The sequence below is a fragment of the Sus scrofa genome, chromosome 9 (assembly GCF_054392235.1).
Source record: "Sus scrofa isolate SSC_HxYL_T2T_F1_AM1 chromosome 9, Sscrofa_HxYL_maternal_Yorkshire_Landrace_v2.0, whole genome shotgun sequence".
NCBI lineage: Eukaryota > Metazoa > Chordata > Mammalia > Artiodactyla > Suidae > Sus > Sus scrofa.
The window spans coordinates 1169373-1295167 of NC_139391.1; the positions used below are offsets into that span (position 1 = coordinate 1169373).

The following is a 125795-nucleotide window of genomic DNA, read 5'->3' on the forward strand; positions in this document are numbered from 1 at the left end:
GCCACGAAATAACGTGTCATTTTGCAAGTAATTATGTAATTAACTTGTCTCACGCTCTGGGTTGCACAACAATTAATTCACCCACAATGAGATCGACTCGGAGTCAGGCAGCCAGGCTTTGAAAGCCCCCCAGCGCGGGGCTGGGCTTCCAAGATGACCCCAGCCCCACTCTGCGCCCCCCCTACCAGACCTTGCCGAGGTGCCTCCTCAGCCTAACACACGGCATGGAACATTCCAGATCCAGCACCCATGGCTGTCTCCCCGAACTCATCCAGAAAATGGGATGGTCTGTTTCCTGGGACAGCCGCAAGGCTGAGGTCCACACTGTGAAGTGCTGTGCTTACGTGCGCTGGGGTCGCTGTCCTGGGCATCACGAGGTCTGAGTGCCCGACTCTTGGGCCAGGAAGACCCACAGAGGCCGGCTGCCCCACGAAGCGGCCACGCAGGCCGTGCCTCGGCAGGTGTGGGCAGGTACAGTGGAGGGGAGAGAGCCAGCCACGAGGCCGTTCTCTCTGGAGCAGGGCAACCGAGCTGGAATGGCTCCTCGGGGCCGGGGGTTCTGCCCCTGGAGGGGCCTTGCAACCTCAGGGGGAGACCCGGGTAAAAGCTGGCCTCCCCTGCTTCCCCGCCACCATGTGGGAGGAAGGTGATGAAGCGTGGAGCGTATGCGTGGTCCTGGCTGGGCTCTCCCGGAAGCTGCAGCTCACCCTGGAGGCCTGGAGTTGGGGGGAGCCGGGGAGACTGAACATGCACCCTCAGAGGCTGCTGCAGCTCATGCCTGCCTGGGGCTTGTGGGTGGTGGGCGTGTGGAAGGCCTTGCACAGTCGCTGTGGGGATCCCCTCTGTCACTAAGGCGCCTGTGGGACCCCGCCCTCCTGCTCCCCTTGGCTGCCTGGCGTCAGAGATAGTCTAACAAGGGGCCCGGGGTCCGTGGAGGCCGGCACCTGCTTCGGCCCCCACCTCTGGGTCTAAAGCTGGACCAGAGCGTCTGTGTTGGGGAATGAGTTTGATCTTAGCCTTGACGCTGCGGCAGGGCCCGTCGTGAAATCTCACCTGAGCCCTCTCCTCTCCCGGGCCTGGTCCTAGAAATGTGCCCTCTGTCATACACAGAGCCACAGGTGGAATGCACGTGACACTCCTGCCTGGGAAACCTCTAAGCAGACCCAACCGCCCTCTCCCTCCCAGCTGTCAGAGAACGTCAAGAGCAGACCAAATCTGGCACCGAGTGACCCCGGCAGCCGGGAGCTGCCCCGCGAAAGGGAGGCTAAGGGAAGATGCTTGTGGCTGGGCCGGGCTTCATCTCGGTGAACGTTCCGGTGAGATGATTCTGTCTGCAAGTGGCTATTAAGCTAGAGATTACCTCCAAACTATAACTGACTAAAAATGAACGAATAAAGATGAGCTGATATGAAGGTGAGTTGGCCGAGAAAAATACTGGACCAAGAGTGGTTTGTCATGAAGAGTTCCCATTGTGGCTCAACGGGTTATGAACCTGGCTAATATCCATGAGGATGCGGGTTCGATCCCTGGCCTCGCTCAGGGGGTTGAGGATCTGGGGTTCCCGTGAGCTGTGGTGTAGGTCGCAGGCACAGCTGGGATCCTGCATTGCTGTGGCAGTGGTGTAGGCTGGCAGCAGCAGCTCTGATTTGACCCCCAGCCTGGGAACCTCCATAGGCCACAGGGGCAGCCCTAAAAAGACAAAAAAAAAAAAAAAAAAAAAAAAAAAAAGAATGGTTTATCATGAGAAAATGTCTGGATGTACCCACACACCCCCTCAACTCCAGAACAGAGCGCTAGCTGACTCCTCACTCTGCTCTGGCCCCTGGGCGGCCTCTCATGCTGTTTACCCCAGCAAGCGTGGGAGCCTCCTGCCCCCAGACGCGAGGTTGAGGGGTGTCCAGACTCTTCAGACTCTCGGTACCTCCAGCAGAGATTGTTCTCGAGCTCCCTCCTGCTGTCACCCAGCAGCAGAGGGGTCTGCCCCCCGCCCAGCGGTGCCTCTCTGCTCCCGGCCCCGGCTCCCCAGCGCCCGCGCTCTCCCCTCCGGGCTGGCTCCAGCGCGCGCATAAACAGTTTGACGTCAAACTTTTCTCCACCCTGTGGTCTCTCCCTGTTGCCCCCTGCACCCCCTTCTTAGAGCAGGGGCCCCTCCACCCTGGGCTCCCGTTACAGACTCGTTCTTCCTGGGTTCATCCATGAGCTGAGTGGGGAGCCCCGGTGGGGCTGGAGTTTCCCATGGTTCCAGTGGGTCCCTTAAGTCTGAGGTGCTGAGGGACAGAGGCAGTTTCCAGGCCACACCTCTTGTTCTGCCGGCCTCCTGCTGCTCTTGGGACTATGGGGCTCTCCCCGCAGGGGGTCCGAGGGCTCCCCTTCTCCAGCCTCCTTCCCCACCTGCCAGCAGAGGTCAGAGATCAGACACAACGCCTGAGACAGAGGAACGGAGGCAGAGCCGGGGAAGAGGCAGGAGGAGAAGGGGAAGCAGGGAGAAGGCGGAGGGAGACGAGCCAGAGCGCTCGAGAGAGGAGAGAGAGTGTGCCAGGCCCCAGGAAGACGCTCCTGTCTGCAGTGAAGGTGCAGGGTGAGGGCAGCCGAGGCGGCAAAGGGCAGGGTGGCCTGATGGTGGCTTGTGGCCCAGGAGCCAGATTATGTGGGTTCAGATCACAGCTCCTCTGCTTGGCGGCTGTCGGGCCTTGGGCAGCTTCCCTAGCTCTCGAGTTACAGGTGAGCATTCTCATCTTACAAGGGGAGGGGTGTGTGTGTGTGTGATTGGTTTCCCCGTCTTTTTATTTAGTTATTTTTATTATAGTAGATTTACAATGTTCTGTCGATTTCTGCCGTCCAGCAAAGTGACCCAGTCAGGCACAGAGATAAACTCGGGGCCGTGGGGGGTATTGAAGGTCCCCACTCCTCAGGGCTGCCTGCAGCCTTAGCTGGCTCGTCCCCAGACAGCCCCCACTCACAGCTGTGGCAGCCCGTGGTCCACACCAGGTCACGTCACTGCTGGAATAGCCACCCGAGAGCCAGGTCGAGGGGTGTGGGTTCTGGGGTCTGGGCCCCTCCCACAGGAGGCCTGTTTCCCCCCACACCCCCCCCAGCAGCCTCTGGCCTGACTCTACAGGCTGTTCCTGGGCATCGGTGGTGGTCTCTGGAAGGGGTGCTGGGTGCCACACCCTGGGAGCCGTGGGGACAAACTCAGTGGACCGTCATAAATAAAGCCACGCCTGAGCTGTTTGAGCCGCTCCGAAGGTCTGTGAGGGAAGTGCTAGCTCTATCCTCCCGCGCGGCTGCGGCACTACTGTTACCACCCCACCCATTTTACAGCTGGAGCAATGGAGGCGCAAAGCCGTGGTAGTAACTGAACCTGGATCTGAACTCGGGCCTGGTCTGACTCCAGATTCCACGCGGGTAATCCCCACGCGACAATGAAACTGAAAGCCAGCCCTGGGCGGTGGGAGGCCTTGGGAGCACACGTGGGTTTACCCACAGCAGAGCCCCAGAGACCCTGGACCCCCCACAGCACCCCTTTTCTCAGTACGACCCACCCCCCACTGAGAATCTGATCCTGGGTAAGGGGAGCCCTTGGGCCCCTCTGTCCCCTAGTGCACAGCCTCACTGAGTCTGTCACTGGGCCTGTTCTGTGCTGGGCACTAGGGGGGTGATTAATTCCAGACGAAAGGGTCACAAGCAGTGCAGGATGCGGCAGTGGTGGGACTCCAGGCGGCTCATCCAATCCCTGGCTGGGGGCTTCTCCGTCATCCAGTCACTGGGCTGGGGGCTTCCCGGTCATCCAATCCCTGGGCTGGGGGGGTGCTTCCCGGTCATCCGGTCCCTGGCTGGGGGAGGGTGGTTCTCGGTCATCCAGTCCCTGCCTGGGGGCTTCTCGTTCATCCGGTCCCTGGCTGGGGGGGGCTTCTCGGTCATCCAGTCCCTGGCTGGGAGGCGCTTCTTGGTCATCCAGGCCCTGCCTGGGGGCTTCCCGGTCATCCAGGCCCTGGGCAGAGGTTTCTCGGTGAGGTCGTCCCAGGTCATCGTCATTCATTCAGGCCGGGAGCCAGCCTCTCAGCCAGTCCGCAGACGTGAATGGAGCATCCGCTGCAGCCAGGCATGGGCTGGGGGCGCAGAGGAACGGAAACGCCTGTGGAGAGGACAGAAGCGTCCTTCGCTGTGTGTAGCTTCCGGCCCAGTGGGGAGACTGTAAACAAAGAGCTGGATGACAGCAACACGGCGCTGAGCGGCCAGAGGGAGGCCTGCTTGGACGGGGTGGGAGGGAATGGCCTTTTCTTGCCCGCCCCACAGCCCGTCTTCATCAAAGGGCTGACTGACCGCACTGAGGCCCAGAGAGGAAGCAGCGGCCGGGCACGCCGTGGCCAGCCTGCTCTGGGAGCCCCACCCCCTGGCCCTCCCGGCCCAGGGCTCTGTCTCCTGCATCCGGAGACCAGCATCCCCGCCGGGGTCCTACCTGGGTCCGCCGTGCGCACAGGAGAGCCCTGACACCTGCCCGCTGCTTCTCTTCCTTTGTTTTCCAGGGTAATAAGAAATAGTGTGCCTTAAAATGCCAAGACACTGGGCTTGGGTTCTTGGCTGCCATCCTATCACCACTAACTTGGGCCGCCCTGGCCGAATCCGCGGTGTCTGGGGATTCCAGCCCGATTGTTCCGCCCCCTGTAGAGGACGCGTCCAGAAAGTGGTTTTTCTCTGCAGACTCTGCATGACCAGTTTTCTGGGGGAGAAGAGAGTTTGCTGTAAAAGCAGGAGGTCCCGGGACGGTGGCGCCCCCATAACCATTCCTTCTCTTCCTCCTGTCCAGACCTCACCGCCCTCCGTCGGGCTGGTCTGACCTGGGGGAGGAGTTCCAGGTTGAGGCTCAGCCTCAGGGCTCCTAGTGGACAGGCCTGGCTCCCGGGGGCCAGAGAGGGCCCAAGGGAGGGGGGTTTCATCACTGGGCTGAGGCTGGGGGCGCCTGCTGCTGCCCGCAGTGCACCCCCTCAGATGCCCTCCGGAGGAGGGGCTGTTGTGTCTGCTCCCTGTGGTGCCCCCTCCCGCTTCACCCTGGCTTTTCATGCCCAGCTGTGGGTGGCTGGGACCTAGCGGCTAGTTGAGCCCCTCGCTCCAAGCCACCCTCCACCCCTACCCCTTCACGGAATACGTGAGGGGGACTTTGTACAAAGTGGGCTTGGGGTGGGCACTGGTCCCGCAGGGCTCAGGAGGCCCTGGAGCCCCTTCTCCAGTTCCCGCCGGCTGGCTGCGCCTCAGCCTGGGCCCAGCTGGCCCGGCCTGGCCTCTGCCTCCTCCCCTGCACCTGTCTTCTTACTTAGGGCCTATTGGAAGCTAATCCCCCCGTTCATTAGATGACCGCTCCTCCTGCCTCTCTGCTTTCATTAGAAACAGGAGAGCTAATTACCAACTGCTCTGAGGCCCCACGACAGGCCATTTTAGAGCTGACGAAGCCTTTAAAATGGGATTTAAAAATCTCGTTTCCCCATAATGAAATGGGCCGCCCTTCCCTCCCCGTCAAGGCTAATGACTCCCACTTCCCATCTGAAGAGGGACCCTGCTCCTTGCCCCCCGACCCAGCCCCGCCTCGGGCAGCAGCTTCTTGCGGAAGCCTCTCTAGGCTGCTGGCCTGGGGGCCGGCTAGTCCGGAAGGCTGAGCTTGGAGGGGACTGGCCAGGGCCGGCCCACACTGTAGGGTTGGGGCGAGAGAAGGTGTTGAGAAGGAGGAGTGGAGGGAAAGCCTCTGAATGGTGGCCTCTGTCCCCTCTGGAGCTTCAGGGCCTCCCTGCCCAGACCCAAGCAGACCACGCCCTGCACCAGAGGGAACAGGCGAGGGCTGTGGGGCGCCCTGGAGCTCTCCGCGGTCCTGACCCTTTTGCGCCTGGGCCCTCGGGTGGTTTTGGTTTTGGCGGCTGTGGCTGTGCCCGCAGGATATGGATGTTCCCGGGCAAGGGGGCAGGCATCGACCGGCACTGCAGTGACAGCGCTGGATGGCTCACCCGCTGGGCCACGGGAGACTCCAAAGCCCTTGGTTCTCACTCAGCTGCACCGTGTGGAAGGGCGGGAGGAGACCACCTCCAAGGCTACGACGACGATGACGATGTGGCTTTTGCCTGGAGGACAGGCGCTCACTGCCTCCAGAAGCAGCTGGATTCTCAGAAGGGAGCCCCTGCTCAGGCCCCTCTAACCCTGGGGGATGAGGCCGACACTGACCTTCAGAATAACCCTGTCTCGGAGTTCCCATTGCGGCGCAGTGGAAACAAATCCGACGAGGAACCATGAGGTTGCAGGTTCGATCCCTGACCACGCTCAGTGGGTTAAGGATCCGGCATTGCCGTGAGCTGTGGTGTAGGTCGCAGACGCCGCTCGGATCTGGTGTTGCTGTGGCTGTGGTGCAGGCCGGCGGCTACAGCTCCGATTCGACCCCTAGCCTGGGAACCTCCATATGCTGCGGGTGCAGGCCTGGAATGACAAAAGACAAAAAAATAGAAATGAAACAGAATAACCCCGTCTCCGTCCCTCTGCCTCCTGCCTGGGACCTGCAAGGTGGGAAAAGCAAACTTCACCCTGTTGAAAAGAGACCGTCTTAAGTTCCAGCCCTTACGTTAAGTTCGTTCCGTTTCAAGCAGACACCTGCTTTTGCACAGCAGACGTACTTACTTTAAGTCACCTGGGGACATGGCCCTAATACATAGGGCCTCTAACTTGGGCTCCCAACTCCATCTGGCTCTGCCCCCTGTATTCATGGTTCCCTACAGTCCTAGAGGTCCCTCCCTTCTTACATACTGGGTGCCCTTGAGCCCCTGTCCAAGGTCACAGGGGGGGTGAGCTGTCACTGCATCCTCTCTTCCCACCTCCACCAGCAGCAGAGGTCTGCCACGGTTTAGCCTAGAACCTGTTAACGTGGAACTGTTAGGAGAAAGAGGAGCATGGCTTGTGCTGCTGAAGACCCCCAGGCCTCCACAGTGCAAGCCCTGTGCCATCCCCAGGCCAAGCACGAGTCCAATTCCACCTTCACCGCGGGCTCTGTGTCACGTGACCCCCCCCCAGCAGCACCTCTTCCTGCCCCCCGTTCTCCAGCCCCTGTTCCCCTGTGAATACAGGGTGCTGCAGCCCCTGTTCTCCACCAGTTCTGCACACCTTCGGCCTTTGCCTTCTGATTTTTCTCTTTTTTTTTGTCTTTTTGTCTTTGAAGGGCTGCACCCATGGCATATGGAGCTTCCATGGAGTCTAATCAGAGCTTTAGTCACTGGCCTACACCACAGCCACAGAAGTGCAGGATCCGAGCTATGTCTGCAACCTACACCACAGCTCACGGCATCACTGGATCCTTAACCCACTGGGCAAGTCCAGGGATCGAACCTGCAACCTCATGGTTCCTAGTCGGATTCGCTTCCACTGTGCCATGACGGGAACTCCAGCCTTCTGGACTTTTGTAGGAAGATAGGCAAGGATAAAACCGCACACAGCGGCCGGAGCCCAGAGCTCAGAGTCCCACGGTACCTGGAGATTCCAGGAGCTTGACCCTGTCGGGTGATGACCAGATGCCCTGACAGTTCCAGCTGCCTTTACTCCCTGGGTGCCCACACTTCTGCCCGCCCCGAGTGCTCATCAGTCCCCTTGGTCCAGCAAAGTCCCCTGTGGGCAGTTACATTCCTGAGCTCCCAGGCCTGCCCTCGCTGGGAACTCACCCACCCAGCAGGGCCAGTGATGATCCTTTCATGGAAATGTTTCTCCTCATGGGATCCACGGCCCCCCATCGCTGCATCTGTCGAGAGGCTGAGGCCAATAGCCCCACTTTCCCGGCCAGGAGCTAAGGCGCCCTGCAGGGTGTCCGGGCGGCGCGGAGGCAAGAAGAGGAGTCGGCTCTTCCGCGTCTCGAGACAAGGTGCCTGCCTGTGGTCCCTCGGTAGGAGCAACACCTGGTGAGAAGGAATGGGCGTCCGTCACGTGATGCGAACTCCGAAGCGGGGCAGGTACAGACGCATCTGAGCTGCGTCTATAGAAGGAATCGCTGGAGAGACGACACAAGGCCTTGCAGGTACAGGGGGGCCCTGACTGGTTGAAATAGAAAAGGGGACAGAGGAAGGCAGAGCGTGTTTGGAGTTGACCCAGGGGACAAGAACGTGGAAGCTGGGCAGAGGCGTTGGAGCCTTAATGTACAAGGCAGTGGAGGGGTAACAGGTTCTCAAGCAGGACGCAGCACACAGGGAAGGAGGCCGGAAGAAAAGCACTCCAGTTCTCGGAGATGCTGGGTGGCTTCCGGGTTGGGGGATGAGGCGCATTGGGGTGAGGGGTGCCCTGCACTGGGGGGACTCTCAGGTCTGACAGACTGGGAGGGTTCAGCAGACAGCAGAATTCAGCAGGATGGGGCATTTTCTTTTTTATATATTTTCTATTTCTTTTTTCAACTGTGCCCACAGCCTGCAAAAGTTCCCAGGCCAGAGATGGAACCAGAGCCACGGCACTGACAACCCTGAATCCTTAATCGCTAGGCCGCCATGGGGTGATGTTTTCAAATGAGGCCTCTGGCTGGGCATAATAGCACTGATTGCCGGCAGGGGTGACCACCCCCTTGGCTAAATTTGGGCATGGCATGGCCTGGGACATACCCTGGGCTGGTGGCTGGCCACCTCCCATCAGGCCGCCATGATCTGGTATTCTCTGAGGGCAGGTCCTTGAACAGCTGGGGGGGTACCATGTCACAGGTTTCCACCCCAGGCTTGGATGAGGTCATGAAGGGGCTTATCAGAAAGAAGTCCAGACCCTGCAAATCACCCCGATAGCTCTCTGGTGATGTGGGCAGAAAAGGTGAGGCTTTAATTCATCCTTCCTCCATCCACCTCTCTGTCCAGTGTGTGTCAAGCATCGAAAGTAGCATAAAGCAAAGGAGATGCAAAAGAAACGAAGCAGAGTCCCTGCCCTTGGGAGGTCCCGCCGTGGCTCAGTGGTAACAACCCGACTAGCATCCATGAGGACGCGGGTTCTGTCCCTGGTCTCGCTCAGTGGGTTAAGGATCCGGCGTTGCTGTGGCTGTGGTGGAGGCTGGCAGCTGTAGCTCTGATTCGACCCCGAGCCTGGGAACCTCCATGTGCCGCAGGCGTGGCCCTAAAAAGACAAATAAATAAATGAGTCCCCCCCCCTTAAAAACTCTCACAGAAAGGAGGGGAGTCAGGAGCCAGCCGGCGAAGGAGTCATGATTCAGAGTGGTTGGTGTCATGACCGAGCTTTGGGACGAAGGGAGGGAAGGCGCCCGACTCAGTCAGGGCACAGGAGAGTTTCTGAGGAAAGGGCCCTTGAACCATCAAACAAGGGGGGGACGGACACGGCGGGCAGCGAGTAAAGGCTCGGAAGGCAGAGAAGCCGGTGGAGGGGCCTGAGCTCCGGGAGCCTGCAGCCCAGAGCACAGGCCCCGGGAGAGGGGCGGGCTGCTGGCAGGGGTCCCGCTGCCGGGCTGGGGAGGAGGGTCTTTATCCTCAGCAACAGGGAGCTGTCGGGCTTTGTATAGGGAGCAAGGACGTGATCACGTCTGCACTCTGAAAGCTCACTGCGGGGCGAGACAAAGGGCAAATCAGAGGGAGCAGGCGCGGGGGGCACCTGCAGTTTCAGTCCCCCAGGTGAGAAACGAGTTTCGCACGCCCTGCTCCTCGTGGGCCTCCGCTGGGATTTCTTATTTTTATACCCTTTCAAACATACACTAGCCTCCCCCCTGCTCCCGACACAGAGCTGAAAGGCTCCCCCGCCTCGCTTCCAAGGGCTCCTTTCTCCCTTTGCAAACACCCCAGCCCCCAGATCTTCTCCCAGGGCCTCTGCCATGCTCCGCCCCTCGACCCCGCACGCACAGAGAGGGAGACGGCCAGAGGAAGGGTATTCACAGCGGGCGAGCAGTTTTGGGGGCGGCTGAGGTGGGCTGTGGCCGCCTCCTCAGGACTGCCCCCAGTGTGTGGGGCTCGTGGGGAAAGGAAGTGGGGCTGGTGCCGAGACCCGGCACGAGGCAGGTGCGAGCCTGTTCTCTGCATGGAGGAGCCTGAGAGGCAGGATCAGAACCGAGTCACACGCTTCCCTAGCACGATCATCCCGGGTCATGGTTATCAGAGAGGAAACCCGGGCGGGTCATTAGGAGGCCTGTGCGTTCCTCTGGTTGGGATCGACCCCGCTGCCTGGGTGAACTTCTCTTAGGCCAGTCCAGGCAGAAGCGCGTGTGGCCGGTGGGGAGACTGAATTCGAGCTAAAGCAGAACCATTTTTTCTGGGTCGCAGGAACAGGGGCGCCTCTCCCCACCCCACCCTCTGGGGTGGGCACTCGGTTGATGCCCAACCGCTGTTCCATGGACGATCCGTCAAAATCAAGAGTGTCCCCGGCACCTGTTATTGGTCCAGAGTGAGCGGGTACCCAGGTTATCCTGGGGAAGCTCTCTTTGCCACTGGAAGCGTCTTCTGACCACAAAGGAAACCAGCCTTAGAATGAAGCTGCCGCCCAGGAAGGCAGGATGGAGGAGGGAACCTGTGTCCTTGATGTGGTTTCCTGAAGCTGCTGGGTCTCCCTACCTGGGGCCCGACTTCCGGTGTCTTTATTCTTTGGGGCTCCTTTTCAAAAGAGTGAGTCTGAACGTTGAAGGAGAGGAGGTGTGGGGAGGGTGGGACCCCATGCTGAGACCTTTCTTGCCAAGGAGCTTGTATGAACACAGGATGGTGTCTACACTGTGGGAGGTGCTCTCTCCTGGCCACACCCTCTCTGGGCATCCCGGGACGGCAGGGAGAGGGGAGACCTTGCTGACAAGGAGCATCTGCAGCACCTGAGCTTCTTAACCGCAGCAGAGCCTCGGGCCATGGTGTCCTGTCCGGGGAGGAGAGCCGTCAAAAGTGGGGGTTCGGCATCTGGTGCTGTTAGGTTCGTCAGGGACCTTGCCTCGGTTAGGTCGCATGTCTGTGCCTCAGAGTCCCACCTCTGTCACCGGGCTATCAGGAAGACTGGTAGGTGCCTGGTGCTGCGTGTGGCACCAAGTAGTTCCTCAGTTAATATTAGGTAGAGTTACGATTGTCGCTGATATTAGCCGAATGGTTGTCATGGGGACGCGGAGACTCTGGGGGGGGGGGTTATAGGAAGAAGCGTGCAGACTCATAAAAGGATGACCTTATAATGAAAGTTAACAGAGGCTCAGTGACAGCCCCCTCCTGCCCCTACTCAACTCTAAGAGCCACCTCCAGTTCTTCGCCAGCTTTGGGGGGCCCTTGCACAAGTTTTGCACCTGCCGGGGTGGCCATGCCACCTGTCAGGCTGCCTGCTGGGACTTTATTCCAGCCCAGAGGGCAGGACAAGGGCAGATGGCATGGTCCCAGCCAGTGTCTGCAGAGGAGGGCGCCAGGCCTTCCTGCCTCATCGCTCTGCTCAGAAAGCCCTCGGAATTCCTCTTTTGAGCAGAGGCGGCAGGATGGGGACAGGGATGAGGGCAGGAAGAGGTGGCTTAATAAAAAATCCCAATAAAACTCTGCAGCCCCTGGTGGCCAGGGCCAGGTCCTGGGCACAAGCCTTCCTTAGACCCGCCCACCGGGGGGCCCTGACTAATATTCCTGGAGCCTCTGCCTGCCCTTGGCTTCATTACGATGCTGAAGGGGCTGAGAGGTCCTCTGGCGGAGCTCCCTGATGCCGCCTGACAATATCGCTGAGCCTCCCGCGTCGGCCCCACCCCAGCACATGTGCCCCGCCCCTGGAGACCCTCTGCTGAGGAGTGGGCTTGATTCCATCAGCCATTTGCCCGTGGGACCACCCGGGTCCATTTCTTAGGGGCAGATGCCAGCTCCGGGGCGTCAGACAGCCCTGGCGTGGAATTTGGAGCAGGCTCATTAAGGAGCCGCAGAGAGAGGCTGGGCCGGGCTTCTGTTCCTCCGGAGCCACCAGACCCAGGTAGGCTCCAGCTTGGGAAGGGCTGGGCTGGGGCCAGTGAGCCCGGGAACCGCAGCAGAGCCCACGGGGAGCGCTGTGCTGCTGGTCAGAGCGGGCGGCCCTCCACTTCGGTTCTGGGGGACAGGCTGAGCCCGCGTTCCCTCTACCTACCTCCCAATATAAAGGGGTCTGGGATGCACAAAGCTAAGTCTGGCCAGTTTGAAGACAAAGGCCTCGTGCGGGATGCTCAGGGTCTCCCCGCCCCCGCAACACCCGCCAGCTGCCTGCATAAGGAAGGACAGGAGGGCGGCCGTCGTCGCAGTTCAGCCTAAAAAACAAACCTGTGAAACAGAACCGGCTGCCCCCCTCCTCCTCCCTCCAGCATTAGCAGGAGGGGCTGAAAACATTTGTTCAGAGAGAGAGAAGGGGAAAAAAAAGCCTAAGTGCTTCTGCTTCCTTTTTTTTGCCAAATCATGCAGAAGATGCTGGCAGCTGCAAAGATTCAATTATGCACAATGCAAAAAATCATTTACAAAAATAATGGCACTCGAAAAAAATGGCCTCTCCAGAAATGGCGTGGAACAATAAATCCGTTAATTAGCTAATTAATATTCAATTGGGGTCAGTGGGCTTAATAGAACCTTTCTTGGAGACCCAAGAAATTCTAAACTGCCGCGAGGCGCCTGCCCACTGCCATTATCTCGGGCGAGCAGGCCCTTATCAGGCCGCCAGCTGTCCCCGAACAATGCAGGCCCTTATCAGCTGGGGCAGCAGCCCTGGCCGCTCGCTCGGCTCCCTCCGCCCGGAGGAACACACCGCCTCTTGGTAATTGATACACGGCGCAGCTTTGTCTGAGGCTGTTTGCTCTGCTGGTATTTAAGGCAGCCGGGCCCCCGGACTGATTGCCATTGGCCAACTTTCTGCTGCCAATGACAACCCATCAACGAGGGACCAGCCAATGGCAGCGGCTGACATCTTGATGCCCCGGCCATCTGGGCCAGGCCAGTGGCTTGACACGTGGCAGTGTGGCCCACTTGGGGCTGGCTTGATTGCCGCCGTCCTCAGGTGGGCACCCGAGCCCTCGGAGATCGTGGCCAGCACCCTCTGCCCGGTTTTGCTGAGACGTTGGATCAGACCCCTGCTACTGGAAGTGCGGTCCCTGGACCTGCAGCCCCTGTCACCTGGGAGCTGGCGAGCAACACGGCTTCTTGAGCACCCCTCAGATCTCCTGAATCTGATCTCCTCAGATCTCCTAAATCTGAATCTCAGGGGATGGGACCCAGGAATCCAGGCTTTATCCCGCTTGTTAAAGGGTGAGAAGCCGCTGAAAGGGCTGTGTTAGAGTCACATATACGAGTTCCCAGTGGAGCGTGTGCCCCGCGCACTGGTGGCGGAAGGTGCTCTGGGAACACCAGGACTGGCCAGCAAAGAGGCAGAGAAACAGGCTGCATGTCCAAGGCCCTTTGGGGGCCCTTTGGGGGTCTTGTCTGGGGGGAAAAAGGCTGCATATGGCCCATGGTGTAGACAGACTCTGGCTACACAGGATTTGGGCTCCAGGAACCCACTTGGGAGCCCCTTGGCATCAGAAGGCATTCTCTAGAGAAAGGAGGTTCCGTGTGGGAGAACGGGTCCCCGCGCCAGCCCCCGCGATGCCGGGAGACCACAGCGAAGCTGAGCGTCAGCGCAGCTCGGGAGGGAGGGGCTGTGGGGCGGGGAAGGGACAGGAGAAGGTAGAGAAGCAAAGGGAGCCAGAGGCTGACGGCTCTCCTCCCAGGGCTCGAGGGCGCAGTCGGGCCTGGGCGGCACCGGTGGGCAGTTGCCTTGGGGCCCTGCCGACCCACCTGCTCCAGCTTCTCCCCTCACCCCACTGGCCACCCTCCACCAGGCCCCCTGCCCACATGCAGGGGTCCGAGGCCCGGCTCTCTGAGGGCCCGCCTCCTCCCAGTGCAGACGACGTGGCCCGAGTCGCAGTCCTCAGGGGGCAGCTTGGTCGTGTCTCTGAGTGAAAGAGCAAGTCTGAGTCTCCTGGGTGGGGGCTGTGGGGGCCCAGGACTTCGAGCCCTCCTGGGAAGAGGAGGTGGGAGAGTCCCCTGCCCTGATCGCACCCTACCTGCTCTCCGGGGCTGCTTGGGAGTTAGTCCGGCAAGAGGAACCGGAGCGCCTAGGAAGGACGCGACACCAGGCATGACCCAGCTCTGGCTCAACAACCCTGATCCCACTCAGTGGGGTGGGGGGGTGGGGAGGTGAAAGGTCAGGTGCCAGGACTCAGCAGTGGCAGACAACAGAGCCCCGCCCCAGGGGCGGTGGGCAGGGCTGGTGGGGCAAAGCTGGTGTGAGCCAGGAGCAGGTGACCTCCAGCCTCAACACCGCTTCCGATGAAGGGCTCGGCCCCCAGGGCCGGATGTGATGACACCTGAGACCAGACGGATGCCTCCTGGCCCCTAGGAGGCCCCAGATGGGGTCGAGCAGCTGATGAGAGAGGAAGGGAAGCAGCACGAGGCTAATTCGCGCATCGCCTTTGCCTCTAATGCGGCTCAGCCGCGAGGGCTCAGGGGGCGGCGCCTCCCCCGTCATTTCTGTCTTGAGAAGCAGGGGCCTCCCGGGCCTTGACCTCGGCCGTGGGAGCATTACCAGGCATTTCTCCAGCCACCCCAGGCCTGCGGGAGGCTCCGACGCAGGCTCAGGCTGTGTGGGGGTCACGGCGGGCAGCCGGGGGAGGAGCGCGCTATGTGGGCTCCCACCAAGCCGTCCTCTCAGCGGTGCAGCCCTCAAGGGTCCAGGTGCATCAGAGGTAAGTGCCCATCACCCGTCACTCTGCTGGGTTAAATGATGCCGTTTTGATGTGTTTGAAAAACGAACTAACAAAAAAACAAGGGCGTTGGAATTGTGGCTCAGTGGGTTAAAGATCCGGCCTTTCTGCAAACTGGGGCGTACGTCACAGGTGCCCAGTGTTGCCGTGGCTGTGGTGTAGACAAGCAGGCTCAGCTCTGACTCCACCCTAGCCTGGGAGCTTCCATGTGCCACAGGTGCGGCTGTAGAAAGAAGGGGGAGAAAAGGGGATGAAATGATAACTTTGTGCGAAGTAAGCAAACCACTGACTTGAGAACCTGTGGATTAGCTCAGGCCCCAACCGACCCAACGAAGATGTCAGGACACCAAAAACCAGCCTCTTCCTTCTCCCACCTGCGCGCGCAGGACTTTTGCCTCCGTGACGCCCCTCCATCCCTCACTGAGCAGCTCTGCCCCTTCGGGCAACTTAGGTTGGGCCCCTGTGGTCAGGGGCACAGGTGGGCTGGAGTCCTGACCCACCTGCGTTGGAGGGAATGTGCGATCCAGGGCAGGGGCGCTGCCCTGCACGGGCTGGTGCAAAGCCAGGTGCCCCAGTCTTCCTTGCCCAGATCAGATCTGCTCTGGTTTCAGGAGGCCACTGGGTATCAGGCTCCCTTGTGGAGGCTCCCACGGCCACAGCTGCAGGTGGCAGAGAGAGACAGTGCCAGACTCAGAGACAGACTTGGGAGGGCACATTGGAGGTTGGTTTGTGCGATGTGAGAAGACGCTACTCGCTGGTTAAACTATCCGCTCTCTCCTCTGGCTGCCACGGGGACTTCCTGTGTCCGCCGTGGCAGTTGTCAGGATGCCAGCAGTAGCGAGCTGGCGCCCTGCAGGTTCTCCTGACGCCAGATCCCTACTCTGACCTTGAGTCCCGGGTTTCCTGTGAGCCCAGAGTGGGTTCTTCTTTGAGCAGGGAGAAGGCCGAGCTTTTTACTCCCCCCCCCCCCCCCCGCCTTTGCCACTTGTCCTTGAAAACCCAGCTTTTGGGAACCTCAGGCCAGTGGCCACCCCAGGTTATGGATGAGGGGACTGAGGCTGCCTCGCTGCACATGTCGAGTGGGGGGGGGCTGGGCTGGGCTCCAGGAGCTCCCATCCTCTTTCACCTCTGCCTCGCGGCCCCCCGCCACCCCCTCACGGCCTCACCGCATCTCCAGGGGGGTGGGAGGAGTCCGCCCAGGACCCCCCACCGGTGGAGAGACGGTGTGCTCACCTGAAAACCCGCCAGAGGACCAGCAGCCCCGAGCGCCCCTGCAGAGTTTGGAGCTCCCTCAACTTCACGACTAATTGCAGAGAGGCAGTGGGCGGGCTCTTGGCAAGCGATTAGCTGTCCCACTGCATGAATAATTTGCATAGAAAATGCTTTATTTTGGCAATCTATTAAAGGGCCCACAGTGCTGTGGCTTATCTCGGTCTCACAGCAAGGAGAAGGCTTGGCTATCTCGTTAAGTTCCGTTGATGCATAACAATTTGAAACGGGCACAAGCTAGTATGACATTTAAAGATGCCTTCACTTAATTATATCACACAAACACGGGGTTGTTTATCCTTGGGAATAAAGTCTTTTTGAAGTCAAAGTTGGCATGTGCATAAAGGGAGGCATTTTAACTGATTTTTTTTTCACGAGGGGCCTTCCTCACTTCAAACTTGGGGGGTTGCGTTTCCCTGGGGCCTTGTCACGCGGAGGGCTCTGTGGCTGGATGCAGACTTTGCGGTTGGTTCTCTTGTTCTTCTTCTCTGGGGGTGGCCTGCCGTTTGGCACTCAATACAGAATTGCGGAGAGAAAAGCTTATTAGCGCCAGGAAGAGAGACTCGCTGTGTGACCTTGGGCGAGCCCCTCCCCTTCTCTGAGCCTCCCATGCAACACGTGGGCTGGGCCTTTGCTGTGACCGGCAAAGCGCAGAGGAGTTGTGCCTTCTCTTTGCAGCTCAGCTTGTTGACTCTGTCAATAACAATCCAGCCTCTTTGGTGAAAGCCAAGGGAGCGCAAGGTCCCCGTCCTCCTCCTTCTGAGGTCAAGGTCCCCGTCCTCCTCCTTCTGAGGTCTGCAGACGGGCTAGAGCACAGGGACGAGAAACACAGGAAGGGGCTTGTGGCTGCCACAGGCATGGGTCTGCTTTTGCTCTGCCAAGTGGCGAAGGCCCCGGGGACTGCGGAACTCGCAGCCTTGCCTCCCTCCCTTGAAAACGAGGAACTGGGCCCTGGCTGGAGGAGATGCAGGGAGAGCCCTAGGGCGTTGAGGAAATCCAGGGAGCCCTGAGAAGCCTGCCTGGCAGATGGGGCTCTCAGCATCAGAGCAGAGACGTGTGCTGCCGTGGTGGGGGGACAAGCGGGAGGCCCTGGACTCGGGGTTAGGCGGGCTGGTTTCTGGCAGGTGTAAAGTCTGTGACGCTTGCCACGGCAGGGCTGCCTGAGTAGGTCATTCAAGAGAAAAAGATGCAGAGAAAGGGAGGCTCTGTCCATGGCCTTGGCTTCTGGGCTCTGTGTTCCTGCTGGATTCAAGCTTTGTGGAAAGCAGACTCTCAGCGCACCTCCTACCCGCCTGCTCCCCTCTAGGGCCGAGGGCTCATGGTGAATTCACTCCTGCTTCTGCCTCTTCCTGGCACGTGAAAAAATATCCTTGTGATTCATGGACACATGATCTGTGATTAAGGACAGAGACAATTCCCATTCCACCATGGTTTCCTAGAAATGAAACTCTGTTAAAATCAGTGAGAGAATTAATTAGCATTCGCAGTTAACTTTATACTAATGGATATGCACCACTTTGAATCAGACCTGTAGAAATGCCAACTCCTGGGCACAATTAGGCAGCTCCTTGGCTCGTCCTTAGCTGTGGCAATCACTACCTGCTCTAACGTGAGTGTCCGCAGTCTTGAGTAAAACCAATCCACTGAGTGTGTGAACGTTGAGTCGAAACCTTCCTGGTGGTGCTAGAAAGAGCTTCATCTACAAACATCAGCACTAGACAAACCACTGAGGAAAGGGAAATCACTGCTGGGCTTGTACCATTGGGATGAGAAGCAAAGGCACCACTTGATGAGCAGTTGTTCTGTACCTAGCCCTGTGCTAAGCTAAGCCCTTTGTTAGGTTAAAACCATGTGGCATCAGCATTTTTGTCATTCAAAAACAGCCCGTTGGTGGCAGTTTCCTATTGCTCAGCCTCCTTGGACCTTGTTCAATCCTCACCATGCCTTTCCCACTGCTACTCTTTCCATATTAGGAAAATGAGGCACAGAGAAAATTAATTTACCCAAATCGCAGAGCTAGTAAGTGGGGCCAGGTGCCACTGGGAGACCAAGAGCTCTGCCTCCATAGGCTTCCAGCTCTGGCACTTTTCCTTTTGTGTGTTCCCACAAGTATTTCGTGTTTCAATCAACGACTGTGGTCCAGCGGAACCCGGTACACATCGTGTGCCCAGGTAACGTTCATGGATGAATAAATCCAGGACTGATGACGGGGTGCCTGAGGCCCCAGTATCAGGATGAGGCACAGCGCGGGCTGGCTGGGCACTGCTGCACCATTGAACACCTGAGCAGTTGCCTCACGTTTTCTCCGAGCCACTCGCCACACCAGGTTCATTCCCAGAGTTAGATATGGGCCAGATGTGGCTGGCATAGGGTGCAGGGGAGGACATAGACCTGGAAGCTATGGAGCTATCAAGGCAGAGTGCCAGGACTGACGTCATTTTGGAGGAATGGGGGCGGGGGGGGGAAGATAAGCAGAACCATCCTGCCAAGAGACGTGTGCCTAGGTTGGGAGAGGCGGAGCCTCTCTGGCTGGAGTCCCTCCAGACCATCGGCAAGAGGCTGGAGAGTGTCCACCAACACTAGAGAGTCCTCGTCCACACCCACCACCTTCTGAGCACTGGAGTCCTTTATCTCTGAGCCCAAGGTCTGTCCTTGGACTTGGGTCAAATCGAATCCCTCACAGCCACCTGCACCTCGGCTTCTTCTCTTACCGTTGCCCTGTGACAGTGCCCATGGTCTGAGTTGGGCATCCGCAGTGGCCCGCAGTGGAGGGAGGGAAGACATGTGGGCATTGGTCCAGCAGATCCAGAGGGAGTCCCAGGCATGGTATGAGTCAGCGGGGTTGGACTATAACTTAGGGATTTATTGATTTTTTTTTTTTTTGGTCAAACATATCTAAGAAATTGAAAACGGTAAAATGACACATAGATGCACAATAATCATAGCTACCCAAGCAAATAGCTTCCGATAACCAGAAATGGATGTAGTTAGCATATTATTGCTTTTGGTTTCACACTGAGTAGTGTTTTGAAAGGGAGTGATTGATTAGCAGGTGTTGTGCGTGGCCCTCCCTCTGGGTCGCCAGCCTCATTGCACATGTTGATGATAACAGCAGTCCATGAGGTCCAGAGGAAGGACTTTGTGAAGATGGAGACATCTGATTCCAGCCTGTTTCCTTGAGGTTCAGAGGGGTGGGTGGGGAGGTGCCAAAGTAGGAGCAGCTAATTCCTGGAGAAGAGCAGGTGATGCAGACCTTGCCCTTTGGGCCCTGGACCTCCAGATCTAGGTCACTGCTAAGGGTCCTCTGAGGAAAGAATTCAGTTCCGTTCAGTGACTTACTCAGCACCTGGGGGTCTCGCAAGAGGAACCACCCACACATCCTCAAAGAGCTTGGGTATTTGGCCTGGCCAAGACCTAATCTCATCTTGGATGCCACACCCAGTATCCGTACCATCAGAGTCCTGCCCCCATGTGCCATGGTTTATAATCTGTAAAAGCTCTTTTAATTCTTAGCTTGTTTAATTTTGCAATGACCCTATAAGGGTCAGAAGTAAGTATTCCTGGGGGAATGGAGGCCTCAAAAGTAGGTGACTCTTCAAGCTTACACAACAAGTTGGTGATGGTGAGGGGACCACAACACCAGTGTTTAGTTCTGAGTCCAGAACTTCTCCCATAAAACACACTAGCTCCTGGGATGGGGCAGTAGAGAGGAGACCTGTGCTCTGCCAGGATTGGTCAGGGGTAGTATGAACTGGGTAGAGCTCTGGCCTTTGAGACCCACACAGAGAGCACGAGTCTCTGTGAAGCCTTATCTGGATGGAAGAAAGCAACAAATAGACAAATCCTTTTCCAGACATGCCCAGACCTGTATGAGTGTCCAGAGTCATTTATCACTCATTCAATAAATATTGACTGAGAGCCTACTGTGTGCCGCATGCCATTCTGCAAGGCATTTTGGATATGGAAGACCCCTGTCACAATCCCCAGATTGTGTCCTCCCCCCACTTCCCACCCTCCATCTAGCTGTCACAACCCAGAAAGGGAAGGCAGTGTCGGTACCACGGTCAGCTCAGCACATGTGTCAGCGAGAGGGATGGGCCAGGAAGAAAGGCAAGAGGGCTTGACACCTCCTTTCTTCTCGGGAATATCCTCGCTTCCTCTGGGAGAATCCAGGGAAGATGTGACCTCACCGACATTCCTCAAACATTCTGGTCAGTCTGGTCCCTACCCCTTTGGCATATGGCGCCCCAAAGCCAGGAAGGATTATCTGGATGTTCCAAGGCTGCTCAGGGCAATCGCCCAGACCCACTTTTCTCTGTTCCTTCCTCATCTGCCTTTCCTTGCGACACCATGTCATGCGACTCTGAACTCTTGCCCCACAACCCAGACTCTGATCCGGCGACCATCCTTTTGGACTTTGAGTTTGTTCTGGGTGTTTCCAGGGCATGAACTTTGATCTTTCCTAAAACGGGGTGTGATACAGCTTGCCCAGGTCGTGCCTTGGCTAGGAGCTCCCACATGGCACCCAGACCCTGGGTCAGCCAGATGTTGTGTCCCCTCTAGGCTAAACCCAAACAGATAGTCGCTGTGGACATATCTTCAAAGTGGCTCACTGGGAGAGGAAGGAAACTAGTACTGGAGTCTGAGTGCTAGTTCGAGTCGGAGCCAACAGACTGGAGAGGCTGAAATGTGTAATTGATGGAGAAGGGCACCAAAGGGGTGTCCGTGTGACGTTTTCTACTCCTTGGGGTTTTCTGATAAGAGTGAAGTAAAGGAAAATTAAAGGAGAGGAAATAAATTCTGAAATAGTTTCTGTGCAAACAGGAGACAGAGATGCTGGAGACCAAAGAGGGATGGATGGGCAGTGCTAATGGCCTGGCAGAAGAGAGCCTGGAGTTTGTGGGATTCTGGTCCTTGTGTTTGGGTGATTGTCCCTAGTGGTACTCAGCTCCCTGCATGAAGAGAAGGAAAGATGAGTGCTTGGATTGGCCCAGGATAAGGAGTTTCCCAACAAGGACAGTGGGAAAACAGAGGTCAGTGGGGTTGAGTGTGTTGACATGACGGTGGGAAAAGTGATGGATTGCTGGAAGGATGGGGAGCAACTAAAGCCGGGAGAAGGCTGGAAGACTTCTAGGAAAGAGAAGAGATGTGGAGAGATGTGGGCATAAAAAAAGGACCAAACAGTAGAAGCAGGGACAAGGATGTGTGAATACCCGCAAAACATGATGGTGGGGTTGCAGGGACCTGCTGGAGAATAAGGCTTCAACAGGTGAAGCAGTTGGGGTGAGGACGAGGTCGAGAGTGCCTGTCGGGGAGGGGTGCTAAGTGGAGGTGAGGGACAGTGCGATGAGCAGGTGGAGGAAGGAGGCGGAGACCGAGAGGCCAGCGTATTGCGTGAGCCCCCGAAGATAGCAGCACCTCTCACCCTGCCCCCACCGCGGCTAAGAGTGGGTTCTAAGCGGCATACGTTTCAGGGAGCTGTTGACACCTGTGATGGCTTCATGTGTGGGAACCGTGAGAGCGAGGGTGATGCACTTGGTGAAAAAGAAGCTCCATGGTTTCCTTCCGTTCTCAACATCCAGTTGCACCTGCATCTAAAACGCTGGATCTGCTGACAAGGCTTAGGAGCAGCCCCATGTGTTCCTGCCCCTAAGAGCTCCCTTGGGCTGTGCTTACGTCCCCCTTCTGGTCACTCTCTCCCTGCCTGCAATGGAACCTCATGGCCAGAGTTGGGGTGTTGTGGTTGGTTCCAAAAATGGCCACAAATTACTCTCCCTCTACTTACTTTTTTGAAATGTGACTTGTAGCATCTCCCCTCCAGAGGCTTTTTCCTCACCCTTGAATCTGGGGTGGGCTTGTGACCTGTTGACCCAAAGAATATTGCAGAAGAGACCTGTTACGAATTCTGAGCCTAAATCCTAAGAGGTCTTGCATGCTTCCACTTGATTTTTTGAAGCCTTGAGAAGCCACATGAACAAGTCCAGAGTTCTTTGCTAGTTGCCGAGTGACAAGTAGCCCAGTTGCCACAGTTCCCTTAATGGACAGCCAGCCAACCTCCAGAAGCAGAACTACAGCCATGTGAATTATGTGAATTAGGCCATCCTGGGCCCTCTGCTAGCTGGAGGCAGACACATGAAAAACCTAGCCTAAGGTCCATGAAGCCGGTCTCAAACCAGCAGAACCACACAGCCGTCCCACAGACTCATGAGCAATTGTAAGGGGTTGCTATTTTAAGTCAATAATTTCGAGGCGTGTCTTAGCTTGAGCTGCTGTAACAAAATGCTGTAGACTAGGCGGCTTAAACAACAAACTCATATTCTCACAGTTCTGGAAGTGGGGAAGTCCAGGATCAAGAGGGTTGATTTGGTTCCTGATGAGAAACATCTTTCTGATTTACAGACGGCTGCCTTCTTCTTGTAACCTCGTGTGTGTGTGTGTATGTGTGGTGTGAGAGAGAGAGAGAGATCAAGTGACTCTTATTAGGTGCTAATTACCTCCCAAAGGCCCTACTTCCAAATGCCATTACATTGAACTCATTGAGCTTAAACATGTGAATTTAGAGGGAATACAAACCTTCACAGCAGGGAGAACTGGTTTGTTACGCAGCAAAAGCTAGCTGAGACAGTGTGGAATGGAGAAGAGATAAGAGATATATTGCCCTAAATAATAAAAAGGTCATGTGCTGAGCAAAGCATCTGACCCATCACACAGCCCCTTCTCTTCAGCGGGAGGCGCCCCCTTCTGCCTTCCTCTGGGCTGGGGCAGCCCCACCCAAAGCTGGGTGGCTTGCTGGAGAGTGCGGATGGAACATCAGCCCCTCAGCCAGGCAGCCTCGTGCGGGGCACCCCTCACCCCCAGCATGCCCCCTCGGTGTCTGATGTCGCCCCCTCTAGGCAGCAGGGGTTGTGCTACATATTCCCCCAACACAGCCAGTTGGACAAGACTTTGGCATCTGACCAGGAGATGGCAAATCAGATGCTTGTTTTTGGACATCTGGATTATAAAACATGGAGAAAATCAGTAGCAGGAGTGAGAAAATAAAAAGATGCGTACAGGGAGACTTGCTGTCAAGTGTGGGGTCATGAATCCTGAAGGGCCGTTGAGGGTTAAGGCAAAGCAGAAATTGAGAAAGTATGAGTAAAAATGAGCTGGAAAGGCAGCAGGCCTGCAGGAGCTGTGGGAGAGGAGAGGCAGACACACGGGGCTAGTGACGGGGCCTTGCAGCGAGGAGTATGAGCACCGGCCGTGGAGAATCTGGACCCTCTAGCCCAGGCTCCCGACACCTTGCACCTGTTGGGTCCGGTCCTTGGGTTGCTGGCAGACGGAGGTTTCCTGGTTACTTGCCTCCCTACTCAGGATGCTCTGCTCCTGCCACACCAAGGTCAGGTGTGGCTCATCACTGCTCATCTGTACCTTCTTTCTCTGTGGCTGGGCTTGGGAGCTCCTTCTGGCCTCCAGGGGCAGGACCACAGGAGCTGGCAGTCTCCTTCTCTGGGCCCCCTTCTTTAGGGCACTGTGGGGGACACAGAGTTGTGCCTCAGGCAGGAGCCCTGGAGGACAGGCCCAAGGCCCTCCTGTGCTGCCAGGCTCGGAGACAGGCTGGACTGGATGGACAGGAGAGTGACCTAGAAGCGGCTTTAGCCTGAGAGTTGGGCTGAGCTGCAGCCACAGAGCTGGCTACGCAAAGGCAGGCTCTCCGAAGAGAGATGCCCAGAGGCCAGTCCTGACCCTGCCCCCCACCCTGGCCCAAGTAAGCTAAGCGCTGGGCAGCTCAGGCAGGTCTGAGCCCTGGGAGAGAGAAGGGACCTGCCATCACTGAGCCCAGCATCCCTGGACAGCTTCCCCTAGCAGCTCCCAACGGCGCTTGGTGACTCTTGGGCCGGCTGGAGGACCCCTTCTCTGGCCATCCGGCTGTTTGACAAGAGGGACAGTGGTCCTCTTTGCCCTCCAGCCTGCAGAATTGTCAGCTGGTGATCCGGAAACTGTTGCCCTGGTTCCCATACGTACACTGCCATCTGCTGGGAAGATGGAGGAGCCATCCAGGGGCTGCCATCGTTTGGGTCCAAGCCACAAGTCCCAGCCTAGGAAAGCCCCGTCTCCTGCGAATCCTGGCCGGAAGGTCCCAGGCTCCCTCCTGGCCTCCTAGCCTGCCTCCTCTGACCTCTCAAGCTCTCACACCTGCTCTGGGTCCCCTCCCCGCTGTGTCCCGCGTTACTCTCCCCAGCTCCCTACCTTGTGTCCTTGCTCCCTGAGAGTGCTGCAGCCCCGAGCAGAGAGGGGCGGCCCCCAGCAGGAGGTGCGCGGCCCCTCGGGCAGATGGTAAGCCTGTCCTCCCTGCCAGGCCAGGTCAGGGAGAGCCGGCCTCGGGGCTCGACTTGCTGTAGGTTGAAGGGGAAGCTGCCCGCCCAGGGTCCCGGTCTGTTCCCGAACTAGCTGCACGGGAGCCAGGAGGGGTGGGGGAGGGAGTGCCCCTGCTCACGAGACCTGCCAGGAGCTCAGGGGAGTCAGGCCATGTGGCAGAGCACGGGGGCGGGAGGAGCCCTCTGAGAGCTCCACTGCACCCCACTTTATGGATGGGGAAACTGAGGTGAGGCCAGGAAAGCGGTGCATCACGTTGACCTTTTCGATAGGAGGAACTTTAAAGCACATTCTCGAAGGGCCCAGCTGACACCTCGTCTAATGGTTTCACATTTGAATGAGGAAACCAAGGCCTAGGGCAGCAGGAGGGAGGGAGCCGACCTGCTCCCGCCTACCATGCTAGCTGGCATCTGTGCTGGGCTTTTTCTGTGCCCCCGTTTGAAGAGCTCAGCTCCTGATGTAGGGTCTGCTTGAAGACAGGCGGGCTCCCGGGAGGAGGTGGGTGGGAAGACCGCTGAGGCAGCAGCCACCGGCTGCCCTGTCCTGCTGCCAGTTGCTACCGTTTCCCTCACTGCTCAGAGCAAGGCCAAGATAGGAGGCTTATTTATTCCTGCACTTATATTTATTCATCTTTTATTCATTCACATCCTGTCAGTGTATATTGTTTACATTATAAATCATATGTATTCCCACACTCCCTCTTAAGGAAAAGGCCCAAGAATACAGATTGTTGAAAAAGCTGTGAAAACGGTGGCAGCTGTAGCACTGTATCTCCATCCCCCTCGGGGGCTCCTGGCGAGGCTGCAGAAAGCCCAGGCTGAGGGCTGAGACCACCTAGACCTCCACAAGCACCCGCTGAGTGCAGCATGCTCCCAACAGAGAGAGCATGAGAAGGAGGAGGAATGAGAGTGGTCAGCGGTCTGCAGGGAATCCCGAGGATGGCATTTCCCCCACACCTCCTTCCGCAGCTGGCTAGGCAGGGCTGGGTTGGGGCACCAGCCGCCTGAAGCCATCTGAAGGAGTGGGCCAAAAACAGGCTAGCCTCTAGGAAAGCCTCAGGCTGGCAGAGAGATGGATTGCAGATGCCAAGACCAAAGGAGGGGAAACAGATTTGTAAAGAAGAGATGGAGCCAAGAACGGGTAACCTGGCAGGGCATGGTGTTCAAGCAGAAGTTGGTCAGGAGCAGAAGCAGCAGGCCCAGGAGGTGCCTGATGGGCAGTCACAGGTGGCATTTATAGACTGGCTCAAGTGGAGCAGGAGGGCCTGGAGTTTTGGCTAGACTGGCATTTGGACAACGAGGTTGGGCAGATGTGTCCTGCAGCTGTGAGACTAAACAAATGGGAAGTGTTATATACCTCTGAGCAGGAAAAAAAAGTTATTTTAATTGCATAGCAAAATTTTGAATATGTCTAAAGCTATACTCAGAGGAAGAGTCATAGCCTCACATACATCGTTAGACAAGATAAGTAACTAAGAGCCAGCACAAAAGGCAAACCCCTTTTTAAATAACCTTTATTTAAACTGAGTGATTTAAATAAAGGTTATCTGACACAATAAAGGTTATTTCTTGTTGACGCTGCATGCCTATTTCAGTCACTTAAGGATGCAGGCTTTTGCAGGATCTTTTGCCCTATAACTAGACCATCTAGAATCTAATTCCTGCAAGACTGGGGTAATAGCAAAAGGAAGAGAAGGGAGAACACATACTGGCTCTAAATTATCTCAGTCCAGACAAAATATACTTGGACAATCACCTCTGCTCCCAGTCCATTGGCTAGAGCCAGTCATATGGCTGAAACCAGACTTCAGGGGACACTGTGACAGGTAGGGGAAGAGCACATATGTATCCAGTGAGCACTATTTCAACTACACAGTAAACACCAGACAAGAAACAACTAAAGGCCTTCAGCATCCAACAAAAGAAACTAGGAAAAACTCATCCTAAGAAAAATAGCAAGAAGAAATTAGTAATATAAATAAAAATTAATCCATGAAGAAGATTTTTTTTTTTTTTTTTAATGACTGAACCCACAGCATGTGGAAATACCCAGGCAAAGGATTGAATCTGAGCCAAGCTGTGACCTATGCCACAGCTGTGGCGATGCTGGATCCTTTAACCCACTCTGCCAGGCTGGGGATGGAACCCATACCTCTGCAGTGACCTGAGCTGCTGCAGTAGGATTCTTAACCCACTGCACCACAGCAGGAACTCCTCATTAAGAACAATTTATTAATTAAATACCCAACTGGTGAAAAGACTAAAATAAAATAATAAGAGTTTAAAAGCGCAAGTACACAAAACAGGGAACTAACCACAAATATGTAGAAAGTCAAAATAATTATAATTTTTAAAATTAACATTTATATACTAATATATTTTTAAACTGAACTTTTTTCTAGAAAATGTTATGAAAATTGACTAAAGATGTGTGTATATATATATATGTATATATATATACACACATGCACATACACAGTTTCACAAGTGAATTTTTCTGATAGCTGAGGGACAAATAATTCTGGAGTTGAACTGTTCCAGTGGCCAAAAATGAAAGGAAATCTCCAGGTTATTTGTAACAAAGCTAATAAAATACTGATAGCAAAACTGGACAAGGCACCAAAACCACTACAGATTAATCTCACTTTTGAATAACAAAGCAAAAATCTTAAATAAAATAGCAAGTGGAACTTAGCAGGATATCTTTAGATATTACATAATTACTAAGCGAAATTCATGCCAGAAATGTAAGGGTGATTTTAAATTAGGAAATTTAGTTTACCATAGTAATGTACCTGGATGTGTGTTCTCAAACTGAAAGTTAGCATTGTCCTTAGTGTTGCCTGATGTCTCAACAGCAGAACAATTTCTACCGACATCAAACATAAGATCAGAATATACTCTTAATACTACGATTATTTAATGTTGTTGTGCAGCTACTGACCAATATGAACAGCCAAGAGAAATAAATTCAAAATGACATTGGAAAGAAGTAAAATTATGATTATTTTTAAATACAAAAAATCCAAACAGTTCCGTGGACACAGCAAGTGGCAAATGACAATTAGAAAATTGACATAATGCTCAACATCACTGCTTATGAGAGAAACGCCATCGAACTATGTGAGGCACCACCTCACACCCGTCAGAACGGCTACCATGAATAGGTCTCTAACTAACCAGCGCTGGAGGGTGTGGAGAAAAGCGACCCTCCTGCACTGTTGGTGGGAATGTAAATTAGTACAACCGCTGTGGAGAACAGGATGGGGGTGCCTCAGAAAACTAAGTAGGGAACTATCATAGCATCCAGCAATCCCACTCCTGGGATCTATCCAGACAAAACTTTCATTCAAAAAAAGACACATGTACCTGCACGTTCATTGCAGCACTATTCACAATAGCCAAGACATGGAAACAACCCAAATGTCCATCGACGGATGAATGGATTAAGAAGATGTGGTACATATACTCCATAGAATACTACTCTGCCATTAAAAAGAACAGACTAATCCCATTTTCAGCAACTTGGACGGAACTAGAGACTCTCATACTAAGTGAAATAAGTCAGAAAGAGAAAGACAAATACCATATGATATCACTTATATCTAGAGTCTAATATACGGCACAAATGAATTTTCTACAGAAAAGAAACTCATGGACTTGGAGAATAGACTTGTGGTTGCCAAGGGGGGATGGGAAGGGGGAGGGAGTGGGATGGACTGGGAGTTTGGGGTTAACTGATGAAATGGATAAGCAATGAGATTCTGCCGTAGAGCGCAAGGAACTATATCTAGTCACTTTGATGGAACATGATGGGACGTAATGTGAGAAAAAGTGACTGGGTCACTTTGCTGTACAGCAGAGATTGACAGAACACTGTAAATCAACTATAATGGGAAATTTAAAAAATAAAAAAAATGAAATTTCAAAAAAGGAAAAATTGATATATAAGATTTTTCTATATGAAAAATAACTAGCTACAGAATAATATAGGGAAAATGGTCACATTTAAATAGCAATAAAAACAAATGTTTAAAAGAAAGCATTCAGAACTTGTAAATTCTCCTGAGAAGTTAAAAGCTAGAAAAAAAATGAAGATGCAGCTGGTGTTTGGCTGGGAAAATTTTATGCAGATGGTACTCATCAATAAATGGATCAATACACTGATTGTGATACAGCAGTCCTACCAGTCCGGTTAGAAAGTGATTCTAACGTTAATCTGGAAAGCTGTATTTGTAAGAATAGGTAGTAAAATTCTGGATAAGAAGAGAAATGATATAAATCAGCTCTACCCGATAATAAAATGTAGTATAAAGCTGTGTTTCTAAATAAAACAGTACACTACCGACGCTATAGATAATCATTGGCATAGAATGGAGATTCCAGAGAGAAATAGAAAGATAGATGTAATCAGTGACTAAAAGACTACATTATTCAATAAAAGTGCACTTTTCGGGGAGTGGGAGGGGGAGGAGGATGGGCGAGGCAGAAGGATTCCTGCCTCACTCATCTAGCAAAGTAAATTCCAGATGGGATCTAATGCAACCATGGAGCACAGAATCATAAAAGAACCAAGAAAAGATACTGATGGATGCTTTTCAAACTCTTACAGTGAGGAAAGCTTTCTTAAGCATGCAACCCTGAAGCCTTATAGGAAAGCCTAAAAAGTCAGCCTGCAAAACAAGGCACAATCTCCTCTCTGACAAAAATCTAGTTGTTTCCAGGCAGCAGAGTTTGCAGTGGTATTAGCTCTCTTCTTTGTTTCCTGTTTTGTTCCTTAAAATGGATGTATTAGTTTTATAAAAACAAAATCACTATCTTTTAAAAAAAGGGAAATCAAGCAATTAAAACACCCAATCATTTTGAAATGTCAAGAATTAAAAGCAACTATAGAAAAAATTAACTCAAAATGGATCGTAGACCTAAATGTAAAACCACAGAAGGAAATTGGAGAAAACCATCTTGGCCTTGGGTTAGGCGGAGAGTTCCTGGAAACGACATCAAAGGCACAGTTCCTGAGGGGAAATACTTGATAATTTGGACTTTATCAAAATTAGAAACTTTTGCTCTGTGAAGGATACTGTTAAGAAAAAAAAAATACCAGCCACAGATTGGAAGAAACTCTTTGCAAGTCGTATACCAGACAAATGACTTGAACCTAAGATGTGCAAATAATTCTGAAAACTCAACACCAAGAATACAACCCAACTGTTTAAGTTTTAAATAGACACTTTGCCAAATAAGCACTTGAAAAAATGCTCAATATCACTAATTATTAGGTAAATATAAATTAAAAATACCATGATATTCTGGTATATACATATTGGAGTGGATAAAATTAAACAGGAGTTCCTGTGGTGGCTCAGAGGGTTAAGAATCCAAACTAGTTTCCATAAGGATGTGGTTTGATCCCTGGCCTCTCTCTGTGGGTTAAAGGATCCCGCATTGCTGCAAGCTGTGGGGGAGGCTGGCAGCTGAAGCTCTGATTTGACCCCTAGTCTGGGAAATTCCATATGCCCAGGTGCAGCCCTAAAAAGGAAAAAAAAAAAACCCAAAAAACAAAACTGACAACACCATGTGCCATGGAGGATGTGGAGCAGCGGGAGCTCTCATACACTCCTGGTAGAAAAGCAAAATAATACAGCCGTCTGGAAAACACAGTGTAGCAGTTGCTTAAAAAGAGAAAAACAGTGACCTATAGAATCGCACTTGTTTGTATTTATCCTGGAGAAATGAAAACCAGGTTCCCACAGAAACTCGTACACAAATGTTTATAGCAATATTTCTTTATCACCAAAAACTGAAAACAGCTTAAGTGCCCTCTGATGGGTGAGTCGATACATTGTGCTCTGTCCACACCATGGAATACCTCTCAGCAATACAAAGTGATGCACTATTGATGCACGCACTGACTTGGGTGACTTGCAGGTGCATTTTGCTAAGTGAGAGAACTCAGTCTCAACAGATTACAAAGGGTATGATTCCATTTATCAGACACTCTGGAAACAGCAAAAATATAGAAACAAAACAGATGAGTACTTGCCCGGGGGAGGAGTGGGGGGCTTGCCTACAGACAATGTGGGAATTCTCTGGGATGGTGAAATTCTTCTGTATCCTGAGGTGGTGTTTATAAGAGTCTGCGTGCCTATAAAAACTCATAGGAAAAAAAAAAGTGAATTTTACCTTTGTCGTTTTAAAACTTAAAAAAACCCTCAGCTTTTCAGCTCTCCATATTCGAAGCCTGGATAGGAATAACCAGCTGTACCAACCTAGGGAAGGGGGGCAGAGAATGACGGTCTGCAGCGGCCAAGACTTTATGACATCTTGAGAATGCATCCTTGTGGGGACACTGGTTTATTCATTCACATCATGGAAGCATCAGTTTCACAATGAAGACAAAATTAAAAGAAGACCTCCTAAATAATCTCAAAGACTATTGAAAGCAGGGACTCTTGAGAGTTTCTGCTTCTTAGCACTTGGGCACCCAATGTATTTCTGCCTTTTGTTTTGATCCCATAGTTTTGAGAGCATTCTGAAGCTAGAGGACTGTAGTGAAAATGGTAATATTTTAAGTTCTCCTTGCCACCGCAGGGTAATCTTCAATTAACCTGTTTCAGAAGCTTGAAAGAGAACAGTAGACAATGTTGTTTTTCCAATAGAGAATCACCAGTTATCTGTTTGCATTCCTTATTGAATAAAGTGTCACAAATGAAGAACTCCAAACTTAGGATCTTTTATGAACACATTTATAAGAAATCCAAGTATATTTATATAAATGGCAGAAGAATGAAGCCTCTTTCTCCTTAGGCTGTACTTTTTAAAAAATGAGTTAACCTGACAGTGCTCTTTAAGACATCAGAAATTGTCAATATATTCAAATTTAATACATGCTGCATTCGAGTATGTTTTATTCTCAAAGTAGTTAAAAATACATTTGAAAATAAAATTACGAACACACATGGAAGGAAGCCCTGCAGCATCTGAGTGTCTGCAGAACGCCACTTAAAAACCAGGCGGCCACCGCACAGTAGACGCCATCTAAGCCAAACCTGTGAATGTGGATATGATGCATCATTCAGGGCGAGCCGGTTCCCACTTCGTCTACCCAACTGTGTTCTCAGCTGGGGCGTAATGTGCATGTAAATTTCGTTTCCAGTCAGTTTGGGAGTTTTTCCAAAGCACCTTGTCTGTAGGATCTAGATATTATCACCTCCATTCGTTCATCCAAAGATGATTGACGTTTGCCAGGCTCTGTTCCAGGCACAGCAGGATGTGAAAGTGAGCAAGCTCCCCGCCCACCTGCGGCTTATGCTCTAGAGGGGCGGGGCAGGAGAGAATCGGAAGTAACAAGCCGGGATAAGAGGTGGGAAGTTGCTGCTGCGGACTGAGCGCTGAGCGTGTCTCCCTGAAATCTGCATTTGAAACCTATTTCCAAATTGATGGAATTTGAAGGGAGACTTTGGGAGGGGGGTAAGCCAGGAGGGTGACAGCCTCATTAGTGAGATTAGTGCCTCGCCTTGGAGGAGAATGCTGCTTAAACTTCTTCCCCAAAGCCCCTTCCTCCTCGTTGTTGTCTCTGTTCAGTCCCTGCGACCCTCTGGGCCTTGACTTTGTCTAACCTGAAGATTCGTGAAAGCATCTTCCCTCTGTCGAGATCAAGTCTTCCACCCTGCCTAGAATGCAGACACATCTGCTGGCAATTTTTCTGAAAATGGCAGCATTTTACTTCTGTGATGCTTGATAAAACTAAAAACTGTTAAATGTGATGGAAAACAGAAAGCAGCAGCCCCATGACTAAAATGCTTTCATTTCTCTTAAAATCAGAATGAGAAAAGAATTTTTAGGTAGAAAATGTCTTAATGTATAACAGTAACATGTTTGTCTTTATACACTGCAGTTATGAAACATAATTTTTTCTTTTTAAATTTTATTGAAGGATCGCTGATTTACAACGATGTGTTCATTTCTGCTCTAGAGCAAAGTGACTCAGACATATGGAAAATATATATATACATTATTTTTCCGTTATGGTTTATCACAGGATATTTTTAAATTTTTTATGATTTTTTATTTGTAGTAGTTGGTTTACAGTTTTCTGACAGATTCTGCTGTACAGCAAAGTGACCCAGCCGTATATATTAGCTGGATTCTTTTTCTATGTTATCCTCCGTCATGTTCCATCACTAGTGACTGCATAGAGTTCCCTGTGCTATGCAGCAGGACCTCATTGCTGATCCACTCCAGAGGCAATAGTTTGGGCTATTTACCCCAGACTCCCAGTCCATCCCACTCTCTCCCCCTTCCCCTTGGCAACCACAAGTCTGTTTTCCAGATCCATGAATTTCTTTTCTGTGGAGATGTTCATTTGTGCTGGATATTAGATTCCAGTTACAAGTGATATCATATGGTATTGGTCCTTTTCTTTTTGACTTGCTTCACTTAGTATGAGAGTCTCTAGTTCCATCCATGTTGCTGAAAATGGCATTTTTTTGTTCTTTTTATGGCTGAGTAGTATTCCATTGTGTATATATACCACATCTTCTTAATCCATTCATCTGTCAATGGACATTTGGGTTGTTTCCTTGTCTTGGCTATTGTGAATAGTGCTGCAATGAATATACGGGTGCATGTGTCTTTTTAAATGAAAGTTTTGTCTGGATATCTGCCCAGAAGTGGGATTGCTGGGTTATATGGTAGCTCTATATATAGTTTTCTAAGGTACCTCCATCCTGTTTTCCACAGTGGTTGTACCAGTTTACATTCCCACCAATGGTATAGGAGGGTATCCTTTTCTTCACACCCCCTCCAGCATTTATTATTTGTTGACTTGTTAATGATGGCCATTCTGACTGGTATGAAGTGGTAGCTCATAGTAGTTTTGATTTGCCTTTCTCTAATAATCAATGATGTTGAGCATTTTTTCATGTGCTTGTTGGCCATCTGTATATCTTCTTTGGAGAAATGTCTGCTCAGGTCCTTTGCCCATTTTTCAATTGGGTTGTTGGTTTTTTTACTGTTGAGTTGTAAGAGTTGGTTGTATATATTCGAGGTTAAGCCCTTGTCAGTTGTGTTGCTTGAAACTATTTTCTCCCATTCCCTAGGTTGTCTTCTTGGTTTCCTTTGCTGTACAAAATCTTGGCAGTTTGATTAGGTCCCATTGGCTTATTTTTGATTTTATTTCTGTTGCCTTGGGAGATGTACAGTTGATGTCAGAGAATGTTTTGCCTGTGTTTTCTCCTAGGAGTTTGATGGTGTCTTACCTTAAATGTAAGTCTTTAAGCCATTTTCAGTTTATTTTTGTGCATGGTGTAAGGGCATGTTTCATTGATTTACATGCAGCTGTCCAGTTTTCCCAGTACCACGTACTGAAAAGACTGTCTTTTTCTCATTTTATATTCTTGCCTCCTTTGTCAAAAATTAATTGACCGTAGGTGTCTGGGTTTATTTCTGGGCTCTCTACTGTGTTCCATGGGTCTGTCTGTCTGTTTTGGTGCCACTACTACACTGTCTTGTTTACCATGGCTTTGTCATATTGCCTGAAGTCTGGGAGAGTTATGTCTCTGCTTGGTTTTTGTTCCTCAGGATGGCTTTAGCAGTGGTCCCATAGAAATTTTTGGATTGTTTGTTCTAGTTCTGTGAAAAATGTCATGGGTAATTTGATGGGGATTGCATTGAATCTATAGATTGCTCTGGGTAGTATGGCCCTTTTTACAATATTAATTTTTCCAACCCAGGAGAATGGAATATCTTTCCATTTCTTTACGTCTTCTTTAATTTCTTTGATTAATGTTTATGGTTCTCAGCATATAAGTCTTTTACCTTCTTGGTGAGGTGTATTCCCAGGTATTTGATTTTTTGGGGGGAAATTTTAAAAGGTATTGTATTTTTGTATTCCTTTTCTAATATTTCATTGTTAGTATACAGAAATGCAACCAATTTCTGAATGTTAATCTTGTATCCTGCTACTTTGCTGAATTTGTTGATCCATTCCAGTAGTTTTTGCGTGGAGTCCTTAGGGTTTTCTATATATAGTATAATGTCATTTGCATGCAGCGATGATTTTACCTCTTCTCTTCCAATTTGGATACCTTTTATTTCTTTTGTTAGTCTGATTGCTGTGGCTAGGACTTCCAATACTATTTTGAATAAAAGTGGTGAGAGTGGACATACTTGTCTTATTCCACTTTTACCAGGAAAGCTTTCAGCTTTTCTCCATTGAGTATTATATTTGCTATGGGTTTGTCATAAATGGCTTTTATTATGTTAAGGTATGGTCCCTCTATACCCATTTTGGTAAGAGTTTTAAATCATGAATGGATATTAGACTTTGTCAAATGCTTTTTCTGAATCTATTGAGATGATTTTGTGGTTTTTGACTTTTCTTTCGTTAATGTGGTGTATAACATTGATTGATTTGCGTATGTTGAACCATCCTTGTGAACCTGGGATGAATTCCGCTTGGTCATGGTGTATGATCTCTGTTATATGTAATTGGATTCTATTTGCTAAAATTTTGTTGAGAATTTTTGCGTGTATATTCATCAAAAATATTGGTCTATAATTTTCTTTTTTGGTAGTGCCTTTGTCTGGTTTTGGTATTAGGGTGAGGGTGGCTTCATAGAATGTCTTTGAGAGTGTTCCTTTTATTCAACATTTTGGAAAAGTTTAAGGAGGATAGGTATAAGTTCTTCTTTGTATGTTTGGTAGAATTCTCCTGTGAAACCATCTGGTCCTGGACTTTAGTTTTTGGGAGTGTTTTTGTTACATATTCAATTTCATTTCATTTCTGTTCTGTTGATCTATGTCTTTTTGACTCAGTTTTAGTGGGCTATAAGTCTCTAGAAAGTTGTCTGTTTCTTCTAGGTGTCGAATTTGTTGGCATAGTTGTTCATAGTATTCTCTACGGTTTTTTTTATTATTATTATTTCTGGAAGATCCGTTGAGGTTTCTCCTTTTTCATTTCTTATTTTGTTTCTTTGACTTCTTTCTCTCCTCTTCTTGGTGAGTGGCCAGATGTTTGTCAATTTTGTTTACCCTTTCAAAGAACCAGCTCTTGGTTTTATTTATTTTTTCTATTGTTTTTTGAATCTCTATTTTATTGATTTCCTCTTTGATCTTTATGATTTTCTTTTTTCTTCTAACTCTAGATTTTGTTTGTACCTCTTTTTCTAATTCATTTAGGTGGTGGGTTAAGGTGTCGAGTTGAGATTTTTCTTCTTTTTGCCAGGGCATATGGCGGTTCCCAGGCTAAGGGTCTAATCAGAGCTGCAGCTGCTGGCCTACACCAGAGTCACAGCAATGCCAGATCCGAGCTGCGTCTGCAAACTACACCACAGCTCATAGCAACACCAGGTCCTTAATCCACTGAGTGAGCCCAGGGATCGAACCCACAACCTCATGGTTCCTAGTTGGATTAATTTCCATTGCACTGAGATGGGAACTCCAGATTTTTCTTCTTTTTTGAGGAAAGCCTTTATCACTATGAATTTCCCTCTGAGCCCTGCTTTTGTGGCAGCTCATAGATTTTGAATGGTTCTGTCTTCATTATCATATGTCTTGAGGTATTTTTTTAATTTCCTTTTAGAATTCCTCATTGACCCATTGGTTTTTTAGTAGCATGTTTAGTCTCCATGTAGTAAGTGTTTTCTCGTTTCTTTTCCTGTGGTTGATTTCTAGTTTCATGCCATTGTGGTCAGAGAAGATTTCTATACTCTTAAATTTTTTGAGCTTAGTTTTGTGCCCTAGTATGTAGTCAGTCCTTGAGAATGTTCCATGTGCACTTGAAAAGAATGTATATTCTGATTTTTTTTTTTTTGGATGTAATGTCCTGAAGAGGTCAATGAAGTATAACTCTTCTATTGTCATTTAGGATCTCTGTTGCCTTATTGATTTTCTGTCTAGAGGATCTGTCCATTGATGTGTGTTGGGTGTTAAAGTCTCCTACTCTCATTGTAATCTCATCAGCTTCTCCTTTTATGTCTGTTCTTATTTGTTGTATGTATCTGGGTACTCCTATATTAGAGGCATATATATTGGTGATTATAATGTCCTCTTCTTGAATGATCCTTTAACCATTAAATAGTGTCCTTTGTCGTTGTTTATGGCCTCCATTTGAAAGTCTATTTCATCGGATATGAGTATTGCAACTCCTGCTTTCCTCTCTCTTCCATTGGCATGAAATATCTTTTCCCATCCCTTCACTTTCAATTTATAAGGTGGGTCTCTGTAGACAGCGTATTGTAGGCTTTTGCTTTTTTATCCAGTCTGTCACTCTGTGTCTTTTGATTGGAGCATTCATTCCTCTGACATTTAAAGCAATTATTGAAAAATATTTATTGCCATTTTAAACCTTGTTTTCCAGTTGATTCTGTGTTTCTTCTTTGTTCTTTTCTTTTTAATGGTTGGATGGTTTCCTTTTATTTTATACTTGTATAATTTTCTTTTTAGTTTTTGTGAATGTAATGTTTGGCTTTGATTTGTGGTTGCCCTGTTTTTCCAGTAGGTTATCTCCTTCCTATATCTGCTTGCTTTAGCCTAATAGTCCTATAGGCTCAAACACATTCTTAAAAAAAAAAAAAGAGTCTAGATTTTCTTACTCTCCTTCCCCACAGTCTATGATTTTGAAGTCCTTTTTTAACATCCTTATGTTTGTGCTTTTGCTGTTCCTTGTGTTTATTGTCGCTTTTACAATAGGTTTTTCTTTTTTCCATTTTAGGTCTGTTTACTGGCTTATTTAAGTGATTGCTTTCCAATTGTGATTTCCTCTATCCTATTTCTTCTTCTTTTTTGAGTAGCCCATTCAGTATTTCTTTCAGAATGGCTTTAGTATTGCTGTACTCTTTTAGCTTTTTTTGTTGTTGTTGGAGAAATTCTTTATTTATCCTATCTTAAATGATATTCTTGCTGGATAGAGTATTCTAGGCTGCAAATTTTTTCCTTTTAGAACTTTGAATATATCTTGCTGCTCTCTTCTGGCCTGTAGTGTTTCTGTAGAGAAATCAGCTGATAGCCTTATGGGGGTTCACTTATTATTGATGCTCTTTTTTTTTTTTTTTCCCATGCTGCCTTTAGAATCCTCTTTATCTTTAACTTTGCCTTTTTTATTATAATATGTCCTGGTGTGGGCCTGTTTAGGTTCAACTTGTTTGGGGCCCTCTGTGCTTCCTATATCTCGATAGCTGTTTCCTCTGGATTTGGAAAGTTTTCAGACTAAATTTCTTCAAATATATTTTCAATCCCCTTTTCTTTTTCTTCTCCTTCTGGAATCCCTATTATGTGTAGATTGGCCTGCTTTCTATTATCCCGTAGGTCTCTTATATTGCTTTCATGTTTTTTCATTTGGTTTTCTGTCTGCTGTCCTGATTGGGTGATTTCCATTATTCTATCTTCCACGTCACGGATTCCTTCCTCTGCATTATTCATCCTGCTCTTTCGTGCCTTTGGCCCAGTTTGCGTCTCTGCAAATGAATTTTCTAATTTTTCTATGTTCCTCCTTATATTTTCTAGTTCCTTTCTAAAAGGAATCTGCATCACTGTTGATATCCACCCTTAATTCCTTCATATTCTCCCTTAATTCCTTCAGTATTTTCGCTGTCTCCCTTTTGGACTCAGTGTCTGTCACACTGCAGAGGTCTGTTTTCATTGTTTGCTACTTCAGGTGAATTGTCCTGTTCCTTTAACTGGGAGTGGTTTCTGAGCTGCTTCATTTGGCTTATATTTTTCTTTTTCTGTGAGTTTAGGGAAACCAACTGCTGTAGTCTCAGAGGGCTATTTCTATGCAAGAGCACCCCCTTTGTATTTTGTGGGGGGTTACTGTTTATTTTTGGCATAGGAGTTTATTTGCTGTTTCTTCATTGTGAGCAGGCTGTTATCCCCAGGGTGCTGAGTGTGTTTCCAGGGAGAAGGTGGCAATGGGTAGGGCTAGTAGTCAGTGCCTGGTTGCTGGGCTCGAGACAGCAGTAAGCACCCAAGGACCTGCAGGAAGGAGGCACAGGCTACTCCTAGTTGCAGGGCCCTGGGAAGTGGTAGTGAGCCTAGGCAGATTTACAGGGTGCCCAGAGCAATTGGCAGCGGCAGCAGCAGGGTGTGTGAGTTCCCAGGGGAGTGACAGCAACATGTGGTGTTTGGTTGTGGTGCCCTCTGAGGTGACTGGGGCCACGACTGGTACCTTTTCACGGACCCCTGGTTGTGGTGGGAGGCCATGCCCCTCTCTGGTGTCTGCGATGACTGCTGTGGTTTGTCTCTGCTACCTACAGAACACGCAAGAGGTGCTGTGTCACACGTAGCCCCTGCTGCCCTTAGCACACACAATGGGTGCCCGGTCTCCTATAGCCTATGCAAGTAGTTTCTCCCCACTGTAACCTGCACCAGAGGTGCCCTGGCCTCTGAGCGCCTGCAGTGAGCAGGCAGATTCCTGTGGCGGGCCACCCCTCCTCCTCTCGCCCTCCCAGCAATGCTGCCTTGCTTCTCCTGCAGGGCCCAGACCTCCTCCAGGTTCCCTCAGCTGTGGCTTTCTGCTCCCCAGCCCATGGCGCACTGCTCCCTAGCCCCCCAGGCTGAATCCACACAGCCAGCCGTAGTCCTCGGACCAGAACTGACCCCGGAGGAGCCTGAGTCTCAGCATCCACCCCCTCCCCCACCCCCAGCATCTCAGGCTGTGGTGTCCAGGGCGGGGGTGCAGATGATCTGTGCCCCTCTCACTCGGCTCTGCCCTCCTCAGTCCAGCGGCCGCGTTTTCTCAGTGACTTTGAGGTCCCTCCATCTCGGCCGACCTCCCCGTTGGTTAGGTGGCTTCCCAGGGTGGGTTCCTTTCCTCTTTCAGGGCTCCCTCTGGGGAACACAAGTCCCGTCCTGATCCCTTTCTCTCTTTTTTTTTTTCCCCTGTTGTTCTACCCAGTTAGGAGGAGGGTTTCTTGCCCTTTTTAGAGGTTTACGTCCCGCCAGCGCTCAGTAGATGCTCCGTGCGGGTTGTTCTACATGTAGACGTATTTTTTTGATGTCTTTGTGGAAGAAAGTGAGTGTGACCTCTTCCTCCACCGTCTTGATTAGCTCCTCCGGACACTGGCTAGAGTTCCCTGCGCTACACAGCAGGACCTTGTTGCTTATGCATCCTGTAGATAATAGTTTGCCTTTGCTAATCCCAAATCCCCAATCCTCTCCCCTCGCCTCCTCCCCACCCCTTTGGCAACTCTAAGTCTGTTCTCTACTCATGAGTGTTTTTGGTCTCATAGATATGTCGATTTGTGTCATATTTTAGTTTCCACATATGAGAGATATCACATGGTATCTTTCTCTTTCTGACTCCTCTTAGTATGATAATCAAAGTCCACCCATGTTGCCGCAAAAGACAGTATTTCATTCTCTTTCAATGGCTGTGTAATATTCGATTGTGTGTGTGTGTTGTGTGTGTCTATACACCACGTCTTCTTAATCCATTTATATATCAGTGGACCTTTAAGTTGCTTCTGCGTCTTGGCTGTTGTAAACAGTGCTGCTAGAAACATAGGGTGCATGTATTTCAAATTATAGTTTTGTTCAGATATATGCCCAGGAGCAGGATTGCGGGATGGATCACTTGGCAACTAAAACCCAATTTTAAGTACGACTGGTGGAGGATGAGGCTCGTGACAGTCCTACTGTGGCCTTGCAGCCAGTCGGAGCTGCCATGACGCGAACTCAACCAGGCATTCATGCTGATCAGATTTGGTAACACAATTATAGCAAAACCATTGTGACCCTTAAGCAAAATGGAATCACATTAAATTGCTCGTTGTTAGTGATCAATAAGAAGTCAGTAACTTATAGTTATTGATTGCATAAATACTCCCAGTGAGGAAGTGGGCATCAATCCAGTCAAGTTATGAATAAAGACAAAAGGGGGGAAATTTGCCAGAATTAAACTGACTGCTTTATGACTTTTTCCCAGGCTCTCGGTCCTTGACCCTAGTCTTTTCTGGAAACATGTTGGACGTTGAATAATAAGTAGATGCACTCAATAATAATAGTAGCAGTCCTGGTAGTAGCATTTAACCGGAGGTAAGCTCTATTCTAAACGCGTTGCTTGCAGATTCACTTCTCTGTGGCAAGAGATAGAAATCCACCTCAAGCAAGCTGAACACACCCCCCCAAAATGGGAGGAAAGCTGTGGCTCACGTGGCAGGGAAGGGTTCTGGGCAGCTCAGGGAATCCAAGGGGTCTTGGGGCTGGAGCCAGGGTTCAGCACCGCCAGGCTCGCTCTCCATTAGCCTCGTTCCTGCTTGTCTCTTCCAGCTGCTGCTGCTGCTTTAGCCAGGCCTTGCGTGGTGGGGCGGGCAGTCGCCTGGAAACCCCACTGTGCATCTGCCTTAATCTGGGCTCCCCCAAGGCCGACTCCAAGAAAGGAGTTTGGGTGCACTGCTCTGTTTGGGAGCTGACCTCAAGGAGCATGGTCGGGAGAGGGGAAGCGAGACAGGGGAGGGGAGGATGCCCCCAAATGGGTGTGTGGCTGGGCAGTCACCGCTGGAGCAGGTAGAGCCCAGTCCCACTGGAATGACCCGGAAGGACGGTGCAGAGAACGCCTCAGGGTGTGCACCTGGAGCAAGGAAGCTGAGGGTTGATCTGCCAGCTCCCCGCCCCATTCTCTGCACTGGGGACGCTGGCTCTCGAGCAGGCCTGTCTGGCTCCCCGAGCCGCAGAAGGACCCAGGACCCCCATATCGTGGGCAGGAACTGTCAGCAGGTGACCTCAAGGGTGGACCAGTGGGACATGCTGGTGCGCTTATATCATGCACGCCAACTCCTTCCAGCGCCATGGCCCCCAAAGCAGTGTGGAGCTGCTTCTCTTCCGGCTCCCATTCCAGCAAGCCCCGTGAGGAACCCTAAGCTAGCAGGCCCAGGTTACGTGCCCACTGTGGGCCAGTCAAGGGGCCAGAGGAGTGGAGGGCTGCTTCCTAGCAAGTGAAGTAGCTGCACCTGTTGGGATGGGTCAGCTCCCCTTGGCCCTTTCTGCCACCCTCCCTGGTTGCCGAAACCTGTATTCACTACAGAAGGACTGAGTCATAAGGAGAAAGGCATTGACAGACACAACCGCCTGTTCTCCAGTTTTCATCAACTTGATCTCCCTGCAGAAAGAAAACAGTCATTATCAAAAAGCCAATTGTCAGTGTTCCCACCATGGTGCAATGGAAACAAATCCCACTAGGAACCATGAAGTTGCAGGTTCGATCCCTGGCCTTGCTCAGGGAGTTAAGGATCTGGTGTTGCCATGAGCTGTGGTGTAGGTTGCAGACGCAACTCAGATTTGGTGTTGCTGCAGCTGTGGCGTAGGCTGGCAGCTGTAGCTCTGATTTGCCCCTTAGCCTGGGAACCTCCATATGCCATGAGTATAGCTCTAAAAAGCAAAAAAAAAAAAAAAAAAAAAAGCCAATTGTCATTCTGCCTCTTTAGAAAAATTCCCATTAAAGATAAAGCAAATTTTAATTAGATTAAGTATCCAATTACTGTAATTACATTTTTTAAAAATTCACATCATGAAGATGACCCTTTTAAAAAGGGTTACAGGAATAATTAGTGTATTCGTATTAACTAAAATGTATTGGATAATATTTATACCCAGAAGACAAAGTACATTACACACATTTCACCTTTGGGGAAAGCTTGCAAATGTTTTGGCAGTGGCATGAATATTTATAGGCCAGGGTGTGCTTTAGCGAGATTATGTGAGGAAGCATTTAAATGCTCACCAATTTTTACCCAGGGGTAAAGTATACAGAAAATGTAGTGCAGAGATTGTGGATATGCAAAGGGTGACTTAAGCGGGGAATTTCTATCCGTTTGCTTAATTAATTGGAGCCAAAGACTCTTTCTTCTCACTGAAAGGCCCGAGGTGTCCAACTGTGACTTCTGTGTCCACGGGGGCAGGGCCAGCTTGCAGGTTGGTAGCGAAGCGGCAACGGACACGCTCACCCCGGCCGCTCACTGCCGGAAGTCCAGGTCCTCCGCCTTTGACCGTAACCACACAGGACCCAGCGGTAAAGCTTTCGGGGCAGGGATGTGGGCCTTCTAGAAGCGTCCTCCCTTGGATGCCATCTCCTCTTTCTGGTTCCCGTTTGCTCCCTTTGACTTGCTTGGAGCCGCAGCTCCTGCTGCTGTTTGGGTCTCCCACCGAGTGCCTTCCATCGCACCGGCTGGCTTAGGGCAGGGCGTGGCGTGGTCCCCATTCACAGGCGAGACAGCTGGGGCTCTGGAGCTTGGAATAGCTCCCAGAGCACCCACCACAGAACGGGCCAGTAAGGGAGCCCTGCTGCCCGACCCCGGGCCCGCACGGCCTCTCCGCCTTGGGGAAGCTGCCTGTGGCCCCACTACCGCGGGAACACCTGCCTCTGCCACCAGCCACAGCCATCAGGAGACCAGTCCAGGTGTCGGTGTTCCCTCTCATGGGGAACTTCCAGACTGAAATCAGGCGTGGCTACATCGGGGGTGGGGTGGGGGGGGGGGAAAGAGCACTATGCACCTGTAGCCAAGTGGCCAGGGGGAAATGCAGTTTATGGGATTCTCTCCATGGAGAACATGAGGTTCTCAGTGTGGATAAGATCTGACAAAGAACAGGTATTCGAAAGATCCGTGGACTCCCGCAGCTGGCGGGTGTCTCTCGCCTTCCCCTTATCCCCGATGGAAATTCCACCCGTCTCTCGAGGCCCCGGTCCAGTCTACCCTCGTGTGCCTATCCTGTCCCATCTCCTGCCTGCAGCCTTTAGCCTTTTCATTCTGGGCTTTGGAGTTACACGCCTGGCTCCCTTCTGCCCTGTGCTCTGGATATTTGGGGCTCGCTTCCCTGCTCACGGCCCTGATTCCTGCCTTTCCTAGGAGTCCACGACTCTACAGTGGGGCTGCCATGGATCCTTATGGGCTCTTAAAAATCGTTGGCAGAAGGTCTGGGATGGAGAAGCTTCCATTACATGGGGAATAATGTCTTTTGAGATGGGCGGCGTCATGCTATTACGGTTCCCCAGAGAAAGAGAACCGACTGGGTGTGTTCCTATGAGAGGGAGGGGGGAGAGGAAGGAGGAAGAGATGCTGATTTTAAGGAGTTGGCTCCTGTGATTAGGGAGGCTGGGCGAGTCCAGGATCTTCAGGGTGGGCTGGCAGGCAGGAGACCCCGGAGCAGCTGGTGCTGTGGTTCAAGTCTGAAGACCGCCTGCTGCCGCGGTCGCTCTTACTTGGGCGACATCAGTCTTTTGTTCTGTCTGGGCCTTCAACCGATGGGGTGAGCCCCACCCGCTCACATTATGAGGACAATACGCATTACTCAAATGCCACCAATTTAAGCGTGCTTTTTCATTTTTAAAGTTTCGTTGAAGTGTAGTTGATCTACAGCGTTGTGCTAACTTGTGCTGTACAACAGAGTGATTCGGTTACACACACACATACCCATTCTTTTTTGGATTCTTTTCCCATATAGGTCGTCCCAGAATACTGGGTAGAGTTCCCTGTGCCATATGGCAGGTCCCCACTGACCGTCCATTCTATGTAGAGTAGTGTGCACACGCCAGTCCCCAAGCCCCTGCCACGTGATCCCTTTGGGGACAAACCATAAGTTCGTTTTCATAGACTGTGAGTCTGCAAAGGGACAGCAGCGGGGGAGGGTGGGGGATGGACTGGGGGTTTGTGATTAGCGTCTGCACACTGGGGTATACAGATCGACGGGCCAACGGGGACCTGCTATACAGCACAGAGACCTCTACGCTATCTTCCGTGATAACTGGTGTGGGAAGAGAATCTGAAAGGGAATGGATGTGTGTTCACGCATAACTGAACCATTTTGCTGTACAGCAGAAATTATCACAACCTCGTAACTCAACTGTATTTCCATAAAACTTAACTAAAAAATGAAAAAAAAAAACAGCCTGTGAGTCTGTGTCTGTTTTGTAAATAAGTTCATTTGCATCCTTTTTTTAGATTCCACATCTAAGTGATGTCATATGGTGCTTGTCTCTGACTTACTTAGTGTGATAACTTCTAGGTCCTTCCATGTTGCAAATGGCATTATTTCAGTTCTGTTTAGGACTAACATTCCATAGTATATATGTACCAAATCTTCTTTATCCGGTCATCTGTTAATGGGCATTTAGGTGGTTTCCATTGTGAATGGTGCTGCAGGTGCTGCGGTGAACATTGGGGAGCATGTATCTTTTCAACTTGGGGTTTTCTCCAGGTAGAGTCCCAGAAGTGGGATTACTGGATCATATGGTAGTTGTAGTTTTAGTTTTTTGAGGAACCTCCATTCTATTTTCCATGGTGGTTTTACCAATTTACATTCCCATGAACAGTGTAGGAGGGCTCCCTTTTCTCCTCTCCAGCATTTATTGTTCGTGGACATTTTGGTGATGGCCATCATGACTTCATTGTAGTTTTGATTCGCATTTCTCTAATAACTAGCAATGTTATATTTCATGTGTTTTCTGGCCATCTGTATGTCTTCTTTGGAGAGATGTATATATTTAGGTCACCTGCCACTTTTGATTGGGTTGTTTTTTTTGCTATTGAGCTGCAGGAGGTGTGTGTATGTTTTGCAGATTAATCACTTGTCTGTTGCTTCATTTGCAAATATTTTCTCCCGTTCTGGGTGTTGTCTTTTCATTTTGTTTATGGTTTCTTTCGCTGTGCAAAAGCTTTTAAGTTTAATCAGGTCTCATTTGGTTATTTTTGTTTATATTTTCATTACTCTAGGAGGTAGATCTGAAAAGATACTGCTGCAGTTTATGTCAGAGTGTTCTGCACATGCATTCCTCTTAAGAGTTTAGAGTATCCAGGCTTATATTAGGTCTTTAGTCTATTTTGAGTTTATTTTTGTGTATGGTGTTAGGAAGTGTTCTAATTTCATTCTTTTACATGTAGCTGTCCAGTTTTCCCAGCACCACCTATTGAAGAGGCTGTCTTTTCTCCATTGCATATTCTCACCTCCTTTGTTATAGATTAGTTGACCATAGGTTCACGGGTTTATTTCTGGACATTATATCTTGTTGCATTGATCTATATTTCTGTCTTTGTGCCAGTGCCATATTGTCTTGATGGCTGTAGCTTTGTAGTATATCTTAAAGTCAGGGAGCCTGATTCCTCCAGCTCCACTTTTCTGGTCTGGGAGTTGGGCAACCTGGGTTTCAATCCTGATGCAGCCACTGATTATCAGGCTGATCTCTAGCAAACCTCTGCCCCTTTGTAGACCTCACTTTTCCTATTGGTTCAATAAGAAGACGAGTTTAGCTAATTGATCTTTAAGGGACTCTCCCTCCCCTGCCCCACTTCTGTCTTCTAGCATCACCCCTCGGAGGCTGCCAGTCTCAGGGGAGGCTTCAAAGACGCCAGTGCTGCCTGGGATGTGCTGCTTGGAAAATGCTCTTAGTCTCCAGAGAGAGAACAGGTAAGCCTTGGTGTCTTTAAGCCTCAGAGGGAGGCCCTTTTGCTAAGTTGGAGTGGATTCTGAATGAATTCCTCTTATCCCATTTCCAAACCTTCACCACACTCAAGTTCTCTCCACCTGCTCTTCTCAGATAAGGCCCCAGCACATCCTTCTGGGGCAATGGCAGGTGAGTCCCTGGCTTGCTGTCTCTATCCCAACCCCTTTATGAACTTGCTCCTATTCCCTCCCTGCTAAGCTGCTCCTACTGCTGGGTGCTTGCTGTTTGTCCTTCACGTCAGCTCCAGAATCTGGGCTTTGCTCCAGCCCTGGACCCCTTTGCTCCTGTATTTTCCAGTCCTTCCTTTCTAATGTTTTCCTCCTAAATGCATAAACATGCTCAAGCCTCGTCTTTGTTTAGCAAAGAACAAGCCTCAGCCAGCCTCCAGATAGCCTGTGCTTTCACGCTCCTCCCCATGCCAGGTCCCCACGGAGCAGGCTGGACCTGCCATCTCTTCTCCCTTGTCATTCACGCCTTCCTTCCTCATGGCCATCAGACTTCCGATCCCAGGTCTCCCCAGATACTTTGGAAAAATGGAGCACTTACTTCAGTTTTTCAAGAGGTCTTGATTCATAATATACTTCTGCTCCACAATACCACCAGCCACCAGAAAGCAGCTGCCCCAGGCCCCACCCTAAGCTTCCCCATCTCCATGAGCTGCTGAATAGTGTCCCCCAGAGGGAGGCCTGGCTGCCACAATGAATATGGCCCTAGCTAAATACTCTGGACTGTAGCTTTTTTTTTTTTTTTTTTTTTTTTGCCATTTCTGGGGCTCTCCCACGGCATATGGAGGTTCCCAGGCTAGGGGTTGAGTTGGAGCTCTAGCCGCCGGCCTACACCACAGCCATAGCAACGCAGGATCCGAGCCACATCTGCAACCTACACCACAGTTCACGGCAACGCTGGATCCTTAACCCACTAAGCGAGGCCAGGGATTGAACCCGCAACCTCATGGTTCCTAGTCGGATTCGTTAACTACTGCGCACGACGGGAACTCCCGGACCGTACCTTTGTGTTGCCACCTTGCTCTAGGCCATTCCCAGGACTATGTGGTCATGGCCACCGCTGCCCCTTCACTCTGGCCCCCTCCTGGGTCCAAGCCTCTCAGGTCATCCGTCTTCACGTGGCCCCTCATCTCCGGACTCTCAGTACACACTTTACTCTGACTCCATCCCCTACCTTCGATTTCCCAAACCTCCGCTTACTGTGCTTTCTGGATTCCACATCTTTCGGCTGAAAAAAAAATCGAGTTTGAAAACCACTAGTATAAGTCACAGAAGCAAGTCAACAGCCTAGCTGGACAGCGGGCCAAAGGTCAGGCTACGATGACTGACCATGAAAAGGGCCGCTTTCCACTGAGGGACTTGTCGATACCTCTCAGGGAGGAACAGTGCCGGGCTCCCCGTCAGGCCCAGCCGGAAGCGGCTCCAGCTGCAGGGCCTCAGTGACGTCCTACCAGGGGCGTCACGGGGCATCACAGTGCAGAACGGAAGTAGAATGCAAGAAGCAGGTGGCCGACAGAGGTCTTCCCCTCTTTGGGCCTAAGGCGGAGGCAGCCCCTCCCGGCCACTTCCTGTAGGTGCGGGAAGGTGGGTTCTCGCCTCCAGACGGCGTGGCTCACGAGCACTTTGTTTCTGTGCTGAAACTGGCTGCAAAAGAGGAGGATTGGAGAGGTGGGTATCACGGCAATGAGCACAGAAACAAAGTGCTCATGGGCCACGCCGTCTGGAGGCGAGAACCCACCTTCCCGCATGTACTGAAAGCTCCTAGGAAGCCACTTACAAGCTCTGCAGCAGTGGGGTTACAGACGAGAGAAAAGGATGGTTCTGCACGCAGAGCAATGAAAACATTCCGAGTGCAGAATTCGAACAGGCAGTTCCCAGGCAGTTGTGTGTTATCATCAACACGCGTCTATGGGGAAAGCTCTGAGAAGGAGGCCTCTGAGTGCCTGCCGCTGCCCTCACTCTAAAAACAAACTGCGACTCCCTAGAAAAGCAGTCATCTGACCGCTCGGTCCACCCCTGGTTCCTGTCACCTCCCATCCTTCCAGCAACTCCTCGTTCATTCGGATCTTAACACCTGGGTTTTGACGCGGTCTCCTATTCTACCCCATTTCTGTCCTCGCACCTGGGAACTTCAGCGGGAGGGTGTGAGCTGCGTTTGCACTGTGGCGGCCTCTCGCCATTACATGAGTGCCCCAGTTAACGTTGTCCTCATTTACTGCGATGGGCTCATCACTTCCGTAGTTGTTTCCAGCCCAAACAGCTCTTTGAACTTCAGACCCATATATCCAACTGGATACTCTACGTGGACATTTCATGGAACACAGCGAGTCAAAATCTGAGCTCATCTTTCTCACACACCTGATTCTTTCTGTGCTCAGAATCTTGTTATGTGGAATCAGTGTCTACCCACTCAGCCAAGCGAGAATTTCAGGGGTCAGCCTGGATTCCTCTGCGCCTCTTAGGAGCTCTGTCTCCTAAGTTACTGCCTTCCTAAGCTGCACCTGCTATCTGAGTCTAGAGCGTTTGTGGTTTCCGAGAGTAAACTGGTAATTAAGAGGGCAAGTCCTGGAGCGAGTATGCCTGGATTCAAAAAATAATAGCTTCCAATATACCTGTGGTTGTTGGAAAATTTCTTAGGCTTTCTGTTCCTTGGCTTTTCTCATCTGTAAAATGGGTACATGATAATATTTCTTCATAAAGTTGGCAGGAGCATCAGTTGTTATGAAACGTAAAATACCTGAAACCTAGGAAGTGCTCAACCAATTGTAGCACTACTGATGTCAATGATGATGGTGCCTGAGTGATGCCAATAAGACAACCACCTGACTGCAATAACCGGGGAACTAGATTTGGAGGATATCAGCTGGCTCTTGACCAGACTCCCACCAGTCCTTCTTTCTTCAGCCCCACTCCACACCTCTGCCTTTAAAGGAATGCGGCGCCTCCCCTTCCTAATGCTTCATAGGTTCTGAAGGCCAACTATGCTTCTTAGAGTAGGCTTCTTTCTGTAGGCACCTCACTTTTTAAAAAAAGAAATGCTATCAGACCTTACATACTTTATTTGCTTTTTTTTAGGACTGCACCTGTGGCATATAGAAGCTCCTGGGCTAGGGGTTGAATCGGAGCTGCAGCTGCCGGTCTACAGCAGTGTGGGATTTGAGATGTATCGTCGACCTACGCCACAGCTCATGGCAATACCAGTTCCTTAACCCACTGAGTGAGGCCAGGGATCGAACCTGCAGCCTCGTGGATACTAGTTGGGTTCTTAACCTGCTGAGCCATGACTGGAACGCTGATACTAGAAAATTTTACATTGCATATGTGACTGCCTTTGCGTTTCTGTCGGATAATGTTGCATCTTACAACATTTTGACTTTGCTGCCATGCTTTCTCCCATTCTCTTTAGCCTTGTAGTTAACAGTTAATCTCTTTATTTTCATTTTTGTGAGGTGTCTGGAGAAAGCAAAGATAAATGCGTGTGTTCCATCTGCCCTGTTTGACCGGAAGTCATGGCCGTGCTTCTCAGAACCTAATTCTGCTTACATTTGCAGCCTTAGCACTTGTGTCCCGTCCCGGCTCTATGGTCTGACCACAATGAATCACTAACAGTTTTGGGAACATACCAGGAAGCTTCGCATCTTCATGCCTTTGTTTCCTTTGCATCCTTTTCCTGGAATACCCTTCTGACTCCTCCCCCCCGCCTGCCTAGGAACTCGTTCATCAAAAGCTCTGCATTTCACCTATTCTCAGAAGTTTTTCCTGATTCCTCCTCTTTTCAGCTGAGTTGCGTGCTCCAGAGTCCAGAATATTTCCTGCATTTTGTTTCTAAATCTGTCTACCTCACAGGGAACTCATCTTATTCATCAAACTCTGTTTTAGGCTTTGATACCTAGGAAAAACCAAAAGAATGCTTATTAAACACATGCATAAAGCTAGTAAGGGAGACTGAGGGGATACGGACGAGGGAGAGGCCAGGGAAGGTCCATGAAGATAATACTTTTCAGCTGTTTTAACTGGTGGAGCAGCTTTTAACAGGTGGAGATGCATTAGGCGTCTTCCAAGAGAAGCAAAATTCCAGGAGAGCAAGGACTGTGTGGGGAAACAGCAAATGACCTAGAGTGACCGCATCGCCAAGACGCGAGCTCGCAGGCCTTTCGGGCACAGGAGGCAGCCTGCCCGTCGTTCTGAGGACACAGAGGTGTGTGAGGGCTCGTAAGCCGGGGAGAGCTTCCAACGCCCTCGGGCGGCAGGTGGAGAAGGGGCGTGGGCGGCCTGGGCGGGGCGCTCCCGGGGCAGCGGAGGCTGCGGTCTGGGCGGGAGGCTCCGTCCGGAGAGCGGGCTCAGACGGCGCGAGCGGCGGTCGTCTGGGCGGTGGACCCCGGGAGGCCTGGGGCCGCGGGCCGAGGGTCTGGCTGCAACAGACGAGCCGCGCGGGCACCGCGCATCGCCCCGCGCCGCGGGCTTGGGGGCGCGGCCGCGTGTCCCTCGCGCGTCGCCGTCCGCGCCGCCCTCCGCGGGGGAGGCGGTGGCCGCGGCGCTGCGGTTCCGGTTCCGGTTCCGGCTGGAGCGGGCACCTGCGGCGCGGCGGCGGCCATGGCGTCCTCCACGGTGCGCAGGGTGGCCCTGGCCTCGGGGCTCGTCCTGGCCGCGTCGCTGCTGCTGCCCAAGGCCTTCCTGTCCCGCGGAAAGCCGCAGGAGCCGCCGCCCGCGCCCGAAGGTGAGCGCGGCCGCCTCCCCGCGCGCAGGCGGAGCGCGGGGAGCGCGGGGAGCGCGGCTCGGGGGGCTCCGTCCCCGCGGCGGTGGGGGGCAGCCGAGCCCCGGGTTCTCCCGGCACCCGCGGGCCGCCGCCCGGACGGCCCGTCCCGACCTTCCGCGGCCGACCGACCGGGAGCGCGCACCGGCTCGCGGCCCCTTGCCCTTCCCCGAACCCGCCTAACGCGGCGGGTCGCCGTCCGCTCGGGTGCTTCGAGTCGGGGGGCTCCTCCCTTTGGGGTTTCCGCCTGCTTTCCGCCGTGCTTTTGAACGGAACACTTGGAAGTGGCATTGCTGCTTTAACTCGTCGTGCGCTCGCAGTTTGGTGTTGGGTGCTCACTGCTTCAGGCTCTTTTTGGTGCTTTTGTAAATACAACTTGAAGGTTTTAATGGTGTGAGCCTCAATTGCTGAGATGAACAAAGCGTTTCTCTTCCCAGAGGTATTTATGTCAACCCTTTGTTATTGACGCGATGCATGTGGTGGTTAAAAATCCAGCCAACGGGTTGCGTTCTGGGGCCTTTACATGGGCGAGTGTGACCAGTTTGGATGCCAAGGGCTGCGGAAGGCACTAGCACAGTTCTTCGTAGGCCACGAGGTTCCCGTAACGGTCTCCTGGGAACCACCCGTGGAACATCCTCCAGGCGTGGTGTTCGGGTCTCGGGGCGTCCTCCCCGATTTCAGCCCGCTGGCCGCTGGACAGCTCCTTCGGGCCGGAAGTTCGCCTCCCTCCGGCGCAGCCGCGGTTGTAAACAGTGCAGAGGCGGAGCACCAAGCTCTGGGGTGGAGAATCCCATTTATAGAACTTGCTCGATAGTCTTGGTGTTTGTAAGGCTGCCTGGGGGAGACGTCTCAAAAAAGGGAGGAAAGAACAACTCTCAGGTGTCTGGTCTTCTTCTCCTGTCTCATTACGAACCCCGAAAGGTGTAACTCCCTTTGTCTGAGGATATTGTCCGAACTGAAGAAGAGTACGTTTGTGGTGATGCTGAGCAGTAGAGCTTCGACTAGAGTAGGGTCTTGCCACCTTGAATTCTCATTAGGCCGAGATATCTTGAGCGCCTTCTGTTCGGTGTGGGGGAGACGCCCTTCTGATGGCGCACAGAGAGGCGAGGAGACACGGCTTCTTCTCAGGAACTCAGGTGCCGAGAGTCAGTGTTCTCATCTTGGAATCTTCGCGCTTTCCGTTCTCCGTATCACCTTGATTCCTGAAGTGCGCCTTCCTTGGCTTCCTTCTCCTCCCTCAAGTTCCAGCTCAGAAGGCGTCTCGGAGAGACTTTCCCCAGTGACCCCAGCTGCAGTAACTCTGCGCTCCCATCGCGCCCTATTCAGTCCTGTTATTTTATTTTCTCTGCTGCAGGCGTTACTATGTAAATGACGTTTTCTTAGTTGCTTACTCATTTTTTCCCCTCCACTCTCTAGAATGTAAGCTGCCGAGGGCAGGCACTTTGTCGTGTTTACCAGTATTCCTCTAGCAGTTGGCATCTAATGGGCACTCAACACATGACTTTTAATGAATAAGATTATGAGGTTGTTAATACTGTGACTTCTCTTTGTGCATTAATTACCACCGTAGTGTAAACTAGGCAAAAACCGTCCTCGACTGATGTGTTCCAGTAATTGCAATTTTCTAGCTGAAATCTCTGGCTTGGTACACTGACGTTTTGACAATGGTGACTCCTAACTATCATGGGTTTATATACGTGACTTTCAGAATCTGATGGGCATTTGGGGTTTTGATTATTATGGATAATGCTGCTGTTACCGTCTGTGTGTAATTTTTGTGTGGGTGTATGCGTTTGGGAAATGGGAGCGTTTTAATGTGGCTGGAACATTTTAATGTGAGATTTCTGGTTCATGTGATTCCTGTTTGAGCAGTTTTAAGGGACGGCTAGATTGTCCAGAGTGGCTGCACCGTTTTACATTCCCACCAGCAGCAGGCGAGGGCTCCCTGATACTTGCTGTTGTCTGTTTTTTCATCATAGCCATCCTAGTGGGTGTGGAGTGCTGCTGTCAAGCTGTGGGGTTTTTTTGGTTTGTTTGGTTTTTTTTTTTTTGCATTTCCATGATGCCTAATGACACTGATGTCTTTTTGTGTGTTTATTGGCTATTTGTATATTTTTTTGAGAAATGTCTCTTCAAACTTTTTCCCATTTTAAAACTGGGTTTCTTGTCTTTTTATTGTTGAGTTGTAAGAGTTCTCTGTGTATTTCAGGTTCAGGTCCATGGTCAGGTACCTGATTCGCAAATATTTTTTCCATCCAGTGGATTTTCTTTACTATCCTGATGTTACTCTTTTAAGAAGAAGAGTTTTAACTTTCGATGAAATCCAACTTATATATTTTTTCTTCTCTTCTGCTTTGGTGTCATCTCTAAAAAAAAAACTGCCAAATCCAAGTCATGAAGATTTATGTGCATGTTTTCAAGTTTTATAGTATTTACTCTTTAAAAAAAATTTATTTTGGAGTTTCTGCTGTGGTGCAGTGGTAGGAGTTCCCACTGTGGCTCAGCAGTAATGAACCCAACTAGTATCCATGAGATGAGGTTCCATCACCGGCCCTGCTCAGTGAGTTCGGGATCTGGGGTTGCTGTGAGCTGTGGTGCAGGTTGCAGATGCGGCTTGGATCCCACGTTGGCTGTGGCTGTGGTGTAGGCTGGCAGCTGTAGTTCCAATTCAACTCCTAGCCTGGCAACTTCCATATCCGGGCAGGTGCAGCCCTAAAAAGCCAAAAAAAAAAAAAAAAAAATTGCAGTGTAGTTTATTTACAATGTTGTGTTAATTTCTGCTGTATATAACACAATGATTTAGTTATACATATATTCTTTTTCACCTTTTTTTCTGTTACGGTTTTATCGCAGGATATTGACTGTAGTTCCTTGTGCTATGCAATAGGACCTTGTTTTTATCCGTCTGATATATAATGGTTTGCATTTGCTAATCCCAGACTCCCAATCCACCCCTCCCCTACACTCCCTCCCCCTTGGCAACCACAAGTCTATTCTCTATTTCTGTGAGTCTGCTTTTGTCTCACAGATAAATTCTTTTTTTTTTTTTTTTTTTTGCCTCACCCATGGCATTGGTTAAACCCTCACCACAGCATCACAGCACCAGATCCTTAACCCACTGAGCCATGAGATACCTCCATTTGTGTCGTATTTTAGATTCCATGTGTCAGTGATATCATAATGATAATGTCTCTTTTTGACTTATTGCACTTGTTATGATAACCTCTAGGTCCATCTGTGTTGCTGCAAATGGCATTATTTCATTCTTTTTAATGGCTGAGTAATATTCCATTGTATATACATACCGCATTTTCTTTATCCGTTCCTCTGTGGACAGGCATTTAGGTTGTTTCCATGTCTTGGCTGTTGTGAACAGTGCTGCAGTGAACCCTGGGGAGCGTGTTGTTTTGAGTGGATAGTTTTGTCCAGCTGTATGTCCAGGAGAGGGATTTGCAGGATCACACGGCCAAACTCGATTTTTAGTTTTGAGGAACCTCCATCCCGTTCTCCATAGTGGCCGCACCGATTTACAGTCCCACCTTCAGTGTAGGAGGGCTCCCTTTTCTCCACACCCTCTCCGGCGTTTGTTATTTGCAGATTTTTTTTTTTTTTTTCCCACTGTACAGCAAGGGGGTCAGGTTATCCTTACATGTATACATTGCAATTACAGTTTTTTACCCCACCCTTTGCAGATTTTTTAATGACGGCCCTGCAGGATTCGGGAGGTAACTCTTCAAGTGTCTGTTTTGCATTCGCCAGATTAAGAAGCACATTCCAGGCAGAGGGAATGCAGAGCAAAAAAGCAATACCCCGAGCCTCGAAATAGCCTGAGGGCTGTGAGAGATGAGACCCGAGAAGTTGGCAGCTGCTAACTTGTAAAGATTCTCTTCTGCCATACTTGAGGAGTTTGGATATTATTCTCAAGACAGGGGAGGCCACTGTAAGTGTATAGGTAGAAGAGAAACAACCAGTGTGGTTTAGAAAAGACCCCTTGGCAAGAGTGAGGACGCTGTGCTGTGAGGATTTCTTCAGGGAGACCATGCAGCTGTCCACGTGAGACCCCGTGAGCGTCGGTGCGCCCGAGTCTTTGGCCTCACCAGTTAGGATTCTCAAGAGAAGTGAGAAAGTTCAGCTGAACTGTCTTAAGTCAAAAAGAGGAGTTAACGCCTAGTGCAAATGAGAAGACCCTGTGTTAGAACTGGCCTCTCGTGTGGTTTGATCTGGAGATTCCCAGTCTCATCAGAGCTTCTGTCTTATTTTCTGTGTCCTTCTCACTCCAGGCTCCTTCTCGGGTTGACGCTGTCCTGTGACTTCTCTCTCTCAGTCACTTGCGGGGAGAGACGGTTTCTCCTCTTAGAACTCCTCCTTTGCGCCCATCGCACTCTTGCCCTTCCCCACCCCCAGTGCTTTCCCAGTAATTTCAGGTGACACCTCCACCCATCCCTTCACCGCCTGAGTTAAGTGACTTGCGGGGTTCTGGGCACACAGGACTTGCTGATCCAGCCCTGTGGGTGGAGAGCGGTTCCCAGAGGGCAATAGGGGGGCAGGAGGAAGAAGGAGTAAGTGGAGCCCAGGAGACAGTCACCTGTGGGTTGGAGGGAAGAGAACAAGTCTAAGAGGCGCTTTAACGGAGAAATGGAAGGCGACAGAGGTGTCTTGAGTTACCCGGTTTATGGGCTTGGGCGAATGTGTGGAGGGGAGGATGCTGAGTTCAGGAGCCTGCAGAGGCGGTCAGGGAGGTCAGAGCAGGAGACAAGGCGGAAGAGGACGTCCCTCGTGGGACGCGGTTGCAGGCATCTAAGGTGGCCTCTTAGAGGGCGAGCAGGAGCAGGTGTAAGCCAGTCAGCTCACGGAGGAGCCGCCTATTGAACCCGCCGCCTTTTAAAATTTCTCTCCTTCTGTTAATGTGTCCTGGGGATTGCTTTCGATTTTTGGCATTTTACTTGCTGACCTGACTGTATATTAGAATCTTAAACTTTTTTTTTTTTTTTTTTTTTTTTTTTAAGGGGAACTGCTCATCTAGGTTTTGTGCATTTTTTTCTTCTTCACTTGATGTTTTGGAATCAAGTGTAGAACTTGATCGTCTTCCCAGTTGTATTTTATCCATTTATATTAATTCTAGCTTCTTGACATTTTTAAAGAACATTTGTTCAGGGCATTTGTTTACCATCTCTCAGCTCTATGCCATACTTGATTTTTAAAAATCTTTTTTGGTAGAGACCTTTTCAACCGCAAGCCGAAGCGGGGCAGTGAAGTGACCCACTGGGCTTTTGCTTCAGCGGCCATCCTCGTGTGCCCTTCATCCCTCCTCCCGACACGCGATTATTTTGACGCCAGTCCCAGACATTAGGTCATTTCATCCTTAAATACTTGCATGTACCTCTCTGAAAAATAACAGTCTTCTTAAACGTAGCCACGATGTCACTGTCACACCTAAAACCAGTTGTTCCTTGACGTCAGTAACAGGCAGCCAGCGTTCAGATTTCTCCCAGGGCCTTGTCGTCTTTGTCACGGTTTCACCCTCGACTGTGACCAAGTCTTCTCCACCAGTCAGGTCATTTTTCAGGTGCATCGGTCATGTGAACCGCTCCCAGGGTCGCCCGGTCTGTTCGCTGGAAGCTTTCGCCGGGAGCCTCTGGCCGCTTCCCACGGCCTGCTGGTCCGCCTTGGCCCTGGTCTGCCTGCCCTCTTGCGCCCTCCAGCCTTGCCTCCGCACAGCAGCCACACGGGCGCTGCTGCAGCACAAGGCTCTCCCTCCACAGAACCTCCCAGTGGCTTCCTGACTTGCTCAGATGGGGAGACGAAGCCCGTGCCTGCCCCCCGGGCCCCGCTCGACCCCTTCCCCTTCTCTTGTCCGCTGCTCTCCTCTCCCTGGCGTCCCCCGGGCTGGCTCCTCGCTGCTGCCTGAACGAGCTCCCCGCGCGAGGCCTTTGCGGCTGCGGTTCCCTCGGCCTTCAGGGCTCCTCCTCCGTAGCCTGAGCCTTGCCTTCGCCCTCTGTGCGTTTGCGCTCAAAGGACGCCCTCCGAGCCTTCTCTGGATGCTCCAGCTGAAACCCTCACTCCCCCAACACATCCTATCCCTTTTGCTGCCGCATTTTCTCTTGTTTTATGCTCTTTTCCCACTTAGAGCGTAGGCTCCACGAGGGTAAGAACTTTTTGTTTTGTTCACTGCTGTATCTCTAGCTTTCAACCAGGCCTGCACATGGTAGCAAATGGGTGTGTGTTACCGAATTGAGGAAGTCGTGGGTTGAGCGAGTGCAGGAAACCCGCTCCTGGGATCACGGCTGCTTCTCTCGCGCTTAGAGCCCATTGCATCGCCGCCATCGCCACCTTGGTTACGTACGTGGTTGTGCCATCCGCGTGATGGCCTGTTATGACTCTGTAAATTATATTCCTAAAGAGTTTTAGATGACGTGGGAAAATGACGTGCTACAAGTGAAAAGTAAAGATGCATTCACCAGAAAGAAACAGGTAACACGTTAGCCCAGGTGGTTTCTGCCTGGTGGTTGTTATTTACACTTTTTGGTACTTTCTCAGTTTTCCATAGGCATGCATTTCTTTTACAATCCCACATTCACTCTAGCAAAAAAGAAAGTGGGGGGGGGGGATCCTTTTTAGAGTTGAGCCAAAGAGCTGCAGTGAGTTCACTTCTCTGTAGTTGGAAAGTCCGCTGCTCAACCTTCACTTTTTGCAGACTGAAGCAATAGTTATCTCTTTCCGTTTAGGCAAGACTCCCCTTTGCCTGTGTGATTTCTGAGAACAGTCTTTAGCTCTGTGATCTGGTTCACAAGTCCCCCCGGTCGTCCTGATAGAAATTATTTAGTGAACAGACTTGAACCCATCCTCCCCACCCACCTGGAACTTTTTCTCCCTCTGGGATTGTCCGTTCTCTCCCATTTAGCCCCAGTTCACAGCCTGTACAGAGACTATGGAAGCAAAATAGTGATTGAGAAGTTCTGCTTTCTCAGCATCGCATTTTCAAACCAGGCAAATTGCCTTTCGCTCTGAAATGCCCCTTTGGGCGTTCCTGCTGTGGCTCAGCAGCTTGAGAACCCAGCATAGTGTCTGCGAGGTTGTGGGTTCGATCACTGGCCTTGCTCAGTGGGGTAAGGATGCCGCATTGCCGTGGGCTGTGGTGTAGGCTGAGGATGCGGCTCAGATCCAGTGTGGCTGTGGGGTAGGCTGGCAGCTGTAGCTCCATTTCCACCTCTAGCCCAGGAACTTCCATATGCTGCAGGTGTGGCTGTGAAAAGAAAAAACAAAATCCCCTTTCGCTAGCCTTTCTGCAAACCTTCATTTTCTCTGGACCTCAGCCTCCTCGCGTGACTCTTGCTATAGTCTTGCCACTCTTTTATGCTGTTTGCTTCTGTGTCTTTCTGTTCATTTTTTCTCCTTTTAGAAGAGCTACCAGTACGCCCACTGTTTTCCTCTGCCTTTCCTACCTGCTCAAGAATTTTTGAAATGGCCACAAGCAAAAATGCCTTTTAAGAGCTTTCTGTGAGTGCCAGGCCAGCTCACAAGCAGCACCAGGCCAGCTTCTGGACGTCAGAGGCTGCTTTGCTTGCTCTCAGCTATTATTTGTAGGTTTCAGGCAGCACTAACTGCAATTAGATAGAAGTGGCATAGTTCATCAACTTTCCAGATGACGCCAATCCAAGTCAGGAACTAATAAATACAATCTTACATAAAAAATTAACCTCCCCCCACCAAAAAAAAAAAAAAAAGTTAGGCAGAGATGATACTTGGTGGAGGATGTTAGCCGTTTCTGTGCAGTCCATTCAAGTGGAGGCTCTAAGACACATGCATACAGCTCTTGAGTAAGGCCGGGTGTGCTAAGTGCAGTGGACGCAGTTCCAACCGCGTATTCGAAGCAGTGAGGACGGCAAGAAAATGCTTAGGGAGGAGAGGAGCCTTTGGCCTGGGCTTGGAGGATAGGCTGGATTTACGTTACGGAGCTGGAAAAGCACAGTGCTTGGAGGGAGCAAAGGCCGGGAGGCCGGAGCCCCCAGGGCGGGCTCAACGCCCTGGTCTGCTGTGGCTGCATGGAGGTACGAGATGGGAAGGCAGCGTGAGCCGTCACTTTGGCGCTGGCCTATGGAACTCAGCTCGTAGGGAGGGAATTTGAGTGGGGCTGGGTGTTTTGTGCATGTTACCTTATGCACCCTGTAACCCCGTGCACGCCGCTGCCAAGTGGATGTGTCCTGGTGGTCATTTTACCGAAGCGAGCGTCGGGAGGGTTCACTTCCGCTTCAACAGTTCAACGCGCCGCTGGGCTCCTCCCTGCGTGGGAAAAGCAGGTGCTCGTTTTACTCCCTCTTCCGCCTCCCGCCGTTAGTGGGGACCTCCGAAGGCTTTTGGTGGAGGAAGTGGCAAGGTCGCTTAGGATTGCACCGAGGCCGCGGCTACTCTGGTGACAGACAGTCCTGTCCCGTGTGCAGTGTGTGGGCCACCCCCGGCTACGCAGCCTGGCAGCACCTTCGGCAACGGGCGGGATGAGCTGGGAGGAGGCGGGCCGACAAAGGATGAAGAGCACGTCGGATTAAACAAACAGGGGTCAGCCGAGTGGAGTGGAGCCGGAGGGGTCCTCGGGGGAGGAAGAAGCAGCTGTTAGCGAAGCCTCCCCTTGAAGTAACGCTGGTGGAATCGGCCCTAGGACCTGCTCCGCATTCAGGGAGGCGCTCGCGAGTCTTAAAGGACTGGCCTGTAAGACCTTTCCTGTGTGGTGGCAAATCAGAAATGTAAACACCTCCAGGTCCCTATCGATTTATTTGCCCCAAGACTGAAACGCGGCAGGTGCCTAATGTTGCTTTCGGAAAGCGCTTTTGTTAACAGCCCTAGAATTTTGTTTTTGTTTTTAAAAATAGGGATGGATATTAACAAGGGAAAGTAGAGCTTCACTCTGTAAAATCCATTAAGTTTTTAGTCAAGCTTAAATGATTTGCTAAGTGAAATTTTAATAATTAAATAAACCTAAATATGGGGAAAGCTTTCAATAAACAATTGGGATTTAGTCAAGTCCATTTTATAGAATACTTAAGTACATCTAGAGATAGGGAACCAGCTGTTTTCTATTTTGGAAGGTCTGCAATTTTAATGTTCTCATATCTTTAATGTTCTGATCTCTTTAGCTGTTTTCCTACAGCGATTTGTTTTTCTAAACCCACAAATCTTTTTTGTAATGCAGCTATAAAGTAGAGCGTTCGTGATAGTAAAAAAAAAACTCCAGAAATAACCCACATGTTCATCAGCTTCATGGTGGGTAAATAAATTGTGATGTAGATACACAGGGAGATGCTGAGTAGCAGTTTTGAGTGGGTGAACCAGAGCTGCAGGTATCAACGTGGATGCATTTCTAGGCCAAAATATTGATCCCCACCCAGAAAAAGGCAAAAAAGGGACGTTAGAGAAGCATGAGTGGAGAATGATACCATAATATAAAATTTTTTAAAAATGGTGTTTAAAATGTACCTAACACAAAACCTTTCATTTCAACCACTAGATAATACAGTTGAGAGGCACTGAGGCTCTCTGTGGACTTGCCTATGCGGGGCGTCTCACATGAGTGGAATCCCGCAAGAGGTGGTCGTGCGGGACTGCCTCTTTCCCTCTTGGCACCATCTCAGAGTTCATCTGCACCGTAGCATATGTGTCTGTGCTTCTTCTTTTTCTTCTTTTTTTTAGGGCCACACCCACGGCATATAGAAGATCCCAGGCTAGGGTGGAATTGGAGCTGTAGCTGCTGGCCTGCACCACACACAGTTCACAGCAACGCCCTATCCTTAACCCACCAAGCAAAGCCAGGGATTGAACCCGCGTCCTCATGGATACAAGTCGGGTTCCTTACTGCAAAGCCACCCGAGGGAACTCTCGTAGGTCCATTTTCTCCACATCCTTCCCAACACTTTTTGTCTTTTCTATGCCTGCACCCACGGCATTGGAGGTTCCCAGGCGAGGGGTCTAATCAGAGCTGTAGCCACCAGCCTACACCACAGCCACAGCAACCCCAGATCCGAGCCGCTTCTGTGACCTACACCACAGCTCATGGCAATGCCGGATCCTTAACCCACTGAGCAAGGCCAGGGATCGAACCCACAACCTCACGGTTCCTAGTCGGATTCGTTAACCACTGAGCCACGATGGGAACACCCAACACTTTTTATTCTCTTTGGTTATAGCTACATTTCCTTGATGGCTGCATGTTGAGATGATGAAAAGATACTGAACATCTTTTCATGTGCTTATTGGCCATTTATGTATCTTCTTCGAAAAATGTCTAAGATCTTTTGCTTATTTTTAATTGGGTTGTCTTTTTATTGTTGAGTGTTCAAAGTTCTTAGTTTGGATTCTCCACCCTTATCAGATACATGATTTGCACATGTATTCTTTCATTCAGTAGGCTGTCTTTGCCTTCCTGATGGTGTCCTTTGTAGCACAAATGTTTTAAAATGTGAAGTCCACTTAATTCTTGCTTTGGTTGCCTGCACTTTGGGTGTCACATCTAAGAAAACCGCCCAAGAGTTAAGTTTATGTTTTTTCCTAAGAATTGTATGGGTTTAGTGCTTATATTTAGGTCTCTGTGTTAATTTTTAGAAATTTAATATGGCGTGAGGTAGGAGTCCAGCCAGCTTCATCCTTCTGCTTGTGGCTGTCTTGTCCCCAGGGCGTTTGAGAGACTAGATGACTTTTAAGCTGCCTCTGCCAATTCTGTGATGCTTTGTTTCTGTTACTGTCTAAACAGGTGGGCGTCGAGATGTCCTTTTCCCGAGAAGACATGGTGTCTGAAAACAGGGATCGCCCTTGGTCTTAGCAGTTCATCCGGGGTTCCTCAGTTGCTCTCAAGTCGAGATCCTCCTTTGACTTTTGTGATACTGGTTTGCTTCTGGTCTTTGACCTGCTCCACAGTCTTCTCTTTCTGTACCTAAGAACACATCTCTCCAGCCTTTTAGGTCTGGGAGAGTTGTTCAGTCAGCCTGGTTTGAATTAGCTCTGCCGCTTTGGTAGCACACCTACCTACAGTCTAATAAAAGTGTCCTCAGAGTGTGCCACCAACACCTGGAATGGAACCTGTGGCACGTGGGTCCTGGGTCTTCTCCCGCACGTGAGCCCTCCCAGTTTGTCTCGTCATCTTCTCCCAGTCTCTCAAACCTGCCCTGGAATCTTCTGCCTCTGCCGCCCATTCATCATTCACGGCCGCTGACCCTTACTTGGTAAAGGCCGGCCCGGGCCCTTCCTGCCTCTCTGGGCGAAGCCAGCCCGCCAGGCCCGTGCATCTCGGAGCTGAATGGCCTCTGCTGATGGCGCACACCCTGACCTCTCTGTCAGGTCCTGACTGGACGGCTGGGATGACGCCTCCCAGACACCCTGCCCCGAAGCCCTTCCCTGGTCAAGCTCCTGAGACACAGTGAGCACTTGCCTCTGCTCTCCTCTCCTCGGGTCACTTCCCTGAAGGGATTTGGCGGTTAGCCTTATCTCCTCGCTGTGCTTATTCCTTTGTTTTCTTTCTTTCTTTTTCTTTTTTTGTCTTTTTAGGGCCACTCCCGCAGCATATGGAGGTTCCCAGGCTAGGGGTTGAATCGGAGCCCAAGCTAGGGGTTGAATCGGAGCCGTAGCCACCAGCCTGCACCACAGCCACAGCAACGCAGGATCCGAGCCACGTCTGCAACCTACACCACAGCTCATGGCAATGCCAGATCCTTAACCCTCTGAGCAAGGCCAGGGATCGAACCCACAACCTCATGGTTCTAGTCGGATTCGTTAACCTCTGCGCCACGACGGGAACTCCTGTTTTCATCTTTTTTTCTTTGCACACTTCCCTCTTTCCTTCGGGTGTGCCTTCGCTTCTCTGCTGCTCCGAGTCTTGCTCCGTTACTGGCTGATCCCATCGGACTCCTCTCTCCTTTTTTTTTTTTTTTCCTCCTCTTGAATTCCTTCAATACTTAGACATTTGGTTTGTGTAGCAATAAGATCAGTGACGTCCTGTTCCCTTCGTTGCTGTTTGTCTTGGCCATGCTTCGCTGGAAAACATCTTTCCGTGTAGGAACCACTGTTTGTTTTCATTTGTGGCTTTCCTCCTTTCCTACACGCGGCAGAGTCCCACACCTGAGAGTTGTCCAGCAAATCGTCTTGGCTGCCAGAGCTATAAAAGTTTCGGGGGGAGATAGGTGATGTTTAATATCTTCATCATTTTTCAGTTTTAGAGATGCAAAGTCATGCCTTTTATGCCGCTGCTTGGTTTTAATTTTTCATGTTTTGTTTCAGGTTTTGAAATGGTCTTTTTAGCACGGTAAGACAGAGTTCAACACCTCACTACAGATGCTACATCTCGCTTACTGAACGCGAGTCGCCCAGTTTGTCAGATGCGCTCACAAGCTTCTGGGGTTCTGATCGAAGTGCGTTATAGCCCCAAAGCCAGGATAGACCATTTCCCATATTGAGCTCCTTGACGGTGTCCTAGCAAAGTGGTCCCCAGCCCCCCGGGGAAGGGGTGGTGGCCTCGTTTCCTTCTGCTGTCTGGGCTGATGCTGCTTCTGCCTATTTACTCTTAGAAAGAGGCATTTCTTTCCATCATTTCCCTGTCGTCTGAAGTCAGGATCAGGAGGAAGGGAGATTCCTGAGTGGAGGCTGGCCGAGGGAGGATACAGCAGAAGCAGCTCCCAGGCGCAGGGCTGGCTGTCTCACCCCTGCCTGCCTACGCAGCGTCTGTCTTACGTCAGGAGCAGAGAATTGACTTAAAGACGCTCCTCCGTTCAAGGCAAATGATGCGGCATCGTCCACACGTTTCCTTTCTTCCTCTGCTATTTCTTCTCAACCCTTTAGCTTCCGTCCACATGCCCATTCATGTGCACCCTCTGGTGTGTTTGTCTTGTGTTCCTGCACTTACAGACGCGCGTGAAACATACGAAGTGTAATTACAGTGTAATTGCAGCTTGCTTATGGTATTCGGGTTTTTTTTTACTCCACGCTGCACTTTTTAGGATGTGTTCATGTTGCTGTAGGTACAACTCAGGTGTGTTTTCTAAAAGCTACACCAGATTCTGTGTTTGTATCTAGGAGCTGCTTCAGGCTCTCTGCTACATCATCATCGAGTAAGCAGTCTCACCCAGGTCTCTAAAATGCGTCGTTCAAACCCAGTAGAGAGAGCCTCATTTGAGATGTCCCTGGGCTTACCCACAGGCCGTAGACATGCTTGCTGTCACCAGGGGCCGCTGGCTCACTGAGCAGAAGGGCTGCTCCTTTACCGTCTGAGCCGCCGCGGGAGGTTCTTGCGTCTGCACGTCTTCCCAGTGCCTGCTGGCAGCCCCCGTTCTACGTTTTGCGCTTCTGGGAGGTGTAAGTGCTACCTCATGGTTTTACTTTGTATTCCTCTTGTTGGTTTTACTTTGAATTTGATCTTTATGTACTCTGTACATACCTGTTCGCCATTTGAGCTCATATCGATTCATACCTTTTGGCCATTTTTCAGTTGAGTTTCCTCCGAGGTTCTTATCACATTGTAGGAATTCCTGGTCTGTCCTAGAGATTTAATCCCTGTGAGTTGTAGATGTTGCCGAGGCTTTTCCTTGCCGGTCCTCTTTCTTGATTCTGTTCGTGGTATTCCTTGGTGAACAGCAGCCCGTGACGGCGTCGAAGTTAAATCCAGCGGGTTTTCACTGTTGTCCTTTTAGAGTCCGACGCTGACGTCTCTCTGCGCCTTGCTGTCTCCTGCTCTCTTGTGGCATCTCCTGATGGCTTCTCCACACTGGCCTGCCACATGACCTTTTCGAGAGAGGTCCTTGCTTTCTCTCCGTGACCCTTAGGAGGCCTGGCGTTGGCGTTAAAGACTGGCCGCTCCTGGCGGAGGGAAATGGATGGCCCGCCCTTCCCGGCCCCGCTCCTCCTCTCCCAGGCCTGAGCCCCCGGCACCCTGTTTGTAGGTACGCGTCCTGCCCGCTCAGCGACAGCTGACCGGAACGGCCGACACCGGAGCAAGCCCAGTGCTCCGTCCTCCTGCGAGGAGTTTGGAAATATGACCAGTCTCTGCTGGCCTCTTGAAAACGGGCCTGGTGAGGAGTCTGGGGCTGGGCAAGTTCCTCTCTGTTGGCGGAGAAGCTGGAGAAGGTGCCCTGCAGAGAGATGAGACTGAGGAAGCTACGCACAGAGTCGGGGGACAAAGCCCTATAGTCCCACAGACGGCGGGAGCGGGGCCCGGGGGGAAAGCCCTGTTGTCCACAGACTGAGGCGGAAAGCGGGAGACAGAGCGTGGGCGCAGCTGCCTTAGGTCTGGGTCCTTCCAGTTTCTGGCCGTTTTCTCCTCTGCGACCAGAACGCACTCCCTTATTTGTGTTTTTTAGGAGTGTCTGAGGGCTCCACAGACTCCAAAGTGCACGTTTATTTCTTGTTCTCAGATAAGAAGCGGCTCCAGACGGTTCTCAGGCGGGGGGCGCTGACAGTGGAGGCCTCTGTGCCACACGGTTTGTTCAGGAACCCGTGGCTTCCAAGTTCTCCCGGGTCTCAGCATCCAGCCCGCAGAGAGGGGAGGAACTCGCCCTTCAGCACAGGGGACGTTTCATCGGCCTTGAACTGGCCCCTGGTGTTCACATTCCTTGTGCGGCAACTCAGTCCCGTGGCGCATTTAACCACATGGGACGCTGAACAGTGTCATCTGCCTGGGGACCCAAAAGGGAGAGAAAACGGGTGTGGGCAGCAGCCAGAGAGGCCACATTGTCTTTACTGTCCGGCGGTGTTCCTGTGAAGCCTCTGTGTCCTGGGGTCAAGTTCCTGGTTTTCCTTGAGCTGTTGTGTGGCTTCTGTTTTTTGCATCTCAGTGCCTGAGGTGTTTTCATGGTGGCCGTGTTTCAAATAGTGGAAGAGCTAAAGATTCATTCATTTGTTTTCTCAGGGAAGTTGGGTCGATTTCCACCCGTGATGCCCCATCGCCAGGCGCCCTCAGACGGCCAGACGCCTGGGGCTCGTCTCCAGAGGTCTCACCTCGCGGAGGCCTTTGCAAAGGCCAGAGGATCGGGAGCAGGCCCTGGAGGAGGAGGTAGTGGAAGAGGCCTCATGGGGCAGATCATTCCGATTTATGGTTTTGGGATTTTCTTATATATACTGTACATCCTGTTTAAGGTAAGTGAAGTCGCCCTGGTCATAGGACGTCAGCGAAGGCGTGATATCGCCGTAGCAGGTGCCGTCGTCGGCATGAAAACCCCTTACAGTTCAGAGCCCTTTCGCTGGTCCGTCACCTCTTTCCTCCTCGCCTCCCCTGCATGAGGTGCTCAGGATGGCTGTCACCTCGGCGTCACAGGCGCGACAGTCTGCACCCAGAGCCTGGGCGCTTTGCCCAGGACTCACCACTGAACATGCAGACCCAGGACCTGAACCTGAATCCTCTAGTTCCTAATCCGCCGAGCAGTAAGATCCAAAGCCCACCCTCCCCCTGCCCGCCTGGCTCCAATTCTCTTTTTTTTTTTCTTTCTGACTAAGCACCTTTGCAGGCTGCAAAGGCATGAAGACGTTCTAAGAAGAACCTCGTTAGTTTTGGCGCAGTGGTTTCCCGCTGGCCTCCGTGAGGCCGAGTAATGACTGTAGCAAAAGCACTTTGTCCTTCTGTCCCGCAGGTGCACGAGGTGCTGTTTTTAGCATCCGTTGTAGTAATTCTCGTGAAACGAAGGCTGAGGTTTCCTAGCTATGCGGAGACGTGGTCCTTTTAAAAGCAGACTCCCACTCAGCCTCCACGTCCAGGCAGGCGTGGGCCGCCCCAGGCCCGGACCCTGACACTGGAGGCAGGAGGTGCCGTTGGCCTCCTAACTAGAGTCGGAGGGGACGTCCTTCGGGCCAGGCGGTCCGCAGGCGGCCAGGCTGGGGCTCAGGCGAGGCAGACGCCCTGGAAAGACAGTCCCTTTCGGGGGCCCTGATGATGGTTTACTTGGGAACCTTTTGATGGCATTTTTTTTTTTTTCATTTAATATGAGGGGTTCCATGACGTTGAGGTTCTGAGCTGCTGTTGATGTGCTGTCCCTCGTTCCCTCCTCAGCTCTCGAAGGGGAAGAGCCCTGCAGAAGACCGCAGATGCTCCACTGCCCCCCCGGGGAACTCCCACAGGAAGATCAGTAAGTGCCCCGTGCCGTCCATTCACGTTTCGTCGAGTCAGAGAGTAACCGCACAGCCAGAGGGACAGTCTGTGGCTGTGTCTTTAAAGCATTTCTCAAAAGTTGTCCCAGATTAATCTGATGCCATTTTTACTTTAGCTCTAGGGATTCTCAAAAGTTCCGTATTGATGTTGGACTTTTAAGGGAAAGACAGTTATAAAAGCGCGAGGCCACCAGTTCACTGTTTTACATATTAGCAAGTGAATGTTTTCTGCTTGGAACGGGTTACTCCTCATTCCAGACGTGAGGATATTGGCAGCCAATCTCTGCCACGTCGAGGAAAACCCAAGCAGCACGTCCACGTCATTGCCCAGGTCAGCTGGAGGTCCAGGGCCGGGCGTGAACACTCGTGACTCTCGAGACATGAGCGTCCAGGATTCACTGACCAGCTGGAATATTCTGTGCTCTCTGGGGAAATCAAATGTGTATGGCATGGCCCTTCCCTCTGAGAATCCATAGTCCCGGATGGATGTCAGAAAAAACAACTTGGGAAGGTCCTCTGTCTAGAAAGAAGGGATTTGGCGGCAGCCTTGTGGGAGCTCAGGTGTGGCTGGCAGCCGAGGAGGAGGGCCTGTTAGGTAGGGCGCTGGCACAGGACGCAGCCTGGCAGAGGGCGGCTGTGGGGAAGAAGGCATGAAGAGTCGGAGGGTTAATTCATAGTGTTGAAGGACTTGAAGGCCAACCACCCTGTGGATCCGGAAGCCTCATCTGAGGGTTTTTTTTTTTTTTTTTTTTTTTTTTTTGTCTTTTTGTCTTTTCGCCTTTTCTAGGGCCGCTCCCCCGGCACATGGAGGTTCCCAGGCTAGGGCTCGAATTGGAGCTGTAGCCTGGCCTACACCACAGCCACAGCCACACCAGGTCTGAGCCGCGTCTGCGACCTACACCACAGCTCACAGCAGTGCTAGATCCTTAACCTACTGAGCATGCCCAGGGATCGAACCTGCAACCTCGTAGATGCTGGTCAGATTCGTTTCCACTGAGCCACAGCCGGAACTCCCCTGTTGTGTTCTTCATTGAGACAGTGTCTAACCAAAAGTGACGCCAAATGCATAAAATTTTTTTTAAAAGATTTGTGAACTCTTTAGAGAGTAGCATACTCTGTTCCTTGTCACATAATACATTTAAAAAGAAAGAGGAAAATAAAATGAATTTCTAAGAACAGCCCTTTTATAACATAGTAGTAGCTGTATCAGTTTCCTGTGCTTCGGTTTTGAATCATATGGAAATAAAAACAACCTGAGCATTTATGTGGCACAAATGTTAACTGTATGCATAAGAATTTGCTGCGGAAGTGCTGAAAGGCCTTTGACATGTTGCATGTTATAATGACCCTCGGAACACATCTGCCTGGAGCGATACTCGGGTGTGAAACAGAACTAGATTATCCACATAACGAGCAGCAGTTTATTGTCCTGCTGCCCCGCGGCTGGTGTCACGGACCTCGCGACTTGTGTCTGATGCTCCGCTCCGAGGCTCTTCGCGTCAGCTTCCGGGCACGTGCTCCTTTCTGACCTGTGCTGGGAAAGCTGCTCTGGGAGTCCGGTTACACCACCCACTGCAGGTGGCTGGACTGGAGACCCTGGGCATGAAGGTCTCAGCCCAAGTTCCGAGGAACACCTTGGTTTTTTTTTTTTTTGTTTTTTTTGTTTTTTTTTTTATAGGGCTGCACCCACGGCATATGGAGGTTTCTAGGCCAGGGGTCTAATCAGAGCTGTAGCCTCCAGCCTACGCTACAGCCACCACAACGCAAGATCCGAGCCTCATCTGCATCTGCAACCTACACCATAGCTCATAGCATTACCGGATCCTTAACCCACGGAGCGAGGCCAGGGATCGAACCCTCAACCGCATGGTTCCCAGTCGGATTCGTTTCCGCTGGGCCACGATGGGCGCTCCAGAAATTACCTTCCATCCGTGTTTTCAGAGCTTAAGCACAGGTGCAGTATTGCTCATTTCAGGGTCGCAGCTCCTTTTCTCAAGTCCCCGACAGGCTCAGTACTCAACCCCTCAGCATCCCTGAATTGGAAACGCCGTGTTTATCTCCCCCGCTCTTTCTTGGCTCACCCAGTAGCCGCGAAGGGCTGTTTTCACTCCTGAGTTTGTCTCTGGCTGGTCCTTTCTCGTGTCAGGGAGAGAGATGTATGCATTACTGTCCAAACTGCCTCTTTCGGTCTTGGTGCCTCTGCCTCATGGTTGGATGAGCTGGAGAGCCCTCGGCCTCTTGTCGGAGGCTCGGGACCCGCGGGGTTACTGCAGCGTGTCGCAGCCAGCTGGGTTCCAGAGGAGAGCTTGGGAGTTGTTTGCAGTGGTTCTTAGGATGTTTATTTTTTTCAGCCAACTTTGAACTTGTTCAATTGCAAGAAAAACTGAAGGAGACAGAGGAAGCCATGGAAAAATTAATCAGCAGAGCAGGGCCTAACGGTGAGAGGTACGTTTTCACATAACGGGGATCAGACTGTTGCCCGTTTAGAGAGTCAGTCTAAAATTTTGTTTTTCTTTGATTTCTGGTTTGCTTACTTTCTTTTTTTTTTTGTAATTGTCATCATATTTTGTTATTTACATGGTGTTTGTCGTGGGTCAGTTCCACTTTTTATGCGTCCAGGCGTCTCGTTTTCAAGAGGATGTGCTCAGTGTGCGTGTGAGTACGTTTGTGAGCGGGTCCCACAGGGCGAGGTCACCGCGTGCCAAGGAGGACAGCTTCCTGGCTGTCTGAAAGGCATCGTTTGAAGTAAAATCAGCTTGTGAGCGACTGCGCTTTCCCTCTGAAACAACCTGAGAGAAGAGAGCGCGTCTAGGCGGAGAGGCCCTTGTTGGGTGTGGACTGTGCCGGAGCAGAGCGAGGCGTGCGGAGGGGGCAGGAGCCAGGCTGGCCTGTGTGCCCCGCTGCCAGGATGCACTCCTCCAGCTCCAGCCTGGCTGAGGCCCTGGAGAGGTGGCTTCAGCAGGTCGACGGAAGTGGGCATCACCTAGGAAGACAGAGCCGCAAAAGGCCTGGGCAAAGAAACTGGAGAGAGAGCACAGAGAGGCCGTGCTGCCCCACCATGGCCTCTGCTGCCGTGTCCGTGGTGCTGCTGGCTCCGCGCTCTCCTGCCCTGCTCCTGGCTCTGGCCTCGTCCACCCTTGGCTGGAGAGAAGAGGAGGAGCCACCATCCCGGAATTGCAGCCCCTCCAGGTGGCTTTTCCCTGCAGTGTCTCCATCGCTGCTGAAGTGGCAGTTCTGAGGGGGAACCTTGCCTGTCTGGGCCCAGGAGCCTTGACCGCCTTTCGGGCAGAAAGCACTGTGGCTGGATTTCTCCAGAGCGGTAGGCTGTGTGCACGTATCTATACCCGAGGACGTCTGTGCGGATGGAGACTGCTGCTGGGTATTTACTGAGCGCTCATTGCGAGCCAGGCTCTGAGCTGAATGCTTTATACACATTACCGAACGTTGGAGGGTTTTCTGAGTGGGACCAAACCAGTTTGTGCAACTGTGCTTTTCTGGCCCTTTCTGCCCTTCCCCCCACCACTCACAGTCTGGGGAGCAAAGCACCAGACTTTTACAGACCCTTGTGCCGCAGAAAATATCTGTGCCCTGACCCTGGTCTGTGTGAAGCCTAGGCCAGACCTAAGGGTCATGAAAACTGTAGGAGAACAGACTGGCTCGGACCGCCGCCCGGCAGCGATTGTGTCACGTGTCCCCACGGTCCCTCCCGGGAGCCGAGGAGCAGCTCCCCTCCGTCTGAGGAGAACGGAGCGTGTGTCTCCCTTTCTCCGCTGGCTTAGTTTCCAGTCCTTAAGGATAGGAGCGATTCTCAGAAACCCCGTAATCTAACGTCTTTCGTCCTTATAGGTGGGGCTGTGGGACTCCCAGCTTTGAAACTGCAAGGGCTGGGCAGCTGCATGTATGACACTCTTCCCGTGTTTTTTTCTTTTTGCTTTTAACTCAACGACTTTTATTATATTTATCATTGTACAATAATCATCACAACGTAATTTCATAGCATTTCTGTCCCAAACCCCCAGCCCATACCCTCCCCCCAAATCTGTCTCCTTTGGAAACCGTAAGTTTTTCAGTCTGTGAGTCAGGATCTGTTCTGCAAAGAAGTTCATTAAGTTTTTCAGTCTGTGAGTCAGGATCTGTTCTGCAAAGAAGTTCATTGTGTCCTTTTTTTAGATTCCACATGTCAGTGATAGCAAATGACATTGGTGTCTCACTGTCTGACTAACTTCACTTAGCATGGTAATTTCTCGGTCCATCCATGTTGCTGCAAATGCCGAAATTTCATTCCTTTTTATGGCTGAGAAATACTCCATTGTGCGTATGTACTACCTCTTCTTGATCCACTCCTCTGTCGATGGACATTTGGGCTGCTTCCATTAGTCTTGACTGTTGTGTATAGTGCTGCAATGAACATTGTATCTTTTTGAGTCATGGTTTTCTCTGGATAGATGCCCAGGAGTGGGATTGCTGGGCTGAACCTGCAGCATATGGAAGTTCTCAGGCTAGGGGTCGAATCAGAGCTGTGGCTGTCGGCCTTCACCACAGCCGTGTAGGCTCCAGACCAAGTCTGTGACCTGTACCACAGCTCATGGCAACGCCAGATCCTTAACCCACTGAGCAAGACCAGGGATCGGACCCACCTCCTCATGGATACTGGTGGGATTTGTTTCTGCTGAGCTGCAATGGAACCACCCTTCTGTCCATTTTTTGATGGGGTTGTTTGGATTTTTTGGTATTGAGCTGCAGGAGGTGTTACATATTTTGGAGATAACCCCTTGTCCATTGCTTCATTTGCAACTATTTTCTCCCATTCTGTGGGTGTCTTTTTGTTTTGTCTAGGGTTTCCTTTGCTGCGCAGAAATGTTTAAGTTCCTTAGGTTCCATTTGTCTATTTATTTATTATCATTATTCTGGGCAGTGGATCTGAGAAGATATCGCTGCAATTCTAGAGTGTTTGGCCTATGTTTTCTGCCGAGAATTTTATAGTACTTGGTCTTATATTTAGGTCTTTAATCCATCTTGAGTTTATTTGTGTGTATGGTGTTGGGAAGTGTTCTGATTTGATTCTTTTACATGCATTTGTCCAGTTTTCCCAGCACCACTTATTGAAGGGGCTGTCTTTCCTCCACTGTATATTCTTGCCTTCTTTGTCATAGATGAGTTGACTGTAGGGATGTGGGTTGAACTCTGGGCTTTCTATCCTGTTCCACTGAGCTATATTCCTGTTTTGTGCCAGTACCATATGGTTTTGATGACTAGCTTTGTAGTATAGCCTGGAGTCAGGGAGCCTGATTCCTCCAGGTCCATTTCTCTTTCTTAGGTTTGGCTATTCTGGGTCTTTTGAGCTTCCAAACAAACTTTAAAATATTTTGTTCTAGATCTGTGAAAAATGTCCTTGCTAGTTTGATAGGGATTGCATTGAATCTGTAGATTGCCTTGGGTAGTACAGTCCTTTTGAAAATACTGACTCTTCCAATCCAAGAGCATGGGATGTCTTTCCATCTGTTTGTGTCATCTTTGACTTCTTTCATTAGCATCATAGAGTTTTCAGAGTACAGGTCTTTTGTCTCTGTGGGTAGGTTTATTCCTAGGTATTTTATTCCCTTTGATGAGATGGTCAATGGGATTGTTTCCCTAATTTCACTCTTTTATCTTTCATTGTTACTATATAGAAATGCAGTTGATTTCTCTGTATTAACTTTGTATCCGGCGACTTTGCCAAATTCATTGATGAGCTCTTAAGTTTTCTGGTAGCATCTTTAGGATTTTTGAGGTATAGTATCATGTCATCTGCAAACAGTGATAATTTTATTTCTTCCTTTCCATTTTGGATTTCTTTTATTTCTTTTACTTCTCTGATTGCAGTGGCTAGGGCTTCCAAAACTATGTTGAATAGTAGTGGCGAGAGTGGACCTCCTTGTCTTGTTCCTGATCTCAGCAGGAATTCTTTCAGCTTTTCACCATTGAGAATGAAGTTAGCTGTGGGTTTGTCATATATGGCCTTTATTATGTTGAGGTAGGTTCCTGCTATGCCCACTTTCTGGAGGGTTTTTAATAAGAAATGGGTGTTGCATTTTGTCAAAATCTTTTTCTGTATCTGTTGAGAGGAACCAATGGTTTTTATTCTTCAGTTTGTTAATGTGGTGTATCACACTGATTGATTTGCGGATATTGAAAAATCCTTTGCATCCCTGGGATAAATCCCATTTGATCATGGTGTACAGTCCTTTCACTGCATTGCTGGATTTGGTTTGCTAGTATTCTGTTACGGATTTTTACATATATGTTTGTCAGTGATATTGGCCTGTAATTTTCTTTTTTGTGGTATCTTTGTCTAGTTTTGGTACCAGGGTGATGGTGGCCTCCTAGAATGAGTTTGAGTGATCCTTCCACCGCGATTTTTTTGGAATAGTTTCAGAAGGATAGGCGTTAGCTCTTCTCTTTATATTTGATAGATTTCACCTGTGAAGACATCATGTCCTGGACTTTTTGTTTGTTGGAAGTTTTTAGCTCACGGTTTCAATTTCAGTACTTGTGATTGGTCCCTTCATCTTTTCTATTTCATCTTGGTTTATTCTCGAAAGATTGTACTTCTCTAAGAATTTGTCTATTTCTTCTAGGTTGTCTGTTTTATTTGCACATAGTTGCTTATAATAGACTCTTATGGTCCTTTCTATCTCTGTGATGTCCGTTGTAACTTCTTTTTCATTTCTAATGTTACCGGTTTGAGTCCTGTCTCTCTTTTTCTTGATGAGTCAGGCTAAGGGTTTATTAATTTTGTTGGTCTTTTCAAAGATCCAGCTTTGAGTTTCATTGATCTTTTGTATGATTTTCTTCATTTCTACTTTATTGATTTCTGCTCTGATCTTTATGATTTCTTTCCTTGTGCTAACTTTGGGTTTTGTCTCTTCTCTCTCTAGTTGCTTTAGATGTAAAGTTAGGTGGTTTATTTGAGCTTTTTCTTATATCCTGAGGTAGGCTTATATTGCTATAAACTTTCCTCTTAGGACTGCTTTTGCTGCATCCCATAGGTTTTGGATTGTTGTGTCTTTGTTGTCATTTGCTTCTAGGTATTTTTAAGTTTCCTCTTTGATTTCTTCAAGAAGCCATTGGTTGTTTAGTGGCATATTGTTTAGTCTTCACTGTTTGTGTTTTTTGCACTTTTTTTCTTGGTCTTGATTTCCAGTTGTATAGCCTTGTGGTCTTTACCAAATCTTGGTTTGTGTCCCAGAATGTGGTCAGTCCTAGAGAGTGTTCTGTGTGCCCTTGAGAAGAATGTGTATTCTGCTGCTTTTGGATGGATATTCTCTAAATATGTTAAGTCCATCTGGTCTAATGCATCATTTGAGGCCTGTGTTTCCTTGTTAATTTTCTGTCTGGATGATGCGTCCATTGCTGTAAGTGGGCTGTTAAAGTGCCCCACTATTAATTATGTTACTGTCAATTTCTCCTTTCAAGGTTATTAGCAGTTGCCTTATACATCGAGGTGATCCTATGATGGGTGCGTATATATTTACAGTTGTTATATCTTCTTCTTGCATCGATCCTTTGGTCATTATGTAATGGACTTCTCTGTCTCTTAAATTTTTTTTTTTTTTTTCGATTTTGGGGCTGCACTCATGGCATATGGAGATTTCCAGGCTAGGGGTTGAATCAGAGCTACAGCTGCCAACGTCTCTTGCAGTGTTCCTTATTTTAAGGTCTGTTTTATCTAATATGAGTATTGCTACTCCAGCTCTCTTTTGATTTCTGTTTCCATGGAATATTTTCTTCCATCCTCTCACTTTCAATTTGTAGGTGTTCCTAGAAGTGAACTGGGTCTCTTGAAGACAGCATGTATGTGGGTCTTGTTTCTGTGTCCATTCAGCCAGCCTGTGTCTTGTGGCCGGGGCGTTTAGTCCGTTTACATTCAAGGTAACTATTGATAAGCATGTGCTTATTGCCATTTTATCAGCTGTTTTGGACTTGCTTTTGTTGCTCTTTTTTCTTTCCTTTTTCTCTTGTTCCCTCCCGCTGTGGTTTGATGGCTGTCTTTAGTGTTGTATTTAGATTGCTTTTTCTTATTTGTGTGTGTATCTATCGTAGATTTTTGGTTTGCAGTTACCCTGAAGTTTTGATAGAGGAGTCTGTATATATACAAGATTGTTTTAAGCTGTTGGTCTCTTACTGCAAGTGCATCTCTGCTGTGCTGCGTCTGGACCCTGCTCTTCTCAGGATTTCTGACTTTGGTGGCATATTTGTGTGTGAATGATTTCCTGCCTTTACTATATGTGTGTCTTTACTGGTCTGCCTTGTCATTTGTCATGTTTTTGTTTCTAGTTGTGGCCTTTTCTTTTCTGCCTGGAGAAGTTCCTTCGGTATTTGTTGTAAGGCTGGTTTAGTGGTGCCGAATTCTCTTAGCTTTTGCTTATTTGTGAAGGTTTTGATTTCTCCTTCAAATCTGAATGAGAGCCTCGCTGGGTGGAGTCATCTTGAATGGAGGTTTTTTTCCCTTTCATCATGTTAAGTATATTGTGCCACTCCCTTCTGGCCTGCAGTTTCTGCTGAAATATCTGTCGATACCCTTATTGGGGTTTCCTTGTATGTTACTTGTTTCTTTTCCCTAGCTGTTTTCAGTATTCTCTTTTTGTCTTTAATTTTTGTCTCCTTTAATTTGTGTCTCAGGGTGTTCCTCCTTGGGTTTATTTTGTATGTACTTATTGTGCTTCCTGGATTTGAGTGAGTAATTCCTTTCCCGTGTTAGGGAAGTTTTTGACTATTATCTCTTGAAATATTTTCTCTAACCTTTTTTCTCTCTTTTCTTCTTCTGGCACCCCTGTAATGTGGATGTTGGTGCATTTAACACTGTCCCAGAGTTCTCTGAGACTGTCTTCATCTTTTTCAATCTTTTTCTCTTTTCTTGTGCATCTGTGGTCTCCACTAGTCTGTCCTCCACCCGCGTATTGGCTCCTCTGCCTCCTGTGTTCTGCTCTTGGTGGTTTCCAGTGAGTTTTTATTTCAGTCGTTGGATTTTACATCCTCAAATCTTCTATTTCTTTGCTCAGTGATCCTTGTACTTTATCAATCTTTGCCTCCAGTTTATTTCCAAGATCTTGAATCATCTTCACTATCATCTAGTCTTTTTCATGGAGGTTGGTAATCTCCAGATCACTTAGATGTTTTTATTGTTTTTTTTTTTCTTGGTCCTTTATTGGAGTCATAGTTCTCTGCCTTTTCACTTTGTATAGATTTTTGGTGTGGTTTCCTTTTTGCAGACAATAGAGTTGTAGCTTCTCTTGCTTCTGATGTCTGCCCCCTTGTGGCTGAAGTTGATACAGGCGCTTGCTGTAGGTTTCCCGGTGGGAGGGACTGGTGCCTGCCCACTGGTAGGTGGAGCCGATTCTTATCCCTCTGGGGGGTGGGGCTTTGTCTCTGGGTGAGATTAGAGGTGGCTGTGTGCCTGGGGTCGGGGGATCTTTAGGCAGGTTGTTTACTGATGGGTGGGGCTGTGTTCCCACCCAGATTATTGTTTGGCCTGGGCTTCTCAGTGCTGATGGGTGGGGCCAGATTTTTCCAAAACGGCCCCCTCTAGAGGAACACACACTGATGAATATTTCCGAGAGCTTTGCCTCCAATGTCCTTCCCCCACAACGAGCCACAGGCACCCTCTGTTTTCCCAGGAGATGATCCTAGAACTGCAGTCAGGTCCAACCCAGATTCCTATGGAGTCTGCTTTGCCCTGGGACCCAGTGCACATGAAAGCCTGTGTGTGCCTTTCAAGAGTGGGGTCTCTGTTTCCCCCAGTCCCGTGGAGCTCCTGTGCACAAGCCCCCGGCCCTAAGTGCAAATGCCCAGGGGGTCCTTCTCCCAGTGCCAGATCCCCAGGTGTGGGGACCTGACATGGGGCTCAGAACTCTCCCTTCCGTGGGTGAGTCTCTGTGATACAGTTACTCTCCAGTCTGTGGGCCACCCACCGGCAGGTATGGGGTTCCTTATATGGTGTAATCACCCCTCCTACCATCTCAATGTGACCTCCTCTTTGTGTTCTGGAGTGGGACATCTTTTTTGATAGTTTGAAGTCTATTCGGTTGAAGATTGTTCAGCAGTTGGTTGTAATTTTTTTGCTTTTATGAGAAGGCGAGCTCCAGTCCTCACTAGTCGGGTTCTTAACTCACTGAGCCACAGTGGGAACTCCCCCATTCTTTTGCTTTTTATACTGAAATCCTTTAAACTTCGTCTCTCTTGCATCTGTTCTTTTACAAGGATTATTAGAAGAGCCCAAAATACTCCCAGGCTTTTTATGTTAGATCAAGGTTTTATCGCTTTGCCAGACTTCTGGGAGGATTTAAGACACGACAAGTTCATTTATAGCCTTCTAAGTCCTTTCATATCACATTGCTCCATAACTGTAAGATTTTGCTTAACATTCCAGAAATACGCAGTTCCTGAAACTTCATCTTGATACTTAGGTAAGAATCAAAATATGGGAGAGGTTTTTAATATGGCCTAATAAAAGTTTTCAGACAGCTTTGAGTGGGAGTCCCGTGAGTCTGCACACGTTTTAAACAATTGGGCATCGTGAAGGGCCGGTCTTGTGCCGCGCTGTGTCTGCTGTGAGGCGCACTCTCTAGCTCAAGGACACACAGGCTGAGAAAACGATCTCGGAATCAGAATTGAGGCGTCTTCATTTCTGGCCTCTGGTTAGCAACCTTTTCTTCCTGGAACAGCATGTCCAGCTCTAATGGCTTTCCTAGAAGCATGGCGTGGCTTAGGAGGAGAGGTGAGGGCGCAGACTCTGGCAGCAAACACCTCGGCTGGCATTCAGGTGGGTCCGTGGGACTGCGGGTTCCTGGCGGGCATCATTGGGAAATGCCCTCTTTGAGGACAGACTTAGTCTCTTGTGTTCGCCATGTTCACGTGGTGGGTACTCAGTACATAGTCACCACCGAAGGAAGCAGGTGTTCACGTTTGATGCAGGCGTCCTTCGAACACGTGGCACCCTGATGCAAGAGCGAGACAGGGGTGTTCCCGGTTGAGACCTCTCTTCATTTCCCGACCTCTGTATTCGGTCGCTGGACGTGTCCCATAGGGGGCTGCTGTTATCCAACAGTGAATGTCCCTTGCGTGCATGAATGTTGAAAACGGAACGCGTCCTCTGCCCCTGGGTGAACTGGTCTGCCTTTGATGTCCCCATCGCAGCCCAGGGCTCGGCCATCTACTGAGTCGGCCGCAGCAGAGATGAGAAGTCATGCTTCGTCCACCTGTCCTTCCTCCCATGTGTCCTCATTTCTTCCGGATAAGTCTGTCTCCCTGCAAAAGCCTCTCAGCTCTACTCGGGCAGGGATTTTCCTCCTCACTCCCAGAGCCTCGCACAAGCCAGCAGGAGGCTTTAGAGAAGCATCAGCTGAAACAGAAGAATGAGGGAGGAGTGGGTGGGGATGTCCTTACATTTGACCTAAGTCAGAACCTTTGCGCGGAGCTTCTTCGCCCCTGATTTTGGCTCCCTTCTTTCACTTTCTGCCTCCAAACCCGTGGGTTACGTCTTTGGTTTTAACCCGTCAGAGGGCCCTGCTCGGGATGAGGTGCAGAATCTCTCCCGTGACTTGTGCTGTGCTGGCGACGTGGCTCTGTGTCCCCCAGTTGCTCTGTCTTTGTCCATTTCTCTCTCTTTCTCTCGGTCTGTGCTCGAGCCACGCTGACTGCTTGTTGTCCCTCTGAAGTAGCTGTACGCTTTGGCTTTGTGACTCTGCATAGACTTTTCTCCTTTGCTTGGGTGCCCCCACCCCATCCACACACTTACTTTAACTCTTGCTTGTCCTAGAGGTCTCAGCTCCGCTATCAGGTCTCCCGAGAGTCCTCCTCCGAGCCCACAGCTTGGCTGGGCGGTCCTCCTGTGTGCTCTCAGCCCCCTGGGTGTGCTGGCTACTGTAAGCATCGCATTACCTCCTATGTTCTGTTAACTCTTCTGTCTTCCCTCATGCCCTGTAACCTTCGTGAGGAAAGGGAGTTTTCGTCGTTCAAATTTTCATTCCTCGGGCTGGCACATGGCAGTGTCCTACGTGCTGAAAGAATGAATGAGGACAATGTAAAGACGGTACTTGAAAGCGGGGGTGCAGCAGCAGCAGCAGCAGGAGTATCTTTGGTGCTCTTCTGATTTGTCCTGCACAGCCCTCCAGGGTTGTCAGTGGCAGGGATTATTTTCGCAGAGAGAAAAAGTATGCTCTAGGAATGTGTATCAGTTTTCTGTGGCTGTTGTAGCAAATTACCCTGAATTGAATGCCTTAAAACAACGCATATTTATCCTACAGTTTTGCACGTTGGGAGCCCTACATTTGGGCAAAAACCAAGGCATCATCAGCACCACACTCCCTCTGGAGTCTGGGGGGGAGAATCTGTTTCCTTGCCTTTTTCAGATTTTAGAAGCTCCCACATTTTTGGCTCACGGACCCTTTGTTCCGCTATCAAACCAGACTTTCTCGCGTAGCCCTTTGGCCTCTTCTGCCTCCCTCTCTACTTTTAAGGACCCTCGTAATTACATGGTGTTTTCCCAGATAATCCAGGATGATCCATTTTTAAGGCCAATGTGCAACCTTAATTCCTTGTGCATAGTCCGCTGATGCATAAGGTCATGTGGCGACAGGGTCCAGGGGTAGCATGTGCATATCTGTGGGGAAGGGAAGGGACATTGTTTCGCCTGCCACAGCAAAGGCTTAGGGAAAAGGGAGAGTTTGAATTAGCCTTTCAGGATGGAAGGCTCCTCTCAGGCAGAGTTTGGGGAGAAGGTTTCAGAGGGAGCAGATGGCACAAGCAGCAAACAAAGAGAGTCAGGGCGTGTTTTGGGAATAGCAGGTAGTTCTGAGTCCCTGGAGCAGAGCACACCAGGGCCGTGGTAAACGTCAGGGGGCAGCCGATGGAGAGGAGGCAGAGGAGTAAACCGGGCCGACTGGACGGCGGGCTGTGACGCGCCGGGGCCGTGAGGAGCGCTGCCATGGGCCTTTGTGCTGTGGAAGAGTTTATATGTAGAGGTGCTGGATGCTAGGAGGATGTTGAAAAAGTTCTCGCAAAGGTAATAAAGAAGCCAGTGAGAATAGAAAGGGGGGGCAATTAAGGGGACTTAAAGGAGGCAAAAAATTGCAGGCTCTATCAGGATTCCTCAGTTGCAAGTAGCCAGTTCTTGGGAGCAAAAATTTGGAGGGGGTAGCTGAATTGACTGGAAGAGTTTGCAGTAGCTTACAGTGTCAAAAGCTGAAGCTGAAGTTTCAGGAAGAGTGGGAGCCCGAGCAGCTCTAGGGGCTTAGGGAGCAGGGACAAATGGACAGTCTCTTCAAGGACTGCTGCCAGGGTGATTTAATGCTAACATCTTCAGTTCAGGCTGCCCTGTGTTCAAGATCCAGTTTTCAGAGAAAGCACAGTTGGCCTGGCTGGGGTCCTGTGTGTATCACTGACTCCGCCTGGCTTGGGTCCTGTGTGTATCACTGACTCCGCCACTGCAGCCAAGGGGATGCGATGTGTGGTGACTGGCTCTGGGCCGCAAGGCCACCCTTGAAGGCGACGCGAAGGGGGCGGATGTGCTGGGAGCAGACGAGGGGGTGGTTTTCCAAAGGAAGACTAGCTCGACGAGAGAAACGAAGAAGAGAGGTACTTTTGAAGATGTACCACTAAACTCGACGGGAGATGATGGTACCAACCAAGGTAAAAACAAGAATGCAGGTGAGGCTTTGGGATGCGGGGATCACGAGTTCGGCTTCGAATGTGGCTGAGATGCCGCCAGAACTTCTGTGTGTGGTGTCCTACAACAACAGCAGGAAATCTGGGCATCGCGGTCCCAGCAAAGGACACGGGCTTGGAAGTCACCCGGCCGTGGGGAAGGTGAGAGCACCCGACTTCGGGGCGCGTCTTACCGATGGCCGGCACTCCGGCTGCTCCGATTGCTGTTCTCCTCATGGAAGGTGTTGTAAGAAACTCTTGCATTCTGTGTTTTATTTAACTCCTGGATCCAGAACTTGAACTCGAGTCCTCTGGGTTTGCAGCGTATTCCGAAGTCTGAGGAATTATCCCCCAGCTTGACCTTTCCTTTTTCTAACGCCTTGGAATTGCTGTACCCCACCTCACCTTGCTCACCTCTTCATGCAGCTGCTCAGGACTCTGGACCAACTAGGACATGGTTGTTTTTTGTTTGTTTTTCTGCTTCTTAGGGCTGTACTCGTGGCATATGGAGGTTCCCAGGCTAGGGGTCCAATCAGAGCTACAGCTGCCGGCCTGCACCAGAGGCACCGCCACGCCAGATCCAAGTCGCATCTGTGACCTACTCCACCTACATCTCAGCAACGCCGGATCCTTAACGCACTGAGCAAGGCCAGGGATGGAACCCGCATCCTCAGGGATCCCAGTCGGGTTCGTTAACCACTGAGCCACGAAGAGAACTCCCCGGACGTAGTTTTGAAGGATGAAATTAAGATTAACTTCGTTTTGTAAGGGCAAGGCCCCCGGGGGAAATGCCCAGGAAGCAGCTGGAATGTGGCGAGGCCAGGGCGGCCTCATCTTTGTAGAGGTGACGGCTTACTGTGCCGCTGGCTGGCTTCCTGAGAGCACGCCTGCAGGGCTGGAGATGGGCGGTCCTCCAACCGAGCTCTCCGGAAAACCAGGTTTTAGAGGTGGGAGTAGGGAGATGGGCCAGGAGCGAAGATGCAGGAAAGGGTTAGGTAAGTGGGAGGAAGACGACTGTCTCAGTAGCCCGGGGAGGAGGCCTCTTCCAGGCGAGGGTGGCGCCCAGCACAGAGAAGTCAAGAGAACGAAATGGGAGAAAAAGACTCTGGCCTTGAGAGGAAAGGCCCCAGTGATGATTTTCCCAGGTGTTGGTTAAGTGGTGGAGCGGAAGCCAGCTTTCAGGGAGCTGGGGGAAAACGGGGACCGTCAGAGTAACACTCTCGAGACTTCCAGCGCTCATGGCGCTGCGCCTGGGCGCTGCGCGGGGAAGCATCGCTGCCCTCCAGGAGCTGTCAGCAGGCGAGGCGGGTGTCGTGTGCGTGCTCGTTGCAGGAGATTCGGGAGAGGGGAGGCGGACACCGAGTGCCCTCCAGGACACTGTACTCTGGAATCCTCGAGGCAAGCCCCTCTTGTCGGTTTCTGCGTTTCCCAGCCCACCCATCCCTCTTTTCACTACGATTTTCCACGAGTTAGGGAGCCGACAAGACTGCTCCACTCAGCGCAAGTCAGAATGTGCTGAGTACGGTCCAGAGCGGGGACACGTGTGCCCTGTCGGGACAGGCACGGGCTCTCGGCTAGGGACGCCCTCGCGGCCCCGGAAGCCTCCAGCGAAGCGGGCGGTTGTCACGGGAAGAATCAGGGCCTGTGGAACAGATGTGCCGTCTGCCGGGTGACTCGGGCGGAGGCAGCTGTCCAGCCCCTGGTGCACACGGGCTTCTCGGCTCACGGCTTCGAGGCCGGTTGGTGGAGGAAACGGGGAGCTCGTGGGGTCCTGTCTCCCCACACCGAGGTCTGTAGAACTGTCGCATCTGCATTTTCCGGTTACCGACTGCGTGTTGGCGAGAGAAGCCCTCGCCTCCTCCCGCTGGGGCGCAGGGGCCGCCGCGCGGGGTAGGTTGCCCGTGGGACTCAGGCCGCCTGCGTGAGGCTGGTGGTCCGTGCGCGTTGCTCCTTCCCGGGCATCGCAGTGACTTCGAGCGCGTTGGGGGTCGAGGAGGAGAGGGAGGAGCCTCTGCTGGATCCTGCTCCCCGGGCAGCCGCCGTCCCGGGGCACACAGCGCCCAGGCTTCGGAGAGGCCTTGCCTCCCGTCGGCGTGGTGCAGGGCCGCCCGCTCACGGTCCCTCCGGGCCCTGGGCCTCCCCTTCCTCGGGTGGGCATTTCCCCAGAGCCACACAGCTGAGTCAGGACACGCACCCGGCTTTTCTGAGCTGGGTAACCCGAGCGCGGTGCCTCGGGAGTTCACACCGTCAGAGCAGCACACACGAGAGCTCCCTGGCAACTTGGCGGGTTGAGGATCTGGTGTGGTCACTGCTGGCATTCGGGTTTGATCCCTGGCCCAGGAGCTTCCCTGTGCAACGGGTGCAGCCCCCAAACATAAACAAACAACCCCCCCAGAGGTCAGAGACGTTCGTTTTAGGTAGCGCGGCAGCATTCACTAGCCATGTGGCTGGAGGTGTGGCTTCCCTTCCAGGAGCCTCGGTCCCCCGGGTTCTCTGGTCCAGATGACTTGTCACAGTGCTCCAGCTCTTAAATTTTACTTTATTTCTGCACAAGCACATTCAACCTGGGAATCCTAGGGCTGGCATATTTTTCCCTCGTTGAGGCTAATGGCACAGTGTTTTGATCCAACTTCAGAGGAGGGTGCTTGCAGTAAGTGGGAAGAGTGCCTCCCGGGGGGTGGGGGGGGGCAGGCAGCGGCTCTGCTGAAGGGGCACTGGCTGAGGGCTGAGACGGGGGGTCTTGTCCCGGGACTGACGTTAAACTTCTGGGCCCTTGGACAGCTGCCTCATCTATTCTGGGCCTTAGTTTCCCCACTTGCCGAATCAGAACATGGAACTAGGCCTCAGCTGTGCAGCTCTGGGATCAGTGCCCAGAGTAGGTATTTGTTGCTGTTGAATTTCCTATTCTCGACCCCAGGCAGATTAGACGCTAGGATCCAGGCAGATGGCGGTGTGTGTATTCATTGCCCAGGAGTGTTTACCACTAACTGGCTGGATTGTCCGATGTTTCTCAGCAGAGCACAGACTGTGACTTCTGACCAAGAAAAGCGGCTGCTGCATCAGCTCCGAGAAATCACCAGGGTCATGAGAGAAGGGCGACTCATTGACAGACCCACCCCGGAGCAGGAAGCCGAGGAGGCCTCTCCCACGGAGGACTGGGAAGGTAAAGCGTCTGCGTGCGTCTTTGCTCGACGTCAGCCCGGAAGAGGGTCGCACAGACTTTGGAGACATCGGCTTTGTTGCTGAGGGAGAGTGTGTGTACAGCGGATTCACCCGTTGTAAGAGTGTGGCTGGGTGGGTTTGACGGCTGTGCACAGCTGTGTCGCCGCCCTGCCGTCAGGATGTGGCGAGGACGTTTCCTTCGTCCGAGAAGGCCCCCTCCCCGTGCTGCGGATCCCTCCTCCTGCCCCGGCACCAGCGGACCTGGTTTCTGTCCCTGTAGCTCTGCCTTTTCTGCTACGAGGGGTCGTGCCGCGGGCGCTCTTTCGTTTCTGCTCTGTTGGGTGAGCGCATCACGCGGGGGCTTGGCGTGTCGAGCGTATCCCAGCGCTCTGTCGCCACAATAGCGAGGGGCTCTCCTGTTGGCTGGTCCACCACAGCTTGTTCCCCGTTTTCCAGTTGAGGCGAGGCACACTGGGGTCTTTCCAGCTTTGAGCAATTATTACGAATCAAGCCGGTGTGAAATTTTTTTTTTTTTTTTGGCTTTTTAGGGCTGTACCCACGGCATATGAAAGTTCCCAGGCTAGGGGCTAAATCGGAGTCTGTGGCGTACACCATAGCTCAGGGCAGTGGTGGATCCTTAACCCACTGAGCAAGGCCAGGGATTGAACCTGCAGCCTCCTGGATGCTAGTCAGATTCGTTTCCGCCGAGCCCTGACGGGAACTCCTGCTATGAAGTTTTGCATACAAGTTTTGTTGGAACATATATTTGTGTTTGTTTGGGTACATAGCTAGAACGAGGTTTCTGGGTTTTATAAGTGTGTGTATTCGACTTGATTAGAAACTGTCAACTTGTTTTCAAAAGCGGCTCTGCTGTTTCGCCTTCCCACGTGAAATGTGTGAGAATTGCAGCCACTCCACGTCCTCGGTGAGGCTTGGATTTGTTAGTCTTTTTAGTTTTAGCTGTTTTCGTAAGTGCGTGGTGGTATCTCAGTCGTGACTTTAGCCTGCATTTCCCTAGTGACGAATCATGTTGAACGTTTTTTTAAACTCTTACTTGACATCTGTGTGTCGTTGGTGCAGTGTTTGTTCACGTTGTTTCTCACTTTCTTAATTGAGTTGGTTGTGTTCTTATCGAGTTGCAAGAGTTCCCTCTATATTCTGGATGTGCGCTGTCAGTTATGAATTTTGCAAATATTTTCTCCTAATCTGTGGCTTGCCTTTTTAATTTCTTAGTGGCATCTTTCAGAGAGCAGAAGTTCAGTTTATCATTTCAGAGAGATGAAACCCAGTTTATCATTTTCTCTCTCTCTCTCTTTTTTTTTTTTAATTTTTAATTGTCTTTTTAGGGCTGCACCCACAGCACATGGAGGTTCCCAGGCTAGGGGTCGCATCAGAGCTAAACCACAGCCACAGCCACGTGGAATCTGAGCAGAGTCTGTCACCTACACCCCAGCTCATGGCGATGCCAGATCCTTAACCCCCTTCCCCACAGATACTAGTAGGGTTCGTTAACCACTGAGCCATGAGGGAAACTCCTTTTTTCCATTTTATAAAGTTTTATTGAAGTTTTAATGTTTGATTACAAAGTTTTATGGTAAAGTTGATTTAGAGTGTTTGGCCATTTTCTGCTGTACAGCAAAGTGACCCAGTCTTCCGTAAATATGTGTATACACACCCATCATCTTTCTTGACTGCCTCCCATCATGTTCTCTCCCAGGAGATTAATGTAATTCCCTGTGCTGTACGGCAGGCCCTCGTCCATTCTAAATGTGATAGTTTGCATCTACCAACCCCAAACTCCCCCTTCACCCCACTCCTCCCCCCTCTCCCCTGGCAACCACAGGTTTGTTCTCTGTGTCTGTGAATCTGTTTGTTTTGTAGATAGGTTCATTTGTGCCATACTTGAGATTCCACATATGTGACATCATATGGTATTTGTCTTTGTCTTTCTGACTTACTTCACTTAGTATGAGTCTCTAGTTGCATCTGTGTTGCTGCAAATGGCATTATTTCGTTCTTTTTATGACTGTATAATATTCCATCTTCTTAATCCACTTATCTGTCGATGGACATTTAGGTTTTTTCCATGTCTTGGGTGTTGTGAATAATGCTACTATGAACATATGGCTGAGGGCTTAATCTGCAAAATATACAGACAACTCATACGACTCATCAACAAAAAAAAACCGAATTGGTAAATGGGCAGAAGATGTAAACAGACGTTTCTCCAAGGAAAATATTTTCTCTTTTATGATTCATTCTCTTTGTTTGTGTTTAAGAAATCTTTACCTAACTCAAAGTTTACCTAACTCCTCTGTTTTCTTCTAGAAATTCAATGGGTTTAGCTCTTACATTTAGGCCTGTTGATCCATTTTGAGTTAGTTTTGCATGTCGTGTGCGATAGCAGGACTGAAGTTAATTTTTTTCCATATTGACAATCCTCTTGGTCCAGCTTATTTTGCTACATTTAAGTACCTTGGTGGGTTGGTGGAAAATCAACCATCCCTCACTCTTGGAAGATGAAGAATCAGTTGACTCTGTACGTATGGGGCCTGTTTTAGACTAGTTTTCCTGTTCCATTGATCTGTCTGTACTTAGACCAATATCACAATGTCTTTTTTGTTTGTTTTGTTTTGTTTTTTGTCTTTTTGCTATTTCTTGGGCCGCTCCCGCGGCATATGGAGGTTCCCAGGCTAGGGGTCAAATCAGAGCTGTAACCTTTGGCCTACACCAGAGCCACAGCAACGTGGGATCCGAGCCGCGTCTGCAACGTACACCGCAGCTCAGGGCAACGCCAGATCCTTAACCCACTGAGCAAGGGCAGGGACTGAACCCGCAACCTCATGGTTCCTAGTCGGATTCGTTAACCACTGCGCCACGACGGGAACTCCTACAATGTCTTTATCACTGTTTCTTTACTTTATCTTACAATCAGATAGCACAAGTTCTTCAACTATGTTATTTTCATAATTATTATGGTAATTCCAGACCCTTCACATTTTCAGGTAAGTTTAGAATCGTGTGTCAGTTTCTACAAAAAAAGCCCAAGGGGATTTTGATTTGCATTACATTGAATCTTTAGATCAATTCAGAAAACATCATGACAATATTGAATCTTCAATCCATGAACATTTTATCTCTCCATTTATTTAGATTTTTAATTTCTCGGCAATGTTTTATAGTTTTCAGCATATAGGTCTTGCACATGTCTTGTAAATTTATTCTTAAAGTGCATGTTTTATATCATAAGCGATATTTAAAACTTTTAAATTGTTTGTTATTTGTATAGAAACACAATTTATTTTTGTATTTTGTATTTGCTTTTATATCCTGCAACTTGCCTGAACACACTTAGTTCTAGTGGCTTCTCTTTCTTTTTTTTTCTTTTTAATATTTCTTAGGATTAAATTTCTTAAAACTTTTTATGTAGGAGTTTCAAATTGTTTATGAATAAGGACAGTTTTACTTCTTTTCAGTCTGTAGAGCTTTTATTTTTCTTGCCTTATTGCACTGGCTAGGATCTCCTACTGCAGTTTGAATAGAAGCAGGGAAAGCAGACATCCTTGCTTTCCTGATATTAGGTGTGAAGGTAATCACATATTCTCCATTAGTATGATGTGAACTCTTGATTTTTCATGAATTTTTTTTTTCAGGTTGAGGAAGCTTCTGCCTAGTCTTAATTTACTGAGAGTTTTTCATCATGAATGGGTATTGAATTTTTATGAATATTTTTTGTTACTGAGATAATCATATTTTTCTGTTTTAATTAATATGGTGAATTACATTTTTAAAAAACATTTAAACAACTTTACATTCCTGGGATAAACCTTATTTTATAATAATTATATGTATCTATATGACTAGATTCAACTTGCTAAGGGTTTTTTATTTCTGTGTTTATGAGGGATATTTGTCTGTAGTTTTCCTTTCCTATAATGTCTTTGGTTTTGATTTCAGAGTGCTGCCAGCCATGTTAAATGCATTGTGTGCATTCCTTCTTTTATTTTCTGGAAGAGTTTGTGTAGGAAATTCTGCAAGAGTCTGAAAGAGTTTGTCTATTATTCCTTAAGCGTTGGGTGGAGTTTTCCAGGGATACTCTCTGTCACTGTTGTGGCTCAGGTTGCTGCTGAGGCGTGGGTTCGATCCCTGGCCAGAGAACTTCTGCACACCACTGGCACAACCAAAAAGGAAGGAGGAAGAAAAGAAGGAAAACTGCTTGTAAATGTGTACTGGCTCTTGGTTTTTGTTTTGTTTTGTTTTGTTTTTAACTTTTTTTCTTTTTTGGCCACACCCATGGTATGCTAAAGTTCCCAGGCCAAGGATCAAACCCAAGCCACAGCAGTGACAATGTTGAATCCTTAACTAGTAGGCCACCAGGGAACTCCTGTACCGGCTCTTTAGCAGGAAAAAGCTTCTTGAGCATAAAAGCAATGCATGATCTGTTCCTAAAAAACTCTCAGAAAAATAGGAATAGAGGGGAAATTCTTTAACTTGATGAAGAGAATCTATAAAAATCTACAGCTAACATGATATTTAATGGTGAATAATGAATGCTTTCTCCCGAAGACTGGAAACAGGCAAGGATGACTACTTTTATTCAGAATAGAACTAAAAGTTCTCAGTAGTGCAATGAGGCATGTAGAGGAAGTAAAAAGCATACGCACTAAAAAGGGAGAAAGAAAACCCCTCCTATTTGCAGATCACATGATTGCCTACATAGAAAACCCTGAGGAATCCTTTTGAGAAATTTTTAAATTTTATATTGGAGTGTAGTTGATTTACAACGCTGCGTTAGTTTCAGGTGTACAGCAAAGTGATTCATTTTCAGATTCTTTCCCATAGAAGCTATTGCAGAATACTGAATAGAGTTCCCCGTGCTGTACCGTAGATCCTTGTTGGTTATTTCATATATAGTAGTGAAATGTGTTATACTAACATGGTATAACTATGTTAGTTACAGTTAGTTTCACACTAACTATATGTGTACTAACATATACGTTCGTATATGTTAAATCCTAAACTCCTAATTTATCCCTCCCCACCCCCACCTTTCCCCTTTGGTAACCATAAGTTTGTTTTTGAAGTCTATGAGTCTATTTCTGTTTTGTATATAAGTTCGTTTGAATCATTTTTTAAGATTGCACATGTAAGTGATAGCATATGGTATCTGTCTGTCTGACTGACTTCACTTAGTATAAGAATCTCTGGGTCCATCCATGTTGCTGTATATGGCATTATTTCATTCTTTTTTATGGTTGAATAATATTCCTTTGTATATATATACACCACATCTTTATCCATTCATCTGCTGATGGACATTTAAGTTGCTTCCATGTCTTGGCTATTATAAGTAGTGCTTCAGAACATTGGGGAGCATGTATCTTTTCAAAGTAGGGTTTTCTCCAGATAGATACCTGGGAGTGGGATTGCTGGATCATGTGGTAGTTCTGTTTTTAGTTTTTTAAGGAACTTCCATGGGGTTCTCCATACTAGTTGTACCAGTTTACATTCCCACCAACAGTGCAGGAGGGCTCCCTTTTCTCTGCACCTTCTCCAGCATTTATTGTTTCTGGGCTTTTTGGTGATGGCCATTCTGACAGGTGTGAGGTGATACCTCTTTGTAATTTTGATTTCCATTTCTCTAATAATTAGTGATGTTGAGCATCTTTTCATGTGCATTTTGGCCATCTCTATGTCTTCTTTGGAAAAATGTGTATTTAGATCTTCTCCCCATTTTTGATTGAGTTTTTGGTTTGTCCGTATGTTTGTTTTTTATAGAGCTGCATGAGCTGCTTTGGAGATTAATCCCTTGTTGGTCACTTCATTTGCAAAGATTTCCCCCACTCTGTCGGTTATCTTTTCGTTTTGTTTATGGCTTTCTTTGCTGTGCAAAAGCTTTTAAGTTTAATTAGGTCCCTTTTGTTTATTTTTGCTTTTATTTTCACTACTCTTGGAGGTGGATCTGAAAAGATATTGCTGTGGTTTATGTCCAGTGTTCTGCCTGTGTGTTCCTCTGAGTTTTATAGTATCCAGTCTTATATTTAGGTCTTTAATCCCATTTTGACTTTTTTTTTTTTTTTTTTTTTTTTGTCTTTTTGCCATTTCTTGGGGTGCTCCCGCGGCATATAGAGGTTCCCAGGCTAGGGGTTGAATCGGAGCTGTAGCCACTGGCCTACGCCAGAGCCACAGCAACGCGGGATCCGAGCCGCGTCTGCAACCTACACCACAGCTCACGGCAACGCCGGATCATTAACCCACTGAGCAAGGGCAGGGACCGAACCCGCGACCTCATGGTTCCTAGTCGGATTCGTTAACCACTGCGCCACGACAGGAACTCCTGACTTCATTTTTATGTATGGTGTCAGAGAGTGTTCTCATTTCATTCTCTTACATGTAGCCACCCAGTTCTCCTAGCACCACTCATTGAAGACTCTTTTCCTCCGTTGTGTATTCTCGCCTCCTTCGTCATAGATGTGTTGACTGTAGGCGCTTGGGTTTATTTCTGGGCTTTCTACCCTGTTGCATTGATCTATATTTCTGTTTTTATGCTGGTACCTTGCTGTTTTGATGACTGTATGTTTGTGGTATAGCCTGAAGTCAAGGAGCCTTCTTCCTCCAGTTCTGTTTTTCTTTCTCAGGATTGCTTTGGCTATTTGGGGTCTTTTGCTTTTCCATACAAATTTAAAATTTTTTTGTTCTGGTGCTGTGAACAATGCCATTTGTAATTTGATAAGGATTGCACTGAGTCTGTAGATTTCCTTGAGTGATGAATTCGTTTCGACAGTAGTGATGCTTCCAACCCAAGAACATGGTATAAACCTTCCAACTGTTTGTGTCGTTTTTCTTTTCTTTCATCAGTGCTTACTCTTTTCAGAGTACAGGTCTTTTGCCTCCTTAGGTGGGTTTATTCCTGAGTATTTTATTCTTTTTAATGTGATAGTAAATGGAACTGTTTCCTAATTTCTCTTTCTGATCTTTTCATTTTCAGTGCATAGAAATGCAACAGATTTCTGTGCACTGGAGTTCCCTGGTAACCTAGTGGTTAAGGATCCAGCATTGTCACTGCCTTGTCTTGGGTCACTGCTGTGGCTCAGGTTTGATCCCTGGCTTGGGAAACTTTTGCATGCTGTGGGCACAGCCAAAAAAAGCAAACAAAACAAAACAAAACAAAACAAAAAACACCAAAAAACCAACATCAGGGTTCCCGTTGTCACTCAGAAGTTATGAACTCTAGTAGTATCCATGAGGACGCGGGTTCAATCCCTGGCCTCGCTTCATGGGTTAAGGGTTGGTGTTGCTGTGAGCTGTGGTGTAGGTTGCAGACTCGGCTAAGATCCCATGTTGCTGTGGCCGTGGTATAGCCAGCAGCTGCAGTTCCGAGTCAACCCTTCATCTGGGAACCTCCATATGCAGAAGGTGCTGCCCTAAAAAGCAGAAAAACAAAACAAAAAACCAGCAACAGCAAGAGAGATTTCTGTTTATTATTTGTATCCTGCAAAACTTTACCAAATTCGCTGGTGCACTCTAGTAGTTTTACAGTAAACAATAAAAAGTTCAGGAGTTCCTACTGTGGTGCAGGAGAAACGAATCTGACTAGGAACCATGAGGTTGCGGGTCTGATCCCTGGCCTTGCTTCATGGGTTAAGGATTCGGCGTTGCTGTGAGCTGTGGTGTAGGTCGCAGACGCGGCTCGGATCCTGCGTGGCTGTGGCTGTGGTGCAGGCCGGCGGCTACAGCTCTGATTGGACCCCTAGCCTGGGAACCTCCAAATGCTGCAGGTGTGGCCCTTAAAAAAAAAAATGACAAAGAAATGAGTTTATAAAAGCAGCTGCAAGAAATTATAAGGGAAGGATAGTGTAACTTGAATACGTAAAAGTTTCACCTTCTGGAGATCAAAGACTCGTGGTTTTCAAGGCTAATACCGAACTGGAAAAATATTTGTAACAAACATGACTGATATCAGCGAAAGAAGCCTAGACAGGTAGTGCAGAAAGAAAAAAAAAGGGTGCCTAGTTACAAAATAGAAGAAAAAGTATTTAATTCTCACTAGTAATCAGTGAAATGAAAATTGGAATTCCTTTGTCATCTTCCAGATTGCAACTCTTTATCACATTTATCTTCTCCCTGCAGATTAGGTTTTATTGAAATTATGTATAGTTTTAGCTACAAGTGTTGTTAACTTGTGAAAATATTAGCCTTTTCTGTTGGAAGTATTTCTTAACAATGGCATTAAATGTCTAACCACAGTATTAATAATTATTTACTTTACACTGGTAATTCCTACTGATTTCACTTTCTTGTATACCGTGTCTTCTTTCTTGAATTTAAATTGTTGACCAATTTTTATATCGGTGCTTAAGTTCCTCTCCCATCCCCCTATAGAATGATACACTTCGGAGTAACTGTACATAGCAGTTTTCACTTTATACAGATAATGGGTTGGGTATCAAATATGATCATGCCACTTCCCCTTTTAGTCTTAGAAGAAACACTGCTGCATTTTATCCTTTCATTTGATGTTGAAAATAACAAATCTTCTCCCAGTCTGATTCCTTTTCTCAGTGGGCAGCCTGTTAGCTAGGTAGCTTAGTTTTTTTTTTGTTTTCTGTCTGGAAATTTGTATTCTTTTTATGCTTAAAAACTTGAGTGTATACACGTTCATCAGCACATATTTGTGTGTGCATCTTTTTGGTCGCACCCGCAGCATGTAGACGCTCCCAGGCCAGGAATCAGACCTGTGCCACAGCAGCGATCTGAGCCTCTGCAGTGACAGTATCAGATCCTTAACCTGCTGAGCCGCACTAGAACTCCCAGTCTGCGTGTGTGTTCATGTGTGGGTAGTAAATACTTTTACTCCAGCGGTCAGTGATTCTTTCCATCCGAAGACTTGAGTCTTCTTTCAGGTAGAGAATCTTTGATAATCGCTTTGATTTTTGCTTCCATTTGGTCTACTCTGTCATCTCGTTGTAGAATTCTAGTAATTCCGAGATTGGATCTCAGATGGATCTTCTAAGCAGCCTGTGTGTTTTCTCGTAATTTCCATCTGTCCTCTTTGTTCTAGGAGAATTCCTTCCCTTGAACTTCTGGGATATTAATTGGATTCTCAGTCACGCCCACTTTGGCCTACAGCTCTTTTCTGTCCTGTTTGTTCCCTTGTTACATTGAAGGCTGTTGGTTTTATCAGTGCAGTAACCTGTTGAGTATCACGGGGAATTTCATTGTAAGCTCATGGACATCAGCTCCTGTTTCTACATTGACTTTTTTTTTAAATTTTTTGGCTGCACCCGCAGCACATGGAGGTTCCTGGGCCAGGAATTGAACCCTACGCTGCAGCTGTGGCAACCCTGGAGCCTTTCCCCCACTGCCCCTGGCCCGGGCTCAAACCCGCACCTCTGCAGTCAGGTTCATAACCCACCATGCCTCAGTGGGAGCTCCGGCAGTGACTTTGTGTTGGGGCGCTCCCCAGAGTGGGCTTGAGTTTGGTTCTCCTGGTTTGATGTCCTCTTAGGACCAGTGAGTTCTGTTGCTTGCTCATCTGCTTAATGAAGGTCTCGAGTCTGTTGGCCGACGAGGCTACTGGAGCAGGGCTGTGAGTCGTATTTAATTTTCCTCAGTAGGCTTTCCCCTCTGAACCCAAAGCAGACAACCACGGAAGAGTCCAAAAGCAAGCTTTGCTCTCGGTGTGGGGAGAAGGCAGCAACCTGCCCACAGACGGCCTTCCCGTCAGCCTTGGGTGGCAAGGAGCTGACCAGCAAGCAGAGCCCCGGCCGCCTCCGCCCTTGGCTGGGGAGACTGTGAGGCCTTGAGTAGCTACGCTGCCCTCTGCTAGCCTTCCGACCGCAGTGAGTTCAGCCCGGGAACGAAGGACGGCACTGGCCCGACGCTGGCATGAGGCCGTCAGCCCTGGCGAGGATCTAATGAGACGGGCACTTTCCTCCGTCCCTGGTAGGACTGAAAATTTCTATCATTCTTCTGGAAAGCAACTTGGCAGAGTGTAAAAAAGGCTTTTAAAATGTCCGTTCCCTTTGGTCTAGTGTCCGCGTTTCCGAAGTCTGTCTTGAGGAACTGGGGAGGTGGACGTGGATTTTTATTCACACACCTGCACGTGTGACGTACGGCGGAAGCCCGGAGAGGCTCTGACTGTCTCCTAGAAAAGGCGCAGGACGTGTGTGGGCTGTGGGCCGTGTCTGCAGCCAGCTCTCGCGTGCCCGGTGACGTTGAGAAGGGCCGGGTACGCTTGCACACAGCGGGCACGTCTTCGTCAAAAGAGGGGAAGACGTGTCTGCATAGGGCAAAAAGCCAGCAGGACCCGGCAAGGTGTCATCCGTGGTGGGATTCTAGGTGGTTCGTTTTCCTTTCAGAACTTGTGTCTGTCCAATGTCCCAGTGAGTCTGCAGGACTCTTGCTGGTTTCTCTTTTCCTGAATATCAGTGTTGTAAGATGTCTCTCGATACTCCACGTGGCACCACAGTGAGCCCCGCTTTTCAGAATCTGTAGACCAAAAGATGGCTCACGGTAGGGTGGAGGCTGCCAGTCAGCATAACGTGCACCTGGCTGTGGGGTCTCGGGCCTCACGTGGTGCCGTGAGCGGGGCCGCAGTCGCCAGCCCCGGCCTGGCCTGGAGCCCCGGCCCCGGAGCCGCGGCCCAGGAGCCCCGGCGCAGCTCCTCTGCGGCTCGGCTTGGCTGACGCAGGCTGAGTTCATTCCGTCCTTCAGTTTGGCAGCGTTTCCTCCGTTCTCGTTAGCGTTGCTGGGACTTGTTTACCAGGCTGTTGTCTGCTTTTGCCCCTTTGGTGAGGACAGGATGGCAGTGGGAGCTCTGTCGTCTGCAGAGGCGGCCTGTCCTTCGGGGTCCCGGGCGGGTCTGGCTCAGGCCATTTCAGTTGCTTTGATGAGTAGAAGGCTTTGTGGTGTACTTTTTAAGGAGCTCAGCGTCCACCCCACTCCCCTGGAAGATGTGGCCGTGGTTCCGAGTAGAACTGATAAACACTGGCCGGAGCCGCGCTCGCGCCGTCTGGTGTTGGTCACTTTCCTTTCAAACTGAGGCTCCATCTTCACCCTGCCGAAGCTCAAGGTGTGAGACTCAGCCCCTGCCCCAAGCACCCTGCACTTGAGAAGGGGTTTCCAGTGGAGGCGTCTGTATGTCGGGGAGCTGGGGGCCAGCCCGCTGGCCCCGAGCCTTCCCAGGGGACGGCACGGCGGTCGGGCCAGCTCCGCGATCTTTGCTGGGGTGGGACGGCTGCAGTCTGAGAAGCGTCCCGAGCCTCACACTTTATTTAGGTGGCAGTGACATTGTGGTAAGACTCCGTGCCGTTTTTTCTCCAGGTTACCCTGAAGAGACTTATCCGATTCACGACCTTTCCGATGGGGTCAGGCGTCGGCCCGAAACCATCCTGGTGGATTTCCCCGACCCCCAGGAGCCCTCCGCCGAGGAAATCGCTGAAAGAATGGAGCTGCCGGAAGAAGAGGAGGCGGGCCGCCTGGGTCGGGAGATGCCAGCCAAGCCCAGAGCCCCGGAGGACGGCGCCGCCGCCCCAGGCGGCCCCCGGCCGGAAACCTGTTCCTGCTGTTTTCCTGCCCAGGAGGACCCCGCGGTCCTGGCAGAGCACGCTGGGTTCGGCGCAGATGGTCCCAGCGAGCGGGAGGAAGGCGCCCGCGAAGAGCCGGGCATCGGGGCTGCCAGGGCCTGTGTGGGGGGCGCGCTGAGGAGGCGGAGCCCCCAGGGCTCGGAGTGAAAGCAGCCGGGGTGGGGGTGTCTGCTGCTCAGTCCCTGTGACCCGTCCGCTCCCAGCGCCCCCTGCACCCAGCGCCCCTGTCCGTGTCCACGTGTCATCGCCGGCCAGGCCCCTGCGATGGCTCTCCTGTGTCCTCCTGGTGCTGACACAGCTGTCCCCGTAAACACCGCGGACATGAGCACGGACGCCCGACGGCCTCACTCCTTTCCCGCCCCTCCCCCGTCGGCGGTGATGCACCGCGTAGCTTTGCCTCTGCTGTAGTGTCAGAGGGGACGGCTCTGGGCACAGGCCTGACGCGTCGTGCCAGGCCAGCCTGCTTTACCTGCGGACAAACGTTGCGTTCCTCGTGCGGAGGACCCACCGTTGCCAAGAGCGACGCTTCAGAGTCCCGGAGGCCTTGCTCCGCGGCCTCCAGCAGGTTGGTGCCCTGCTGGGTTCAGGAGGACAGCGTTTTGTTTGTGGGGGTGATGGGGCCAGAGCAGGTAAGACCCTGCTGTCTGAGCTGAAGCCCCTTGCTCGCACCTTTTTAGGAGCACGAGGCCACGCAGACGTGTGTTCTTGGCACTTCGGAAAAGGCGCGCAGAGCGCTCTTGCTCTGCCACTGCCTGGATCTCTTGCTCGCTTTATCCCTGTTCTGCTTATAACGGAGCTGCCGGCCCCAGAAGCACGTTTGTGCCTCTGGTCTTCAGCGGCCAGAGGAAGCGTGAGATAGAGCCTTTGGTCCTTGCCCTGCAGAGCCAAGGCTGGAGGCAGGTGGGGCTTCAGGAAAGCCTGCCCCGGGGTGACAGTCCTGCCATGAGCTGCTCGGCAGGCCGGGAGCCAGTGACAGGAGGAGCCCCGCTCGTGGACGTGGTCCTTTCTGAATGTTGTGCCCTTGGGGACATTTGTTCTCACAGCAGACGGACTGGAAACGGAAGCGAGGACCCAGCTTGTGGACCACGTGCCAGCCCAACAGGGCAACCGCGGGACCCAATGTAGGAGGCTCTTTATCCCTGCGCGGCTGGCTGGGCCGCCTGAGAAAGCTGCATGGAGTAGGAGGTCCGTTAGGACTGGAGGATTCTGACCCAACCCAAAGCCCCGTTTCCCAGAGGCCACCTGTCACGCGTCTCCTGGAGGCGGGAGGTGCTCTGGCGGGTAAGGAGGAGCGAATTCACTTTCTCATCCGGAGAGTTTCCGCCGACACGCCCCCCCCCCCCCCCCCCCCCCGGACTCAGCCGGCCCTGCAGTGTGGGTGACTTGGGGATTAAGTTACGCAGGGGGGGCGGGGCTGGCTGTCAGAGGCCCAGGGTGCCCGGCCTGCGCAGGAGGCCAGGCAGATAGTTCACATCCCACCGAGACGAGTACACGCTGTTGTCGCCAGGTCCAGGATCATATTAAGACGATGTGTCAGCTGCTGCTGCGCGGTGCTCGTTCGTTCACGACCACAGAGAGGTCGCTGAAGACGGGGTCTGTAGAGCGCACATTGTGTGTGTCTGTGTGCAACACTGATTCACTTGTAAAGAACGTTCTTAGCCGTGTGAAACTGCAGTCTAGCTGTAATGTCATGTGCCGCAGGTAAAAATAACACAGGTGCTCCTTGCTGTTTGGGTCACTTATGTCCCGTGTTCTTTCTTTATTCGCAGTGAGGGTTGACTCAGGAGGGAGGTCTGGCGTCCTGCTCAGGCTCCTCTCTGCCTCGGGGTCCGATCCCCTCACTGGAGGAGGATTTGTTTCCTTCTAGCACACTCTCGCTTTGGTCGCTCCGCAGACACTGCTGCGAGCGAGGCAGCGGGAGTGAAGGCTCGCTCCCCACCTTATGAAACACTCCGTGGAATGTGCGAGCCTGATGGAGCTGACTTTTAAATGAACTGTGGACTCTAAAGGGCTCCGTAGGCAGAGAAATGTCCATCACAGCGCCATCCCCAACTCTTGCAGCTGCAGAACCTGGCCCGAACCCCCGAACCCTGGCGCTCTCGCCTCTAAAGCTGGGCCGTCAAAGCGGGGAGGGCTGAGTGAGACCACCGGCACCGGTGGAAAAGCTTCGCTCCCGGCTCACTCCCGATAACCGCCCGGTAAGCGGGCGCTTTCTTTCCCCGTCCTGGGTCTTGTGCTGTAACCGAGATGTGGCCCGGAGCCCTAGGGGCGCAGAGAAAGATCATTTTTGCCTGAAGTACTTGCAGGAAACTGCGCGGCGGCGGCGGGTCTCGTGGGATGCGCTCGGAGGAGGAAGGATGCTCTCGACAGGAGCCCGGGGCGGGACGGGACGGGGGACGGAAACGCAGGTGCAGGCGCTGCGAGAGCGAGGCTGGTTGCAGGGTGTCGGGCCGCCAGCTCTTCCCGTGGAACGTTAGTCTCTGGGGGAAGCTGGCCTCTGGAAATCATTCCTGAGACCTCATGACGGCTCTTGCTGCCCCGGCTCTTGCTGCCCCGGCTCTTGCTGGGTTTCTACAGCAGGGATACGTTTGTGTATTTCCAGTTCAGAGTTTTTGACGTGCTTCCCAATCTTTTCAGGTTAGGCAGTCCTCTCTGGATTTCCCAGAATTATTTTACTCTCTAGGGACAGCAGTTCTATTTGTCTACACAGCCCAGGAAGACCAGGATCATGGGATGGCTTTTGGTGTCGTGCCTGCTGTCTCTTTCCTCCTGGGTTTTCATTTCTCAAGACAGGTCTGGGCTGTGACCTTGACCAGTTCCCTGGCACTGGTCTGCAGTGACCTTTGAGCGCTGAGACAGAGCACAGAGTCTTACCTTTGGGGGCAGATAGCTGTGGCCTCGGAAACGACTGCATGACCTGCCACCCGGCCTGGTAGATCAGGGGGTGACCCAGCTGGGAGGCCCTCTCCTGGTCAGAGCAAGGGCACAGCGAGCACGCCTCCTTAGCCCCAGGCCCCGTGCGTGAGCCCTGGAGCCAGACCGGGCCACGCAGCGAGGGGCAGGGTGCGGCGGCGTGAGCGGGGCGCCTTCTGTGACCTGGGCGACCCAGCTGATGATCCAGACGGGGACCCTGGGAGAGGGAGCATTCACAGCAACCCCCCCAGGTAACAGGTGCAGAGCGGGACCCTCCGTGGACCCTGGCCATGGCTCCAGAATGACAGGAAGCCTTGCTTTTCAGGAGGCTACTTCCCAGAGGCAGAGCCGAGGACAGGCCACAGTTCAGGCAGGATCTGCTCCCGACCCACAGAAGCCTGAGTCCCAGGTAATAAACCCACCCGCCCTCCGACTACTGGCTCTTCACCACCTCCGCCCAGACTGTCCGTGTTCCAAGGCAAACCTGCCCCTGCAGCCACCAGCAGGGAGGGACCATCAGGCGTCACCGGCTCTGCCTCGGCCACTTTCATCCAGATCTTTCTAACGGGGACGTAACCTCTCGTGCTCTCCGCTCCCACTTTGATACAGAGAAGACGGCACGTTTCTCCTTTATCTGGGGTGACTCTCGGCCCCCGTCTCCTCATTTATGGACTGGAGTCCCCCCCCAAGAAGGCTGGGTTGTCTGTCCCGGGTGCGGCACGTGCTGGGTGCTCGCTGCTGGGCTGACACACCTGACACCCTCCAGGGCTCCCGACTGCCGGGAATGGCCCTGCACCCGGTGCCCGCGTCCCTGGGGGACGTCCACCTTGACCTCCTCCCTCCGGCCCGCTCCTCACTGTCACGGCCGCTTCTGGCTCAGCTGCAGCGCCTCTGCTCCTGGCTTCAGAGCCGCCACAGGCTGCTCTGCGTGGGGCTGGGGCTCAGGGCACGTGTACCGCCGGGGCCCTTCCCGCCTGTCCTGAGGGCCCGGCAGACCACAGGGGGGGCGCTGAGTAAGTGCTGACCGTCCTTCCAGCCCGTGCCGGCCCCTGCGTGGGTGCGTCTGAGCGTCCTTAACCTTGACCAGCACGAGCAGAGGGAAGGCCGTCTCTACGCAGGCCACGGGCCTCGTCAGCACCGCGCTCCTGCCCGCCCCCGGCTCTCGGCCAGCGTAGAAAGACACTCTTAGGTAAGAGACACGTTTTCTCCTTTTATGGGGGAAAAAAGTGCACAGCAGTATTGAAACTGTTCGAGTTTAATTTGCTGACACAGGGTCTGTACCCGACCCACACTGGGTGCCACCACGCCCATAGAGCGGCCTGGGGACAGACCCCGGCGTCCTCGCATGTACCACTAGAGGAATAGGTTTGCTCTGGAATTCCAAAGTTTATTCAAAAAGTCACTTAATAAAAGCACAGTTTTGCAAGTTTGTCTAAAACTCCAGATAATTAATTTTGAACAAAAATAAAACGTCTGACCAAAATGGGCAAAGACAGTCTTGTGCAAACTGACACACACATTCTGGGCATTTCGGAAACTGGCTAAAGGGGCGCCCCAGCCCAGGAAGTTTCACCCAACGAGGGACTAGAGAGGCCAGAGCCCGGCTTCCCTGCTCGGCCCCCATTACCCCCTGAGACGCTGGATCCTGGCCTCAGCGTGTGCGCTGCCCGGAGCCTGATGGGGAGGTGGGGGGACAGCAGCGGAAAGGGCTGTGATGTCCTTTCTTAGCAAACAAACAAAAAAGGCACAGCAAGGAGCTGGCAAGTGGTGAGAGCCGGGATCCGTTCCCTCACCCCGAGTCCTGCTGCACGCCGTCAGAGGCCAACCTGCTTGCTTTGGAGACGAGAAAGCAGACCTAGAAAAACTATGTGGTTTGCTCAAAATGACACACTTCCTAAGCGTGGTGGTGCTTTCTGTAAGGCTGACGTGCCTCTCAGCTCGGCTGGAAGAAAAACCAAACCTGGCCCAAGGGTTCTGATCTCGCTGCCTGCCCACATCCCGAGGTGACAGAAAAACTGCAGACTGGAGGTACGGAGGGACAAGCGACCACGGAACTCTTTCAAGAGCCCGGCCTGCGGCCTGTTCCCACGACAGCCCCGGTGCCACAGGCCAGAGCCCAGGGCCGTGCCGGGGAGTCAGCCCCAGTGCTGGGTGCCCGAAGAAAGCAGACGCGTTCGGCTGCCTGGAAAAGTGTGCTCTGAGGGCCACAGGGTGCCTTGAAGTCAGCAGGCCGTCTCAGCCGGGCAGCGCCCGGCCAGTGTCACAGCAGCAAGGGGAGCAGGGATGCCCTGCAGGAGACGGGCTTTGTGCTGGCGTAACAGAGCCCGGGCCACGGCCCGCCCGGCCTCGCCCTCGCTGGCAGACCTCGCTGCAAGGCGCGCACGGGCAGCCTAGTTCCCAGCGGTCACTGTGGCTCAGCCACGTCAGACCTGCCTCTAGATACACGCGACATTGGTTCAGAGAGAGAGGGCCCGCCACTTCCAGAGCAAAGACAGACGCCTGCGTCCACCGCTGTGTTCCTCTCCTGTCCCTGGAGGCGGCGGGCTCCAGAGGCCCTCTTGGAGCCTGTGACTGCCACGCTCCTGGCTTCGGCGTGGCCTGGGCCTTCATGCGCCTTCTGAATTAGGGTCTTGGATTTTTAAGGCACATTCAACTCACCCAAAAGCACACATTGCATCCCAAAGCCACCCAATTTCTAAAGGTAACGCAGAGCAGGAACCAAAAAACTGACGTTTTGGACCGTGACTTCCCAATCAGAACCCTGGGAGAGTGGGTACTTTCCCAGGTGCCTCCCGCTCCAAGAGCTGAACCGGACGAACGAAATGAGATGCACAGGCGATCACGCCGCCATCCTCAGCCCGCCCCTGCTCGTCCTCAGCAACGCTTGGAACCGGAAACCTCAGTTCAGACTGCGCTTTGTCCCAAAGACACACAGACACACGGACAGACACACCCAGAGCACCTTGGAGCCAGAAGAAAGAAAAGCCAAAATCGGAGAAGAGCTGGGGTGAGAACGCCACTGCTCGGTCGAGCTGCTTCGGGGCAGAGGGAACAGGGTTTGGGGGTACAGCCCCAGGAGGAGTTGGAGCCAGGAGCAGTTACAGAGGAGCTGCCTGAGGGCCCAGCTGCCTCACAGCCTGGGGCCTGCTCGTTCTGTCACCAAGTCCCCAGCCTGACCAGGCCCATCTGACTGGTCAGTGCAAAGGGCAAGAGCTGGGAGACACTGAGCCCACGGGGTCTCCAGGGTCCCAGCAGCGTTACGCGTCTCTGGGCCCACGGCTGTGAGGCCAGCGGTCAAGGAAAGCCAGCATCAGCAGAAGCGGGGTCTTAGGAACAGACCTCGTGAAGCGGGGTCTCGAGCAAGTGACCCGACTGTGCCCCGCAGAGGGTGGCGTTGCTGAGCCACGAAGACATCCACCTGCCCCCTCCTGTGCAGCCGCACAGAAAGCGGGGGACAGGTCCCCTGTGCCGCGGAGGAGTGTCCCACTCCGCCCCCAAGATCGCCCTTCTCCCGAGGAGCCAGAAGAAGCTGTTCCACCTCCACATCACAGACCCAGGAAGCCAGCGGGACTCGAGCGGAGAGACGGTCTGGTTCCCATCACTCCCAGTGTCCGCAGCCCGCTTCTCGGCGTCGGGCGGAGGCAGCAGGTTGGACAGAGGGAGGCAGCGGCCCCGCCGCGTTTCCGTTTCGGGGGGAAGCGGGCTGCGCCAGCCCCTCAGAAAGGCCCCGGGCCAAGAGCTGTCCAAATACTCGACCACGCTAACAAAACCCAGGGCTCCAGAGGGGCCCCGCGACCTGTGCCCCTGGCGCGGGCGACCCTTCCCTAAGCTCACACAGGGACCAGCCGACACAGCTCCCGCCGAGCTCCCACCTTCCTCACCTCGATCCGAGCCCCACTAACACGTTCAAAACACCAGCCTCCGTGTGCTCTTTCCAAACACCGCTGCTGCTCGGCCGTAAAGAACGACGACTCCTCTCCGTCTGGGCAAGGGGCCCTCGCCAGTGCTAACCACAGACACGCGAGGGGGCCCAAGTCCTCGGAGCAGGCGAGCCACACGCGCACTCAGACACGGCCGGCCCCGAGCAGGCAGCTTGCAGCAGGGCGCTGCCCCTTTCCCACCGCATGGCGGCGGTGTCATCACCTCTCACCATCGCTCCAACCCTGCACTCAGGCCCAGGACGGCTGGAGGAGAGCAGTTTCTTAGGGGGTGGGGGGGCCGGGCAGGCAAGGCAGCTGAAGTCCCCAGCTCTGCCGCCAGCCAGCCAGGTGACCAGCACAAGCCCCGATTTCTGGATGACCTCCATGCATCCTGCCCTCACCTCCTGCTCCCCCACCCTGCCGTGTCCCCGAGAAGAACCACACACACGCCCTCAGGGTCCGCGGCCGCGGCTGCCCGGAAGGGCACCTGGGGCACAGGCACAAGCCTACCTGTGTGCAGTCAGGGCTGGGTTCCAGGTCCCCAGGGGTCTGTGTAGGGACTGCTCAGCTCAGCAGGGAGCTCCTGGGACAGCTGACAGGGCTCCGGGACAGCCCTGCTCTGCGTGCCCTCATGCTGAGCCTGGGTCCTCCAGGCCCCGTCCTCTTAAGCCACCCGGCCTTGGGGGCCGGCCTCCTGCCGCCTCTGTGTACACAGAAATCCTAGAGAAGGCAATCGAGCTCAACCCCTAGACCGGCAGCCAATTCCCGCAGCCACAGCCGGGCCCCTGCAACCCTGACAAGGTCCCGCCACACCTCCTCGCAGGCTGAGACGCTATGCAGCACGAGGGCCCCCGAGCCCTCCGCTCCGCTGAGCTGACGCGCTCAGGCTCACACACACTCACTGCGGCCCTCCCCGAGGGGGCCCGTCGTCGTCAGACTCGGGCTGAGTGGGTGGCTGGGCCACAACGGCCCCGCACTGTTTGCTTGCCCCCCACGCCTCCTCCTGCTCCTTGGCTGCAGAGGCCGCCCTGCGGCAAAACGTGACAGCAGCAGGATGCTAACCCAGGAGTTGGGGGGCGCAGACCTTGGGGCACAAAGTTGGCGCTGGTCCCTTCATCCCCCCCCCCCAGTCCTCTGTCTCAGCAGCTGCTCCTGCATGGCCGGGGGCAGGAGCCCGCCGAGAGCCAAAGTGCATCTGGCAGGAGGCCTATGTACAGGGCTCGGCAGGCAGGCAGCTCCGCTCCAGGCCGCGCAGCTCTAAGCAGCCCGAGGCGGCCGCTACTCGCAGGCCAGCTTGCTGTCGAAGCTGGACAGGGCAATGGCGAAGGCCTGCAGCGCACACAGCGGGTAGTTGTAGTCCATGGTGAACACATCCTCAGCCACACGGCCAAACTGCATCACGATGTAGTCCGCTGGAGCCGGGCGTGGACGGACACAGGTCACCAGAGGCAGAGAAAGTGAGAGGCAGAGACGTCAACCCCCAGGTCGTCACCCCGCGCAATCGGGGAGCAGGGGCAGGAGAGAGGCCAGAGGTGCCCGAGGCGGCAGCCACGCACAGACAGCAGGCGACGGGGAGAGGAGACAAAGTCCCTCCAGGGGGTGTCCCTGCCCCCGCAGCTACACCGAGCGGACGGAACCTGGGGTCGGGGCCCCGGAGAAGCTTCCTCCAGGGCCTCCCAGGCACGAAGGTTAGAGCGCCCTCGACAGCTGCTCTGGGCCGTGTCATCCTCGTCCTTAACCTCGGACCTCTACGGGCAGGGCTGGGGGAGCTGAACCCCGAGCGACGGCGGCCAGGAACGAGGCAGGGCAGAGACACTCACGGTCGTTGCCGTGGATGATCTGGAAGTTCTTCACCGAGGCCTGGGTGACGCGCCCGTGGAAGTTGAGCACGTAGGACTGCGTGTCGTCGTTCCAGACGGGCGTCTTGTTCAGCAGCTCGATGATGCTCTCGGTGTTCTTGCTCTGCCAGCGTGCCAGCAGCGTCTCGCGCTCCTGGGAGGGCAGCCTCCGCTGAGCGGGCCCACGCCCTGGCCCCAGCACCGCCCGGGGGGACCCGCCCCGGGGTGGGCAGGTGGGGGCTGGGGCCCTGGACCGGCAGGGCGTCTCCACCCCCGGCGGAGCTCCGCCCGCGCAGAGCCTGGGATGGCGGGGCAGGCGGGCTGGGGGGGGCCGACGCGGGGCAGGCGGGCGGGGGGGGACCGACGCGGGGCAGGCGGGCGGGGGGGCTCACGTTGCGGGGCAGGCGGGCTGGGGGGCCGACGTGGGGCAGGCGGGCGGGGGGGGGGGGGCCCGACGCGGGGCAGGCGGGGTGGGGGGGGCGCTCACGTTGCGGGGCCGGATGGAGAGCCTCTCGTGGACCATGGTCATGCCTGGGACGACGACGCTCATCTTCCGCGGCCCCTTGAAGCCTAAAACGTTCGTTTCCTGGGGAACAGGGAGAGCTCAGCCCCGGCCACCCCAGGACCCTACTCGCCTGCTGCAGAGCCTGGGGAGATGACTTGTCAGGGCCAGAACTGGGCTCCCGAACCTCCTCTCTGCCCGAAGGAGCTTCTCTCCCAGCCCCACCCCCACCCGCCGCTTCATTTGACCCTGAAGTCAGACCTGACTCCACCAGAGGCTGTCAGCTCACCCTTCAGTTCCGCTCAGAATTCAGCCACCTGTCACCACTGCCCTCTCCCGAGACCACGGTCCCGGTCTCTGCCCGGCTCCTCGCATCCCTCCCTGCCCTCGGCCCCATCGCCGTCGTCCTCGCGTTCTCCCACAGTGGCCAGCGGCCTCTAAGTCAGAGAGCTGCCTTCCCAGCAGAAGCCCGAGCTCTGTCCTCCCGCTGCCAGGCCTGCGGTAACACGCCCCGGCTCCACTCCTCTCCCTGCACTCGCTCTGCCCTCTTCGCCAGGCCCCCTGGACTTTGCAGGGGCTGTGTCCCCCCGCTGACACACCCACACCCGCACGGCTGGTCCCGTCCTCTCCCCCAGCGTCCCCTCTGGGGGCCCACCCTGCCATTCTTCCTAAAGGGACATTAGCAGTCCTCTCCCTGCTGGATTTCTTCCTCCTCAGCATCTATCAGGGAGATGCTTAATGTGTTTATACGACTGTTTTGCAGCTTCTCTCCCCCATGGGGGGTTCAGACCCCATCAGGACAGCCACTTGTTCACTCCTTGGCATCTCAGCACCCAGACTCAGGATCTGGAGGTGCCTCCCCAAAGCTGACCAGCAGGTGGCACCACTAGATCGTACAAAACCGCTATGGATGCTGAGCCTCCGCGGGCGGCCGCCCAGGGTGACAATACCAATCCCGCAGTTAAAGTGAGGTGGAGAAACCCCTAGTGTTTCTATTCCGGTTTAGCTTCCTACGAGCTGTGGCCCAACCTCTCAGCTTTCGTCTCCTTGTCTACATCATACAGAAAACAGGAGGCAGCTCTTAGGTTGAAGGTTCGGTGGGGTGACCCTAGAGGGGGACTTGCGGTCCACGGGCCACCTGGCTGCCAGCAGGAGGGCTGGAGCTCTGTGCCAAGAAGAGCCCGGCCTCTCCCTTTCAGGCTGGGTTGCTGAGGGTCAGGCCTGGCTCCCAGAAGCCCCAGGCAGGTGGCCAGCCGTGCTCTGTCCCCGCAGAGGCCCTCCGGAGGGCAGCCCCTGCGCCTCCTTGTCTGCCCACAAAGCCAGCTGGGCTGGGCCACAGGCCAGAGGGCAAGTCCTGTCTACCTCGAGACCAGAGCCCCAGAGCCCGCGACTCACGTAGCACACGGCCGCCAGCTCCTGGCGCAAGGGGCCGCTCTCCAGAGCAGACGACGTCGCCTTCTGAGGGTTGACGCCGTTGTCGTAGACGGTGAACTTGGTGCCCATGAGATTGGACCTGGGGGACAGGCCCATCAGTACCGGGCCACGCAGCCGCCGCGCCAGGGCAGGGCAGGGCACGGCTCAGGCCATCCTGTGAGGAACCGCCAAGCCTGCCGGGCCGGGCCCGGAGCAGACCTGGGCTCCGCACATGGAGTCCCCGTCCTGGAAGGCACATCCGGGACACAAGGCCTGGCCTTGCTCGGAGTCTCATCAGAGAGCGTCCGAGCTCAGTGCAGGGCAGTCAGTGCTCCACTCTCCCTGGAGGAACGGGGGGCTCCCTCATGGGAGGTGAGCGGGCAGAGAGGCGTCTGGCAGGACCGCAAAGGGGACTCCGTGCCCGCCAGGAGCGGAGATCTGTCCTACGCAGCCCCGTCTCCAGCTTTAGCTCCTGGCCACTCAGCCCGACTTATGCCCCCAAAGCCAGCACTTGCTCGGCAAACCCGCCCTCTCCGGAGACCCGGCTCGGATCCGTCCCCACCCCCAGGCTGCTTCCCTCAAGGGCTCACCCAGCCCCGCCCCCTGGCACTGACCCCGGGCTATGTCATCAGTGGCATCGATGACATCCGTCTTGGTGGGCCTGTGTCCCCTGCCTGGGGGACGGTGGCGGTGTGTCAGGTCCACCCCCTGCCTGGCTCCAGGCCGGCACACATCTGGGCCTACGGTTGACCTGAGGGATGGAGGGGCCCTGGGAGAGGACCTGAGCCCTGACCCTGGCCCTCTGCGGAGAGTCCGCCCCACCGCCACGGGCTCCTGGGGGGGCGGGTACCGCAGTTTCCCGATGTAGCTGTCCCCTCCTCGCGACAGGTCTGTCGGGTCCACAGAGATGAGGTAATTGGAGGTTTTGCTCTTCTTTCTCTTCCTTCCCGCCAGGAGGAACACCTGGGGGAGCGGGACGCGGTCGGGCTCCAGGGCCAGCCTCGCTCGGCACGTGTGCGCACAGGGGCGCCCTGACCCCGCGGAGGCTGTGTCTCCCGGGCACCATGGGCTTCTGGTCCCGTTGCGGCCCCCAGACCTCCGGGCACAGTCTGGCTCACCTTCTTCCCGTCCTCGCGGTCCAGGTGCAGGAAGTAGGTGGGGTACATGCCCCGGTCCATCCCCTTCTTGTCCCGCGTGATGCGGCACTTGACCGTGATCCCCTGGGGGGCCGGCCTCAGGGCAAACTCCTCCAGGTCCTGGACCTCGACGTCCGCCGACGGCTCCGGGCCTGTGGGGCTGGGGGCTGAGGCTGCCTCCTGCGGGGGAGAGCACGGGAGCCTGAACCCCAGGGGCCTGGGCAGCTGAGGTTGGTGGTCTGGGGTCCAGGCCACCCTGACGTGGTGCTGACGTGGGGAGGCAGGTGGTGCCCTGGACGTGGGCCTGGCCGTCCTGGCCCTGGGCTGGGCTGCTTGCTTCCGAGCCGCTCCCTCGTGTTGGCAGCCCCTGGGGATGGGGTGGGGTGGGGGGCATGGGCAGGGGCTCGGAGGCCGTCCTGTCCAGCTCCAGCTCTCTGCGCCCTCGGGGCCTGGCTGAAGAGAGGGAGGCCAGGAGGAGCGGGGGGGACGAAACGCTTGGGAGCCTCCTGGCCCAGGAGAGCCAGCCCTCTGTCACTGTCCGCCTGCTCCCCTCCCACCAGGGGACACGGCCGTCTGCTCCCGGAACCGCTAACCTTGGTGGACTTCCTGCTTGTGGCGGAGCTGGGGCGGGTGTTGCTGTTCAGCTGGGAGGAGCTGGAGCTGCTCTCGTCCTCCTCCTCCTCCTCCTCCAGGCTCGTGCTGCCGGAGACGCCTGCCGGGCAGAGGGGCAGGAAGCACCGACGGTCGCACAGGCACGCCTACACAGCAGCTGGCCACAGGCTCTCAGTCACCCCCAACACACGCACACTCACACTCGGACACGCTGGTGCACACGTGAGCTGGGGCGGGTCACACCCTGCCGCCCGGGGTGCAGGCCCCCAGCGTGGCCTCCAGGCCCTCCTCTCGGCCGTCGGCTCCCCCCGTGGCAAGGCCGCAGGTGCACTGAGTGCCATCTCTGGCCTCGGGCCCAGGCTGGCACAGGCCATGCACTCTCCTCGGGGAAAGCCCAACTCCTTACTCAGCCTGGGGCACAGGCCCGCCAAGTCCTCTCCAGAGCCTGCCTGGCCTGGCTATGCGTCCCCACCTGGAAGGCCATGCCCGGCATCCAGCTGCCTCCGGGACACGGCCCTGACGCGAGGCCTCAGAGCGGGTGCACTGCAGGTCTTCCCTCTGCCACCCCCTCCCCGGCGGGGCCGCTGCTGCCGCTCGGCCTCCTGGCCCTGCTCCCCTAGCTCTGCAGACAGAGCGGGGATGTCTTGCCAAAAAGGAGCTTTTTCAAAGGAACCAAAGGGGAAGGACATGTGTTCCTGAGCCTGGGCCCCGGGGGTGGGGTGGCTCGGGGCTGGACTGTGGAGAACACTGAGGCGAGTTCCCTGGTGGGCTAGTGGGTAGGATTCAATACTCTCGCTATTGTGGTCCGTCTCCCCTTAGCCTCCGCAGGGCCCCTGCCCAAGCTTCTCACTGCTCTGCAGTGAGCCCCCCACCAGGGTCTGGGAGAGGCTGGGACAGACACCAGAGGGCCATGCCCCCAAGCAAGGTGAGTTTGAGAACCTGGGACCGAGCTTGGGGGGTATCACTGTAGCCCCGGGGCCTCACCCTTCCTCTGCATCGTGGCACAGATGTTCTGCCCGCTGGGCCGTGGGCCCCCACCTGCGGCTGTCTCCCCCGCGTCCCGGGCGTGGTCCGACTGGCCCACAGTCAGGATCTGCATGGGGCCTCGGGCCTCAGGCTTGTCTTCTGCCAGTGCTGCTGGCCTGCCGGTGCCTGCAGGCCATGGACGCTCCTGAGCGCCGTTGTGGGGCGGGGCGCGGGAAGTGGGGGAGAGCCTGGATTCTCACGTCCAGGAAGGAGTGAGGGAAGAATGGGGGCACCCTCTGAAAACATCACCCGCAAAACCGACTTGACAAAATGAATTGCTGCTGTCGGCCTCTTAGGGATGGGGGACTAGGAGGGGAAGGGGCTCTGTCTCTTCCGCCGCCCCCAGGTCTGCTGCCCCCGGGGGGGACACGCCCCTGTCCCTGGGCAGGCAGGAGCCAGCGCCCAGAACAAGGGCACAGCGAAAGGACAGGAGGGGAACAGGGCTGGCTCCAGACCCGCTGCTTGGCGTGGCCGCGCCAGCTCCATCTGCCAGCGCTGGTGCTCCCCGCAGACTCACACACACCACGGGCCTCGAGACCGAGGCCGCGTCCCCGCGCCTCCCAGGGAGGGGCTGCCATCGCCCGTCAGCCTCAGGATGGGAAGAAGGCCTGGCCCACTCGCCTGGAGCCCGGGCATCTGACACACCACGGTCCAGCCACCCCCAGGGGCCTTCAAGTCCCTCCCCGAGGGAGCTGAGACCGGGTGTCGAGCCAGCAGAGACGGGACTCTGGCCTGCGCCACTGGGACTGTCCGTGTGTAGGGGGGGCTTTTCTGGAGAAAGAGGAGCAGAGGGAGCAGGCTGCCCTGTGGGCCCAGCGGGTGGAACCAGGGCAGGACCCCCGTGTGATGACCGAGCTGCCCCAGGGCAGGGGGCGCTGCTCAGGATGGAGGTGGAGGCTCTCAGGCTGGGCCACAGCCGAGCTGGGCTTCACTTCCCGGCCGACCGGGACTGAGGTCTGCCTGTGCCCACAGCCCAGCCTGGGCGGGCACGTGCACAGGAGCCAGGGGAGGCCCTAGGCGCCACCCGGTGCCCGCACCCAGCCCCCCTCCCTCGCCCCCACCCCCGCCCCTGCCTGGAGGATCAAGGGGGCAGAGGACAGGCCGACCTTTGTGCTTGCCCTTCTTCTCCTTCCTGGGGGCCCCGCCCTGGCCCCCCACAGCCGCGGCCTCCCGGGCTCTCTGGGCTGAGGCTGGTGCTGCCGCGGGGCGGGCGGCTCCCGGCGTCACACCAGCCAGCGAGTCGGCCTCTTGAACTGCTCGGGAGAGAGCACAGAACAGAGAGAGAGAGAGATGCGCCAAGGTGAGACCGGAGGTCCCGCACCCTTCCCAGCGCCCCGCCGCCCACCCCGCCAGGTGGCGATGTCACCAGCCTGGTGCCACCATGACCAGCCAAGAAGCGGAGCAGTCAAACCAGAGCGAAAGCAAAGGCTGAGCCCGGGGAGGGGGGAGTGTCGGCAAGAACGAGGGTCAGCCAGACGAGCATGGGGACAGAAGAGGCCCCCGGAGGAGCCCACAGCTGAGGCAAGTCCCCAGGGAGCCGGCACTGGCCTGGGGGGGTGCCCCTTAGGCAGGAGGATAACAGAAGGAGCTGCAGCTGACAGGGGCCTCGGAAGGGCCACAGCCGGGGTCCCACCCGCCACATGTCCGAGCCCAGACGGCTCTGAGTCCTCCAGCGGGTCCCCCGCTCTCAAGATGATGCCCACACTCTCCTGCAAGCCTGGCCCCCCCACCGGCCTGACGCACACCCCTCACCCTGGGCATCCTGCGTCCCACTGCACCAGCTCTCGCCGTGCCCTGTACAGCTCTGCTTGCACGGTCCCACCTCCCAACCGCTCCCACGAGCTCCCACTCACCCGGCTGCCCCGCTCTGCCTCCAGCCTGGGAGCAGCCTCTGCCGCCACTCACCAGCCTGGCGCCCCTCCACGAAGCACATCTACGACAACGATTCTGTCCCTGCCCAACCTTAAGGTCCCTGAGAAAACAGATTCCAGACCCCTAGCCTCTAATCCAGAGCCTGACATAAACAGGCCCTCGATAAACATGTAAGAAAGGGGTAAGTAACGGATGAGCGCGGCCAGTAGGCGAAAAACTCTTTATGTAATTAACTCTCAATATTGTGTGTGTGTGTGTGTGCGCACGCGTGCTTTTAAGGGCTGCACCGCAGCTTATGGAGGTTCCCAGGCTAGGGGTCCAATCGGAGCTGCAGCTGCCGGCCTGACCACAGCCACAGCCACGCTGGACCCTGAACCCACTGAGCAAGGCCAGAGACTGAACCCGTGTCCTCATGGATCCTAGCGGGGTTCTTAACTCGCTGAGCCACCACAGAACCGCATAAACCATCAATTCTGACGATGTCGAACTGCCCCCTGCCTCTGAGAATCACCCCCTTGCGCTTATCGCAAGAGCCAGCACAGGGCAGGCGGGGGGCTCCAGGAACCCCACCTCCCAGGTCAGCCAGGGGAGACTGGGCCCCAGAAGCCGCCTGCACCCCGCCTGGCCTGGCATCTCCGCAATGAGCTGACTGGACCTTGGAACAGACCACGGCTGCTTTAAGGTCCAAAGCTCTGACAGAATGTTCTCCACTTTGCAGGGAAGAAAGAGTCCCACAGAATGTACGGGACGGGCTGACGGTCCCACGAGGGCAGGGGACAGGCAGTGGCACAACCAGAGGCTCTGTCTCCTGATGCCAGCCGTGCACTGCTCAGAGGGGCTGCGGTCCCCCTGTGGACCTGGCCCTGCCCGGCACACAGTCGGTGCTCGAGAAGCACCTGCCAGACAGACGCTCTCGAAGCCTCGAGATGCTGGCTCTGGCACAAACTGGCAGGGCCCAAAGTCCTAGGAGCAGGCTCCCCTGCCATGTGCAGCCTCGGAGGGCCAGGTGCCAGGCTTGGCAGGGCCTGAAGTCCCAGGAGCCACGTGCGGCCTCGGAGGGCAGGTGCCAGGCTTGGCAGGGCCTGAAGTCCCAGGAGCCACGTGCGGCCTCGGAGGGCAGGTGCCAGGCTTGGCAGGGCCAGGGCCACCAGTGCAGACAAGCAAGGCCTTCTCTGCTGCGCGCCCACAGAGGAAGAGTGAGAAGGCTGCCAGATAAGGGTGTGGCCAGAGCTCAGTTCTACGTGGAGCAGCTGGGGGCTCCTTCCCAGAGCCGGCAGCAGGGCTGAGGTCCCCGAGCCCCCGGGGCGGTGGTGGTGGGGGGCCTCTCAGGTGGAGCAGGACACAGCGCTGCAGCCCCAGAGCTGAGCTGAGGCACCCAAGGGGAGGCTGCAGGTCCCGAGGGAGCCACAGGAGGGCAGCACTGTGGCTGCTGAGGTTCCTTCCAACTGCAACAGGCAGTGCCCCACCCTAGGGTGAGCCTCAGGGATGCAGTGCCCCCACCCGCCCCAGGAAGGGCTACAGAGACGTCCCTGTCCGGGGACTCTGCTGAGAACCAGAGTGCAGGAGGATGGGACCTGGAGGCTGCTGGTCTCCGCAGCTCTGCGCAGGGACCGGCAGGCAGGAGCCAGGCACATGGAGGGCACGGGGAGCCATGGGGGGTGGGGGGAGGCAACAGGCGGCTGTCACAGGAGGCACGGGGTGGGCAGGAAGCGGAGATGGAGTCCTCTCGGGCGGCAGACTGCTGGCGGGGAGCAGAAGACTGCTCTGCTCCTAGGAGCTGCCGCCTGCTCTCGTGAGATGTTTCAGGTCAGAAGTGTGTTTTGAACGCCTAGATCCATAAAGCTGTAGCCTGTGACCCCGGGACTCCAGGTCCAGCCTCCTTGCACCTGCCCCCTCAGCTGCCCACCCAGGCTGGGAGCCATACTCCGCCTAGGCACCCAGGCAGGACGAGCCCCCGAGGGACTCCCCAGGCTGCCTGTCCCAGGCTGTCCCGGGGCGGGGCGTACCTTGGTAGCTGGTGCTGCCGCTGCTGCTGAGGTAGGACTCCACCAGGGGGGCCTGCTCCTCCGACTGCCGGGCCCGCCGGCTCCGAGGCCGCCCGTCGGCGTTGGCCTGCACCATCAGGGGCTCCTGGCGCTTTTTCTTCTGTTTCTGCTCCAGCAGGGCCCGCTGCGGAGGCACCAACAGGCACAGGGTCGGCAGCCCCAAGAGGGCCTGCGCCTCGCCTGGGGCAGGTGCCCGGACCAGGGCTGGAGAGGGCCCTGCTTGCTCAGCTTGCTGCCGGAGGCCATTGGGCTCCACAGCCAATGCCAGCGTCGTGGTCTTGGAGCCCTGACACTTGGGGTCGCGGGGAAGCAGGCAAAGGGCAGCTCAGGCAGCTGCCCAGGCAGGATCACAGCTGAGACGTCCAGCCCTGCAGCCGTGGTGACCCCTGCCGAGCCACCGGCCCACAGATGGCCCGAGACCTGGGCACTGCTGATGCCCAGCTGGCAAAGGAGACAGCTTGCCTCTGCCAGGCCCTCTTCCTGCTCAAGACAAGATCACCCCAGGAAGGAGGACAGCCCTGCCCCTGCCCCGAGAGCCCCGCCTAGACCCCCAGGGTGGCAAGTGCTCGCCGCCCCTCCACCGGGCTCCGGCCTCACTCACCTGCCGGTCAAGCTTCTGCTGCCTCAGGTTGCTGCCCTCGTCATCTAAGACGCTGCAGAGGGAGAGAAGGGTATTCAGGGCCTGCCCCCAAGGTGCCACCCCAGCACCTCTGCGTTCTTTAAACTGCTCCCGTCAGGGCTCCTGGGCACACGGAGGACGAAGGCTGAAGCTACTCTCTGGGAATGAGCTTGAGCGTAAGGCATGAGCCACCTTTCTGCCCCTCTCGAAACTCCTCTTCTGCTGGGATCCATCCCTGCGCCCCAAGGGCTCCCCAATCGGCCTTTGCCCCAGCAAATACAGGCGGGGACAGGGCCCGTGAGCAGGGCCAGCCCCGATGAAGTCCAGCAGCACCAGGCTTCAGACCCGAGGGCCCGTCCTTCCAGCTCCGTCCCAGCCTTTCTGGAAGCTGGGCCTTCCGGGCCAGACTCTCTCCGCACCTGTCCAAGGCACACCTGGGCTCTCCAGGCGGCCAAGCGGAGGTGCTGACACCGCCCACGTCCCCCTTCAGGAGGACTGCAAGGCCCCTCACTCGGAGAAGGAGGCTGAGACTCAGGCAGTCCCGCAGGGCGTGGCAGACCCAGCCAGCAGCTGCCACGGATGCAGTGCGGGCGGCCGCCGAGCATCAAATCCTCGAGTCCCCAGCTAAGGTCTCGGGCCAGGCAGGGTCACCTCTCCCAGGCCGGCTCTGCCTCCCAGGAAGGCAGGGCACAAGCACTCTGCCTCCTGTCTAGGCAAAGACACACGCCTGAGACCTCGGCCCAACCTGCAGAAACCGAGTCAGGACGGCGCACGGGGTGGCAGTGGGGTCCGAGGATTTGAGCTCCGGGAAGCCCCAGGCTGCCCGGCCTAGGTGTTCGGAGCCTGGCCCTGAACCAGGCCTGTGGGGGTGCCTGCACCAGTGTGCCCGAGCACGGCGAGTGTGTGTGGGGCTATAGGTGCGTTTCACACGCACACGCACACCGGGAGCCACCCGAACATGCGGGGCGACTACACGTGGAAGCACCTATGCGGCCACGAACGCGTGCACACGGCCGAGGGCGAGGAGGGTGAGTGTGCGCGCGTGCCAGGGAGCCAGATGAGTCACACCCCCCGAAGACAGGCGAGGCTGTCCCTCCTGACAGCAGTGGCCCTGCCAGCTGGGACAAGCGGTGACCGGGGATGTCCTTCCAGCTCATGCAAACTACTTCTGCTGGGAGGGGGCACCAGCCAGAGGGTGACAGGAAGTCACCCACCACCTCTGCCCCCACCACCCCGCCACAACCTCTGAGGACTGCATATTGCAGCCGGCAGCTGTCCTGACACCTGGGAAGGACGTTGCAGACGCCCGAGGGCTGCTCGGCGCCCAAGGGGCCCCGCCGCGCTGGGCGCTGCGCACAGAACAGCCCCGCTCGCCAAGCCCTTGGCTGCCGGAGCCCGGGAGAGACACTGCCCCACAGACGCAGGTCCAGCCAAGGCCTCAGTCCACCTATTCCACGCGGCACACGGGCTTCGCAAGGGCACCGCCAGGCCCAGAGCACAGGAAACAGCTCAGAAAACCCCAGCTGGCTGAGATGGCGAGTGTCCCAGGACAGACGGCCACGTCGCAGGCCAGCGGGGGCAGCAGGAGCTCTGAACAAGGGTGAGGGCACCAGGGCAAGCAGGATGCCTGGGAGCCCTGCCAGGCCTGAGAGGCTGCCGCTCTTCCAGCTGTCTCTCCACCTTCATCAACGGCCTGCCTGGAGGGCGCCGGGCCAGCACACCGTCAGCGTGCACCAACACACAGTCCACCACGGACTGCGGCTCCCAGGACACGGGGGACAGTGGCAGTCTGGCTCTGTGTGCCACCCGGCCAAGAGGCACAACGGGGTCTGAAATCCAACTGAGCCCTGCTGGCCGGGCTCTGTGCCTGGGCACGTGCAGGGCAGCCTGCCACCCCAGGGATGTGCTGGTGGCCCGGCCAGAGGAGCCTGCATCCCTCCACGAGGCAGTGCCGGCTCCCCTTGCCGCCAGCAGGAGAGGCCCTTTCCTGGCTCACTGGGGTGGGGACAGTTTTCTGTGTCATCCCTGCCCCCCGGCTTGGCTGAGCAGGACAAAGACGGCTACCTCCACGGCACCGACACCTGACGGGAACGGGGCATCTCACCAAGAGGGCAGATCACATTAGCAATGCCACCTGCAAAGCACTGGGCACAGTGACTGCCCTGCCCAAGAACAAGGGGGTCCTAGGGTTCACCGGTGACACAGGGCTGTTTTCACAGCTGCAGCCCAGGTTCAACTCCTGGCCTGGGAACCAAGATTCCACACCAAGCCACCGCACGGCAGGGCCAAAAAAAAAAGTGGTTCCAGCAACAGTAGCCTCCCTGCCCGGTGTCCCCTTCATGTCCTCATCCATGTGGGGAGAGGGGGCGTCCTCCTACCACCAGCCACTGGCCTCCTGCCACGGCCCTTCCACACGGCTCCGTGAAAGCACGGCTTCCTCTTCCTGTCCCCGCCTCCACTCCCAATGGCAGGGACGACAGAGGCGCCGGTCGCCAGGGACCGTTACAGGCAGAAAGCACTCAAGCAGTGACCTTCAAGACAGATGGAGGACACAGAAGTGAGGCTTCGGAAGAGATTCCAGAAACTCGGACACCTTGGAGCCTGAAGGAAGGGCGCGCAGGGCGGGGGAGGTGGATGAGAGCGGCCACCCAGGGGGCTGGTGCTAAATCCTGGTACAGCAGGAGGCGGGAGGTGGCACGGGGACCGCCACCCCAGTGCAGGCAAGCCTCCCCTGGCGATGGTTCCGCCTGGCCACCGTGTATCCGGGGCATGCGACTGTCCCTGTGAATGACACAGCGTCCCCTGCACACGGCAAATGGTGGCAGCGACGAGGGCGCCTCCAGAGAGAGCAGAAGCACAGCTCCTCTCCCCTCCGCGCAGGCCTGGTCCCCCCGCCCACCCCTGGACCCTTCCCCGGCAGCTCCCGTCCTTGGGACACCCCCTGCTGCCTCTCTGACGCGCTGCTCTAGCCAGCACTAAACGAGAACCACGAGAGGGGACAGCAATGGCTTTTTAATGACTTGGGCTCCAATTATGGAATCCGTGCCAAGCCCTGGCTGCCAGCTGCAGTCCCGCCAGGCGTCTGGGACGGGAGACGGCACTGATGGATGGGCCTCCCAGCTGACCCTTGCTGGGGGCCGGAGCACCAAGGCCCGGGCGAGTACCGGCCGCCGGCTCACAAAGGCTGGAGAAGCCCGGTCTGCGGTGTCCCTTCCCTCCCAGGGAGCCACCCCTCCCCAGCCGTGCTGCTGCTGAGGCGCCAGAGAGACACCTGAAGGGGAAGCACGTGTGGCAACAAGGTGTCAAGGCCACTTTTTCCCGTGGGCTGGAAAAGCCCGACTTGGCCTACAGTTAGGACCTCAGGTCCCCGTCTCTTCCTAGGCCCCACCCTCCACGCACGCGCTCATCCCCCGAAGCTGAGCCGAGGCCTCGGGGCCAGGCCCACGTCAGGGCAGACCCGTCTTCATGCCCACTCTGCCCTCCTCCCTGCCCAGTCTCAGGGGACGCTGCCCCTGCTGGACTCGGGTAACCGGGAAGTGGGCCGTCGGGGGAGGAAAGGCTACCCGGGGCCTGGCTGCCAACGTGTCCAGCACCAGGCCCCCAGCACGCCCAGCTCTGTGGCTGCTGCTGCCTAGTGGCTGCCTGGGATACGGAAGCAAAAGAGGAGGGGCAGGGCAGCTCCAGAAAGGGGGCCATGCTGCTGACCAGAGTTCCAGCCTCCTGGGATGAGGCGGCTCCACTCCAACCACTGGCTCCCAAACTCACCCATGTGTCCACACCACTGGGGGCACGCGGCCCCCACGTGGCCTTTCGGAACCGTTGGGGAGATGGCCGGGGCCCCCCACCTCCCAGTCTCTCTTAAAGCAAGTGTCATCGGGGATCTAAGGCGCAGTCATGCGGGCGGAGACCAGGAGCCTGGCTGGTGCCTCTGAAGAGCAAGGGGCCGAGGCTCCCCCGCTCGGTCAGAAAGAGAAACACACGCGCCCTAGGGCATCGCTTAGATCTGGAATCCAATACCCAGCACAAAGGAACCTGTCTGCAGAAAAGAAACAGACTCATGGACACGAGAACAGACTTGTGGTTGCCAAGGAGCAGGGGGAGTGGGATGGACTGGGGTTTGGGGGTTAGTAGGTGCAAACTACTACACTGAAGTGGATAAGCAATGGGGCCCTGCTGGTAGCACAGGAAACCACGTCTAATCCCTGATGGAACATGAGGGAAGATAATATGGAAAAAAACAAACAAAAAACCCAATCCAAACCAAAACCCACCGAGGCGTTGCCCTAAGGCTGGAGTATGCAGCCTGCGAAGGGAGCCTTCCATTCAGACGGGGGAAGAGACCAGAGTTTGCATGACGGGAGGGCCAGCGCAGCCCTCCCTGGTCCCAAGGGACGACCGCGGAGGGCCGGCTGCAGGCTAGGAGTTCAGGACTGTCCCAAGCAAGGCCGAGCAGGCCGAGCAGGCCGGCAGGTCAGGGCGCGAGTCCACTGGCCCATCAGCAAAGACGGGAGGACCGGACAGCCAGGCTTCCGCATGGAGCCAAAGGGATGGGTGAAGAATCCATGTGGGAAAGAGGCAGCCGTGTAAGCGGGGCGCCTGGCCAGACGGTCACGGGTTTGGCAACAGGGTCAGGCCATAGTCACAGACGGTCTCCAGCACCGATGACGTGACACAAGGCAGGCCTCTCGGCAGACTTAGAGGCCGACACAGAGGAAGCTGTACTAACTGATCACTAAGGTGGATGGTTCAGCCGACCCTGGACACCTAACAGGAGGTGACCGACTAGGACAGGTGGGCCCCCAACCCAGGTCCTCCCGCGCGGGCGGGATGGAGCGGGTGGGGCGGGACGCCAGCCTGATGACAGGCTCTGAGGATTTGTGCACAGAGGCCCCCAGGGGACGGGTCAGTGTCAAAGCCACCCCCAGGGTGGTGAGGGCTGGAGGGCGGTGGCAGCAGCAGGGGTCAGTGCTGGACAGGCCACACACAGGACCCTGCCTGTGGCTCCAGGACCCGAACTGGAGGAGGGCAGAGACCAGGGCGAGGCCAGCTGCTCCCGGAGTCACCTGTCAACCCCGTTTGTCCTACTCCTTCCACCCCGGGCGGCAGCGGGAGGACCTCCCGAAGACGCAAACTGCGCGTGCACAGAAGCCCTGGGGACGAGGCGCAGCTGCCGGCGGTGAAGCTGCGGGCCGGGGTGGGGGTCCCCGGAGGCCCTCCCCAGGGGGCACGACTGAGAGGGTCAGAGTGACAAGGCAGATCGTAACAAGGACCCGGAGGAGGGTAGACCCCGGGGACGCGACGGCAGACCGTCTGCAAGGACGCCCCGGGAGCGTGCCCGCCTGAGAGTCTCCCTCTGGACCCACAGCCCTGCTTCTCCGGCCGTGGCGGGAAGGCCCTGCCCTCTCAGGCCTCGAAGCTGCCTGGGGATACCACTCGGATTCCAAGCAGTGGGCCTCTGTCCCTGCCAGCTCACGCCGGGCGCACAGACGGCTCTCCAGGTCAGGCCCCTGCTCCTCCAGAGTTCACGGAGGTGAGGGAGGCCCAGGGCAACGGCTGCAGGGCCTCGCAGACGCAGCCCTGATGACAGGGACCCGGCCGGCGACACGCCCATCCTCCAACACACCTGACCCGCAAACCCATTCAAGGTTGTCAAGTCATGAACGGGGCGGGGGGGGGGGTTTATGACCCCCCAAGAACACAGGGGAAAAGAGAATGGCAGAAAAAATAATCACGAGTAGAAATAACAGAAAAAAGGCGAAATTTACTCCCGTTGTTCCACTTCACAAGCGAACGGCCCCCTTGTATGTCAGAGGGTGCGATTAGCCCACGACCGTCACAAACGGAGTCACAGCTGCCCGCAAGAGGATCAGCACCAATGCCTCTGCCCCAAAGAGAACGAGCCGGCCCGGGAGTGCAGGTGCCACCACTGCAGAGGGAGCAGAAGCCCCGCCAGGAGAGCTGACAGCCTAGGGACAGACCTGGCTTCCCAGACCAAACCACACCTTCCAGCCCCGACCTGCTGGGAAGCGAGGGAACCCCCACCCCGAGGCGCGTGCACGCGTGCCCGCTGCCCTCCTTCCTCTGCAGGGGCGCTGCCGGGCCATCTCTGGCCCAGTTTTCTGTGTGATCAGGCTGGCATGCAGCTTTGATTGCAATCCGCAGCCCTGTCAGAGCAGGACGCGATCTGCATGTCCTGCTCTCAGCCAGCAATCCCCATTCTGGAGTCCACACTCAGGCCCGGGCTTGGAAAGGCCCCAGCAGGACGGCAGTCTGGCAACCTCTGACCCCGGCCCGCCCCCGGGGAAAAAACTACCGGCTCTGCCACAGAGCCAGGGGCGGGGGGGGCAGCACACCCGGACGGTGACAGGGCAAGGCCCAGGCTGCCAAGCTGCTCTCGGGCAGGGCTCTGGGGTGGCAGGATTCTGTGCTCCAGATGGAGCGTGTGGCCCCAGGAGAGGAATGAGGGAGTGGCTGGCCTGGGCTGGGAAGTGCCTGCGCATTTGCTGGAGGAGAGCCCTGGCGGAGACAGCTTGCGCCTCCCCGCTTTGAGGCAGACCCGTGCACTCACTCCACAGGCCGCTTTGGTCTTTGGCTCCTGGGAGAGGCTGCCTTGCACCAGGACCTGGCCTGGCCCCCAGCCTGGCAGGTCCTCCACAGGCCCTCAGGTCCACAGCCCCAGGTGCGGACCCGTCCCCTCCCGGCCCCCTGCGTTAGTCTGCGGCTGCCACCCTGCCATCAGCCCTCCATGGGTATTCCCACGGCACCAGGCCCCCTGGCCCACAGGAGGCACCTCTGCTGGGTGGTGAGAAAAGGTGACTGACGCTCTGTGATGCCCGTGCACTCTGTTCTAGAAGGTGCTTAGCCCACGTGTGTCAGGAAGGTCGGGATGCTCTAACAGCACGTGTGCCCCCTGCTGGGATGCCCTGTGCGGGGTGACAGCCCTCCTGTGCCACCACGGCCACAGTCCCCTGGTCTACAGGAGACTCTGCGGGGTGTCTGCATAAGCCTGCAGGACAGCCTGGGTTGACGTGTGCGTGCACACGAGTGTGTGTGCCGGTGGGAGGGGCACCCACAAACCCTGCCCTGGAGCCCCCAAAGGAACGGAAAGTAGAGACAATGGCAATTCTCAAGAGAACCCTGAAGCCCCAGGCCAGTCACAGCGGCTCGTTTGCAGAAGGATCTGCTTTTAACAAGCCTCAGGCGGTTTCAGCTGGTTTCCATTTTGGATGCTGTCTGGACAGACTCATGGAAGAGCTCTGTCAGAATTATCCTCTGTCAGTGACTGGAATCAGGTCCCCCCGAGAGCAGGCTGTGTCACAAGGCAGGTCCCGAGGGTCTGTGCCCACCTGCCCCAGGCAGGTGCACCTGGGCCTGTAGGAACAGTGGACTTTCGCCCTCAGGCATCCCTCTGCCACGCATGAGCCTCTGGGGAGGCCTGGAGAGAGCCCCGTAGCCCATGGCAACCAAAGAACCAATGGGTGGGCAAGGATCTGGCGCTGCCATGGCGATGAGCAGCCCCTCCAGTGGTAAGGCGAGCACGGAGGAGAGTGGATGCCGAATGGCCCGCACCTGGGTGACGCGCGGGCGACCCTCCCCCACCCGGCCCTCCACAGGCGGGAAAGCACAGCTGTCCCTGGCACAGGGCACAGCCTAGGGAACTCAGGACGGCCATGCTTCCCCGAGTGCGTCCGGGTTCGGAGGTGCTCCTGTACACAGGGAGAGGCAGTTCCCATGTACTGTGAGTTGGTGTGTGTCCAGGGATAAGCCAGTTACAGCACGCGGACTTCCGGGTCCCTGAAAGACAGGGGTAGTACCTGCATGTGGGTAGTAGGTGGCAGGCGGTCTCCAAATATAGGCTGCGGCGAGGCAAAGCCAGGCAGGAGCGCACCTGTGCGAGCCCCAGAAGCAGCGGGCGGGTGTGGAGCCGTGTAGGGTGCGGGGATGTATGAGCAGCCTCTGCTTTAGTTCGGAAGGCCTGTCTCCAGGAATGTGTGCTCTAAGTGTGTGAACTGACCAGTGGACGTCCTCCAGGCGCACGCCTGCAGATGCATGGGTGTGCACACGCGGCTCTAGTGGCGTGTGACCCGTGCCTGGGCCTAGGACGAGGCCCAGCACGCCTCACTCCCTCCCCAGAGGGCCACAGGGCGCTGCCAGCCCCAACAAGGCCCGCACAGGCCGGGAACACTGGCCCTTCCAGCGACCCCGGCAGATAAGGAGAGAGGGGGCAGGGCAGGTGGGTTCGGTCCACCAGGGCCCCCCAAAGTTGGGACAGAAAGGCCCGGAGCCTCCAACCCGCGACCCTGGTGTTGGGCCAGGTGGGGAGGGTACAGCTGTCCCGCGCCCCGGCCCAGGGTCCCCGGCCAGCCCCGGGCCCCGAGTTCCAGGGGCTGGGCACCCCGGCCCGGCGCCCTCGGCTCTGCCCCGCGCCCTCAGCGATGGAAGAGGTGGGCCGGGCCCGCGGCCCCGAGTCGAAGGGAAGGTGGGGGCCGGCGCCCGCGTACCTGTAGGGAATCCAGTCGGAATGCGGCTTGGAAGTCATGTCTCTCGGGGGCGGGGCGGCGGCTGCGACTCGGGAGGCCGGGGCCCGCGGGGGCCGGAGCGGGGGCCCTGCTCAGCTCCGGGGCCGCCCCGGGCCGCATCCTCCCGGGCCGGGGCGCTGGGCCCCGCCGAGGCCCGCGCTGCACGCCAGGGCCCCGGCCGCGGACTCGGCGAGCGGCTGCCTGCGCGGCGCGATGGGCGAAGCGGCGGAGCGCGCGGGGCCGCGGCGGGCGGGAGCGCGCGTGGAGGCGGGAGAGGCGGCCCGCACGGCCCGGCGCCGCCGCCAGAGGGGCTTGATCCCGCGCGCCGAGCCGGGTTCTGCGCGGCCGCGGCGGCCCGCCCCCTCCGCCCTCGCCCCGCCCCCGGAGAGACCCCGCCCCCTGCCCGCCCCCACCCCCCCACCCCCGCCCCGCGCCGGAACCGCGGGTCCGAGGCCCAGCACGCGCTCGTGAGCATCCTCGCGCCCCACTTGGCGGGTCCCCGACCTCAGAGCCTCAGTTTCCTCCTTGGCGAGATGGTGATCATTCTCGCATCTACCTACACGCCTGGCCCACCTGTGTCCACCAAGGAACGGAAAACCGCTGCTCGAACGGGGGGAGGGGCAGAAGTGGGGGTGGGATCCGGTTGTGTAGGAAGGGAGGGATGTCAGGAAAGACGAAAGAGGTCCAGGGCAGCCCCCCTCCCTACTGCTCCAGCTGCCTCCAGTTCTCACACGCCCCCCCAACCCGGGAGGGAACCTTCTTTCTAAAGGAGGCGGTTCCTGCCGGAGGAGTCCCCCCGCCCCCCAAGAAACAGCCGTCAAGACAAGGGTAACAATTCCGGTCCTTGCATCCCCAGCCCTTCTAAGTTTGTATCACTTAATCTCCGCAATGGCCTGGAATCGCGAGTAGTTACCCCAGAGAGTAAATCCTAGGAAGGCGAAGATGCCCAAGGACAGAAGCCACAGGCAGGGATGGAGCCGAAAAGGAGCCAGGGCCTCTATCCCCCAAAGCCCTTGCTAGGGCCACACTTAAACGGAGGCCAAAACCTCTCCGCTCTGAGGAGGTCCTGGCTGTCCCCAGCACCGACTGCAAAGCAAATCGTGGCATGTCAGGTGAAGGGTGGCAGAGTCACAGCTGGGCTGGTGGAGGCGGGGAGGCGAGGCCAGTGATCTGGGGGGGGGGGTGTCTGCCGAGGGCACCGGCTCCACCCTGCAGCTGTGTGTCCTCACGTGCAGCCTGGATTCAGCAGCGCCCTCCCCCAACCAGGCCAGAAGAGCGGCCGCGTGGGATCCTCGGACAGCCCGACCGACTGGCGGGGGCAGCGTGAGGACAGCCAGCTGAGCCGAGGGAGGCCCCCTCCTGCTGCCCTGGATCCACAGCCAGGACTCTCCATACCCATTTCCTAGCAGAAGACGCGATGCAGAGAGAAGGCAAGGCTCCTGCCTGAAGCCACACAGCTGGTCACTGGTGACGCCCGCCTTCACACACTAGCAGTCTGGGTCCACAGCCCTTGTCCTCAGCCGCCCTCCTGCCTGTCACAGCTCTGGCGGTACACATGCACACGCACACCCGGCCCCCCTTCTCCAGGCTTCAGGAGTGCAGGACAGGTCAGATCCAGCTCTGCCTGGCACAGCACGGCTGCTCTCCAAAGGCTGTGACCTCTGATGATGTGCCAGGCCCCAAGAGCTATCACCGTCAATGAGACAGACAGCTGACACACAGAAATCACCCCACAGCAGAGCCTGGGGGTGGGGGCAGCAGGGCCTGGGGGTGGGGGCGCAGAAAATGCCACCGTTTCCTTGCCTGCTGAGACGCTTGCCCTGGGGCTCTGTTTTCACCCGTCAGGCTCTGAGAAAGGGCGGCAGAAAGGGACTGGTCCCTGCCAGGGAGGCCCAGGTGGCACAGCAAAGCATGACCTGAAGGCCACCGTCTGTCAGGACCTGTGCACAGAGCCCGCCTAGAAGCAAGGGGTCAGGCCCGCCCTCCAGCCCAGCAGCGGCTCCACTGCAGCGGTGAGCTTAGAAGACCCTCCCCTTCAAGGACTGAGGCTGCTGTTCATTGTTCCCAAATTATCTGACACCTTAAAGCCATCGGAATCAAGCTGCAAGGTCTCTGGAGCCTGGAGTCATTGAATCTACTAAACAGACACTTCGGGTTCTGTCCTAAGAGACAAAATCTGGAGGCAGAGTGAGGTGCAGAGACAGCTCTCCACGTCGCTTCCTGCAGAGGCTGTGTGTGCACGTGGGATGTGGGGGAGCCAGTGGGGCTGTGAGCCATGTGGCAGGAGTGTGTGTGCGCGCGCGCATGTGTGTGGATGGGTGTGGGTGTGTGTGTTGGGGGGGATGTCGGGTCCCTGCAGACAGAATGGGTCTGCACAAGAACATGTGTCAGTTGCTGCGTTGCTGCGTGTGCTTGGGGAGGGGCCAAGTGTGTGCTTCCGTGAGTTCTCAGGGGACGTGCGAGAGGTCACACCCAGCTCAGAACTGGCAATGGGCTTTGCTGCTCAAATGGCTTTCCTGGGTGACGTTTTAAGCATATGCCCTTGGCTTCCACCGAAAAATCACTCCAGAAAGCCCCGCGCAGAATACCGTCCTAGGCCATGGTGAAAACACAGCCGTGCCGCGGTGACCCTTCCAGAAGTGCCTCCGCTCAGCCAGTTGGCCCAGGAACAAGCACATCTCCCTGAAGCCCAGCAGCCCCCCCTGCCCCCCGCCCGGGTCTGATGCCTCAAGGACGAGGTATTTGCTGTGAATTTAAATCCTCCTCGTGGCATCCTAGCCTCACTGCGTGGCCGTGACTTGTGAGGGCGTGAAAGAAGGCGTGGGGACAGAGGAAGCCGGGAGGAGACCTTCCCGTCTGCCACCCCAGCCGGAGAGGAGCCCCGGGCAAGCTCCCTGCAGCCAGGCTGCTCCTGCCAAGGGGGACATTTAGCCTTTTGGTACCTTGTCACGTCCACGTGGCTTCTTCAATCTTCTGTTTCTAATTGAACCGTTTTACTGAGTGTGGGCCACCTCTGGTCAACGTTGGAAGCAAGAGGCTATGAATAATAAATGGATATCTATCCAAGTTCCACGGTGCCCTGCCCGCAGGCTGGCCATGCACGCTTGCGTCCTGGGAAAGGCCACGCATGGACCCAACGTCACCTCGCCCCCGCAAGGCTCCGTGCGGCACTGTGACAGGGGTCGGGCTGGGCCCTGCTCCCAGGGAGCTTTCAGGCTGGCCAAGCTGCTGGCCTCACAAACGAGGGGTACAGAGGGCGGGGGCGGGGGGGGGGAATGGCCAGGTTAGGACAGGCCTTTCCGGAGAGTGAAAAGGGGTGACAGTGGAACTGGGCCTTGAAGGACGAGGAGGGTTTTGACAGATGGGTGAGAGGGAAGGGGGACGTTTCACAGTTCCCGAGATTCTCCAATCGGTCAGGCCCCGCGCCAGGCTCTTCTTACCAAAGGGCTTTCCAGGCAGAGAGGATGACGTGAGCAAAGGCAGGGGGGTGAAACTGTGACCGATGCGCCCCAACCCCAGGCACAGGCCCTGAGGGCGGGGGTGGGGAGGCGAGCGCTCGGCGTGGCAGCAAAAGGGCCCAGCAGTGAAGCTGAGGCTCGATCCCACGGCCTCTGAGCACCCAGCTGAGGGGCCGATCTCCTCCTGTAGCCGATGGAGAATCACGAAGAGGTAGGTTTTAAGCCAAGGGAAACCTGTCCAAATGGTCCTTTTAGGAAGAAAGAATTGGGAGCAAAACGGAGGATAAAGCGAGACAAGAGCAGAGGGACTGACAACCGCTAAGTGGTGAACGGGAAGTTCCAGAACAGAGAAGGACAGCTTTACACCAGAGCCCAGGTCCCGCCGAAAGCTGTGGGGCAGGAGTTCCCTTGTGGCACAGTGGGGTAAGGACCTGGTGGTGTCACTACAGCAGCTTGGGTCGCTGCTATGGCACAGGTTTGATCCCTGACCCAGGAACTTCCACAAGCCACGGGCCTGGCGGAAAAAAAAGCCCGGGGCAGACGTCCTGGCAAGACGGCGGCACACATGGACTAGTCACGGACAGGACAACCTCTGGTCACCTGGAAACGGCCAGGAAAGCCATGGGATTTACGCTCCGCCTCACCTAGGTGTCAGGGGGGAAAGCAGCCCCGCTGGAAAAATGTAAGGTAACCGCTGGTGGAATTAAAAACCACACGTCTACTTTCCAAATCGCTGCTGAGGGAACAGCAAGTAAAAACCTCCACGACAACAACAAAAATGATCTCGACATAAAGGAAACGTGACACTCAGCTGAGCCAGGGTCCCTGGACGGAGAGCCAGTGTCGCCGTGATGAAGACGATGGAGACGGCGCCTC

General features: G+C 53.5%; 3 protein-coding genes across 32 annotated transcripts; 1 reads left to right on the forward strand and 2 right to left on the reverse strand.

The window, feature by feature from the left end:
* Positions 1 to 2780: 2780 nt before the first annotated feature.
* Positions 2781 to 16060, reverse strand: LOC146399647 (uncharacterized). Its single transcript, XM_084978265.1, has 3 exons — positions 15920 to 16060; positions 7686 to 7916; positions 2781 to 4135 (listed from the first exon to the last, which is right to left on the reverse strand). The coding sequence occupies exons 1-3, from the start codon at positions 16058 to 16060 to the stop codon at positions 4040 to 4042; spliced, it is 468 nt and encodes a 155-aa protein (XP_084834391.1). The 3' UTR covers positions 2781 to 4039.
* Positions 16061 to 48637: 32577 nt separating this feature from the next.
* On the forward strand, positions 48638 to 99385 carry RIC3 (RIC3 acetylcholine receptor chaperone). 29 transcript variants are annotated; one of them, XR_014814482.1, is made up of 9 exons: positions 50315 to 50467; positions 65382 to 65608; positions 66516 to 66591; positions 68965 to 69058; positions 83314 to 83459; positions 94784 to 95611; positions 96090 to 96327; positions 98285 to 98368; positions 98996 to 99385. XR_014814482.1 is itself a non-coding variant. In XM_084974946.1 (6 exons), exons 2-6 carry the CDS (start codon positions 65408 to 65410, stop codon positions 95191 to 95193), a joined length of 927 nt encoding a protein of 308 aa, XP_084831072.1. In that variant the 5' UTR covers positions 48638 to 49948; positions 65382 to 65407; the 3' UTR covers positions 95194 to 96784. The 29 variants fall into 29 exon arrangements, 6 of the variants coding, with proteins under 6 accessions (XP_084831072.1, XP_084831071.1, XP_003129442.4 ...); XR_014814493.1 differs by having other exon boundaries at positions 65382 to 65525; XR_014814479.1 differs by lacking the exons at positions 98285 to 98368; positions 98996 to 99385 and adding exons at positions 95724 to 95946; positions 96554 to 96784.
* TUB (TUB bipartite transcription factor) lies at positions 99326 to 121673 on the reverse strand. 2 transcript variants are annotated; one of them, XM_003129395.6, is made up of 12 exons: positions 121444 to 121673; positions 112925 to 112976; positions 112285 to 112447; positions 109513 to 109659; positions 108365 to 108532; positions 107362 to 107480; positions 106751 to 106948; positions 106483 to 106595; positions 105615 to 105732; positions 104205 to 104303; positions 103700 to 103871; positions 99326 to 103291 (listed from the first exon to the last, which is right to left on the reverse strand). In XM_003129395.6, exons 1-12 carry the CDS (start codon positions 121479 to 121481, stop codon positions 103158 to 103160), a joined length of 1521 nt encoding a protein of 506 aa, XP_003129443.2. In that variant the 5' UTR covers positions 121482 to 121673; the 3' UTR covers positions 99326 to 103157. The 2 variants fall into 2 exon arrangements, with proteins under 2 accessions (XP_003129443.2, XP_084831066.1); XM_084974940.1 differs by lacking the exon at positions 108365 to 108532.
* Between the last annotated feature and the right edge of the window lie 4122 nt (positions 121674 to 125795).

Excerpts from the sequence above, each read along its gene's own strand:
- LOC146399647 (XM_084978265.1), bottom strand. The coding sequence starts at position 16,060 with ATGCAAATTATTCATGCAGTGGGACAGCTAATCGCTTGCCAAGAGCCC. Across the intron at positions 7,917-15,919 it reads GTCCTCTGGCGGGTTTTCAG|GTGTTGCTCCTACCGAGGGA; the intron begins GTGAGCACACCG and ends CCTTCTCACCAG. Across the intron at positions 4,136-7,685 it reads TCACTGGCCCTGCTGGGTGG|GCGTTTCCGTTCCTCTGCGC; the intron begins GTGAGTTCCCAG and ends TCCTCTCCACAG.
- RIC3 (XM_003129394.6), top strand. The coding sequence starts at position 50,344 with ATGGCGTCCTCCACGGTGCGCAGGGTGGCCCTGGCCTCGGGGCTCGTC. Across the intron at positions 50,468-65,381 it reads GCCGCCGCCCGCGCCCGAAG|GGAAGTTGGGTCGATTTCCA; the intron begins GTGAGCGCGGCC and ends TTGTTTTCTCAG. Across the intron at positions 83,460-94,783 it reads TCCCACGGAGGACTGGGAAG|GTTACCCTGAAGAGACTTAT; the intron begins GTAAAGCGTCTG and ends TTTTTTCTCCAG.
- TUB (XM_003129395.6), bottom strand. The coding sequence starts at position 121,481 with ATGACTTCCAAGCCGCATTCCGACTGGATTCCCTACAG. Across the intron at positions 112,977-121,443 it reads TCCGACTGGATTCCCTACAG|CGTCTTAGATGACGAGGGCA; the intron begins GTACGCGGGCGC and ends CTCCCTCTGCAG. Across the intron at positions 106,949-107,361 it reads CAAGCAGGAAGTCCACCAAG|GAGGCAGCCTCAGCCCCCAG; the intron begins GTTAGCGGTTCC and ends TCTCCCCCGCAG.